The 137,924-nt window shown below is 57.2% G+C and overlaps 2 protein-coding genes across 7 annotated transcripts in view; both read left to right on the top strand.

Moving 5' to 3' along the window:
* The window catches only part of RALGAPB (Ral GTPase activating protein non-catalytic subunit beta), a 66,870-nt gene extending 45,902 nt beyond the window's left edge, over positions 1–20,968 (top strand). For all 5 annotated transcript variants that reach the window (XM_068419696.1, XM_068419697.1, XM_068419695.1 and 2 more), the window contains 10 exons: positions 512–664; positions 1,317–1,526; positions 2,504–2,662; positions 5,649–5,814; positions 8,671–8,793; positions 9,536–9,672; positions 10,476–10,584; positions 13,691–13,769; positions 14,331–14,479; positions 16,978–20,968. In XM_068419696.1, the coding sequence (XP_068275797.1) occupies positions 512–664; positions 1,317–1,526; positions 2,504–2,662; positions 5,649–5,814; positions 8,671–8,793; positions 9,536–9,672; positions 10,476–10,584; positions 13,691–13,769; positions 14,331–14,479; positions 16,978–17,171 (1,479 nt within the window). In that variant the 3' untranslated portion in view covers positions 17,172–20,968. The remainder of the gene's footprint in view (positions 1–511; positions 665–1,316; positions 1,527–2,503; positions 2,663–5,648; positions 5,815–8,670; positions 8,794–9,535; positions 9,673–10,475; positions 10,585–13,690; positions 13,770–14,330; positions 14,480–16,977) is intronic.
* Positions 20,969–44,758: 23,790 nt separating this feature from the next.
* Positions 44,759–136,907, top strand: CHD6 (chromodomain helicase DNA binding protein 6). 2 transcript variants are annotated; one of them, XM_068419552.1, is made up of 36 exons: positions 44,759–44,847; positions 89,917–90,410; positions 94,294–94,432; positions 94,986–95,135; positions 98,016–98,081; positions 98,575–98,633; positions 98,959–99,076; positions 100,478–100,564; positions 100,751–100,885; positions 101,202–101,323; positions 101,924–102,167; positions 102,619–102,795; positions 104,076–104,219; positions 105,015–105,270; positions 105,763–105,973; positions 107,895–108,090; positions 108,613–108,777; positions 109,179–109,358; positions 109,865–109,975; positions 112,223–112,425; positions 112,829–113,028; positions 116,512–116,671; positions 117,164–117,253; positions 117,822–117,925; positions 118,594–118,723; positions 118,917–118,977; positions 119,670–119,727; positions 120,379–120,598; positions 122,580–122,788; positions 123,915–125,480; positions 126,044–126,192; positions 126,467–126,673; positions 127,359–127,805; positions 128,448–128,639; positions 130,406–130,525; positions 133,560–136,907. In XM_068419552.1, exons 2-36 carry the CDS (start codon positions 89,950–89,952, stop codon positions 134,448–134,450), a joined length of 8,028 nt encoding a protein of 2,675 aa, XP_068275653.1. In that variant the 5' UTR covers positions 44,759–44,847; positions 89,917–89,949; the 3' UTR covers positions 134,451–136,907. The 2 variants fall into 2 exon arrangements, with proteins under 2 accessions (XP_068275653.1, XP_068275652.1); XM_068419551.1 differs by having other exon boundaries at positions 100,751–100,900.
* Positions 136,908–137,924: the final 1,017 nt, after the last annotated feature.

Genomic DNA, 137,924 nt, shown 5'->3' with positions numbered 1-137,924 from the left:
CAGTGTCAAAATTGCATTACGGGACATTATGCAAGACCTTTTGATATTCTGGCAGTGCCTCCTCACTCCTGACCCATGGCATTGCTGCTGTCCTCTTCCAGGACTTCTCAGCTTGGCTTGTTGTGATCGTCGTAGCCAGCAGGGTTAAGGTGGAGGCTTCTCAACAGTTGGTAGCTTTTGCTCAATACAGTTAGAATGGGCTGAAAATAAGATGTTGCCGTGTAAGCTTGCCATTTTTATTGGGATTTGCAACTGCTTAGAGATTAGATGGTAAGCAGGGTTTGTAAGGTGCAGGAGTGCAGGCACCAAAATGGACAGAACCGTGTCTCTTAAACAACCACGTTTTTAATAAAAGTCTTATTAACTGAAAGTCTTTTAATGATACCTCTCACTAATGGATTAGTGTACTTCTGGAGGGGAGGGGGGAGGGAATGTTTTCCATCTATGATAATATAGTATTGTCTAGTGGTACGATGCCTTGAAAGTAAAAACTGTCCCCCTTTTTTGTCAGACTTTTGTACCAGAACCTCGACCAGCTCCTAAAAATGATGTTGGATTGAAATACAGTGTGAAGCACCGCCCTTTTCCTGAAGAAGTGGACAAGATCCCATTTGTGAAAGCTGACTTGAGCATTCCTGATTTACATGAAATTGTGAATGAGGAAGTAAGTAACTCTTAGTCTCTGACTTAATTTTGTTCTTGGTGAGGTTTTTTTGTCTGTTCATGAATCATACACTAATGTCTTACTGTAAATAGGTTTACTCTTTAGCTTGACTAATTTCATATTAATGGAATAATAACCTCTGCAAACTAATGAAATCTGTGCACTTCTCCAGGAAGATGACGGTGCCTTGGATGTGTTTTTTGGGAGGCACTGCTCAAGATGTTTTATTACAGATCCTAATACCCTGGTATTGCTAGGAAGCAATGACTTGCATTTTGCTGCTGCTTCTGGGAATATGGAAGGGGCTTTTCTGAGGCCTCCTGGGGGAGGAGGGGGCAGGGGCATGTCTCAAAAATATTTTGAAGTTTCACAGTGCCAAATGTGTTTTAGTTTCTGTTCAATTACAAGGGAGAAGCTGTAGCTGATACTGGATACATAAATTTGCAACAGCTCTTCCATGCAAACAGGATGTTTAGACATTCGCTCTGTAACATTGCAAGGTCTTGTTGATAGTGCTGTAGTAAATGTCCCAGTGGTGGAGCTGCAGCTGCTGCTGTGTCTGTGACTCACAGCTTTCCTAAATAACGGAGCTGTTTTCTTAGTGGATCTTAGGGCTCTTGGTGGAATCAGCATTTTGCGCAATGTTTTTCAGCTCGAAGAGCGACACGAGAAGCTGAGGAATGGCATGGCCCAGCAGATTGTTTTTGAGACTTCTATAGATCAGAAAAGTGAAGAGGAGTGGCGGAAGAAGAGCTTTCCCGATCCGATCACGGAGTGTAAGCCCCCACCACCGGCCCAGGAGTTCCAGACAGCACGCCTGTTCCTCTCTCACTTCGGGTTTCTGTCACTAGAGGCACTGAAGGTGACCTGATACTTCTTAGTGTTGTACAAATGCCCTCCATACCCATATGGCAAAAGAAGAAAACTAAGTTTTGTTAGTGGAAGATCTTCTGTGTAATTCCACCTATTGCTAAGCTGTAGCCTAATCAAGTAGAGTGATGGATTGGAGTGTTCCAGGATCGAGAGCAGAGCTGTGAAAGGCCGTGCCTTCAAGTTGAACGTGCTCTGAATATGAGGCTGTATCTTTATTTTTGCTGTGGGTACATAAGCTGTCACATTCACATGTTGATACTTGAAATCATTCCCTCGGCTTGAATTAAGTTTTGGGGTGGTTCTTTAAGAGTTTCTGAAATGTGACTGCCTTGGAAGTTCTGCTCCAGAAATGGTTGTGCTGAAGTGATTTAATCATATATAAACACTTGGGAGTACATAGGGATTGTAGAGTTTAACTTTTTAAAGTTAAAATAGCAACAGTTTATAGAGATGATCCATATTCTTAATACGAAATTCTGCCTCTTACCTGTGAATTCTCCCTTTTATTTGTTGCATTTCCTTCCAGAAAACCATCAACAAAAGTAGACAATGGAGCTTTTGCAAAAATGATAACTAAAAGTGCTTAGTATTTTACATATTATTGGTATATAAACTAATAAATATGAAACTACACGTGGCTATGTGTATAGTCGTGATATTTTGAAAGTATCTGCTCTTGTTGTGGTAGCTAGCACTCCTCAGCAAAATGTTATGTCTGTTTCGCTGGCAAAGTACTGTTTTTATTTAATGAGGAGAGCAGAATGCAGCAACTTGTCAAACTTATGCTTGCTGTTGCTCATTTACAGTAACAGGATTATATTGCATCAGAGATTTGTGTATCATTTTGCTCTTAGGAGAAAAGGAAAATTGTCGTCTTGTATTTTAATGGATTATTATTGAAGCCATAAAGACCTTTTCAGCTAGGAAAGATGTGTTTTAAACTGTTGAACTCTGTCTCTTGGACAGGAACCTGCTAACAGTCGTCTACCTCCTCACCTGATTGCACTTGACTCTGCTCTTCCTGGGTTTTTTGATGACCTTGGCTACTTGGATTTACTGCCATGTCGTCCTTTTGATACTGTTTTCATTTTCTACATGAAGGCAGGCCAGAAAACAAGCCAGGAGGTAAGCAAAAGTGTAGAGTGCCAGCCAGCCTCTACTGCCTTGTTTCTAGTAATCCTCAAGTGAATAAAGCATCACTGCTGATGATTAGAGTGGAGTATCAGAACCAGGGGTCTGGGCTTTGTGTTTATTTACAGCGTGAGCTGTAACAAGTCACTGCATAATCTTTTCTTCTGTAGGTTGAAGTACATTACCCACATTTAGGATTGTTGTAACATCTCTTATGTATATTTTTATATATATAAAATATATATTAAACATAAGAAAAGTGCTGATAGTATTTTTGTTATCTGTTCTCTCCTTATTGCCCTTATTTGTAGAGTTCAAAGATTCGTATCAGAAATGCATTTCACATTTGTTGGCTCAGCTTGTAGGGAAGGCTGCAGTTTGTTCCAGCAATGTACAATGTCCAGGTAGTTTGGTTTGATTCTAATGTTAAACACATGTTAAAGGAATGAAAAGTTTTGTGCAAGTAAGAAAATATTGTTGCTTTGTAAGCCTTTGCGTTATGCTATTTACATTTTAATGTGATTAGGTTAATCAGGTTAATTTCTGCAAATCTAAATCGTGACTTCTTTAGACTGTGACCTAGAAACTCACAAAGACAGCTTATGAGCTCATTAGAAAGAGATGTTTCTACAGCACCTTCTCCTCATTCCATTCGTAATTCTCATACTGGAGAGTAGAAGCACAGCTTCCATAATAAATTATTGTGCCGTCTCCTCGTGTTACTGTGAATGTACAGTTGACAGGACACTGTAGCACCTTCTGCTTTTGCATGGAATACGCTGGTTCTTGAAACCAGGGTCGTGCTGTTTGTGAGTTCTCAAGTTGAAGTTGAGTAGCCAGTAAACAGTCTTTCCGTCTCCAAAGTTGATACACAAGGTTTGCCTTCCAGCTGAGATGTGCTATTGCTGAGCTAGCAGAATGCTTTTTTCCCATCTGATGCTTATATGCTCTGATGGGTTTAGACAGATGAGATTACTTAGTCCTGCACGACTTGCCGGCCTTTGGAAACCCAATTAGCCTGGGTTTTGCCATGTAGCTTTAAGAAAATCTTGTATTTGGGAGATTCTGGACATCTTTAGACACAGTATAAAGATGCCACTCCTGCTTCAAAATCCCCAGACATCTTGCTGTGATTCCCGAGCCTTTCAGGTGGTGCAAAGTCACAGTGGCAGTCAAGTTAACGTTCTCTTTATGGACCTGAGCCGAGTGAGGTACTGATACTGCTCCCATCTTTGAAAAGACCTGTGACTTATTTCCGTCCTGTTTCATTTTCAATATTAACATTCAAGAGAGGAGCAGATCAGAGCCAAGTCGTGACAGGGTGTTTGCGTTGAGCAGGGCTGGCTGTCCGGTCCTTTCACAGAATCAACCAGGTTGGAAGAGCCCTCTGGGATCATCGAGTCCAACCGTTGCCCTGACACCACCTTGTCAACTAGACGGTGGCACTAAGTGCCATGTCCAGGCTTTTCTTAAACACATCCAGAGATGGTGACTCCACCACCTCCCTGGGCAGCCCATTCCAATGTCTTAATAACCCTTTCTGAAAAGAAATTCTTCCTAATGTCCAACTCTGCCACGTCTGTGTGTGAGTTCATGCCACTTCAGCCCAGGACCATTCTGTTCTGGGACGTGACCTGCTCTCTTTTCACGAGGAGTGGTGTCAGCTGTGTTTTATCTCATGCCACACAGCCCGGAATAGTGGCATCTAGCCTGCTGGCAGTTGCATTAGGCCCCAGTGTTTTTCTGTGGTGGTAGGCTTTACAGGTGAGAAGGGTCTCATGGTATTTATTTATACAGGGTAATGAAACTGCCCGCACGCTTTTTACATCATTATACTTCGCATCATTAACTGTCCTTTGAAAACACCTCCTTGTCCTTGCTTTACTGTAAGTTCTTGTTTTGCATGGGCTCAGATATAAAACTGTGTAATTGTGTAAAGCCTGAGCTTGCCTTTTTTCTGAAATTGTCTCCTAAACTGCACTTCCCTCGATTCGTTCTGAAGCATAGCTATGACTTCAGTGTGCTCAGTAATGACCGTAATAGCAGTATTTCAATGCAGTGTGTCTAGTCACTGCTGAATATTGTACGAGGCATTAGGAGGGGGTGCCAGGACCATGCGGATACAAGGAGCCTCCTGTCTGGAAGCTTTTCTTGCAGTGTCTGCTCCACTGGAGCTGGTGTCCCAGTGTGCTGCTCCCGCACGAACCACAATCAAAGATGCTTCCGCCACGAAGCAAATTCTCACGTGGCCCAGGAAAGGTGGATGTGTTGCACAGCATTGTCTGTTCCACAGATCCCAGTGGTTCTGGCAGACCAAAACACAAATCACCCGTGTCTCCCTGCGTGCTGTTCGGTGAAGGTCTCAGCTTTCACTTGGTCACAATGGGATAGAAATTGCCTTTGGATGTGGAATCATCCCAGATCTTTATAAGAAGTAGGATTGTGGTTTAAAGTGGACAGTACAGTGTGACACTTGATTAAAGTGCATGCTCAATCCTGCTGAAAATCTGTTTTGTGATTGAACGTGCGGTGAGGCCTGCCTTCTAAACCGCTGTATGTCACGGAGATAAAATACCTTTCTCCTACCATTTCACCTCAGTTTAGGAGAGAAGTTTGTCCAGAAAATTCTCATGTTCCGTTTGGTGCTAATGCAGATCCGGTGCTGAACGGTTCTGTGGTTTATCCCTGATGAGTGGATAAATCTCAAAATTGCCATTTCTAGCAGTTTGATTAACTATTTTACAGGCTTTGGCAATAATGGCAGAAAGACGAGTTGTTCAGCTAGGACATTGCCAAGCAGGATGGGAGGATGCTGGGCAGCAGGAGGTGTGTCCATGTAAAGTCTGGGGTTCCAGGCTGGCTGAATAGCTGTGTTTGGGCAAAACCACGTTGGTGACACAAAATTGTGATTAAAAAAAGTGGGAAGAGAGCTGCTTCCTGGAGTCTCCTGTACCTACCACGATGCTGCTGGTTGTTTCAGATCCTGAAGAACATGGAGTCTTCCAGAATTGTTCAACCACACTTCCTGGAGTTCTTGCTGTCTCTTGGCTGGTCCGTTGATGTGGGGAAACACCCTGGGTGGACTGGCCATGTCTCAACAAGCTGGTCAATCAATAGCTGCAGTGATGAAGAGGGACCTGAACAAGGTAAGACATAGTAAATGGTGTAATATTAAATTAAAATGTTTAGACTCCTTTAGGAGACAATTAATTTAAAATTTTTTGCTCCTGGATACCTGAGTGCTTGCATATTTTTTTCGGATAAGTGCTCATGTTTACTAGAAAGGAATGTATAAATATTAGATAAAGCTTCCAGTCAAAGTGAGTGAAACTAATGTCTGTGTGTGTTGCTGGGAGGAAGTAGCCTCAGCGAGAAATACCTCTGTGCTGTATTTTTAGCAGACTTGATGAGTCTTTAATACATTATCCAAAACCAGTATTCAGGTGAAACTGGGTACAGATTGTGCTGCATATTGGCAAATAGACTTGAAATACTGTGTGATTTTTTAGTGTTCTGTTAGTAGAATAAAATGAGATGTTGAATAATAAGTTAGCCTGGAAATCATGCTTGGTAGGACATAATGAAAACAAGCTGCTGTTTGTAGGTCACAGGGGTTGGAGCCCACGCACAGCTCTTCTCCTGTCCTGCTTAATTTACTCGGCTTTTTTCCACTACAGCAACTCCTTCTCTGGGTTTGTCACGTACCACCCGCTCCCCATTCTGTCAACCAAAATGATCCTCAGGGTAGTGAGTTGCTATCCCAGGGTGGTGAATTGGAGGTTGGGTTAGTTTCTGCCTTGAAGAACAACGTATTCTCATTACCTGGGATTCTGATAGCGTCTGGGTTGGTTTCAGTGTGGTTGATAGTCACTACTCCAAGAGCCAGCCCTTTTCTTGGTGATCTTCAGAGCCTCAGCCTCCTGCTGTGGGCCACACAAAGGCATCGAACAGGCTGGTCCAGCTGATCAACGTCCTTGCTCTGCTTTCCCTTCGCTGTGCCTTAGCACTACAAATGATAGAAGGCTTGAAACGTTGGGGAGAGGTTAAGAGAAGAGAAGTCTTTCTCTGAACAAGTCAGGAGAGGTTATAAAATGGCCAAGTCTTGGTTTAATTTTCCTTTGAGGACAGGGCCAGACTGTGCTTTACTCGGAGGCAGAGCCCTCTCCCTTCCCTTTGTCAGTACGGCTGTGGGGAAGGCAGTGCCCTGGATTAGTGAGGTAACGTGTTTTCATGTGGGCTTTTTTGACTTGGATTTTTTTCAGCCATTTGGATTAGATCACAGACCACCAAACAGTTGAATTAGTTCAACAAATTGGGGGAAGAAGGAACAGAAAAAGCATTCAGGGATGGAAGGGAGGGCTACTTCTGATCTCGTTCTGCTGTTGGAAAAATCCATGAGTGGAGTCATCCCTTCAGCAAGCAACAGCTAAAACACTGACATAGTAGATTTAAAGTAGACTTGGACCAACTTGAAGATTGCTTGCTCTGTTTTCTCCTCCAATCTTTGCTGTGACTAAAGCTATTTATTTTGTTAAATGTATTTTATCTTTGTGGATGCCTCTGATGATTAAAAACCCACTCAGGAGTCTAGAGTAGCTTTCAGTGACATGTGATTGAAATAAATTCCCAGGCATATGCTTTGGTTTTGTTTCCCTGCACACCTCAAAAGCAAAGAAGCTCTTAAACACTTGGGTTCAGGTTGTGGTGCTCCTCCCTGAGAGCCACGGACTGGAGATACCAGAACACTTCCCTGATGGTGACACATGGCTCGGGGGCTCCTGTGTGCCTCCAGCCACCTCTGTCAGCGGGCTGAATGTCACCGCTCCATTGGTTTTGCTGAGGCAGCTGTCCCAGGAACCCTTCTGTAAACTGGATCAGAGAAGTAATTCAGTGTAAAGCCCTTGCTAGTCTTTCTGGAGGTGATATGGGGAAGGAAAAGGGGAGGGAGGTGGGGGAGCATGGCTCCACCAAAGAATTGTTTTCTCTCTGCGCTGTGAAGGCCTGATGTACTGGCCAGCTGTGATGAGGGAGTAAATGGGGGCTGAGGGCAAGGAGCTTTCTTGCGTTGGGTTTGATTCACAGAATCCCAGAATCACAGAATCAACCAGGTTGGAAGAGACCTCAGGGATCATCGAGTCCAACCGTTGCCCTGACACCACCCTGTCAACTAGACCATGGCACTAAGTGCCATGTCCAGGCTTTTCTTAAACACATCTGGAGATAGTGACACCACCACCTCCCTGGGCAGCCCCTTCCAATGTCTAATGACCCTTGCTGAAAAGAAATTCTTCCTAATGTCCAACCTGACCCTCCCCTGGCGAAGCTTGAGGCTGTGTCCTCTTGTCTTATCGCTGGTTGCCCGGGAGAAGAGGCCGACTCCCACTGCGCTACAACCTCCCTTCAGGTAGTTGTAGACTGCACTAAGGTCACCTCTGAGCCTCCTCTTCTCCAGGCTAAACACCCCCAGCTCCCTCAGCCGTTCCTTGTAGGTCAGACCCTCCAGACCCTTCAAGGGAGCCTCTTTCTTACTCTACTTGACAGAAGAAAAGACAGAGAGGAGAGTCTGTAGAAGCTGGCTTGCATTCTAGAATAGTTATCAGACTGAAGTTATAAATGTTAGAATCCTTTGGAAATTTAATGACTAACTGAATGATGTCTGTTAGAGGGAATGGCTAGAAACAGCTAGTAGATGAATTCTTGTGAGAGATGTGATTACTTGACTGCTCAATCCAAGGGAGATAGGGTATGCAGTACAATGGAAATATGTTCAGAATAAATCCTCTCCCAACCCAAAATGCCGTTTCCTTCAAGATAACAAAAAAGTTTGTCTGAGAATGGTTGTTAGCCGTGAGATTTGACTGTGAAGTCTTCTCATTTTAAAATGAGATTTGTGTGATTTCTTCTCATTGATTGCACCTTGTATTTGAAGGTCTTCTCCTGAGGCAGTGTATAAAGAGGTAGAGCTTTGTTTTGACTGAACTTTCCTTTTATGTGCATTTCAGATGATCTAATTATTTCAGAAGACGTTGGGGCAAGTATCTTCAATGGGCAGAAGAAGGTGCTGTATTATGCGGATGCCCTGACAGAAATAGCTTTTGTTGTCCCATCACCAGTGGAGTCCCTAAGTAAGATCACTTTGTACATGCTGTTTGCAAAAAAAAACAAAACATTTTTTTGTCAGAGAGCTTTTTCAGAAGCAGAACCTAAATAAGCTGACTAGTAGTGTGTCTAGCAAGATCCTTGTTGGAAAGCTACCGATGTTTAAATGACAACATCCTAATCCTTAGGCTCCTTCCTCAAGTCGTAGCTGTTCTGTGCCCCTATTTCCCAGTCTAAGCCTCAGTGTATGTCCAGGTTTGCACAGCAGTGTGGCTGTTACCCCAGTGCATTAGGTTGGACACACGTGTCACCATCAACTGGTGATGCTTTTTTTTTCTCTCCCATCTTGATGACGTGCTCCTGCAGCACACAGAGGAGCATGTGCACAACTCTGTGTAGCTGAGCAACAGCCTTCAAGGCATCTTTTGCACATTAAAACCAGTGTGCAAAAGTTCCCTGGAATAAAAGGGCTGTGAGGAAAGGATAGCCACAGGAAAGAGGAGACTATTCCCGAGGAAATGGACGGGATGCTTCTAAATCCATAGGGAGTGCTTGAATTGCACTCTCTTTCTGGAATAACTGGCAGTTGTCCACAGCTGAATCCTCTTCCTGTTTTTGAGTGCTGTATTGACTTAACCGTAAGCCTATGTATGTTTAGTTTCAAAAACCTTATGACCTTTTTTAGTTTCAAAACCTTACATATGATGACAGCTTAAGTTTTTTGGCAGAAGAAAAGACAAACCCCACCTTTCTTCCTCTGGCTTGCAGCTGATTCACTGGAAAGCAATGCCTCTGACCAAGAAAGCGACTCCAACATGGACCTGCTGCCAGGAATATTGAAGCAGCAGCCTCTGACACTTGAACTCTTCCCCAATCATACAGACAATCTTAATCCCTCCCAGCGGGTAAGGCAAAACTTGCACTGAAAAATGGCATGTATGTATGATACACATTTTTTCCAAGCAGCACACTGGCAATGCTACAGCATTTTTTGATAGTACGTGATTTGGTTTCCTAGCCTTGGACCTACTCGTTCCTAGCCATTAATCTTTAACATCTGCTTTGGTCCTGCCAGAATTTGCACCTGCAGTAGGAGGTCGCAAGATTACATTAATTAAATATAAAACTTAAACATGTGAAGTACTAATACTCTGCATACTAAAATCTTGAAACACATGCGGGAAAGAGTATATGCAGTATTTACAAAGTAATTCAGACTCGAATCCATGCTTGGAAATTTAGGATAGATAGACACGAACTCTTTTCATACCTACCCAGTTTAAAATAGTACATGTCAGTGTGTCTGAAGTACCAAATATGAAGTTGCTTTTGTATGGTGGCAACGCAGAAAGCCATGAACTGCTGTAACACTTAGCAAAGGATTTATGACTGCTTATTTCTTGTGCAGAATTCATTTCCAAATATATATTTAGTTACTAAATTAAGATCTTTGAGAACATTATGAAAAACCTGAAGCAGTTTTTTAAGAGCGAATATATTAATTTATGTTGAATATGAGTATTGTGGAGACCCAGATTACTGTTTCTTGGTGGGTAGTTCCACCGCAGCTGCCCCATCTCAATAGTTGGCAGAGGCTGTACCTGTCTGACGTCTCAAAGACTAAGGAGCAGCTGTGGAAATGCTTGTCAGATGCATCACTGGACTCATGATGTTTGCAAATGCTGCTCTTCCCTTGTGTCCCAAACAGCTCAGTCCTACTTCCAGATCCAAGAGGGTGCCTCAGGGCCGGATCATTCCACCGGTGGGACCTGAAACCAAAGTGTACGTGGTCTGGGTGGAACGTTATGATGATATAGGTGCGTAGAAGTTTTTATTGTCCGCTGAAGTAACAACAGGGCAGGAACCAGAGGAAAAACTCTTCCATTCCTCTGTAAAATGCTAAATCCTTATTAATGTCTGTAACTGACACTTTTCAGATTCTAAAACGGTTCTTTGATATTTGAGTGGGTGTCCGTGGGGTGTACGTGAATCAGTGGCATGTAGGTCTGGAGATTATTTTAGCTCTGGCAGTACACGAGAAATGCTGTCATGCACCTTCTTAAGCTTCACACACAAGGCAAGCGTGCACCCCTGTTCTGGAGTTCCCCTCAGCTGCTGGCTCCTCAGAGTGGATCTGTTGTTCTTCCTTTTAAAAAAAATTTCTTCTGACACCTGCTGCTTCTGTGCTGAAGGTATCATCATCCTGCTTGGTTTGATGGTACCTTTGAAACTTTCTGTTGTGCTCTTTCTTGCGGGAGGACTCACTCATTCTGTGCTCGGGGTGCCTGTTCCATGCTATGCAGTCCTGCGTCCTTTCTGCACCTTTGCTCAGGCAGAGTCCTGCTCCTTAAGCAACTTAATGCTTCTTAGTTGGGTGTTTCCTCTCTGACTCTGGGTACTGGCTGACCTCAGAGCGACCCAGCTTTGCCCATCCTGTTACAGCCATGGCGTGGACAATGGTGGGCAGCTGTCTACTAGGCTTGAGGAGTCCTTTGTCCCCAAGAGCTTCTTGTGTGCTCGTTCCAAGCCATGGCCTGGCTTTAGCGCTACGTGAGAGCCTCTCTGTACTGGCCTAGCCCAGCAGAGGCTGTGACACTGGCCAGCAACCAATACTTGATCCTATCTTTGATTTCTAATGGTGGTTGCCAGTCTGGCAGTAAGGGTGGACTTAGCTCCTCCCAGAGGAAAGCAAGCAAGAGAATGGGAGTGATCAAGAGGAAGCTTTGTGTAATGTGTAGGTGTAAATTCTCACCTTGTCCACAGCACATCCCTCAGAGCTTTACTGGGATCAGGAGGTGGACATCAAGTTCTGAAGCATCATTTGCTTATCCAGACATTGGCCCTGACAGCGTTCCCTTAGCTCCAGGAGTCCCTCAGCCACTTCAGTTCCCAAACTGGTGTCCCTGAACCACTTCTTTCTTGGGTGGCAGCTAAACCCAGCTCACTGCAGAGGCAGCAACTGTGCTACTCATGCATGTTTCTGCTTGGCTGCTTCTTTCAGCAGCTGTAGGAATCTCCCAAAGCTTTGGGCCTGAAGCTGAAGAAATGAGTTTGTGAGCCTCAGTAAGCGTGGCAGTTGGATTTGGGGGGCGTGGGTTTCTTGAAAGTGACTCCTAGCCCAGAGGCTTTGCCTTATGCTCCTTATGTTCTTGGCTTTTGCCTTGTGCTTCTGGTACATCTTTGAATCTGGACAGTGGAAAAGCTGTCACTTTGTAGTGTGCCAACTGCCTGCCCTCCCTCTTGCTCCATCTCTGAGTACTTCCATGGCCCTCCGTGCTCTCCCTCTGCTAGCTCCAGCTTTTGTCTACTCTTAGCATCCCAGCTCTGATGGCAAAAGGCGTTTTCAGGCCTTATACTCTTTCCAGTGGAAGAGGCGTCGGCACTATCCTGCTGTCTGAACTGTACTTTTGTGAATGACTCTCAACATCTCTCTCAGTTCCTGCCCCTAAACAACAGGTGGAAGGGCCACATCCCCTTCCAGACATACGAGTTCGTTCTTCTTCCTCCTGCACCTTCATTATCCAGTCACTTGTTACCAAGTGCATGGCAGCAGAGTTGTAGGTTAGAATCATATAGAATCGTAGAATGGTTTTGGTTGGAAGGGACCTTAAAGGTCATCTAGTTCCAACCCCCTGCCACTGGCAGGGACACCTTCCACCAGACCAGGTTGCTCCAAGCCCCATCCAACCTGGCCTTGAACACTGCCAGGGAGGGGGCAGCCACAGCTGCTCTGGGCAACCTGGGCCAGGGTCTCACCACCCTCACAGCAAAGAATTTCTTCCTGATATCTCATCTAAATCTCTCTCAGTTTATAACTGTTCCCGCTTGTCCTGTCACTCCATGCCCTTGTAAAAAGCCCCTCTCCAGCTTTCCTGTAGCCCCTTCAGGCACTGGAAGGTGCTAGAAGGTCTCCCCAGAGCCTTCTCTTCTCCAGGCTGAACAGCCCCAGCTCTCTCAGCCTGTCTCCACAGCAGAGGGGCTCCAGCCCTCAGATCATCTCCGTGGCCTCCTCTGGACTCGCTCCAACAGCTCCGTGTCCCTCTTCTGTTGGGGGCCCCAGAGCTGGACGCAGCACTGCAGGGGGGGTCTCAGGAGAGCGGAGCAGAGGGGCAGAATCCCCTCCCTCGCCCTGCTGGCCACGCTGCTGGGGATGCAGCCCAGGACACGGGTGGCTTTCTGGGCTGCCAGCGCACGTTGCCGGCTCATGGTGAGCTTCTCGTCAACCATCACCCCCAAGTCCTTCTTCTCAGGGCTGCTCTCAATCCATTCTCCACCCAGCCTGTGTTTGTGCTTGGGATTGCCCCGACCCACACGCAGGACCTTGCACTTGGCCTTGTTGAATTTCATGTGGTTCGCGCAGGCCCAGCTCTCCAGCCTGTCCAGGTCCCTCTGGATGCCATCCCTTCCCTCCAGCGTGTCACCGCACCGCACAGCTTGGTGTCATCCCAAACTTGCTGAGGGCGCACCCAGTCCCAAGGCTCAAGGGAACTGTAGATGTAAGCAGTAGTGTCGTTCCCAGCACTGTTCTTGAGGCCAATTACCTGTGGATAGGCCAAGATGCTGTTGAATAGTCATTTGAAACCTTTTTTGTGACTGAACTACTTCACCTCCTTCCTGCTTTCACTGTTCCTCTGGAGATTTTGACCTTTGGGATTGAGAGAATTGAGGGTCTGGGACATGTGTTACCTCATGTGTTGAGCGCAGGATGGCTGAGGTGTGTCCATACGCTCCATGAACGCTTAAGCTTAAAAACACAGACTTTGCATCACTGTCAGTGCAAGAACATCCATGGTATAAATGCTTGAGGGCTGCATGGTTTTGACTGATGATGAATAATGTTTCTTTGTACAAAACCAAACCAAAAAAAAAAAACCCCAAAAACTGGAGTAGATAAACTTTATTCAGTGCATTCTCTTCTTACAGAAAACTTCCCCCTCCCTGATCTGGTGTCTGAAACTAGCACTGGTGTGGAAACTACAGCCAATAGTAGCACTTCCCTAAGGTAAGACTGCTCTGGTTTTCATTATTTTTCTTGATTCTTGCGGATAACAGTTTAGGCTGCCCTTTAGAAGAAGTCATGACTGCAATTATTGCATTCTCCAGCTTTTACAGGCAACCCTGAAAGCTCTAGGGAGTCATGGTAAAAAAAAGACAGATGAGTTTCCTCAGTGAATTTTTTGTTGAAAAAAAATGAAAAAGCTTTTTGTATCACTGCAGTTTAAATGTAAATTAAGGAACAGAAAATGTGTAGTTTTTTATCTTGAGTCTGATTAGCCTCCCTCCTGATTTACTCCCTTGTGAGGCGGCTAATGCTGCAGTACGTGTTGTGAGGCTTAAAGCCCTGTCTGCAGGACTCTCAGAGTCTGTGGTGACAGATCATAGAACCTGTACAGTTGATATAACCCTTCTAAAGTCCAGAGGATGCACACAGGAGTCCCGCTGGTTTAGCCACAAGACATTTTTTAACATTCTTTTTAACACTTAAAAGTGGTCATTTTTCGTCTTTAGATTAATTGAAACAGTGCTATAGAACTGATTTAACAGTTGTGGTTTTTCCCTTAAGATCTACCATTCCTGAGAAGGAAGTTCCTGTGATCTTCATCCATCCTTTAAACACTGGCTTGTTCAGGATAAAACTACAAGGAGCAGCTGGGAAATTCAACATGGTGATCCCACTGGTGGATGGAATGATAGTCAGTAGGAGAGCTCTTGGTAAGCTAGAGATTTTTTTAGGAAAGCGTCATTTTTTTAAAATAATATATCTGCAAAATACATGGTCTGGAATCTTTCATTGGAAGAAGTGTTGGGCATGGCAGAACAAAACAAAAATGTGCTTTTTGTTTTGGTGGAAGCGGTAACAGCAGAGGGAGCAGGCGGTCAGCACTCAGCTGACGGCGTAGCAGTGCTCCACTGCAGCTGGAGTAGGAGAGAAGTGGAGGGTTGGAACCAGTAACGGTGGAAGAAAAAGGTCAATGCCTGGTATTTAGATAAGAGAGATCAGAAATGTGACCCTGATGTTCATCACTGAGAGCCAGGGTGCTGGTGCTGCTTGGCTGCCGGAGGGTACTGCTGAATTCTTGGGCTGTGCTGGCATGATGTTTGTTCCGTCTGTCTTAGAAGCCAGATAGTGATTAAAAGCCACAGCAATTGAGGATTTCCTAGTATTTTCAATAAAAATGCTTAACCTACCAAGCAGGCACGTGTTAACAGGGGTCTGTGTGCGCTGTCTGCCTTCTCCTGTGCTCTTGGGTGGATTAATAGTGGATCTGTCTTGGTATCTGTGCTGCTGTGGCTTCGGTAACTGGAAATCTCACTCCAGCGAGAGCAATTCACAAGGCAGAGTGAAACAAATAAACGAGCATTAGGATACTTGTACATAACCATAAAACTAACGTTGTAGGGGTCTGGTGGGGGTGACTTTCAGGTTCTGCTTTTTGCATGCTTAATTCAGGGATGGGGAAATTGAAGCCTTTAAATAACACTTGTGAATTCAGCCGCTGGCAGTGGCTTCTATTGAAAAATAATCAGGTGTGCTTTCCTAGGGCTGGGCTGGTTTTTCAGCTGCATCATGAGTAAAACATAATGAAATTTGTCTCACCTCTAAGTTCACATGTGATTTGTGTGCAGTCAGGAATCAAGTCCTCTAAATAAGGAAGGCACAGTTTGTTTGTGCCTGTAAGAAAGTGCTTGTGAAACAGCAAAAGGGTTAACGGACACTTACTTCATTAGAGGCACATGAATTTCATTTCAGAATAAAATAGCATATAGTCCACTGCCAGCTTTGACCAAATGTTACTGCTTTGGTTGCCAACCTTCTCCTCCCTGGCACATACTGCAGTTCGAGTTAGAGAGGTAACAACAGTGGCAAAGCAGCGAGGGGAAGAGAAGCCTGTTTCCAGCCACAGCCCATCAAGTCTTTCCTCACCCCCTGTTCAAGGGGAAGGCTCTGCCATTCCTACTGGCAGGAGGTACTGGTGGGTACTTCTCTTGTCCTGAAGGTTCCCCTGGCATTACCCGGTGGGACCCCAGGGCCTGCCCGAGCTCTGCCTGTCCTCCTGCGGCGTGGCCAGGGGCTGTAGCACTGCAATTCCTGGATGTCACGGTTCGAGGCTGGGCCGGCTATTAAACCGCTGGCAGAGGCTCTCTATTAACCCTCCTCGCTGCCCCCAGAAGGGGAAGAGGAAGGGAAAAAGGGAGAGACTTATGGGTTGGAAAGTTAAAACAGTTTTAATGAACTATAATAATGAAAAAGAGTATAATAATAATAATGGAAATAATTAAATACATACAAATATATACAAAACCAAGATCAATGTTGGCCACGTCACCACCGGCACTGCAGGGCAGGCTCCGGGAAGGCCCAGGCTGGGCCCAGCGACGGATGGGAACTGGATTCAGGGATGCAGGGATGAGGATTGGGGGCAGCAGGAAAACAGACAGAGTCCTCTTGGGGCACTGGCCATACCAGAAGGGGCGAGACCCTCGTGATCCCCCCGCTTTATACTGGATGACATGTATGGCATGGAATACCTTCGCTGGTCAATTTTGGGTCCCCTGCCCTGTCCGCTCCTCCCTGCAGGTGCGACCCCCCTTCGGCTCTTCACTCGTAAGCAGTGAGGAATTTAGCAGTGACCTTGGTTTCTCTAAGACTAAGTACAGCAAGAGCCTTACTGCACAACATCCCTACCGGTGCCTCAGAGATAACTACAAACTTCGAGCGTTATCAGTCCTGGAAGCAGACGCTGTCTGCAAAACATGCAGTTAGTGTCAGAAAGTGCAGTTACTTAGAAGAGACTGAGCTGAAAGTAAAAATCACTGAAAGGAGAATTGGTGGTGTGGTTTAGGCCAAACCAGGACACTGCATTAGCTGCCCTGGATTCTTCCCCCCTTGTCCTGGGGGGGCTGTTGCAGGCAGTTGCTTGGCTCTGGCAAAGCAAAGCAGCCTTCCTCCTCCCCCAGCCAGTTTAGGGTACCACTGCCTTGGTTCCTTTTCTTATTTACTTTTCACAGTAAAATGTCCTTACAGGCCTGGGGACCACGGTTTTCCGTTATCAGCTACTTGTTGATGAAAAGTTCTTGACTTGGTGGTGCTGAGCATCTCCCCGGGGTTTCCAGATGGGACAGCCCCCAACGTTGTCTTTAGCTGCGAAGCCAGCGAAGAGGCGCACACTTGCATTTGTTTGAACTTGATGCAAATGTTTCTTTTTCAGGTTTCTTAGTGAGGCAGACGGTAATAAATATTTGTCGGAGAAAGAGGCTGGAAAGTGATTCGTACAACCCCCCCCATGTCCGCCGAAAACAGAAAATATCAGACATTGTCAATAAATACCGGAACAGGCAGCTGGAGCCAGAGTTTTATACCTCGCTTTTCCAGGAGGTTGGGCTCAAGAACTGCAACCCCTAGGTCGTTATCCTTCCAGGACAATTAGATCAGAGCTTGGTGGCTACAGTCATGAAAACAGTTAAATAACAACAACAAATTTCCTCAGCCCTCTGGAATTCAGGAAATCATATTCTAGCACAAGTCAGCAGATACCATGTGGGAGGAATGAGAAATGAATGCAAAACATTGCAGTTGGGATGTTGACTTAACTCACCTACCCTCAAAAGTTGACTTACTTCCAGGCTTCCTGGCTGCTAGCAACATAATCTCTTCACCCAATCATCTATTCCAGACTAATTAGGAACTGCGTCTCATTCTGTGAGAGGAAAACAATCAAAACAAAACCGTCTCTGCATATAAGGATGGAAAACAAAATACAAACAAACCTGCCTTCAGACATCTCCTACACCCGCGTGTTAAAGGAGGAGGGAGCAGGATCTCTCCTTTGAGGAGAGTCTGTTCCAGAGCATTAACTATCCCTGCAAGAACTTGAAATGTTCTGAGCCCCACTCCAGAGCTCAACGGCAGATCCTTCACTGCTTGTGACCCATTTGTGTACCAAAAGCAAGAGGAGGAAAACTGCTTGGAAACATCAGGTCATGAAATTCATAGCCCAGATGCTGTATTTTACAGTTCCCTTGTGGCTGGGAGTGAGTCCATCTCTGTGAGAGATTTCTGTCATGCTGACAACAACCACCACCTGAAATTACCTGACTTTCCAACATCAGTTGTTACTAGATAAGAGCTCTTGGTTATATAAAAAACAAGGTTATGACTTTCAGGTCTGTTGCAAAATGTCACTTTTAATTTTAGTAGCTTGATTTTTAATTTTTTTTATGCAAGTACTTAATTTATTTTGAAGTGTCTGTATCACCTACTCACCATTTCCATAAAAAGTGTAAACATCCCTTGCTTTCCTTCCATTGGATTGAAATCTGAGATTCTGGGGCTGCCTCCTGATATTTATAGCATGAGGAGTTTTCGCGGCTTCTACAACACTTTTCAGTTAAACAGACTAAAACAGCTCAAAGAAAATTCAAGAATTCTTCTTTTTTCCTATTAACTTGCCATTCCATGAAAGCCCTTTTGGAGTTATAACTTAAAATGGTTCTGAACCTACTGTGCTTTCTCACGCTCAGCAGCGGTGGTTCCCTTTCACCTAGGTCAGAAGTGTTCATTTTCAGACTCTGGATTTCACGTGTCAGGGCTCGAAGGATGTGCTGGGAAAGATGTTTACAACTCCGAGCTGAATACTGGGAGTACAAGAGCTGCAGCGTGTGTTGCAGGGATGAATCATCGCTGGCGCTCCCGGGTAGGTGCAGGCTGTGCCTGCTGGCAGCAGCGCGGCTCCTTTTCCCTCCAGCAGGCGGGTGTGGGAGAGCGTGAGCGTGAGCAGGAATTTGGGGAGCTCCTCACGTTATTCCAGAAGTGTTTTTATCAGCTTTTTAATGTGCGTTGCAGTAAGACCTGTCAGTCACTTTGATATTTCAGAGTTGGTTTTTGCAGCAGTTCTGACCTGAAGCAGTCTTAATTGTTTCATTACAACTTACCTGCCGAGGCCCTGCGGCGCTCCTGTCTTTTCATGTGGTTTTTCACAAAGAGCTAATGAAAACACAGGCCCCTAAAAATCCACGTGAAAGGACTTTCAGGATGTCGACCAGTGGGGTTTTAGGTGACGTGTGCTTGTTGCAGGGGACAAGCACACCAGCCTCTCAACTCAGGAGCTCTGGATTTTGATCCAGATGAATCCCAACTGGAAAAATGAAACCACATAAAGAAAATCAGTGTAGAAGTAAGCACGATCTGGGTTGCAAATGGCAGGAGGAGCTGCAAGGCAGAGTCTGGGTGTATGGGCAAAGCTGTGAAGAGAAGCCTGGACAGCTTCATTCCTCTGCCAAACTCTTGCCAGTATCAGTTTAATGCACGGACACTAAATTCACCCGCGTTTGTATGTACCTATTGGATCTAATTAATGGCCAAACACCCTTTAGTTCACTGATTTAAAAGGCATGACCAGTGCATGTGTAACAATAAACACACTGAGCAATCAAACGTCTGCACATCTTCAATAACGTAACAACACAACCCACGTACCATCGCTAAGTGTGTGTTCAATGCAGAGCCGTTGGTTTAGGTAGTAACGAGTAACTTCTTTCAGCGTTTGGGTGCAGTCAGTAACATAAAGATGGTGCATTTGGGGAAACCCTGGATGTTTTCCTCCAAGTCCAAGGCAGCTGAACGGGCTGCCTGAAAGTTTCCTTTTTGGAAAGGCCTGTGCTTGGGTCCGTTCCCACGCTCACCTCACACAGGGGTATGGCACCCGCTCGGGCAGTGACAGCTGTGGAAGCACTGCCAGTGTTCGGAAGTCTCGAAAGCAGGTAGCTCTTGGGCACGTTGTTGCTGCTGACCCCACCGCGGGGGAGCGGGATTTGTAAAACGAGCTGGTTGACACGTTACACACTCGTGGTGTGACCTGGCCATAAGTGTTGGGTTTTGCTGTGTGGAAAGGTGAACCTTCAGGAAAGCCGTAGGTTATATAAAAATGTCGTGATTACAGACGTGTGTTGCCATCCCATCGGGTCTGGGTGCCCTTGGCAGAGCTGTGCTGGTGGAAGGTGTCTGCAAGGAGTGTCCCTCCTTCCCCTGCACGCAGAGAGGGCTCCAACTTCATAATAAAACGTCAAACACCAATTTGGGAATGAAATCCTTGTCCTGTCAAAGTCAGTGGCCAACCGCTGCTGCCTTCAGCTAGTCCGGGTACAGCCGTGAGGTTTTTTCCCCAGAAGGGTTAGAGCAAGTGAGATTTATTTCAGTTGTGATTGCGAGAACATGTTAGTCAAGAACCCAGACTTCTCTTTTTCATCACAAACTGCCGTATTGAGTTTTTAACTTGACACCGTGCGTGGCTTGGGTTTGTGTTCCTGTTCATCGGAGGTGATGAGCATTGACCCCTGGCTTTGTGCGTAGCGTGGCATTGGTCTGGGCTCCACGGGTAACGTAGTGCTGCGAGAGCTGAGCTGCAAATGTTGCGTAATAACTAAGCTGAGACTTTCTCTTGTCACATCATAAGACTTTTCTGTTTGGGTTCATAATTCTGCTTTAAATCCTTTTAACGGTGCAGAAGGAGGGGGGACCATTGTCACGTTGTTGAACACAATGTTGAAATTACAGAAAACTTAGTACCTTAATAAAGACTCTTCTAAAGAAAAGCATCTGTCTTAAAGGTACTTTAAAAAAGGCATCACAACCCTACAGCAAACAGGAGGTGGGAAGGACGGTGCCCGTGGAACATACAGTGTCTGTGTGGGCAGCAACGCGTGCACGAGGCCGTAGGGCCGAGCAGCCCCTCGCTGCTCGCTGGCTCCACGTGCCAGGTCCTCCGTAGGGGACTGCGGGGTTCTGCGTGCCCAGAAAGACGAGAGGACTAAATTTCAATCTAACAGACAAATTTGATGTGACTTAATGATTGCGTAACTGAGTGATGTCTTTGAAAGCAAACACAGACCTTTTCCACATGGATTTTAGCAGGAGAAAAGAGAATGCCAGATACCATGTGCTTCAGATCATACACAACTTGTATGAATTTCTGTATGTTGCCAAGACATGATCTTTTTGTTCTTACTGTATTTTTCTGTAAATATTCCTGGCGCTAAGTTGTAAAGTAAAGGCAAACTGTAAATATGAAGATGTGAACTATGTTCCCTTGTCTCTAGTACTTTATCTCTTATTTGTTTAGGGAAGGCACACAAAGGCTTGTTTGTATTTATGCCAATTCTTTGTCCAGGAGAAACACATCAAATATTGAATGTAACACAATTAGTCCAATAAATTTTAAAGATTCTTATCTAGTAACTTTTCAGTTGTCAATTTTTTAATATTTTCCAATCCATTTGGTTGAAATTACCAGCCAAGAGAGATGTTTCCCAGGGAAACAGCAGACGGATGTAGTAAAACCGCGCACCTTCTGCTACGCAGCAGCTCCGGTAACAGTGCGCCAGCTTATATTTAAGGAAATCACGTTGCATCTCAGCAGCGTGGAGGAGTGAAAACATGGAAACAAAAGGGAGCCCCGATGCTCCTGCAATGCCAATGTTCTCCGGTTGCTCAATGCGCAGCTGGCTCCGCTGGTGCCCTGCGAGCGGGGCTGGGGAAGGCGCCGCCGTAAAAGCTGGGCGGGGAAAGCGCAGTGCACTCCTGCAAGCGTTAGAGACGGCTCTTCTGTGCACCTTGAGGGTAAAGAATTTGACTTCTCAGTTGTTTGGATCAGGAGGAGAGCTGGGCAGCAGCGCTGGAGAGTCCTGTGCCCTGCAGAGGCAAGGAGTGAGGAGAGCTTCAGGAAACCCGGGGCAGAGGGTTTGTCGGTGCCCCTCCGGCCTCAGCCCCAGGAGCCAAACCAGCCTGGCTCTGAGCTCCCCCGGGAAGTGACAGGCTCTCGCTGTGGGTTCCCTGGGTCAGGGCTGCGGTGTCTGGTCTGGCGGGACCCGTCCTGTGTCTTGGTGCGTTACTGAGGCACCATGTGCTGGTTACCCGGGGGTTACTCAGTGGTTACCTGCGCTGTCCGTGGCGCTTCACGGCAGCTCTTAACGTGAGGTGCTGCCTTTAGGCCTTTGGCCCTGCGTGAGCTGTCAACGCATCGACTTACCTGAGGGCTGGAACAGAATCACTGAACTGACTGTTCCAGAAACCCCAACCAGGCCACGGGCAATGCTGTTTTTCCTGCCAGCTCGGGGGTTGGCTTCAGCCCCTGTCCTCGGCCACCTGCCCCAGCTCCTCACCACGTTGCTTCCAGGGCAGGTTAGGGCAGGTCCCACACTGGTCTCTGAAGAATCACAGAAATGAGTGATAAACAGTTAAACATCTTTCTCTGCCATCCCAAAGTGCAGGGCCAGCAGCAGAGGGGGCTTTCTGGGGTTGCTTTTGGAGGCCTGATGCTTCCTCCTTCCCTACAAAGGAGGCAAAGGGCACCGGGCAGAGCGGTCCACCCCTCTCCCAGGGGCTGGGAAACCTTGGCTGGCCTTGCCACGCGTCCTGCCTGCTGCTGTGGGCTTCTCACTCCCTACAGGCTCCTCCCCAGTGCTTTCCCAGGGGCTTTTCCCCAATTTTCCTTTTGCAGCACGCAGTTTCTGTCCACACTTCAGCTGTGCATGGAGCTGCTCTTCAGCCGACGCCTGCTCTGCCTCAAAAATCCTGTCCTTTGCTGGTGTTTTTATAACGTGGGTTTTTAGCCCGAATCAGACAACCTCTGTGTCCCTGAATAAGTGACCTTGCACTGGAGCGCAGGTGGGCTGGTGGCAGGTCACCCCGCGGCCCAAACCCATCCTGCCCCGCGCTGCGCCTGGGGGGCCGCAGGCTCATCCCGCACCGGCGCTGGTCACCCCGAGCTGCTGCCACCCCTCTTCCTTCCCCAGTTTTAGTGATAAATCCGCTGACAGCCTCGGGCTGGGCATTGGGTGCGTGTCTCCACACCCTGAGCTGTGCCAGGGAGCATGGGGACACCCACGGCTCCGGAGCCCGAGTCACAGCAGCCTCTGGACGCTCCCGCCGGGCGCTGGCCCCGGCGCTGCTGGCAGGGGTGGGATCACACCCGGGTTCCTCAGCCCTGTCCTGCACGGCAGCCCCAAGGGACGGCTCGGGGTGCCCGGGGGAGCCCCCGGCAGGAACAGGCGCTGGTCGGGGGGCTGAGGGCACCCTTCGAGCCCAGTGCCCTTTGGAGAGGGGTGTTGGGCAGGGACCAGCCACTACTGAGCTGTTTTGGGAGGCTGGAAACCACTGATGGGCCTCGGGCTGGAAGTGCCTTTTCATCAGCAGAGCCCGTGGAAACGGGAGGGGTTTGTGTGCGGGGGGCTGTGGGTGCAGTGGGGACCAGAGCTCCACGTCAAGCAGGCGCAGGAGCCTCAAGGGCAACTCCAGGGGCTCCTCCGCTGCCCCTTGGGGCGTGAGAGCCTGTCAGGGAGCACCACCAGGAGCCTTTGGTGGCCATTTTTGCGTTAAAGCTCCCCCCGTGCACGGAAGGTATTTGCTGCCAAGGCAGTAACAAGTTGTTGGAGCGAGTCCAGAGGAGGCCACGAAGATACTCAGAGGGCTGGAGCCCCTCTGCTCTGGAGACAGGCTGAGAGAGCTGGGGCTGTTCAGCCTGGAGAAGAGAAGGCTCTGGGGAGACCTTCTAGCACCTTCCAGTGCCTGAAGGGGCTACAGGAAAGCTGGAGAGGGGCTTTTTACAAGGGCCTGGAGTGACAGGACAAGGGGGAACGGTTTTAAACTGAAAGAGGGGGATTGAGATGAGATATGAGGAAGAAATTCTTTGCTGTGAGGGTGGTGAGACCCTGGCCCAGGTTGCCCAGAGAAGCTGTGGCTGCCCCCTCCCTGGCAGTGTTCAAGGCCAGGTTGGAAGGGGCTTGGAGCAACCTGGTCTGGTGGAAGGTGTCCCTGCCCGTGGCAGGGGGGTTGGAACTGGATGGGCTTTAAGGTCCCTTCCAACCCAAACCAGTCTGTGATTCTGTGATTCCATAACCAGTCGTGGAACTGCTATGGTGCCCCAGGGCATCGCTTTGGGGTCACCATGCAGGCGACTGCTGTGACCACAGGAGTAACGAACCCCAGGGATGGAGGCAGGAGCGGCTGCAACATGAAGCAGCCCCGGGGCCAGTCGGTCTCACCCACCGCCACGGCCAGAAATTAGAATTAATTTCTAATTCGCTGTTAATTGAGGGAGCTGCCCCGTGGGGTGTGCAGCAGCTGGCAGCACCCCGCAGCTGTCCACCCCCCCCCCGCCTGGGCGAGCAGAGGGGCCAGGAGCTTTGCCATGGGGGTGCTGAAGAGCCGCCCCGTCCCCAGCGCCCTCTGCCATCCTCTTCGTCAGCCCAGTTCCTATAACCTCACCAAGCAGGAGCAGAAGAAATGCCGCACGCTGATGCCTGATGCACCCGTTTTTCTCGCCACAGCTCGGCTAATTCTGACCACAAATGGAGCCAAACTGCATTACAAATAATTTTCCAGGGTGAAATGTAATTTCTAAGCTTTAAGCTGAGAAAATACCATTTGGCTGCTCGTCGTGAACATGCGTCTATCAGGGGCGGGGGGGAGGAGGCTGAGGGTGGAGCTGGGCTGAGCCGTGGCTGCAGGCACCCTCAAGCACACCCGCAGCGGCAGTGGGTGTTGATGGGGTGTCCCCGAGGCACTGCAGGTGCCGTGGGTGTCCCTGGACTGGGGGTACCAATGGGGTGTCCCTGGGCCGTGCTGGTGCTGCCAGAGCAACCCTGGACTCTGTCGGTGCCACCGGAGTGTCCCTGGGCCACATCAGAGCTGCTGGGATGTCCCTGGGCTCTGCCGGTGCCACTGGGGTGTCCCCGGGTCAGGCAGGGCAGCCCAGGGCTGTGGGTTGGGTCACTGCTGTGACAACGGGCCCCATCGCAGCATCATGGAGGAGGGCAGCGTGTTGCCACGTCAACCAGGAGCACCCTGGTGGGCTCAGCCCTGGCTCCCTGCCCTGCTTTCTGCTCCACGTGCTGCTTTGGGGAACCCCCATCCCCAGCGCTGCTCCAGAGCCACCCCTCCAGCCCCTCCAGCCCGACGGAGGCTGCCCCGAGCCTGCGCTGGGACGTGTCCTTTCAGGCAGGGACAAGGGCCGAGTGCCCCCGTGTCTCCCCGCCCCCCCCAGCCCGTGATGGAAGCACATTTGATGACATTATTAAATGATTCAGTGCATTTTCTGCCTCTTAAATTACCTAATATATGTGCCCATGTGTTTCATTATTATTATCTAATAAAAGATTATCTGAGTCACTTTCATGTTTCTTCCAATTACAAATTGAAATGGTTCCCACTATGACCTTGCAGCTGCTAGATTTTCTAAAATTAGCCATAATGATGCATTTTACTAAGATAATTAATTAGCTAAACTGAGAAAATTGAGTAGAACTGCTTCACATGCTGCTAATTATCTTTTATTATGTCATCTTTACATGCAAATAAAGAAATATTGTGATTATTTTAAATACTGTTTTCATTAGCTAATATACTTGTTAGCATAGCGATGGCTCGATTCTGCCGCGGCAGCAGGAGCCCCTGGGGATGCTGCTGCGTGGTGACCGCAGGCCTCGTCCTTCCAGGTTAAGAAAACACAGTTACAGCCCAAATGAGGTTTATTTTGTCGATTTATTTGAATGGTGGCAACAGGCAGCGGGAGGGAGGGCGTTGGAGATGGCAGGAGAGCCGGGAGCACCGAGGGCTCCCGCTGAAGGTCGGGGGCTCCTGGGTGGGGGGGACGGAGTGGGCAAGAGTGCTGTGTGTCCCCCCCCCAGACTGCTCTTCCCCAGGGCCCCGTTGCTCAGGATGTGCCCCGTGATCCAAAGCTCCGGCCCGGCCACCCCAGAGCAGCTCCTGGCAGGTTGCGGGGCTCTGGGAGCAGCTGGGTGGGCACCATGCTTGGTGCTGTGTGGAAACCCTTCCTACGGGACCCCGTCCGTGGGGCTGGGGGGTGGCAGGATCGGTGTGGAGGGGACCCCAGCATCCCCCTGATCCCACCCGAGGTGTCCTGCTCCAGGAACCGGTGGGTTGGCAGGAGCCGCTGTGTGATGCTGAGCCCACCCCGTTGCCCCCCCGCCCCGCACTCCTGTGCGGCACCTGCCAGGATTTCTGTTCCCGGTTCCGTTTTGCCCCATCCCCTCTGTCACCGGCATCGGGCTGGGGTCCCTCCCCACAGCCCCACGGCTGACAGCAGGGAGATGCCTCGGCCTTTGGGAGGGGGCTTGGGGCAGAGCCACCGCCCGCCCGGGGGCTGTCAGGGCCCTCCCGTGCTGCTGTGGGGCAGCTCTGGTGGGCTTTGGTGCTCCAGGTCTCAGCTCTGGTGCGGGCACGGGCAGGACGGGCTTTAACAAAAATCCACGGGGGAAAGCTCAGCACCTCCCTGTGAGGGGGAAATCAGAGACACGGGGCAGAGTTTTCTCACCACAGTTTGAAAGTGGCTATTGGGAGTGCAGGGCTGCAGGTGCTGGGTGGGACGGGCTGGGTTTGTGCCTTGGCTTCGCTCTCCAGGAGGGACGGGGGGGACGCAGCCCTCCCCGCACAGCCCCTGCTCCAGCCCGACCTACTGACAGAGCCACAGAACCACAGAAGGGTTTGGGCTGGAGGGGACCTTTAAAGGCCCTGCCATGAGCAGGGACATCTTCAACCAGCCCAGCTTGCTCAGAGCCCCGTCCAACCCGACCTGGAACGTTTCCAGGGATGGGGCATCTCCCACCTCCCTGGGCAACCTGGGCCAGTGTTTCACCACTCTCATCGTGAAATTTTTTTCCTTATATCTAGTCTGAATCTCCCCGCTTTTAGTTTAAAAACATCACCCCTGTCTTACTGCAACAGGCCCTGCTAAAAAGTCTGTCCCCATCTTTCTTATAAGCTCCCTTTATGTGCTGGAAGGTGCTAGAAGGTCTCCCTGGAGCCTTCTCTTCTCCAGGCTGAACAGCCCCAGCTCTCTCAGCCTGTCTCCAGAGCAGAGGGGCTCCAGCCCTCTGAGCATCTCCATGGCCTCCTCTGGACTCGCTCCAACAGCTCCGTGTCCTTCTTCTGTTGGGGCGTTTGGGCCCCAGAGCTGGACGCAGCACTGCAGGGGGGGTCTCCCGAGAGCGGAGCAGAGGGGCAGAATCCCCTCCCTCGCCCTGCTGGCCACGCTGCTGGGGATGCAGCCCAGGACACGGGTGGCTTTCTGGGCCGCAGGTGCCCATTGCCCACGAGCAGCCTTTTCCCCTTGGCAGTGCTAGAGCTTTTCTGCCTTAACTCTCACACCCGCTGCGGTGGCAGCTGGTGCTGCTGTTTCTGAAACGCTGACGATAATCACAGGCTGGTTTGCCCTGGGGATGGGATCAGTTATTTGGTCCAGAGCCCCCATGCACACCCGTCCCCTGCATGTTCCTGGCGAGGCTGGGGACGCTGGAGACATGGGGACACCGGAGACATGGGGACCTCGGCGTGGCCGTTTGCAGCCCACAGCCCTGTCTTTATTCTGCAGAAACCTGTTGCAGCAAAACTGTGTCCCGGTGCCGGCACAAACTGGGGCAGCGGCTCCCTTTGCCAGGGAGAGTATGTCATGTCGTTGGGAATTCACGTCAGGCGAGAAGTGCTGTCACTCTGCAAACAAATTTCTTGGTAATTTTGTGTAATTAAGTAGTAATTCACTTCCTAAGCAGCTGCTTGGCCGTTCAGACACTAAGCAATATTTATGGTCATTGATTGCCGTGAGAAGGGAGGCCGGAGTTGAGCGTTGCCGGGCTGCCATGCCTGGTGGGGACAGTGGTGGGGACCAGCCGGGACGCGGGGGGGTGCCAGGCTGCCCCAGGACCCCTGCCTGCCCCCGCCGTGGGAGCAGGGACACCCCGGCACAGTCCCGTCGCAGGATGAGCCCCATGCCAGGGGACACACAACTGCTTTCGGGCACCCCAGACACAGCTTCGCCTTCGCTGAAGCATTTTTAGGATGTTCAGCTTCAAGATTTCTATCCATGAACCCCAAACTGGGGTTTGATGACTGTGGGGAGGCAGCATTGACCTGGGTGGAGTTTGGTGGCAGCAGGAATGGGGGTACTGGGCCGGTGTCGGAGCAGAGGACATCTCTGAGGGGCTGGTCCAGGCTGAACCTCGGGCAGGTCACCCCAGGCTGGTTTGGGTTGAAGGGACCTTAAAGATCATCCAGTTCCAACCCCCTGCCACAGGCAGGGACACCTTCCACCAGCCCAGGTTGCTCCAAGCCCCATCCAACCTGGCCTTAAACACTGCCAGGGAGGGGGCAGCCACAGCTGCTCTGGGCAACCTGGGCCAGGGTCTCACCACCCTCACAGGAAAGGATGTCTGCCTAATATCGAATCTAGATCTACCCTCTTACTTTTACTTTAGTTTAAAGCAGCAAAAAGAAAGCAAGGCAATGCACCTAATCATTACTTCATAGAATTAAGTATAGCAATTAAGAAAGATACATCACCAATTGCCCTAATACTTCACCATCATCCAGACCCGTGCGTCAGCGGGGGAGCCCCGGTCACAGCGAAGGGTCGAGACCCACTCCCGGCCATTGGGAGGGCCTACGCAGCGCGTCCACGTGGAGGTGAGGTGTCGTCATCGCTGTGAGAGGGTCCTGCTTTTATACAGCTTAACGAACAAATCTATATATCAAAATGCACAGAACCATCTGGTAGGTTGGCTTCGTCCCTCGAATGCGCCCCGGCTCCAGCCAGGATCCCAGGGCGCCCGAGGAGTTTTGTTGTGACTGTCCTATTTCTGGCTTTGGCAGTTTCCAGGGCTGACTCCCATGGCCGTATTTCATGCCGATATGATGCTGATCGAGCAGTTCAGTCAGAAGTCAACTTTGGTTCAAGACCTATCGTTTAGGCCTTTTCATACGAGAGGTGGGCCAGCAGCTGATGAGCTGATGTTGGCTCACTGGGTGCCCCACGCCAGCCCGCTCCTGCACAGCCGTGGGAGCCAGGGTCACCCAGGACCGTGGGGACAGGGAACATGGGGTCACCTTTGGCGAGAGGTGGGACAAGGTGATGGCTGGGGGTGTTGTGGAGACGCCAGGGAGCACGGCCACCTCCCTGCACGATGTCACATGGTGTCCTCCTGCGTGTGCCGCTGCCTTGGGCTGAGGTTTTGCTCCTCCTTCGGGGTCCCTCAGCCCGACAGGGTGCCAGGGGCTCCCCAAAGCACACTTGCACGCCCAGACCCCCCCCTCCCGCTCCCCTGGAGTTTGCCCTTGCTGGAAACTTGCTGGAGGTGGCTGCCCTGATCCCTTCCCACCTGCCTGACTGGTCCTGCTGGAAACCTGCACTTTTGCCCCCAAAAAAATATGTCTGAAGTTTTTCTTGTTTGCTTTTGCCTTGCCCCGTCCTCCCCCTCCCGCAACTTACCTGCTTTGGGCCCGAATGAATCCTGTCCTCCTGCCCTCCCTCCCCCGGCACGGTGCTGCCAATGACGGCACCACATCACTGTCCCCCCATGAGAAGTCCCCCCAACAGGGACAAAATGGGGTGAGGCCCTTCCTTCGTGCCAGCATCAGGCTCAGTAACGAACTCGCGCTGATTGACACCCTCCTGGCTCTGGGGCCTGTTCTCCTCAGCAGCTGGTGATTAATGAGCCCTCGGCATGGCCGTGCCCTGAGTGTGGCCATGTCCTGAGTGTGGCCGTGCCCCCGGCATGGCCGTGCCCTCAGCGTGCCCATGCCCGTGTGCTCCCAGCCCAGAGCAACAGGATGGGGCCGGAGGTCAGGGGCTTGTTTTTCCAAGCATGGCAGACCCTGCCTGGCAGGGGGAGGGAGATGCTGCTGGCAGCCTCAGCCCCTCCATGGGCACATTGGGCGGGGGCGATGGCCTGGCTGCCTCCTGCCTCAGTTTCCCCACCAGTGGCACACATCTGATGCCCCAGGGCCATGCCCCACACCCGCCGGGGCTGCAGGGTGCCGGGGAGCCGGGGGGTGCCGGGGGGTCTTGGCAGGCCGTCCCAGTCACGGTCCCGCACCGGGACAGGCATCGGTGACCACAGCTGCCAACCCGGCCCCCCCCGGGACAGGCAGCTGCTCGAAAGGCAGCATTGAGGAGGTGAGGGGTGCACAGGGGGAGACTTACAGCTCAACGCTCCGCCCACGTGGAGAACTGGAAATATTCAGTGCCATTAATTGCTGCTAAATAACTGTGCTGGTTCACCAGGGTTTGTAACAAAACGATAAGGAATCAAATGGCTTTAATTCCCTAAGAACTGCTATGACACCTCCTAAAGGAGTAAATTATTTCATTGCATCAAGGAAAATTAAAATTCATTTTGCTTTCAGAGAGGAAACTTCCCCATCACACGGCATTCAGCTCCAGCGCAGCATTGCTGCCCTAAAACAGGAGACCTTAAAAAATTCCCTTATTATTTTCTTCCCTGTTGTCTTCAGCAAAGACCCTGGCTCAGAGGGTCCCGAGGCGACTCATGGCACCTCTGGAGATCTCCAGCCCCAGCCTGAGCCTCTCTTGTCCCAGCATCTGCCCGCTGTCCCCTGTCCCCCCAGCGCACAGCGAAGGGCCCAGCTCTGGCTCCGTTCCTGCAGCCCTGGGTGCTGTTTGTCCCCTGCGGCCAGGCCCCCCACCAGCTCACACCCCGCTCCTGTCCCCTGGGACCACGGGGAAAGAAAACTCCCTGGGCAGTTGTGGGAAGAGCCTGGCACGGGGTGGTGCTCAGGGGAGTGGGCGCCTGTCCCAGAGGGCCAGCATGTCCCAACAGCTTTTTGATTCTCTGCCAGGTGCTGTGACAAAGGGAGGTGTTGGCGGGGGGGTCCCTGCGGTGGGACGGTGCTGCAGGGCCATGGCACATCCCGCTCCCGGCTCGGCATGGCAGCGGCTCCCCCACCACCAGCCCAGGGACGCCCCGTGCCCACGAGGGTGCTGGGCACACCGGGGAGCCCAGCAAACGTGTCCTCTGCTGCTGCCAGCCCGGTCCCTGGGTTGTCTCTGGCCGCATCCAGCGAACAATTACACAGCTGCAATGGGAGGACGTGGCTCCTCCTCACATTTGCATTGATGGCTGTTTAATGAGTTAATTTTCCTTCACACTATTGATTTCCCTGGGCTCTGCTGCAAGAATGCTTGGCTGTGCGTAACGAAGACTCGGCCGCTCTGAGAAGGGCCCTGCCTCAAATCTGCAGGATGCACTGGCACGGTGTGGGCGGGGAGCATCCCATCACGGGCAGGGAGCATCCCATGGCAGGCAGGGAGCATCCCATCATGGGCAGGGAGCATCCCATGGAGGGCAGGGAGCATCCCATGGAGGGCAGGGAGCATCCATCACGGGCAGGGAGCATCCCATGGAGGGCAGGGAGCATCCCATCGTGGGCAGCTCTTTCCAAGCAGTTTTTCCAAGCCGGTGCCAACGACGAAGGACGAAGCTCCGGGAGAGGGCTCATGCCCCAGGGAAACACGTCCAGAGCTTGGACTTTAAATGCCCAAGTGTTACCTTGCAGCTGGAATAACCCAAACCTGCTTTTCCCGGCTCTGATGCTGTGCTGAGAGTCTGCTGCAGACCCAGATGGACGCTCCCGTCACACACACACACATACGCACATGCACACGCTGACACACACACGTATGCACGTACACACACGTATGCACGTGCACACACAGGCAGAGCCCTTTCTTGCACCATCACTCACTCTGCAGCCAGCACGAAGGGGCCCAGGGGGTCCCGTCCCTCCCGCTGGCCCCCTGCCGTGACACCTGTCCCCAGGCAGCATCACCCCTTCCCGACAGCTTTGGGGGCTGCTTCACAGAGCCAAGAGGTGTCCAGAGCCCAGCCTGGGTGCTCGCTGCTTGCCCTCCTCCCTCTTCCCTCCCCAGCCACCCTCCCTCCACCTCCTGGCACCAGCGATGGAAGCAGAAGGGGCTCCAGCCCCACCAGCCCCAGCGCTGCTCGTTTGCCCCGGGGCCAGCCCAGCACCGGCTCCGGCACACCGATGGGTTTGCAGCCCCACTCTGGAAGGAGCCGCAGGTGACCCGGGAGGTGGCATTTCCAGCACAGCCCCTGGGCACAGAGGAGGACGGGGGTCAGCCCATGGCACGCCGGCCCCATCGGGGTGCTAGGGAGGGATAAACAAAAGGAGCTGGAAGTCTCAATGCGTCATCAAGATGATGATTTAATTGGCATAACAAAGGCTTGGTGGGCTCAGCCACACGACCAGAATATTAATACGGAAGGGTGCAGCTTGTTGTGGAAAGACAGGCACGGGATTAAGGAGGAACGTGTTGCTTTGTGCATTAAGGCTGGAAACATTTGGTTTGGAGTCCAGGGAAAGGCCTGCTGCCGCCCCGCTGCCGCGGCTGCGCTGCACACCGAGGGGATGTTGGGTGAGCAATTGTCGGCTCACCCAAAGCCCAGGACATGGCGGTGATGGAGAATGTCCCTACCCGCGTGGCTGGGGTGGCATCAGGACAGCAGGGACAGGCTGTCCAGCAAACACTCCCAAGGCAGTCAGAGTGACTGGTTTGGGGAAGAGGAGAGGAGAAAGGCTCTGGGTTTGCCTCTAACCTCGAGGGTGTGGATGCAGAGGGCGGGGGGAAATAAGTGGGATGAATGCAGCTGAGATGTGAAGGAGCTCCTTGTCTTGCAGAAGGAAAGAGCCAAAACTTGGGACCAAGAAAAGGGACCTCCGGGGACGCCTGGCCAACACGCTGCTCCAAGCAGGACCAGTTGGCCCAGGGTGCTCGGGGCTTTGTTCAGGTACGGTTCAAATATCTTCACAGAGAGCCCAAACCTCTGTGAGCCCTGGGCCAGGGGCTGACCACCCTCATGGGGACAGTCTTATCCTTATATAAAGTTCCTTGAGCCGCCAGGTCTTGTCCTGCCCCTCTGCACCCCAAGCGTCCCATGCTCCAGCCCTCTCCTACCCCCTGTTACTGGCCATTTCTACTGTCCGCACCTCACCAGCCTGGCTGCGGGGAGGCTGGGGGAGACCATGGGCAGATGGAGAGCACCCCGTGCTCTCTCCAGGCTACGAGCCTTGGAGCAGGTGCTGCGGAGTGGCCGGGAAGGCGGCGGGTTTGAATGTAAATGTATCAGCTTGGAACACAAAACTGAGAAAGCCAAAGGGAAAAGGAAAAGGATTGAGCAAGTGAGGCAATGCGAGTGCGTGGGGAGGAAGGGGACGGGCAAAGCTGGGGCTGATGGAAGGGAAAGTCCTTGCCGGGGTACTGCGGTGCTGGGGACATTCCCTGCCTCAGTGCATCAGCCTGGATCAGCCGGGGCGGGCAACTGGCACTGGTGAGAGGGCAACAGGGACCAGGGCTGGGAGCTTGGAGAGCCCGAGCGGTGCAGGCAGGCCCGGCCTTGAAGCCTCTCGGCAGACGCAGGCAGAGCCAGCAGCAGGAGAGCCCGACGCAGGAGGGCTGCGGCCAGAATCGGGGGGGGCTGGAACAGCAGAAGGGCAACGCTGAGCAGCTCCTTCAAAAGGAGAGAAAACTGCAGCATGCTCCTGGGACGCACCGGGAGAGGCAGCGAAGCAGCCCCCGGACCCGCAGGACAGCACGTGGAGGAGTGGCCACTGACACCGACTTCTCATGGGCAAACCATGGCAAACCCAGTCTGATTTTCTCCTCTGACAGAAGAATGAGACATGCAGTGTGTACGTCTTGATGTTTGTAAGGCTTCTGACACAGGCTCATAAAAGCAGCGTGGAAGCAAGCTGCAGCTCATGTTCAGCCTAACTCTGCCGTAAAAAGTGCTTGTCCCAGCTCGGCTAACCGCCTCCGGCTGCAGCTGCCGGCGGGGAGGTAACGGGATACAGGACTTGCAGACAAAGGAGGAAGATAGGAAGGGTGGGAATTATGTTGGAAGGCAGTTTCCTAACCCCAAACTCTCCCTCCACGCCATCCTCACTGACAAATTAGCTGATGAGGCTTGGGGAGCAGGACACCACACAGCCCAGCCCAGCGCCGGCAGCATCCCAGCACAACCAGCCCACCGTACAAACAAGAAACGGGGAGCAAGAAGCAAGCGAGTAATTCTGGGGGGAAGGATCTGACATTGTAATAAATCAGAGCAGAGCAGGGGGCTAACAGCAAATGAGGCAAACACCGCGGCGGAGGGTTTCAGAGATGCCGGGGCTGGCTCTGCCTTTCTCCACAGCTGGAGGAGGCAGCTATGTCTGGTCATCGCCCTTTGGGCTGGTTGGAGAGGAGCCAGGGAAGGATGTCAGAGACCTGGAGAACACAACCAGCAAGAAAAACCAGCAAGACGTGGGACTGCTGAATTGGTAGGAGAGAGCAGAGGGGGCTGCGGCAGCAGCCTGCAGGAATGTAAATGATCCCTGCAACGAGGAAAGGATTAATCTGCCCTGTGCCGGATAACGCAGGGAGAAGCAGGCTTAAATTATCCCAGGGAAATTCAAGGTAGGTGCTGGGAAAAATCCTCCCAGTCCTGAAGGGAGAGGGGCTGGAGCCTCCATTGCCAAGGTTTCTAGGAGAGTCGGGGCCCAGGCAGCGTGGCATCAGCCGGCTGTGGCATTAGCTGGTCCCAAAGGTTCCCTCGTTTCCAGGATTTTACCATTTCTGGGTACAAGCACACAGAAAACCTCCACAGCACGGGCCTGGCTGGCTTCACGGCCCGTGAAGAAAGAAAGGTAGAACAACAGGCCAGGCCCTGAAAATAACCCAGAGAGCCCCAAAGGGCTGAAAGGGTCTGTAGGGACCACGGGGGCAACACCAGCATCATCCCACAGAGCCACACAGGGAGGTGCTGGGGTTTGCTATCAAACCAGCTCCCCCCGGGAACTGACAATGAAGCCAGGGCTGGAGAAGTCACAGGAATGAACTTTTGGGGTAAAGCAAAGCAGGTGAAGCTCCTGTGGGCAGCAGACCCCGCGCCATGCTGGGTGCTCAACAAGAGCCTGGGGAAAGAGGAGCCTCGCGAGGAAACCTGCCTGGATGCAAAATCCATGGGAGCCAGCAAGAGGAAAATGTGCTGGGAGAGAAACAGTGTTTAAAGAGCTGCAGGCTGTGTAATTTGAATTGGTGACATTATCTCTGTTGTCTCTGTCCAGGGGCAGTCATGGCCCGTGGCTCTGCTTTAGCTGCACGCACAGGACGAGCAGAGCTCACCCGGGGGGCGGGTGATGGATGTTCAGGGACCTGGCTAATGATGAGCAGCATGTTAAGCACCTTTCACTCTCGTTAATTGGAGGAGTGATTAGCAGCCCTGAGAGCTGGCAGCTCTGAAGCAACAGGAGCCACAAAACTTGAGCAGAAGACAAGTCCTCGGGATTTCACCGAGAGCGCTGGGAAACTGCTGTTGGCAAATCTTTCTCCTCGCAGCTGAAGCTGCTGCCCGCAGGGTGGCCCTGGGGTTGGGTTTGACCTGATGAAGATGACAGCTCCTGCCACCATCGCTTGCCGCAGCAGCTGCGTGGAGTCCACACAGCGAGGGATGCAGGCGTGGGGCAGAAGGATGCAGCACATCACGGCTGCCTGCTCAGTCCTTTTCTGCGCAGCCTGGGACCGCAGCCACAGAAAAGCAGCAGCAAAAGATTAAGGCTAAGTTCTTCATAGACATGAAGTTTCTTGTGTAATTTGTGCCCCACGCATGTCTGCGGGATAAGGTGGGCTGTGATTCCGCGTCCCAGGGACAGCCTCGTGGGGCAGCCTCCCTCGGGGCACGCGGGGCCCTGCGGGGAAGGAGGCTCCTGGGCCCGCACCGCGTGATCCGTCACAAACTTACACCTGCACGACGAGCAAGGTGCAGCGTTGGATGGTCCCCAGGTTTCCAGCAACGAGAAAGCAGAGGGCTCACCGCAGGGCCAGGGCGAGTGATGGCCCCGTGCACAGCAGATCAGTGCCAGGGAACCAAGAAACTGCGGGGGCTGGCCAGGAAATTCCCAGTCCCTGGGAGCACCCCATCTCCTCTGCCATCAACCACCTGCGGCAGCAAAGCCCAGGAAACCGCTTAATAATCCCCAATAATTACACAGGAAAATTTACAACAGCAATCATGTAATTTATCTGATAGAAGCTCCTGAGGGCAGGGGAATTTCCTCAAATAACCACATTCAAGGAAACCTCCGTCCCTGAACAGGGAGTTTCCAGCTGAAGTCTGACTTACAGAATGCCTAGACCAAGGCTGAGGAAACACCGGTCCACGGGATCCCTGGGGTCCCCTGCGGAGGCTGGAGGTCACCTGCTCCTGCCGCAGCCCAGCAGTGGGAGCACAGGCAGGATAACCCCACAGGCAACAAGGGAAGCCGGGACCAAGAGGCATTTGGGCTGGGGCGTCCAGTTCTGGGCCCTGCACTTCAAGAAAGATGTTGAGGTGTTGGAGTGGGTCCAGAGGAGGGCGACCAAGCTGGTGAAGGGTCTGGAGGGTCTGACCTACGAGGAATGGCTGAGAGAGCTGGGGGTGTTTAGCCTGGAGAAGAGGAGGTTCAGAGGTGACCTTAGTGCAGTCTACAACTACCTGAAGGGAGGTTGTAGCGCAGTGGGAGTCGGCCTCTTCTCCCAGGCAACTAGCGATAGGACAAGAGGACACAGCCTCAAGCTTGGCCAGGGGAGGTTCAGGTTGGACATTAGGAAGCATTTCTTCTCAGCAAGGGTCATTAGCCATTGGAAGGGGCTGCCCAGGGAGGTGGTGGAGTCACCATCCCTGGAGGGGTTTAAGAAAAGCCTGGCCATGGCACTTAGTGCCCTGGTCTAGTTGCCATGGTGGTGTCAGGGCAATGGTTGGACTCGATGATCCCAGAGGGCTCGTCCAACCTGATTGATTGATTCTGTGTCTGCGGTCCCACGCACAGTTCGGCCACTGCTTCAGCTGCCCACAGAGGAGCCCCCCACCTCCTTGCTGTGGGCTCTAGTGAGGGGCACCTGATGTACAGGAGTTTCAACCCGGGTCAGCCCAGGGTGAATCCTGGAGTCGGGGGGTCCTGCGGTGCCCACAGCCCTGGGCAGAGGCGTCCAATTGCCTCACCTGGGTTCAGAGCCACTCTCCAGACCTTGCGCTGGGAAGTCAGGCTGCCTTAGCCTGACCTGCCACACTGGTCTTTAAGACACTGAATTCTGCCTTGCTGCTGACGCTGGTTGATTGCTCACGCACGCTTACAGGCTGCGCAGGGTCTTTACAAGTCTGTTCCTTCCCCTCCAGCTGCCTGCAGGCTCTGTGTTTCGCAGGGGCGTCCGTGTCCTCAGCAGCTGGGGTGGGAAGGACGCACGCTGCTGTACCAGAGTGACTCCGTCTCCTTCCTGCTGTGCCAGACCCTGCTGGGACCTGGCCACGGCCGCAGCTGGCGAAAGGGGGTTCCCTGCCCGCCTGCCCTGCGCACCGCCGGCTGCTTCCCGGGGCAGCTCCGGCCCCGTTCTGGTTTGCTGCCTCACTCGGCTGTTGGGCTCTGCTCCTCGCCCGCTTTGCAGCAGGGCAGGGGCTGGGCTGACACCGTCGTCCCCAGCGGGACCTGGCACCTGGACCTGCACGTCCCCCTTGCCCAGGTCGCTGCCCACCATCAAGTGCTCCCAAGCAAAATCCTCCCAAAAGCCCTTTGTAAACACAACTGATGCTTTTACTGCAGACGTGACTACAGCCTCCATCTCCGCTTCCCAGCTCCTGTCTCCTGACATGGCCCCAGCTCCCCAGCTGCTGAAGAGGGCCTGTGGCTGCAGGTGACTGACCTGTGCCCAGGGAGGGCCACCAGCACAAGCAGCAGGTACACATCTGCTCCGGGAATGTGACAGCACCGGCAGCGAGGGCTGGCAAATCCTCCTGCAGCCTGTTTGCAGAGCCCTGGTCAAGCCTCGCTGGGTGGTGGGTCCCAGGCAGTTCCCCCCATGCCTTGCACTGGGCCAGGATCCCATGGATGTCACCCCATCCCTGGTGCCAAAGCACAACTTTGGAGCACCCTTCCCACAGCTCCAGCCTTTGGATGCTCAGCGGTAGAGAATATCCCCTTCTAGGGCTGATGCAGGCAGAGACGGGCTTAGCCAAAGCATTGATCTTTGCTTCAGGCAGCACAAGCCTTCACAAGATTGCTTTTGTGACATTCCTGAATCGACTTAAGGGGGTTTGTTCTAGGGGAGAGACAGACACACTAAGTTTTGCTCTAAAAGATGTGGTTTTACATGACTTCTGGCAATTGCTCCTCAAACCCCATGCTGAACCCCAGGCCAGAGAGCACGTGGGTCTCCAGCCCCCTGAGATGGTTCTGCACGGTACCTTGCTCATGGATGCAGGGCTCATGTACCAGAGCGTGTACAAACCCCACGGCTCGCAGTAAGCCTTCTGTCAACGTCTGAACCATTGGAGGTAGAAGAGCAGAGGCTGAGCAGCCCAACAGCCCCGTCACGCACAAACTCTGGTCTGAAGCGACAGACTGACACTCTCCGGTCATGCTTGTGGCATGTATGGGGAGAGGATGCTCGAGGATGATCGAGCTGTCCTGACTGCCTGGCGCAGCATGCCTGGGCTGGCCGTGATCCCTCGCTGTGGCCAGAACATGGTCCATTCACACCTAGGACCCCAGTGCAATAACCCTGGCGGTTTTGTCCAGGTTTGCATCAGCATGAGCAATCTGTCTTGACATTTGCTTCTAGAGAGAAAGGATGCAGTAAAACCAGAACCACCTGCTGATGTGCATCTGACAGGGGTCTACGTACCTCAGAGGCTGAGATCCAGACTTGGAAACAATCTTGTGCATCCACTATCAAATCTGCAGGACAGCCTCTGGACAGCTTCTAGACCGATGTACCCCTCTGCCTTGCTTTACAAATGGATCATCAAAGAGGGACGGGAGAACTGAGGCTCCTGGTCCTCAGTTCCTGCCCACCTCCATTCAGAGAGCATGGATGGAGGTTGGACCAAGCAACTAGGTGGTAATGAGAGCCAAGCTTCGTCTCCAGCCTGGACCTGGCACTGTGTGGCCAAGCCCCTGGCATGGGAGGATGCACAGTAGAAAGGAGCTGAGGGATCCTTCACTCGTCTTGTGCTGGGACAAATATCCGCGACAGCCTGGGAAGACTATTCTGTGAGTAAAAGCTCTGGGGCTCCAGCAAAGACACCAGCTTGTAAGGAGGCCACAGATAACCATCAGAGGCACACCAGCCTCCCCAGAACCAGGCAAGTGAAAGACCCCCCTGAGATGTGGAAATGTACAGATGACAACAAGCAAAGAGCTGCTTCGTCAGCAGCTGAGACTAATTGACTGAGGTGGACGGAGCCCTGCGTCCCTGTACCCCAAAACCCCCATGGCTATCAGCAGCTAATTGCGCCTTTAATGACCCTTCAGACTGCTTCCGAAACGTGTGGCGTGGCTGCCCTGTTCCTGGGTGCGGGCTGCCACCATGAAGAAAAGCCTTCACCTCCCTGGGCCTGTGTCACGGGGTGGCACATCAGCTAGAGGGAAACCACGCTCGCTCTGCCTGCCCCTGCCCGCGAGACGGGCAGAAACTCCAGCACCCCAGGCTCCGCGGCACCCAGGCAGGCGCACGGCTTGCGGGCAGCGCTGGAGCACCCCTCTCTGCAAGAGGACTGGTTTAGCCTGGAAACACTCGGCATTTCTTCAGCCTCAAGGGACTCCATCCTTCCCGCTGCCAAAGCTGTCCCCTGGCAGCCTGTGCCTGTCCCCATGGCAGCTGCCCCATGGCACATGTGGCTGCCCGAGGGCTGCACGGACCTGCGGTACGCTGGCCCAGGCGCACACACACCGTGGCACCGAGGTGTGCCTGGGCAATCCCAACTGCCACGAAGTATGAAGCAGGTATTGGAAATCTCCAGGGCTCCTGTCCAGAAGAAGCAGCATGGCCTGCAGGCACGGCTCAGCACCGCATTGCCGCTCAGCCCGCGCACTCCCGGGTGGGGAGGCTGCACCTCCTGCTGCAAAGTCTGCGTCCTGGATAAATCAGTGACATTTGCAAGGGTGGCATGCGACGTTGGAGGTCTGTGTCCCTGGTGGCAAGCTCAGAGCTGGCTGCTCTTCACAGACCCCGGCGCAGAGCTGCACGCAGCGATCTGCAGGTGGTCGTGCGGCGCGGGGTGCTGGTGTGCAGCAGCTGCTAGAGCAAAGTCACAGAATCACAGAATCACAGAATGTCAGGGATTGGAAGGGAACTCTGGAGATCATCTAGTCCAATGCCCTGCCGGAGCAGGATTACCTAGACCGTATCACACAGGAACGCGTCCAGGCGGGTTTTGAATGTCTCCAGAGAAGGAGACTCCACAACCTCTCTGGGCAGCCTGTGCCAGTGTTCGGTCACCCTCACTGTAAAGAAGTTTTTCCTCATATTTATGTGGAACCTCCTGTGTTCCAGCTTGCACCCATTGCCCCTTGTCCTGTCAATGGATGTCACTGAGAAGAGCCTGGCTCCACCCTCATGACACTTGCCCTTTACATATTTATAAACATTAATGAGGTCACCCCTCAGTCTCCTCTCCTCCAAGCTAAAGAGACCCAGCTCCCTCAGCCTCTCCTCAGAAGGGAGATGTTCCACCCCCTTAATCATCTTCGTGGCTCTGCGCTGGACTCTCTCTAGCAGTTCCCTGTCCTTCTTGAACTGAGGGGCCCAGAACTGGACACAATATTCCAGATGCGGCCTCACCAGGGCAGAGTAGACGGGGAGGAGAACCTCTCTCGTCCTGCTAACCACACCCCTTCTAATACAGCCCAGGATGCCATTGGCCTTCTTGGCCACAAGGGCACACTGCTGGCTCATGGTCATCCTGCTGTCCACTAGGACCCCCAGGTCCCTTTCCCCTACGCTGCTCTCCAACAGGTCTGTCCCCAACTTGTACTGGTACATGGGGTTGTTCTTGCCCAGATGCAGGACTCTACACTTGCCCTTGTTATATCTCATTAAGTTTCTCCCCGCCCAACTCTCCAGCCTGTCCAGGTCTCTCTGAATGGCTGCGCAGCCTTCTGGGGTGTCAGCCACTCCTCCCAGTTTTGTGTCATCAGCGAACTTGCTGACAGTGCACTCTATTCCCTCATCCAAGTCATTAATGAATATATTGAATAGCACTGGTCCCAGTACCGACCCTTGAGGGACTCCGCTAGATACAGGCCTCCAACTGGACTCTGTCCCTTTGACCACCACTCTCTGGCTTCTTTCCTTCAGCCAGTTCACAATCCACCTCACTACCCGATCATCCAGACCACACTTCCTCAGTTTATCTGCGAGGATGCTGTGGGAGACCGTGTCAAACGCTTTACTGAAATCAAGATAGACACATCCACAGCTTTATCATCATCTATCCACCGGGTTATGTCCTCATAAAAGGCTATCAAGTTGGTTAAGCATGACTTCCCCTTGGTGAAGCCATGTTGAGTGCCCCTAATGATCCTCTTATCCTTGATATCCCTAGAGACAGCACCAAGGACAAGTTGTTCCATTACCTTTCCAGGGATGTCACTGCCCCAGTCGCATGTGGGACAGGATTCAGGTCACAACCAACCTTGGGACACAGCCCAGGAGCCCGTGCCCAACTCCCTGCAGACCTCGGGAGTCCTCAGGACCCCTGTGAGTAGCAGCACATCCCAGGTACCACCAGGCCCCAAATGGTGCTGCTTCTCCCGCTCCAGGGACACTGGTCAGGAGAAAGGCACAGGCACCCAAAGCTGATGTCCCGGCAGGACAGTCGGCTGCAGATCAGCCTCTGCCTTCCCACTGACGTTCTGTGAAAGCCAACAAAGCGTATTATTCCTTTAATTTTCTCATTGCTTTCTTTTGCATCCCTCGCTGTTGCCTAGCTGAGCTGCTCTGAGTAACCACCTTCATTTGCATTTTGCTTTTCCTGATGCCAGTTAACACTGGTTTCAAGGTAAGTACGTAACAGTAACACATTTCTCCTTCGGGGTGGGGCACATCTGTAAATCAGGGCTACAGTGGATGTTCATGCATGTGGTGGACAGCACAGCAGCCTCCACCCGGCACGTCGCAGGCGATGCTGCAGGTAACGACGGCCCCTCCACGCATCCCGGTGCAGAGCTGGCTGTGCTCCCCGGGAGGAGGCAGGTCCCCCGGGGGCAGTGAGGTATGCAGGTGTCCTGAGCCCAAAGGAGTTTGCCCAGGGAGACTGTCACAATCTGTCTTTATAGAGGCCAAAACTTCATCATCATCATCATCATCATCATCATTATTATTATTATTATTATTATTATTATTTCAAACCAGATCAGAAGGCAGTCATCCCAAAGACTGTGCACAACAACGGCTGCTGGCAGCAAGGCTGTGCTCCAGGTGATGCTTGACCCCAGCTCTGTGCAGCTGAGCACCCTACACTCCCAGGGTTTGCATCCTGCCCCCAGGAGGATTTGGAAATAGCCAAGCTCAGGATTTAATCCTGCTTTCCAGAGGGGCTCAGGGGGGGTTCTAGTACTGGCATCAAAGGGTGCTGGGGCCACCCAACCACAGAGCTCACACTGGCCTTGTGAGGGGACCAGGTGGGAACGGTCCCAGTTTGGGTGAACCGCTCAGTCCTGTTTGGGTGTCACCAGCACAGTGAAATGCTGACACCGGGGCAGTTCTCTAAATCACGGTGTCCAACACAGCGATCCCACTCCATAAACAATACAACAGATGTGGCCTGGAATAAGACTGGATTGGTGGATGAGTTTCCATTATAAAGTCATACATTCTGTCTTTACTGTGTCCAGTTTTGGGGCCCACAAAATTGAGAAGCCAGAGAGGCATCAGTGACGGGTGACCAAGACGGGTGACCACAGGGCCCTTGGATACAGGTGGGGGAGCTGGGCTGGTTTCTTCTGGTGAAGAGGTACGTAGGAGCTCATCTAACAGCAGGCTACAAGTGCTGGCAGGGCAGTTACAGGGATGACAGAGTCAAATCCTCCTTGGCAGTGCCTGGTGGTACATCAAGGAGCAATAACCACAAAGTGAGCCCGGAAAGGTTCAGGTGGGATGTTAGGAAAACCCTTTCCTTGGGAGGATGGTGCAGCTTTGGCACAGGTCACCAGAAAGGTGGGGGGATCTCTGGCCGTTGAGGGTGTTAAGGCTGAGTTAGGCAGAGCCATGGCTGGCCTCATCTTGTGTCGGTCACCAATGTGGTGCTGGGAAGGGACTTCTGGAAATCTCTAGCACACCCTCCCGTGGTCCCTTCCCACCAACACTTCTGCAATTCCATAACAAAGGTGTTAAAATGCCTTCCCAAATGATGTTTGTCAAATGAATTCTCATCTGGGAGGGGATTTGTTTGTGTCTTGCTTTACCGTTTCCTAATGACTGGCCTGACTATTTTGCATGTACAGCGATGAGTTGCTGTTAGGTCTTCTTTTGAGACCAACTGACCAAAAAGTGGTTAATCTGAAAATAAGCTGCTTTGGTTTTCTGGTCATAAAGTATCACTTAGTCCCACCTTTACAGGCATTCTTCATACAGAAGCCAAGGTGCTGCTTTGGAGACAGAGGGAGGATAAAGCAAAGGATGGTGTTGGTTGGCCAAAGGTTGACCACTGCAGGATGAAAATGAAACGATCAGGTCCAGGCATGCCTGGTGGCTACAGGAGGAGTAGGCAGGACTAGGGGAAGGGGAAGGCACTGCAGAGGAATATTTCACACGTGTTGGCCTTTTATAAGCAGAAAAAGAATCTGAACCTAGGGGACAGGAGACAAAACATACATGTGAGATCTCAGCAGAGTCCACCAGTGCCATGCATGGGCAAGAAGCCAGGCTAAGGGAGGAAAAGGGGTGGAGGGTGAAGATGTGGGCTGGAGTAAGTGAGAAAGGATAAAGGCGAATGCTGCAGAGAAGGAAGTACTGCCTCGCTGGGAAGCACACAGTGCTCTGTTCAGGGGGCCTGGAGTAGGTGTGGTGGGTGTAGCTCCCTGATAGACCCATGTCCCTTGGCTGTGTCCTCTGTGCGCTGTGACAGGTCCCTCTGGAGCACACCAGCGCTGCCCGCTCTCTGCCCAGAGCCCCCCGTGACCGGGGAAGGGCTGTACAGCCAAGAGGACAGCATCTGGGGAAAGGGGGAGCCAGGAGGCGTCAAGGGAACGTGCCAGACAGCCAGCACAGGACATCAGCGCCAGCTGGTGCTGAACAAGCCAGGACCCCAGAGGGTGCAGTGCAGGGCTGTGCCAGCATCCCCTGGGGCCCGGCGAGCGGGACGGCTGCCCGAGGGCTGCGCTGCGCTCCGTTAGCCAGCCCCGAGCCCCAGCAGAGCTAACGGGCTCCAGCAGAGTCTCCTTTCAGTGCCGGAGCGAACTGCCTCAGCACATCCCTGCATCAGCTGGGAGGATGGAGCGGCTCCACGCTGCCAGCCCCGGGCCCCCTCCCAAGCCGGTGGGCACCTCACGCCTTCCCAGCCAGCAGAGGCACCGATGTGCCGGCCCCAAGGCGCGGGTCTGGCTGCGGGGGGCTGAGCCGGAGGAGGGACCGCGGCTGCTGCGCGAAGCCCCCAGCACCGTGTCACCAGAACAGGCGCCCCGAGGCCGGGCTGTGCGGAACCCCGACCCAGCCCCACCGCGGCAGGCCCGTCCCCTCGGCAGCCGGGGCCGGGCCCGGACCCTGCCGGGTCCCTCCCGCCGGGGCTCCCTCGGGACAGGCGGCTCCCACGGCCCGTGCCCGAGGCCTCCCCCGCACTCCCCCGGGAGCGGCATTCCCCCTGCTCGGGCCGGCGGCCTCCCGGAGCTGCCCCGGCCCCTCCGCAGCGGGGCGGCCCCGGGCGCCTTCGCACCTCTGGAGGCCTGAGGCGACCCTGGGCGGCAGCGCCCGAGGGCAGCGAGCCGGGCTGGGCTGGGCCGGGCCCAGCCGCTCCAGCCGGCCCCAGCCGCTCCAGCCGGCCCCGCGCAGCCCCGGCGGGGGTCGGTGCTCGCCGCAAGCCCCCTCGGGGCCGCGGCCGGGGCCCGGCGGGGCCGGTCACATCCGGGGACCGAGCGGCGGGCGCGGACGTGGAGGGCGCGGGCGGGGCGGCGCGCGGGGGGCGGCGCGCGGGGGCGGCGGCGCAGCCAATCGCCGCCGCGCTCCGCTCGGTGCAAACAGGAGCACAATGGAGCGAGCGGCGGGCGCGCTGCAGCCAAGCTTGGCGCGGGCGCCGCGCGGCTGACGGGCCGGCCCGCCAATGGGCGCCGGCGCGCGGCGGCGGGCAGCCAATGGGCGCGGGGCGGGGGCGTGCCCGGGCGAGGTTAGGGTGTCCTTGCAGGGTGCTGGGCTAAACTTCACCAAATAATAGCTGTTTGTATTGGGGCGGCCGAGGAGCCATTTTAGGTAAGTTCTGCCCCGAACTTTTGGGTTCGCCCGCCCGGCGTGGCCGGGGCCGGCGGCGGGGCGGGGGGCGGCGGCGGGGCCGCGCCGGGGCGGCGCTATGAATGAACTCGGCGGCGGCGCGGGCCGCGGGGCGGGCGGTGGGGCCGGGGCGGCCGCCGGCCCTGTCATGGCTCCGGCCGCGGGGCCGGGCCGGGCAGGCGGCGGGGAGGGGCGGCGGTGCCCCCGCGGGTGCCTCCTGGCGGCCCTCCCCCGCCCCGGGGCCGTGGGGCCGGCGGTAGCGCGGGGGGCCGCGGCCCCCTCCCGCCGGCTCGGCGCGGCCCGCCTCCGCCCCCGGCCCACCGGGCGCGGGGAAGGCCGGGCCTGGCCGGCGCCGGGCCGGCAGCTCGGGGCCTGACGCCCCCCCCCCGCTGCCGCGGCGGCCCCGGGGCGTGCGGTGGGCCGGGGGCGGAGGCGGGGCGGGCTCCCCCCGGCGCTGCGCGGAGGCTCCTCCCGGTCGGGAAGGGGGGAGCGAGGCCCCCGGCCCCGCACCGGGCTGCGCGGCCGCAGCGGCGGGCGGGATGCGGGGTGCCGGGAGCCTGCCCGCGGGGCGCAGCTGTCCGCCGTCGTTCCGGCCGCAGTGCTCGAGAAAATCGATAATTAAGTCTTTAAACTTCGCGGGCGGGGGCGAAGCGGGTCCCTTTGCCGGCTGGAGGCCCCGGGCGCGGGTTTCGTGCCGGGCACCCGGGGCGATGCGGCGGGGGGATGCGGTGAACGGGCCGTTCCCTCGGCCGCGGGCCCGGCCCTGCCGTCGCGGATCGCCCCGCTCCGCCCGCTGTGCGCGGAGCAGACGCGGATCTGTTGTGGCACTGCAGCCATGTCACAACACAGCGGCATCGCAGTCACGTTGGAGCCGCGGCTCGTCGCGCCGCAGTCAGCTCGCCCCGCAGCCCTGCGCCCGCTGTGCTTTGGTGCCCGCGTGGTGGGACTCTCCCTGCTCTTACCAGGGGCTTTCATTGGCGATTGAGGTGGATTTTAGCCTCGATCAATGAGGTTTGGAGGGTAAACGCTGTGAGAGGAGCGCACGCAGACTGAATACGGGAAGATGAAGAGGAATCGGCTGCTGGTGTTGGTGCCTGGCGCGCACACCCGTCTCGGGGCAGCGGACGCCTTCCCTGTGTATCGATTTGCCCTGCTGACAGCTACGCTAAACTCGCAGTAAAGTCGGGGACCGTGGAGGCCAGGCAGGCTGCCTCGGCGCACGGAGGGCTGGGTCTGCTGCCAGCCTTCGATGTGGTAGAGCTTTTCGGTAATTTTGCTGTGAAAATTGCTTGGTTTATTTCTTCAGCGAGTTGGGATGCTTTTAGCCGAAAGCTCAGGCTTTTTTGTTGTTTACTTCCTGCTTGGGAAATGCAGCAAATGCTTTTGGGGTTGGAGAACGAGGGGAGAGGGGTGGAGGTGGTTCACTGTGGTTGTGCAGTGTCCTGCGGGTCTGTGCAGGAGTCTCCAGCACCCCTCGGCAGTCGCTGGCCGCCCGGGCAGAGGGCTCCTCGCGGCAGACAGATGTGGCTGTAGTTGTTAGGTGTTTGTCCCTGACCCCCTCACCTGCAGGGCTACAGGTACTTGGCAGCTACTGCTGCCTATATCTTTTTAACTGGTGTGGGGTCAGTTGGATTACGGTGTTGCCAGAGGAGAGGGAACGCTGAGCTCTGCGAGTATTTTCCCCGCCATGAAGAGCTGCTGTTGCTTTTGGGCCCTGTTTAGGTGATGGCACAGGAATAGGTGCCGCCTTACCTCTCCTCGCCCTTTGTTTACCTCATTCATGCGGGAGCTCTGCTGTCCTGCTTTGCAGGGAAATTGTTGTTTTGGTCCAGCTGTTGAAGTATGAAGCAGTAACAGCATATTTTTGCTCTGGGAGTAAATTCTTCCTGGAGTAAATAGGTTGTTTCTCTCGAGGCTTCTGGCCTCCAACTGGTTTGCTTTTGTTCAGGGCTGCCACTGGGTTCCCTTCCAACTTGTTTAGTGGAAAATTGATTCCTCTTCCACTACAAAGCTGATGTTGTTGTCTGTTTGCTTTCGGAAAGCTAATTCTGCCCGTCGTCTCTGAATTGGTGCAGCTGCCTAAACTTGCAGGGCCTTCAGGAGCGTTGGACGTACCGCCGTGTTTCCTTCGCTGTGAAGGTGGGGAGCGCGCAGCAGCGGTGGGATGAAGCTGATTGAACGTTGCCCCTCGAGTGCTTCGAGCTGTAAAGCGTGATGACTAGTAGAGTTGCCTCCTATCAAAATGTCTGCGTGTACCTTGTGCCATGGAACTGAAAGTGTGTGTCGTTATTCTTCAAAGAAAAGCCAAAGTCGATGAGAGGACCTGGAGAAAGGCTGATCTTGGTTCGTTTTCACTTTTGTGAAGTTTGAAGCCCATCCTGCAGCCGTGCTGTTTATTTCTGCCTGTTGTGTCATTCCTCTGAGCAGAGACGTCGATTGCCCCGTTGCTGAGAAGGCACTCGCAGCCCCTTGCTGCGGGCTGGTACGGATGGGTTACCGCTGGCCTCTGAATCAGTGGAGCTAAGGCAGCTCTTGGGCTGTTTCTCAGTGCGTGCAGCGTGTGAATAACGTGCATCTCTTGTGGAAGGTGCTGTCAGGGTCCCTTGTTACCTTGAGCGCTGCTGACTGGTTTGGTAGCGTACGCCTTTTTAGTGGCTTGAGTTTACCTCTCCCTCCGTTGTCCTGCGTGGTGGCATTAGGGGAGAGTGGCTCTGTCTAAGCTGCTGGTCTTCGGGCATCTGGCCCTCGATATGCCAGCATTAGCCCAGATGGCCAGTGCTGTGGGTATTGCTGGGGTCTGTTGATTTCTGGTGGCTTGGTGGAGGAGGCTCTCAGAGGAATGTCTCATTTTCCTGACTGCTTTTTACCGTATTTCTTTAACAGGAGGCAAATCTCTGCCCTCCCCCTGAAGTGTAATCTCAATAATTTTTAACGTTTAGTCTTCCTTGAGAGATCTTTTAATATTTTCTCAAGAGCTTCTCCAAAGACATAAACTTTTACAGGTGGATAATATAAAGTGTTTCACTTTAATGGTTTGTCTCATTTCAAGAAGGGTTTGCACAAGCAAGTGAACTTGTTTTTGCGAGACGGCAAGGCTGAGAGCTCGGCTGCCAGAGCAGGCTGCTGTTCTGTGCGTGAAGCTGCGGTGTCCTGGCCTGTCTCGGGTTTGCAGAGGCGAGAGCTAGTGCTGTGCCCATCAGCGTGCAGGAGAAGCTTGCCCTTGTGAAGGAGGGGAGAGGATTCATCAGCCTTGCACTGCGAGTGAGCCCTTGGTGCAGGAATGTGGTCTCGGTGTGTTGGGTCTGGAAAGCAGGCACGCGTAGGGAGGCTTCGCTGAAGTTGTCTTAAAGAGACGCTCCAAGCACGGTGGTTGGATGTCTTACTGGGCTTCGGGGGAGCCGAGAGGGCTTGTGTTCATTGCTCCGGGGAGTAGCAGTGGAAGCGTTTCTCCTCTCTCATCCCCAGTTTCCTGCTTGGGACAGTGGAGTCAACCTCTGGGACTGGTGACTTCGCCCTCGTCTGTGAAGGCGGAGGCAGAGCTGTTGTTGGGGGCCACCAAGCTGTGCAAAGGGGAGAGGAGATGGTCAGGGTGGATGGCCTATATGTAGTCGAGTATCAGTGTTTGCTGCAGGCAGTGGTGGTGACAGCACACAGGGTTTGTGTGGTGGGTTCTCAGCGCCCTAAAACCCCGTGAAAACAGCGTTACGCTTTGCCCTGGGAACGGTGGCAATGTCAGTGCCTGCGTTGCCGGCGTGGTGGTGGTGGGACCAAAATCCTCTCAAGAAAGTGTGGGTGAAAGCGCAGGGCCTCAGTGTAGCAGCGTGCAGCAGACGCTGTGCTGGGCAGTGCCCGTCCCAGCCAGCCTCCAGCGATCCCCGGCACGAGCCCCTGGTGGGAATCACGGAGCTGGGGAGAGCTGACCGAACCGTCAGCGAAGGGGAGAAAAACGTGGTGTGGTGGGTGTCAGCTTGCGGCATGAGGAGACTCTGGTTTTGCTTTCTAATATCTCAGGCTGGTGCAATATGTTTTCTGTGTGATAGGACAATGCCTTCAACTTTCCCTTATATGGGAAAATCTGGTATGCAGCCTCGCAATCTGCCAATATGTGGCTATTAATTTTTAGCATTGTTATGTTGGATGCGTCCAGTCAGCCTAAGGAGTAGGAAATACCTGGGACGTTGTGGCTGGGCTTTAGGGTTTGAGGCAGGTCCCTGACAGATATCTGGGGAAAGGTGGTGGCTGTGCCGTGGGGAATGCCTGAGCACGCTCGGCTCCTTGGGAAGTCGGCTAAAAGCTGGGAGAGTTTGGTGCCTGGGCGTAGGGCTCCTGCCCCACGCTGCTCTTGAGCCCGGTGCTCAGAGGGGAGCTGGGGGCCTTGGTCGTGTTGGCACCGAGGAGGTCGGGGGAACACTTGACCCATCCTTTGTGCAAGGATCTTCCCCCTGCGGAGGAAGTGCTGCCTCGGGGTTAAGGGCTGCACGCTGTTTCCATGCTTCAGCCTGTTGCCTCGAGGGGATTCCCAGCCTGCAGCGAGTATCAATCCTGCTCCAACAGGAGCAAAACGCTCTCTTCAGTCCAGAACGGAAAGTGAGGAGTGTGGGAACCGAGTCCCAGTCCCTCTTCATTTTTCATGCGGGTGCTGGAAATGTGCTTGCAGAGGTGCGTTGGGTATGGATCAGGGAGTGCAGGTGTTATCGTGGCGGGAGATGTTGGCTTGGCCACGGGGCACACACCGTGTTTTCCTGCCCTGGTGTCCCTCTGGGGGATCCTGCTCAGCAGCAGTCTGACCCTGATACTATGAGCATCTATCCTAGGAGGTACAGCGTGTCCTCTGCAGTCCTGCCTTTGCCTGAACTTTAAGCAGCCCTGATGTTGCCCTGGTATAGGTAGTGTTAGATGGTTCATTGCTTTGGGATGTTTTGGGGTGTTTTTTGTTGCTTTGTGGTTTTTTTTTTAAATTGTGTTTTAACTGGTGAGATGAAGTTTAGATCTCTTCTGGTGAAGCTTTCTGACGCTCGCCTGGCTCGTTCTGCTGTTTGGCTCAGTTATGGGAAGTCTGGGTTGAAAAGCAGGTAACTGATTGCTTCTTCTAGGGTGACTGTGCCAAAAGCAGGGGTAAGTTATGCTTGTCAGTGTCAATTTGCAGAGTATTTGTGTTTCCTAAATGTTTACATAAAAGTGTGGGATCTGTGGAGCACTACTTTGCGTTGGAGTAAAAGGAGGCAATATCTGGGGTCAGGCTGGTGTTAACCCAGCCCCGTGAACTGGCTGCGTATCCCTACTAACCTGCATGTTACCGCAAGGGAGCGACAGGTAGGAGATGGAGGGGCAAGGTTGTTTTGTTGAGTATCTTATGTGGTCCCTGTGTTTAAATTGCAGTGTGGGAGCCCTTGCACAGGAGCGTAGGTGGGAAGGGCAGGAGCGTGCTGTGCCACAGCGTGCCTGGGGGACAGGAGCTGCAGCACTTACTGCTGCTAAAGCTCCCTGGGAGGTAGGACCCCCACCTCTTCCCCCAGGAGGTGTCTGTTTGCATTTCTTCGGAGGCAGAAGCAGGACTTTCCCGAAGTGAAGGACTTCAGCTACCAGGCCCTCCACATTAGCAGCCACTGCTGAGAATTTTGGTCCCTCTCTATTGCACAAGAAATAGACATTTGTTACGTGGACGTAGTTGAGTTTCCTTCAAAAAACTTCCGGTTGTTAAGCCTCTCTTCACAAGTCATGAAGGTAATTAGATAAGCTGTTTTCTGTGCTTTCTGGTTTTCATTTTGTGCTTTAACTGGTGCTCAATGGCTGCCTCTGAGGGTGGATTCCAGCGTTAGCAATGTGCTGGTGTGCTGCACGCAGGGATAAGGGTGATGCAAAGTTATGGGGGACTTTCACTTTTTTGATGTGTATGTAGGTGAAGTATTGGTTCTTTACGGAACATTAATGCCTTGTTATATATGTGCATCGAGGCAGAATTAAAGTTAGTCCTAGATACAAGAATAAACATTAGTGCTTTGCTACAGACGTGCTGTGAAAGCTGCTATTTTTGTGTGAGCCGCTGCCTTGAGTTCTCTAGGCCTGTGCACAGAGCACCTTTAACCCTAAATGTTTCATCAACTTTGGTTGAGCTGAAAACATACTTAAGATAAAATGAAGCTTAAGTGTTAGGTGTCTGTTAATTGAGGATGAGAGAAGAGAGAGCCATTCTCTCTTGATGACTTCTGTATATGTGCTGGTGCATCCTTGCTGTACCCTGTGCTTAGCCTGGGAAGGAGAGCGGGGGCTGTGGGAGTGCACAGCGCGCTGCTCTTATTTGAATGCTTCTCTGCTGGTCGCTTTAGGGCAAGCAGAGCCCTGTTTCTCAGTGATCTTTCTCAGTCCCCGTAGGGTGCCCCTCACCAGGGTATCTGAGCGTTTCCCGGCATGCACTTCTGTGCATACATAAAGGCAGGCTTCTCTCCTCCGCCGCAGACAGCAGAGTGTGCGCTCTGTTTGTTGCCGTGCGGTGATGCTGTGGGGAGGCTGACTGAAGCAGGGCTTGTGCTCACCGTGAGGGTGCTGAGGCTTGTGGTTACCCTGATTTCTTCAGAGAAGTGGTTACAGATTTGTGGGCCGGTCACAGTGACTGCTCCACCTCCTTGCTCCAGAGGGTGAGAATTTCTGTCCGCGAATAACATTGCTGTTTTGGAGTCGGGCCAGTCCCATGTTGTGCTTTGAGAGTGAGGACCAGGGTCCTGAACCCGGGAGGCAAAGGAAGGAGGGGGTCACCATGGGCACAGGCTCTTTGAAGCTCTGACAGTTGTAATTCCAACAGGAGTGGCCTCTCCAGGAGCCCCGCAGCGAGGTGTGACTGCAGGCTTGCAGGCCACGTGTGACTGAACAGGTACAGCTGTGCCCAGGTCTAGCAGGGCCCAGTGCACCGTGTGCGGAGATGCAGTTATCTGCAGATGCTGCTCGCTGGTTTCTAGATAGGCTCTCTGCTGGCTGCTCTGCTGAGCAGAGTGTGACACCAGGGCTGAGGAGTTCTGGACAGTGCTCCTAAACCCTTTCCTGGATCCACCTCTACCTCCTGCTCTTTCTGCCACCCTGAGCTGGGAGAGGGAGGTGTCTGACACAGAGCAGAAGGGGATTTCTGGACCTTGTTGCATGCTAGTTCCTCCAGAGACGTCTGCTGAAGAAAGAGGTCATAAAATGAGTGGCTCATCCAGGTACGGAAGGAGAGGAGATGTGGAAACCATGTTGGCAGGGACTCCTGACAGGTACGTGCGGTAAGAGTGGGCTGGGGCATGGGTCCGTAGGACCCGTGCTCTGCTGTTGTGTCCAGAGTTTGCTTGCCTGGCCTTAGCGTTGCTACATGTCAAAGGCAACCAATGTCTGTAGGCCTGCCAGGCATGCAGGGACCAGAGTCTCGTGGTAGTTTGGTGCAGCTGATGCCAGGTAGTTGGCCAGGAGGGTCCCGGACATGCTGGGTGTCTTCTGTGTCTGTGCCCTGAATGAACGCAGCTTGACTCCAGGAGAGACCTGTGGCAGCTCTGCCTGTGTGCTGCTTGAAGGGCCTTGGTGTGCTCTGAGGTCCTGGCTCTGCTTAGAAAAGGGACCCTGCAAAGCTGGTGCTATGCAGTCAGCGTTAGGGATTGCAGGGGGGGTGCTCCCTCCTGTGCCCGTGGTGTCCTCCAGCCTGGCGAGGCTGGTGCCCTCTCCGCTGCTCCCTGAGCTGGCCTCTGGCTGAAGGGCTTTATGAGCTGGGACAAGAAGGGGCTACCTCTCCATATGTGCTTTAGGTAGAATTTTACTTGTAGCAATGTCTGGGCAGGACTTGGGGTGCTCGTTGTTTAAAAGGGCTGCCCAAGTGTATTAAAGAATTGCCTGCAGCTGAGGAGGGAACCAAACCTGGCGGGGCTGAACTCCGAGCATTTGCACGTGAGGAATCGATGAATTTCTTTTTGGCACTTCTCTTTCCCTCCCGTACTGGAGTGTTTCTTGGGATGGTGTAAAAGACACAAGTGCAAGGAAGCATTGAGGTGATTGAGAGGAATGTCACCTTACAGATGGCATCTGAACTCTGGAGACTTCTCAAAGTAGCTTCAGCTGAGATTGGGGAGAACTTTTATCCTGGAGAGTTAAATTAAAAGTAGACTGGAAGCCCTTGGAGGTGAACATCAGGGAGTCACAGTCCTTGCAGGGCAGAGCAGTTGAAGTGGAGGTGGGTGTAAGGATGCGGACCTGAGGACTGTGGGGTAGCGGCGCTGGTTGTCAAGGCTGCTCTTGCTCTGTGTTGCATCAGGAGAGTTTGCTACGTTTTGCTTTCTCTGCCTGTGCTTTAGACACTTGGGAAACAGGTCTGGTGCTTCAGCATGCAAGCGCTCAGGCCTGGGGAACAGCACATTTCTGTCTTTTGCTATTTTGGGCCGAGGTTTGCTAGTTTCTCTTAGGATCTTCAGGCAGAACAGATGCTGTGAGACCTCACCACAGCATACAGTAAACTCTCAGGCTGTGGTTGGTTGGGATGTTGCCTTCCTGGGTGCTGAGGAGCGGCTGGGCACTGCCACAGGCCGGGGTCTTGCCAGCCAGCCTTTCTGCGCCCTCCTGGGGTGGCCTGGGTTTGCAGCGCTAATGGGGCAGGCGCAGCCGTCGCGTGGGCAGGAGCTCCTCTCCAACAGGGCAGCGTGAAGCAAGTGACCTCTGTAAGGTGATGGTGGAGATGTCCCGTACTTGGGGAGTGAGCAGTGTAGCAAAACATCCTTTTGCTCCTGGAGGTCCCTTCTACTCCTCCTCCATCCTTCACTGCTTGTGAGAGAGAGCGGACCGAGCTGAGCTTCCTTTGTCACCTGGGTTTTGAGACCCCTCGGGCCGGGATGGCAGCACTGCCTCGCCCGAAGGAGAGCTGCTCACTCGTCACACACTAAGATGTAGCTTGGGATCAGCCTTCTGCACCTGCACTCAAGAACTGTGGTGTGAGATGTGGCCACGGTGGGCAAAGCAAGCTCGCTTCACGCCCCGTACGCCCCTGCCCGCTCTGCCGCCCGCACACGGATGAGGCATTGGGCAAAGCGGTGGTGTCCATCCTACCCGCGAGGCCCTGGAAATGCTTGAAACGCTGACTGTGCTCTTGTGGCCCAGCTGCTCGTGGCTTGGCCACGTTTCATTCAGCTCCTGGCTTGGGTGTGTGTCTTAGGGCACGTTCCCATGGGCTGTTCGCTAGATGAAGCAGGGGCAGGTTGGCGGGAGGGGACGAAGCCTGGCTCGCCCTTTTACTTCACTGTGGTCATAGCAAGGGGGCAATAGGGAATAACTTAACGCCGGCACGTAACAGCAGCGCAGGGGGGTGTGGGGACACCAGCTGGATGGCTGGCGGGGGTAGAGGCGATTCACCGTGGAGGTCTGCAGCAGGGACTTTAAAGCGGAGAAGACCGACAGAGACGCCTGAAGGAACGGTTTTCAGCAGGACTGGACTCTGCAGTGGGCTCTCGCTCAGCATTCGGAGCTGTGGCTGGTGTTGCTGTGCTGTCCCAGCAGGAAATCTGTTCTGGGTGTCAGATGTGTTCTTCATATGTGTCTGCAGCCAAGTCTGGAGGTGCATTGCAAGTGCTTGTTCATCCCCTCAGCAGCCCTGCTGGGAAGGATTTTTATCCCCATTCTACAGTTGGAAAATAGAGGCACGGAGGGCTCTGATTGCCTTTGAGGCGCTGCCTTGCAGTGTGGCGAGGCTGTTTTCTGACAGCTTGAGTTGGCTGTGCAGGATATTAACAACAGCAAAAGGGGAAGATCGGTGCTTTCAGGAATGCCATTGTATTTTTTTGGCCACCTCTCTTGGGACAGCTTGAGTTCGGTGTGTAGGTCGCAAGCAGTAACCTTATAAAATGTTCTTTGAATTGCCCAATGGTCAAGGTCTGCTGGCTGAGCTGGCTTTTGTACACCTTTCTCACTAATAAAGGTGCTCTGGGCTAAATTATGTGCCTGGTGGCATCTTTACAGGGCCGGTGACCTTGAGGATGGACTTGGGCAGCTAAGGGAAGTTTTGAGTGCTTGTGCATGAGAAATAAAAGGCAGCAGGAGAACGTGCAGAGTGCGCAGGGTGCTGGTTTCTGCTGAAACCTCTATATCCCTCCTGATGGCTGGAGAGCAGCTGGGGGGTTTGCCCTGTTGCAAGAAGCCTCTGGAGCAGCTGGCAGTAACCCCCATGCTCCCATGGGCCCAGTGATTTGAAAGAGGCTTTTCTTACGCTGCTGGGAAGTCTGGTTCCTCATGACCACTGGTCCAGGATGCCAGTAGGAGCTGAGCCCACGATCCCATCTCTGCCCAGGGGTAACAGCCAGGCACTTCAGAGGACACAGCCTGCTTCTAGCACCGAGAGTGTGTCCTCAGAGCCACTTCTCCTGCTTCCATCTAGAACGTAGCTAGGGTTGTGTTGTCACTCTGGCCCGAGGCTGTGCGGTCTCCCTGGCAGCCTTGGCACGTGCTCCCCCTGGTACGCGAGGCTCCCTGCCCCGTGGAGGAGCAGTCGGGCATACGGTGCCAGGCTGAGGAAGAGGAGTTGTGCACAGGCATCTTCTCGGTGGCGGGCAGGCGGGTCCCGCAGCTGCGCTGGGCTGCCGTTTCGAGCGTGGGCCTGGCTGCGGCAGGCAAGGCGAGGGGCTGCGAGCTGCCTGCCTCCTGCCCACAGCGGGGCACGGGGGTGGAGGGTGGGTGGGAGGCTGTGGGAGCTGCAGTCTGCCGTAGGCTTTATCAGCCTGCGCAACTCGAGACTCCCCTGCGGCGCGTGGGTACAGGTACTGTGTTTTTCCTTATTTTAAAGTAGGAAATTAAGTGCTGGGAGCGTGATGGGCGAAGTGGGAAGGGTTTATGGCCATTGGCGTAGTCTGTTCCCCGGACACCCCATTCATGTCCTTCCTTGTTGGCTCGCTGGTCAACATGCCAGGGCTGGTGGATAAGTGGAAGGAAAACTTGGCACTGCTGATGGCGAAATGGCTCGTTAAGGTTTGGCGGACAGGGCAGTTAATTTGGCCTGTGTGGTGGCCTGGGTCGCAGGCCACACCGGAGCCTGTTTGTGTTTAATGGGGAGCAGAGGTCTGGAAAATGCCCCAGCAGTGCGATGGGCTTTGCTGGCGTGGCAGGAGCTGGAGCTGGTGATGGTGTTGACAGGGCACACGAGCCGTGCAGGTGGGGTGCTGCCCTGCAGGGAGCTGCTGCGGGCCCCTGCGGGCACAGGGGTGCTGCACGTGCTCGTGCAGCCTCACCCATCAAATCCTGGCCCTCGGCACCGCTGAGGGTGGCTACGGGCCTGCTGGGTGCCAGCTGTGAGGCTGGACAGGCTTGGCCTCTCTTCCTTCTCTCTTCCTTGACCGTGTGGGTACTGAGCTATAGAGATTTGTTTTATTTTTCCTCTGGTTTTTGCCTTGCTAATGTTGAAGATTAAAATCCACTGCCTGGGGCTTGTGAGCAACTGTTTGGAGTGAGACTCTTGGCCAGCTGATCTGAAGACAACAGACATAGGCTTGAGAAACCTGTCTCGCTCCTGGCAGCTCCCGCCCAACAGGGCAGCAGGGCAATGGTGCGGGGAAGGGGGTGCAGCTGCTGCTGGGTGCCTCCCCATGGTGGGGAAGGGGGTGCAGCTGCTGCTGGGTGCATCCCCACTCCACAGACGGCCACCTCTCAACCCCCAGTGCCGCCTGGGACTGGTCTGTCCCCTCATTTTGAGCTATCCATGAAGATGATGAGAGAAACACGTTTCAGGGCTCGCTCAGACCTGGTTTCCCTCTCTTTAGCCGCAGGCTGGAGTGCCCTGCCTTCGCTGGCGGGCCCGGCATGGCTTTGCGTTTTGTGGGGTGCCTGCGCTGGACACAACCGCTGCTCCCAGCCGCTCTGCGGCCGTGTCCCCCGTGTGCCGTTGCCCCCTGCTCGCTGCTGTGCTCGCTGGGGGCTGAGCGAGCCCTGCGTCCTCGGCCCTGAGGCACTGTGCAGCTTTGGAGTAACTGCTGAAGGTCATTGTGGTTATGGGTTGGGTTAGGAGCTGCGTTTGAAAACTCTCCAAAAAGGAGCTATTGCTGTTCTTGCCACGTGAGCTTGTCATGAGAGTCATGAAGCGCAGCTGACTGAGGCTGCGTTCCCGCGGGCTGCATCCAGCCTGCGGGGGCTCTCGTGTGGGTTGGGTGCCAGCGGAGCATCCTCTGCGCGCAGGCAGCGGCACCGTCCCAAGTGTCTCCCCGGGGCCTCTGGCGTGGCTGAGACCTTGCCTGGGAGGGCTTGGGAGCAGACGTGTTGGTGCTGAGCAGGCTTTTTGGAGGGGGAACGCTGTGCAGCAGTGCTGGGTTCCTTGTCCCATGGAGCGAGTGGCAAGGAGGTTGTGGCTATTTCTTGCCTGCCCGTCAAAGTCTTGCTGCCTGTTCCCCTGTGGCGTGGAGGAGCTGGGTGTCCTGGGAAGGTGCCGTGGCTTGGCTGGCAGGACTGCCGCATGCTCTGGGTGCCCTTAGCAGGTCTCTCTGCTCCCCTGGCCCCACACAGAACACAGTTAATTCCCCCCTTCTCTTTTTGAAGATTAAAATATTTTAAGAACAGAAAATTGCTTGGAGCACAGCTGTGACTCCCCTGGGGCTGGCCGGTGGTGCGATGCTCTGCCCGGCCCTGGACACGGGCACCCGCCTGAGGGGTGTTTGTCCCCTGACTTTGGGTTATTCAGATCTCTTTGTACTCTCTCCCCTTGCTCCCTTGGTCCTGCCGTGCGTCCCGCTCGGGGGAGCGGGGCCTGTGCCCCTGCCTGTGGGGGCCAGGGAGCAGCGAGGGAGCGTTAGGGCAGCTCTGAAACAGGGCGTTTGGCCGTGCAGAGAGGCCTCTGCCTTTGGGACACTGGGGGGGTCTCGCTTTCCTTAGGTGTGTGCACAGAGCTGGGCGGCTGCCTCTGCTTGGGAAGGGAAAATGTACGCCGCAGCCGCCTCGCCGCGAGCTCGCAGGCTCCCCAGCCCCCTGCCTCGCTGCTGCTGCTGCTTCTCTCTCACTGAACTACTGGGTTATTTTTAACTTGGAAAAATGACAGCCCGGGATTTGCATTCTCTACCCCCAGCGGGGCTGGCGGCGGGACGCGGGGCGGCCCTGTGGAGGGCCGGGAGCGCGGCTCGCCGCCCCGCAGGCCGGTTGCCAGGGCCCGTGCCCCCGCAGCGCTGCCTGCCCGCTCCGCCTGCTCGCCGAGCCGCGAGGCTGCGCGGGGGGCACGCGGCGAGGCTGGGGGCTCAGCCCGCATCCCCGTGGCGAGCGCAGGGAGCAGCTGCAGACACACAGCCAGGCCCCGCTGCGGCGCGCTGCGGGGAGAGCCGGGCTCCTGCGTGCCAGCCTGCGGGCGGGTGGCTGCTGGCGGGGCTGGACACCACCTTCAGAGCATCCCGCAGAGAAGCTCTGGGGTGATGGAGCGTGATGTGGAGGAGCAGCCGGCCGGGTTGCCCAGCGGAGGAGGCTTTGCGGGGCCACGCAGCCCTCCCTAATTCAGCTTGCTGGGAGGAGCCAGGGAGAAGCGTGTCACTCCTGCGCTGTGTTTCTCTTTCCCCCTCCCCTAGCTCTCTGCCCCTCGGTGTTTTGCAGGCAGTTGTCTTGTCAGTGCTCGCCTCCCCTGCCTGGATCTCCCGAGTGAGCAGGAGCACCTCTCTGAATCCGGTGGCGGGGCGATGTCTGTGCAGAGTCACTTCTCCGTGCAGCACACAGGAATGTAGATGCCTGAGTCCCTCTGGATTGCACCACAGATACTCAGGCTTCAAGCTCCGGTAGCTCTGCCAGCTGAGACGTGTCTGTGCAGCCCTGCCTGGAAACGGGAATTGATAAGGTAGCAAGAACCAAAGAGCACCAGGGGACTGCAGATGTCTCTTTCTGCTGTTTGGTGCCTTGGAGAAGGGTGTGGGTCGAGCCCAGCGGATGAAGGACAGTGCAGGCTCTGTGTTCTGCTCTCGGTCTGTCTCAGCTGGACCCGTGGGTCCTCTCCTGCCGCTTACGTGCGGTGTGGATGCATCAGGTCGGGAGGGTGGCTGTCTGGTGCCTGGGCCATGCTTGGTTGTCCTCAGGCTTGCTGTCTGCCTTGCCAGCAGCAAAGCTACTGGGGGTGGAGAGTGCTCTGGAGGCCCCTCTGATGGGCAGGTCCTGCCAGGCCCTGGGGACCTCTGCTCCAGCTCGCCTGGCAGAGCCTGCCAGAGCCCACCAGTCCTGGCCTGGTGTCTGCTGCTCCGTAGTGCTCCTAGTGATTAGGGCAGGAGTAACCGCACAGTGCAGCAAACCTCCTGGCAAGCAATGGCCAAGGCTTATTTCCCCCAGCTGTCTTCAGGCAGACGCAGGCACCCTTGCTCCTTTGGGAATGATTGGTGTTTGCTTGCCAAGGCTGGTCCCTTATCCCCAACACACTGGTCCAGCTTGGCCCGACATGCTTCTGGTCACTGTGCTGATGCAAGGGGCTCTCCAGGCTGTGGGATGGGGCACACCATGAGATGCTGATGCTGTTCCTGTGCCTCTGACCAGTTCCGAGTACCAGGACCCTGCGAGTTCCTTCTGGAGCAGCAGTATTAATGCCTCAGCTCTGCAAAGGTCTGGAAGGTTTCGTGTGATGCCTGACCCTGATACAAAAACAACATGACTCGGTGACGTCTCTGCATGGTAGGGAATGGCTACTGACTCCTCTCCCCTTTCCTGGAGGCTGTAAGGTTTGTTGTCAGACATGAGACACTGCTCCTCCATGTTTGAGCCAAGGGCTGCTGCCCTGATGACAGCAGGTGGTGGGGAGCAGAGCAGCTCTCAGGCTGCCAGGGCTGGAGCAGCCCCTCTTGCCCCCAAAGAGGTGCTTCTGCAGCTTGTGCGAGGCAGTGGGGATGTCCCCACCACCCCAAAACTGTGTGTACACGCAGGGACAGCTGCTGACACTGGCACAGGGGTTGGTGGTGTGGAGCGAAAGAAAGACCAGGACCCTTTACTTGTGAGACAGTCTTGGGAAAGCTCTTGGTTGCCCCATTGCCTGGTGCCCTTTGTTGCTGCCTTGTGTTTGGAAGGGCTGAGCAGGGCCCGTGTGCTGTGGCTGTGGGAGCTGCCTGTGCTCTGTGCTGCTGGGAGCGCTGCCTCCCGCCCTAGAGAGATCTGAATCTTCTCACCAGTCTGTCCTTTGACCTCTGCCAGCCTTTCTTGGGGCAGGTTAGCACATCTTCTCACACCAGAGCAGCAAGGGTGTGCTGAGCCTCCCTGGCTCCAGCTGGACTAGCTGCAGTCCATGAGCCTGGCTTGGTGCTGGCCTGCAGGTTTGGACCCGGCACCCCTGACTAATCTCCTCTTTTCCTTCAAGCTGTGCCCAAACACAGAGGAGATCTGGCACCTCCTGAGGCGCTTCAGCAGAGCAGGCCTGCTTGTCTGAAAGTCAGTGATTTCATGGCATGGCTGGGCAATTCTCCTCTCTTCTTTATCTCCCTGCCTTCATGCTTGTCCTTCGGGGCTGCACGCAAAGTGCTGTGCCTGTTTGGGATCTGTATTTTCAAGGGATCCTTTCTGTAATCAGAACTAGAGGAGAGAGAAAGGCCTCATGATGTTGAGGAGGTGAGCGAGGCTTGCACCCCTCGTCTGGAAGGAAGTGTCACCAGAAGTCTGCTGACAGATGGAGGTCGGACACTTCTTGATGCTTCTGTCTCAGAGGAGCTGCTTGCAGAGAGACCTGGTCCTCGACACCTCCCCTGAGCCTGCTGTGCTGTGCCTGGTGCTGCTCCTGCGCCCGGGAAGGGACCCTCGGGCTGCGGGAGCGCGGCTGGCAGGTGGGGTCAGCCGGGAGAGGGTGCATCTCCAGTGGGGCCAGTGCCAGCTGGTTTGGAGGACGAGTGAGGATGTGTGGAGCTGGCTGTACTGTTCTGGAGTACTTCTCTGGTTTGTGATAAGCAGAAGGGCCTCCAGCCTGGTGTGGGGCTCCTGTTCCCCTTGAATGTCTTTGATGAACCACAGAACAAGTTCATCTTCCAGTCTGCCATGTAGGAAAGGAGGCTGGGAAGCCTGCTAATTTCTAAATGCTGGCTTTCAGCTCCTGGTGAGGGTGAGCAGCTGAGGCATGGACCCCAACTCGTATTTTCCGAGTGGTGTAAGACAGTGGCGTGAGCCTGCAGCGTCCCTGGGTGCTCCCGGTCGGCAGTGTGCCATTGCTGGGGGGCTCCTGCTCTCAGCCGCGGTGCGAGGCAGACAGTGCTCCCGCTGGACCCAAGAGCTTTGCTTCAAGAGCAGGTGTCGGGGGCTCTCACTCCTGGCCTGGGACCTGAGTAGCCCAGAGACCTGCTGAGAAGCAAATGCAATCTCTTCGCTGGATTTTTATCGCTCCATTGAGATGTGGCGTGCGTGTGCGGGGTGCCGAGTGGCTTGGTTGTGTCAGTGAATGTTTGCCACAGCTGCGGTCCCAAAATCAGAGTCGAAATGTATCGTGTGGTGGCACATGTCAACTTCCAGGTGACTGTTCGTGGTGCCTGTGGCTGCAGCCCAAGGCTGCTGCCTGTTTCTGCGCTTTCCTGCGGCAGCTTTGGAGGGGCTTCGGTGCAGAATTCCTGCTTAGAAGGGGAAAAGAAAGAGTGCAGGTTTTCTGAGCGTGTTTCTGGCACCTCTGTGGACATGCCCACATGCACCTGTGGGTGCCCCTTGTCCTTCGAGAGGTGGCTTGTGAGCACTGCTTGCTCTTTGAATCCCAGCTCCTGTTGTGCTTCGTTCTTCCCTTGGAGAAAGCCACATGCGCCTTTTGTTCATCCTGCTGAAGAGGAGCGACAGGCTTGAAGGACCTGATGGTTGGGTGCTGATTTTTGTTTTAACTGCACACATTGTTTCCTTGCTGCAGCTCATTTCTACAGATAAAATCTGTTCTTTTTCCCCTTTGAAGGTGGAAGCCACCTGCCTCTCGCAGGCGGCTGAACATGGCACGGTACTGCAGGGATGTGCTCTAATAAAGTAAAAAAATTCTTGTCTGTGCTGCTGTGCTGACTAAGGAGCTTTCTTGGGCAAATGCCATCCGCTTCTACAGATGCGGAGGCCTCTGCTTTGTCTGAGTTTGTAGCCTTTTGCCTGTTGGTGACAAGCCTGCGGACACAACCCGGGGGGCACAGGCAGGGCTGTGCTCACGCCTGCCCCGGGGCAGCTCCGGTGCCTCGCTGCTGCCCGTGGGCCTGGGCTGGGCTGGGCTCGGAGGACCTTCGGGGCGGCAGCAGGTACAGCTGTGGGATGGGGCGGGGGGCCTGGGGACACCGCGGGGCTCAGAGAAGGGAGGGAAGGGCAGGGCTTGAAGGGAGTAGCCAGGGGGACAGAGCCGGGAAGTGAAGGCAGAGCACAAGCAGGACTGCGGTCAGAGCTGCTGGCTCCCACCTTCCTTGCCACGCTGCAGATGGGATTTCCCTGCAGGAAATGAAAGTTGCTCTTTGGATAAAGGCTATGAATAAAACTTTCTTTCTGAAGTGCCTTGGTGTGTCCATGACTGAGGGGCTGCTGGAGCATCTGTTCCTCGTGGGACACAGAATGCTTGAAGGGGTATCGGTGGAAGTCTGCGACGGGGGAATACCAGCCTGCACTGAGGGATTGTACTTTGTATGTCTCAAGTCATCTGTGGGGCCTGTCCTTGGTGGTTGTGTGGGTACCTGGGGAGCGTGCGCAGGAGATCCGGAGAAGGAAGGGCTGAGGCAAGGCTGGAGGTGTCCCCAAGAGAAAGACAGAGGCAGGCTCTGACCATGCTGTGTGCCTTACTGGTTTTGGGAACTGTTCCCAGTTCTGTGAACCATAGAATCATATTTAAATCCCTCTGGGGATGGTGACTCCACCACTGCCCTGGGCAGCCTGTTCCACTGCTTGACAGCACTTTCAGTAAAGAAATTTTTCCTGCTATCCAATCTAAACCTCCCCTGGTGCAACTTGAGGCCGTTTCCTCTCATCCTATCGCTTGTTACCTGGGAGAAGAGACTAACACCCTCCTTGCTACACCCTCCTTTCAGGTACTTGTAGACAGCAATAAGGTCTCCCCTCAGCCTCCTTTTCTCCAGACTAAGCAACCCCAGTTCCCTCAGCCGCTCCTCATAGGACATACCCTCCAGACCCTTCACCAGCTTCGTTGCTCTTCTTTGTATCTACTCCAGCATCTCGATATCTTTCTTGTAGCGAGGGGCCCAAAACTGAACCAAAGCTTCATCCCCTTGCACCATTCCACCAAAGTGCTTATCCTGTTGGGACACTGAGACCTGGCCCTGTTGGGCTCATCTTCACCTGCGTGTGTCTTCTGTTACATGGAGGACACCTTTTTGCTGGATATCTTGGTGATCAGTGAACTCGTATGAGCCCAGCCTTTTTTGGGGGATGCACTGCAACATCAACTGGAGTTTCAGCTGTGAGAGCCCCCCAGCAGAGTCTCCTAAAAGACAAGTGGGACATCAACTGAGAGCGACTTGGATGGTGCAGACTCGTCCTGTTGCCTGCTCTTGGAATCCGTAACCTGTGGGTACAGTCCTCTTCTGCTTGTTAACACATGCTATGTTTTCAGCTCGTTAGCTGTGGAGACCATCAGAATTGTGGGCCGGTCTAATTACAGCTCGTTCCCGCAAGATACGTTTTAGTGTAATTCAATCTTAGGTGGTGTTGGTGCTCTCTGTGATGAAGCTCCTCTGCGCAGTCAGAGCAATCCTTGTCTAGCTCTCGCTGTTTTGCAGTGCAAATCTTTGCAGTGCCTCGGGCTGGCTTTTTTTTGTAAGGTTTCAACAAGAGGTTTTGAGGAAGAGGTTACAGAAAAAGGCAAAATTTGATCTTTTACCTGTAAAAATTCAGCCAGCCTCAGCAAAGCACCAGCCTCTGAAAACAAACATTTGAAAACAAACATTTGATTTTAAAAAATGCTGTTTGTCACTGTGCTCTATTCCCTTTGCACCTGAATGAAGGAGGGCAGAAGCCTCTTGCTGCGGCTGTCTTTGTGTTACCTTAAATGGAGAAGTCATCTTTCTCTCAAACCTAGTCCTCATTCTCCTGCTGAGCCTTAGATGAGGACCCTCAAGTATTGCACGGGTAAAAATTTCTCCCACCCCCAGTGTCTTGGCAGATGCCTTCCAGCCCCGCTCCAGCAGCAGCTCTCGTCCTCCAGTCCTGTCCCTAAGCCTTCATTTTCTTGGGACCGGGCAGACGTGGCCCTGACGTGTTGCAGACCAGAGGCTTCTCCTAGCGCAGGTCTCCTGACCGCTTCCTTGTGGCAGCCCCTCTCCAGCCCCGCTCTCTGCAGCTCCAGGCTTTCTCCCAGCCCTAGCTCTCCCTTCTCGGGGGAAGCTGTAGGGAATGCTGCTGAGCCATTTTCCATAAGCCCCAGCCTCTTTGCAGGCCCCCACTTTGCTTTGGCAGCCCAATTGCATCTCTAGGCTTTCTCTTTCCATCAGTGTTACCCTAACCCTAATTTTATAGCTGAACCTTTTGACAAGACCTGCTGTACAAAAGGTGATTCCCAGCCAAGGTCTGTTGGCAACCTAAAATAATCTTGGGCAGCCCATTTCTAGCCCTGTTCCAAGTGAAACCCTAGGCTTAACCCTAGTTCTCACTTTCCATCTGAGCCTTAGATGTGGAAACCCAGATGAGAGTTCTCCCAGGCCGGGTCTCTTGGCAGCCCCCACTTGACTTTGACTGCCCCTTCCCAGCCTCAGTCCACCTGCAGCTCTGGGCTGTCTCTCCCTCAGCCCTAACCCTGGCTCTAGCTCTCATTTTCCTGCAGAGCAGTAGAAAAGGCCATTGCCCAGGTGAAAACTTTAAGCCAGCCCAGTTCTCTTGGTAGCCCCTGCTTGGCTGGTGGAGCCCCGGCCCAGGCTCAGCTGTAAGCTCGCTCTTTCACCCAACCCAAACTCTTATTTTTGTGCAGAGCTGTCGGGCAGCCCCCTAACCCACGGCTCACACCAAAGCCGCCTCTCAGCCCAGGGCTCTTGTCAGCCCTCGCTTGCTTTTGACAGCCCCTTCCCAGCTTTGCTCCAGCAGTAGCCCCAGGCTTTTTGCTCCTCAGCCCCAGCCCTCACTTGCCTACTGGGCCATAAGGAAGGGCTCCCCAGCCATGTCCCGGCGAAGGGCCTCTCCCACCCAGGGCTCCTGGCAGCCCCTTCCCAGCCCCTCCCCAGCGCTGGCTGTAGCCTTTCCTCCAGCCCAGACCCCGACCCAGGAGCTGGTTTCCAGCTGAGCTGTAGGGACGGCCTCTGAGCCGTTTCTCAGCCCAGACCTCTTGGCGGCCCCTCTTCCTTTGGCAGTCCCTTCCCAGCCCCACGTGAGCTCTAGGCTTGCTCTGAGCCCTAACCCTGGTTTTCCAGCCGAGCCTTAGCCAAGCCCCCCAGCTGTTTCCCCAGCGAAGGCTTTCTTGCAGGTGAGGTCTCTTGCAGCCCCCGCTTTGCCCGGGCAAGCCCTCCCTCGCCCCGCTGCCGCCGCCCCTCTGTGTTTTCTTTTTCTTAGCCATAACCCCTCTTTTCCTGGGAAGCCGTAGAGAAATCTCCTACCGATCACCTGGCCCCGTGCTTTCTCCCAGCCCAGGTCTCTTGGCAGCTGCCACGTACGTTTGCAGCCCCCGTCCAGCCCAGCTCCAGCTGCAGCTCTGGACTTCATTGGTCTCGGCATTCTCCCAACCCGAATCTTACGGCTGAACATTGGGCAAGGTCATCCTTGGGGGAGGTTTCTGCAAGACCACGTCTTTTAGCAGCCCTGGCTTTCTTCCAGCGAGCCCTTTCCAGCCCCTCTCGAACTGCGGCTTCTGTCGTTCTCTCAACAGTACCCGTAGTTTTACGTGCGACCCCCAGGCGAGGGCTGCCAGAGGAGCCTTCTCGCAGGCCAGGTCTTTTGGCAGCTCCCACTTCGCTCTGGCAGTGCTTTTACAGCCCCGCTCCCCTGGCTGGCCGGCGCGGAGCTCCCGTTCCCCAGGCCTGTCGGTAATGCAGAGCAAAGCTGGGGTTACCTGGGGTTCCTTTCCATTCCCTGCAAATTTTATGGGCAAATTTCTGGAAATTTTTTATTTTTTTAAAGTCGGAAAGCTGCTATTTCAAAGTTGAGCGGGCGGACAGGGATTGTGCAACGTTAACTCGCTTCCCTCTTTGCCCCTTCCTGCTCATTCGCTCGCAGGGGACGGCACGGCAGCCTGCGGGGCTGCGGGGGGATGCGGACGGCAGCGAGGACGGGCTGCTCCTTCCCAGTCTGGGATCCGAGCTTTGGGTCTGGATTCTGGTGTTGCTGCTCGCTTGCAGCGTTGGTGGGCACGGCTTTTCCCGTGGAACAGCCGCCTGCAGCAGTTCAATTAACGGTGCTTGTGCGACCTTCGTTGGAGCATCGCCAGGCTTTTGAGTGCTTCCATCGGTGTCCTTTAATATCCTCTTGAGGTGTGAGGTGGGGTGGGTGAAATGCAGCCAAGGCCCGTGAGCACCCCGGGCTCCTGGAGAGGGGCCGAGGTGCTGGTCTGTGGGGTGGGCAGTGGCTGCCCGGGCAGGGAGGCAGGAGTGCTCCGGAGCCGGCATCGCACGCTGCCGTCACGAACGTCTTCATGGACATGACTAATTTTGCAGCCTGTAAAGTAGTTTTAGGGCTCTCGTGTGGCTTTTAAAGGTGACCTGCGAAGATGTCGTGGAAAAGGAGCCAAGAGCAGGTTGCTGAGTGCCTGTGACGAGGGCTCTGAGCGCTGAGGCCGGCTCCGACCCAGGCTGCCCCTCGGCGCGTGGTTGGTTGGCAGTGGCGCGTGGCCCTCGCACCGGGGCTGGCCGGTTGTGCCACGTGGCCTCGCACCAGGGCTGGTTGGCAGTGCTGCGTGGCCTCTCACCGGGGCTGGCCGTGCCCACCGGGGCTGGCGGGCAGTGCCGCGTGGCCTCGCACCGGGGCTGGCCGGCAGTGGCCCTGGGAGCAGCCGCTCTTCGCTGCCCTGGGAGTGCGGGTGGGAGGTGTCAGCATTGTGCCTCGGGTGGAAAATCTGCGTATTTTGTATTTTCCTGGTGTGAAACTGCAGCCTCCGTGTCTGGAAAATTGTTTCAAAAAAAGCAAGTCTGAGGTTTAAACCCTCTTTGAAACCCTTTCCTTTTCCTGGGAAAAACAAGACCATGAAGGAGCGTAACAAGCTGCAGGCTCTTCCTCGGGCCGGGCTGGCAGCTCGCACTCGGCCTCCCCGCGCCTGCTCTCCCCTAGCCCAGCAATGCTCCCAGAAAGCTGAAAATAGTTGGTGCTTCCCATCCCCGGGGCAATTATTTGATCCTCTGCAGCTGATCTGAGCTATTCTCGGAGCTAACAGCTGGCCCGGGCAGGGTCCTGGGTCGGGGGCTGCGCACCCCCGGAGCCCCGGCTGGGTTGGGGAAGGAGCGCAGGGCAGCCCGCGCTGGGAGCCGTCGCCCGGTGAGCCGCCTGCCCCAGCCGTGCCCTGTGGGCACCCCTCGGGGCCAGGCACCCCTCGGGGCCGGGCTCCCTGCAGCAGGGCCCGCTCCTGCGGTGCGCGTTCCCACATGCGCGGGCTCATCCGGGCTGCCTGAAGACCTCAGTTCCCAAACTGAACGGGATGTACGAGTGAACTTCACGCAGAGCTCGTCGTCGCTGGCACGCAAGGTGATGAGTATTAGAACTTATTTATTCTTCTGGGGTAATATTAAACACCATCAGTTTTGGAAGGAAGGTTACGGAGATGTTTAGTACGTGTCTGGGAGCTCCATGCACCGCTGGCCGCTGCATCAGGATGTCCCTCCCGGTTGCTCAGCCCCAAGGCGAGGAGGTGTGTGTTGCAGCAAGCGTCCTCCCGGAGAGACCGAAGCAGCAGCACAACGCTGCTCGCTGTGGTTACGGACCAGTAGCTGTGCATTATGGAAATGAAATTAATATTAGAGAACATCGTTTGAGATTTTGTTGTCTTTTAAAGTTTCAAAACCTGGCAAAAAGTATGCTTATCCCATTAAACTGGGTGACTTGAGACCCGGGGGTGCTGATCGACATCCAGCTAAACATGAGCCAGCAGTGTGCCCAGGTGGCCAAGAAGGCCAATGGCATCCTGGCCTCTTATCAGGAATAGTGTAGCCAGCCGGTCTGGGGAAGTGATCGTCCCTCTGTACTCGGCACTGGTGAGGCCGCACCTTGAATCCTGTGTCCAGTTCTGGGCCCCGCACTTCAAGAAAGATGTTGAGGTGTTGGAGCGAGTCCAGAGGAGGGCGACCAAGCTGATGAAGGGTCTGGAGGGTCTGACCTATGAGGAACGGCTGAGGGAGCTGGGGGTGTTTAGCCTGGAGAAGAGGAGGCTCCGAGGTGACCTTATTGCAGTCTACAACTACCTGAAGGGAGGTTGTAGTGGAGTGGGAGTCGGCCTCTTCTCCCGGGCAACTAGCGATACGACAAGAGGACACAGCCTCAAGGTTCGCCAGGGGAGGTTGAGGTTGGCCATTAGGAAGCATTTCTTCTCAGCAAGGGTCATTAGCCATTGGAAGGGGCTGCCCAGGGAGGTGGTGGAGTCACCATCTCTGGATGTGTTTAAGAAAAGGCTGGACATGGCACTTAGTGCCCTGGTCTAGTTGACAGGGTGGTGTCAGGGTAACGGTTGGACTCGATGATCCCAGAGGGCTCTTCCAACCTGATTGATTCTGTGATTCTGTGACTTCTTTGAGTCGTGACTTTGAGAGTGCGATGGGATACGTCTGAGGTTATCTGAGATCGGTTCGGTGGGTAAAGAGGGACCTGGACGAGCTGCTTGTTTTAACGCTGTTTACCAGTCGCAGGCAAGCTAGCATTGTAACTATTTTTGCAAACCACATACTAGGAATTCTTTGGTGTCCTGTGGCAGTTTGTCTTCTAGATTTTCTGCTTCCAGCAACATTTCTTACAGCCTTGCAGTCACAGCAGTGTTGCAGGGCTTCTCTACGGGCCTCATATGACATCAAAACTGCTGGGCGGGAGACACCACCAGTGGGTGCCTGCGGGGACACTGAGGCACACTTGTCACCCAGCCCTGCTGTTGGCCCAAGGACTTCTCAGACTGGATGGTAACAGTGATACTTTGGACATGTTCAGCGCTTTGAGTGGATATGGGCCTGAGAACAAAGTCCACCAGGTCAGCCTGACCCCGCAGTAACTCCTCCAGGTGGGTCAAACTCGCAGAGGGGCTGTGAAATGTTCTCCTGGGCTGGCCCCTGCTCTGGGCAAGCGGCGTGGCCGGGGATGTGCTTCCAGAGGCTTAGTGAAAGAGCCGGGGTTGCTTTCTCGCTGGGGGATGGCTCATCACCATCGGAAGCTGTTCTCGGTGGGGCTGGCTGCTGGGGGCTGGCTGGGGACCTCTGGGTGATGTGTGCTGAAGCGAGGTGCAGTGGCAAGCTGGGCAGCGTCCCAGAGTCCCCTGTGCTGGACAAGCGGGTCTGGAGAGGAGCTCTTCAGTGCCGACTGTCTGGCACAGACTTCTCCAGGCCTTCCCCAGCCTCCTGGATTTGCCCCGCTTGCTCTCAGCCATGCCAGCTCTTGCAGGCATTGGATGTGCTGTGAAATTGCTCATCACCCCAAGCAGAGTTTTGTCTCGGATTTTCCTGGGGGTTGAGTGCAGAAAGGGCGAGTGCTGTGTTATTTTCAGCATCAGTCCTCTCCGGCTTGAGGTGCAGAAAGCCAAGCTTCCCCTTCCAGCGCCGGCCCTCCCGGGAGCTCGGGGGAGACCTGCGAGAGGGGGCTCAAAGCACAGAGGAGCAGGGCCGTGCTGCGTGACATAGGGACAGCCCCGACAGGAGCTGTGATGTCGAACGGTGCCGTAGCTTGGCTGTTGGAAGATGGCTGGGGAGAGGGAACGTGCACCCAGGCTGGAGCGGCAGCCGGGCAGCGAATTTCAAGGGAACCTGGTGGTTTAAAATACTGGAGGAAGGTGGAGGGAGAACTGCAGCCTGTGCGGATTGCCTCTCCGAGGTGGTTTGATCCTGTCAAGGTATTGTCTGAGCACCTACCGCTTCGTTTCCATGCTTTCAGAGCTTTTTACGAGCCAGGAAGGATGCGTTGCCTGTGTAGCTGTAAAATCCTTGCCTGCCATGTGGGAGACTGCGCAGAGGGTGCCCTGAACACCCTCAGCTTGCCGTTGTGTTTGCAGAAGTGCCCCCTTACCATGGGGTGCTGGGAGGGACCTGTGGGGAGCCCAGAACAGTCACAGGAAGGTCCTGCAGGCAGCTGGGCAGAGTGGGACCCTGAGGAGCTGGTGTGGCTGCTCTCTAGAGCAAGCTGGTCCTACCAGCCGTCAGTCCTGCTTGCCAGGATCCTGCGCTTGGGGTTTGTGTTAGTACCTTTTCTGCTGTGCTCAGGGGTGAATCTAGCTACTCCTTGGGTGCTGGACACTCGGTACCTGCTCCACCGTGTACAGAGGGGTGTACCTGCTGCTCCAGAACATCTGGCTCTGCTTCATCCAGGCGCTTCTCGTTTCCCTCGGCGGCTCTCTGGAGGCCGGGTGCAGGGGTGCGTGTTTCCTGGTCTAATGGTGGTGTAGCAGCTGCGTGTACAAACGGGGTCCTCGGTGCCCTGCTTGTGTTGCCCAGCTCCTGCGTCAGTCACGGACTGCACTTGGGGGTGAGCGCTCAAGTGCGCGTTTCGTTTGCTCGGAGCTAGGTTTTCAGCAGATGGTGTTGAGCGAGGAAGAAGCTGGATGCTCTGATGTGGAGACATGTTGTATGGTGGCAGGTTTGGAAAGGTGCTTTGTCTTTTGTGCCAGGACCCTCCTCTCCTTCTGCAACAGGACCTGGCAACGGCAGTCTGTCTATCCATCAGGTAAGATCTTGAAAAGCATCCTCAGCGGCGACCGTCTGTGATGGCTTTGTCCTGGGCAGTCCCTGGGGCTGCTCAGGCTGCCCGTGGTAGCACTGAAAGGTGGTCCCAGCACACAGCCTCTCCCCAGCGCCGTGGGCTCAAAATGTTGGTTTCCTTTGCCTCTGCCGTTGTGAATGAGTTAACGTGCTGCGTGGGGACTGGGCGGCACACCACGGCCAAGGCTCTGCGCTTCCTAGGCTCCAGCTCGGATGCCCTGCAAGTGCTGTGGCTAATCCAGGCTGAGGCGGACTAGCTCACACATGCCTTTGGGGTTATCCCTATTACCGCTGTAGAGCTTTATGCCTTTTCCTTCATACATTGACCTCCTCCTCCAAACTTGGCTACATGATTCTGAAATGCGTGTTAAAAGTTCTTCTCTAGCCCTGGAGATCTGTCTTTTTACAGGTTGACTAGTCTGGGCCACCGCGGCTTCTCCTTACCTTTGCTCTCAGCTCATTTTCAATGCCCCATTTTCTCCTCCACCTGAAGATCATCTTGAGAAGATCTTCTCCCATTTCTGAGGGAAACCAGAGGCGGACCACTCTGCAGGGACACGCACTGATGGAGCTGCGTGTACCGACGAGAGAGATGATCGCTCCCCGCGATGGGGTTGCTTTCAGAGAGCGCTTGGATGTGTTTGTGCTTGCAGGGCTGGTGGTGGGGCTGTGTGGTGGGAGTGCTGTGTGTGTCCACAGAGTTCTGGGAGCACGTGAGCCACACGTTAGTGAGCCTCAGCCTCAGAACTGGGAAAATCAATCCTCGGGCTGCAGAGCAGAGCTTGGCCACTCCTGTGGGATGGCTGGTAGAAGGGGAAGAGTACATGGGCACTGCTTGGTCTGGGGTTGGTGCTGGCTCAGATGTGGAATTTCTGATAAGGTTTTTGGCTTGTGCGCAGCTGCTGCAAGTCCTGGAGGAGCCCGGGCAGGAGCGACAGGGAATACTGGCATGATGTGGACTCGGTCTGGTGGAGGGATGTCTTGTGCTTTCAGAACAATAAAAATAAATCCAAGGGAGGAGGATAGTAACCTGATGTGCCTCAAATTGTGTAACTGAAAACGTCACTGCTGGCAGCAGATGCTTCGTAGAGGCCGTGCCACGGCGAGTTGGTCTGCTGGTGTAGGGGGACAAAGCGCAGCTCTCTGCACTGCTCTGCCTGTCTCTGGAAATGCACCAAGACAGGTCCCGAGTGCGTGTCAGCCTGCCAGCGCCGTGTGCCGTGTCGGGCTGCTCGCCGCTTGCGTGCAGTGCCCGGCGCCGGGGGTTTCAGAGGAGGGAACACCACAACTTCATGAGGGGACTTGACCTTTGGCTGTGGCAGCCGAAAGCGCTGGTGAGCGGCTGGGGCTGGGGGTGTTGTGGAGCGCAGTGTGGGACGTGCATCAATTCTCTTGGGTTAAAAAGACATAAAAACTTGAGCATGGAGAATAAAAACTCCCCACTTGTGACAGTGGCAATAAGCTGAGTCTGGCAGCCTGGAGTGCTTGCATGGTGTGCTAGTGAGAACATGTTGATCTCCATATGAAAACCATAAGCTCATTTAGAAAATTGGGCTGTCTCATTTGAGATTACAGTTTCTCTTTAATCTGCAAATACTTAATTAGCATGGAAATGGCTGGTTAAATGGGGTTCTCCATGTATATATCTGCGTGCCAGTGCGGTGGTGCTCCCTGGCAGGCAGCAAGTTTCCCTTGAGGACGCTGGACAAGTTCCTGGCTCTGAGGTGCAGGAGGCAAAAGCAGATCACAGCACCGTGCAGACGTGAACGTGTCCCTTTTCTCCTCTCCAGCTTGTCCCCTAAGAGGTGATGGCAGGACATGCTTGCTCCGCAGGATTATGAGCAATACGGTGTGTTAAATGCCCCGGGTTCCTGGTGTCTAGATTCACAAGTGGCCGCAGTGACACTGGTCCCTGGCCAGCACAGAGTTACGCAGCCTTCCACAAAGCGGGGTGGCACGTCACCCTGGGAGCTGCAGCAGGGCCCTGCCGGGTCCTGGGGTGCTGCCGTCCTTGCTGCAGGGAGCTCTGTGTGCGGGCAGGAGACCAAGGGCTCTGTCCTGGCACCTGCAGTGACTTTGCTGGGCCTCTCCGTGCACTCGGATGACCTGGCGCATGGTCAGAGTAGGTACCTCTGTTAAACTGTCTCCTCTGGGTCTAACTGGTATCCCAGCCTCGTTTTATCAAGACAGGTGCACACACTGGCGTCAGTGCTATGGAAGTACAGGGGCATACGGTGGAGATGATACTGTTGTGTGCCTGTTGCCAGCTGGAACAAGAGGACAGTGCATAGAGAAGACAAGTCTGCTGGTGTTTTGGGACCGCTGCTGAGCATGGGACTGCCCTGCCTCGGGGCTGGCCCGGCCCTGGCACTCCTTCTGTGCCAAGCAGCTGGGCTCTGCCAGCGGGGGGTGTGAACAGAGCGGGTGAAGCCCGTGTAGAGCTTGGCACGTTCAAACTGCTGTGTGTGGGGACAGACAGAAGGAAGACCTGTAGATGTATCCTCCTGGCTCTCTGGGAGGGAGCTGGGTGAGGGGAGGGTGTGCCCGCTCCGTTCCTGCCTGTCCCTTGCTGGCTGTGGCCTGTGTGAGCACTTTCAGGGCACAGTCTGTCCTGGGCTGTGGCCTGCAGTGAGGACTCCTGGGCACTTGCCCTGCCAAGGGCCAGAGCGGCTCTGTTTGTGGCTGTGGGCAACCCTCGCTGCCTGGAGCAGGGGGGATGTGGCCCGAGAGCTGCCTCGTGCCGGTGACAGCGCGGGTGCTGTGGGGGACACCTCCTGGGCTCGGCTGGGCTCTCCCACAGTTCACCCATGGGTGTGAATCTGAGTGGAAACAAAGGTGTGTGCCAAGAAGTGACCGCTCTGCTTCGGTCACAGAGAAACCTCCTCCCGTGCTCTGCTCTCCTGTGTCCTTCCTTGAACCCGTGCCCTGTCCCCTCTCGTCCCGGTGCTCATTCAGAGCGTGCCAGAGGGCTGGCCAAGAGCTCTTCTCCGCTGCTGCAGGCCAGCGCTGCCAGCCACGGCTTGGCCAGCCCAGCGCCTGGGCTTCTGCCCTGCCTTTTGCCAGCCCCTAGAGCCAGGGCGGTCTGCAGCCAAAGTCCTTCCCTGGTACTGACTTTAACCTGGTACAAGTTGTTTGTGAGCTGTGTGTGTGCGGGTGAGTCCTTGTGTGCTGACTGGGAAAAACGGCTATGAGGACAGGCAGCCTACCCCTGCCCAGCCCGGTCCAGGGGTGCCCCGGGAAGGAGCAGGGCAGGCTGCAGGGGCTGCTTTGGCCACAGAATCCCGGCTCTCCTTTCTGCTGGGGAGCCCAGGAGCGTCCCTGCTCTGTACAGCCTCTCCCGGGAGCACTGGACCTGTGGCACACACCAGCTGCCTGCTCACGGTCCCGGTGAAGAGCCTGTGTCTGGGTTCCTGCTGTGAGAGACGAGGCTTGTGAAGCAGGGCACGGCTGCTCTGGAGCTCGTTCCCGTGTGCGGCTCGCTCGGAGCCCTGCCTGCAGGCATCGTCCCGCCGGCCCCGTGGCACATGCCCCAAATCCTGCCCTAGCCCCAGTGTTCGGTGCCCATGAAGTAACAGGCTGTGGAAGCTGAACCGAACCCAGATCTCCCACACTTCTGGCCTGCAGCAAACCCTCGGGACCGGGCTGCTGTCTGCCGGAGCCCGGCAGGATTGTTCTGAGCCGCAGCGGCCGCTCGGTCTGAAGTTTCCACCTGGTCCTTCCCGCAGAGCACCGCTGCTGCAGCCGCACGCGTCTTCCAGCCTGGCTTTGCCCCTGGTCCTTTGCATCCTCCTGGGGCACATTTGGAGGAGCACAGGAGGGGCTGGCAGGCTGTCGTGAGAAAAGTTCTGTGTCATCCTGTCCCTCAGCGGGTGGCACTGGGTGCCTCACCTTGCTGCCACCAAGCTTGACTTATACATGGGACGTGCTGGCCTGGCCCGTGCCGTGTAACCGGGATCAGAGTTAGAAGCCGTTGCCTCTTCTCCTTGGGGTGGTGGGTGTGAGCCCCAAGCAGTATCAGCATGCACAGCTGGTCCCCTCTTGAGCGCTGCCCACCTGTAGGACCTGTTGGGCTCTCCCCTTTGGGAAGGGAGGGGAGAAGTGGCTCTGGGTTTCGGTAAGGTCTGGGCCTAGCAGGGTCCTGCCGGGGAGGGGAGACATGATGGGGGGTGCCGGGGGGTCGCTGGCCCTCGCTGGCAGACTGTTGGCGGTGTGAGCTGCGTCCTTGTGCCAAGTGAGTCTGACTGCTGCCGCGGCAAGGGGGGGTCTCGCATCGCCGTGGTTCGTGGAGTGGGGTTTGCATGGTATGGGAGGGAAACAGAGGCAGGTGCTTGTGGGATTTGCGTCTGAAACATTTGTCAAGTACTTCTGGGCTCTTTGGCGCGCGTTGCTGGCACTGTGGGAGCAGACAACTGCCGAGGGTCGGCTCCCCAAAAAGCATCGACTGCCTGGAGCGGGGGGCTCTGGGCAAGCCCCGACAGCTCTGTCGGGTGTACCATGGCTGGGGCTGCTGCGAGGGCACGGGGCTGTAGCCTCTCCGTGTCCCCTGGACTGTCACAGCTGGTGAGCGTGTTCGTCCTGGGGAGCTGCAGCAATGCCCCGTCACCCGGGATCGGTGCTGTTCCCGATGCTCACCCCGCATGTGGGTCAGCAGGCTGTGCCTGCTCGCCAGCCAGCCCTGTCCCGAGGGCGCGTGGCAGCCCAGGGAGGCTGTGCTGGCTGTCGTGTCTCTGGGTTCGGGCACAGCTGCCCAGGCAGTGCCCGCAGGGAGCGTGGCCGTTGGGAGGGACCAGCTGAAAGGTGCCGCTGGGTGAGCCGGACCATGGCCACTGTGTGCAGGGTGCTGAGCCACGGTGCACGGAGCCTGGGGGAACAGTCTTTGCCCCAGAGCGCTGTCGGGGTGCTGCATCGCCACAGATCCCTCGTCGGTCCCCTCCTCCGGTGGGGGACAGAAGGACAGGGAACTGCTAGAGAGAGTCCAGCGCAGAGCCACGAAGATGATTAAGGGAGTGGAACATCTCCCTGATGAGGAGAGGCTGAGGGAGCTGGGTCTCTTTAGCTTAGAGAAGAGGAGACTGAGGGGTGACCTCATTAATGTTTATAAATATGTAAAGGGCAAGTGTCATGAGGATGGAGCCAGGCTCTTCTCAGTGACATCCCTTGACAGGACAAGGGGCAATGGGTGCAAGCTGGAACACAGGAGGTTCCGCATAAATATGAGGAAAAACTTCTTTACGGTGAGGGTGACCGAACACTGGCACAGGCTGCCCAGAGAGGGTGTGGAGTCTCCTTCTCTGGAGACATTCAAAACCCGCCTGGACGCGTTCCTGTGTGATATGGTCTAGGCAATCCTGCTCTGGCAGGGGGATTGGACTAGATGATCTTTTGAGGTCCCTTCCAATCCCTGACATTCTGTGATTCTGTGATTCTGTGACCTGGTCGTGCAGGCAGTTCTGCCCTTGGCACTAAGGTGCTGCTAAGAGCAACTGCAGCCCCTCTGGCCAGGCCTGGTGTGGGGGGTGCTTGGGACACCCCTCTGCCTGCAGCCCCCTGTCCTGTGGGCTGCGAGGTGGGTGCTGCTCACACAGCATCCTCCTGCGCGGCGGGGCTGCTGTGCCTCGCTGGGGACATGGTGTCTGCCAGCATGGCTCTTCCCCCTCCTTGCTTGCCCCGTCCTCGTCCTCGTCCCCCTGGCAGCTCTTCTTTGGCAGTGGGGCGCGCAGCCCGCCTCAAGCTCCTGCGTCCTCTCCGCGTCTCGTGCTGCTGTCATCGCGGCTTGGCAGAGGCTGGCTTGTTTGCTGCTCGCCTCTGCTGCTGCAGGGTTGGCAGCACCCGATGTGTCTCTCAGGGGTGCCTGGGGTGGGTCTGGGGCTCTGGGGAGGTGGAGCGCGTCTCCGCTAGCCCCGGGTGCACCACTTCATGCTGGGACTGTGACTGCGAGCTTGGTCTTGCCCAGAGGGGTTCAGGCAGCACTGAGCTGTGGGGAGATGTGTGGTGGGGCTCCTTGGTGTGGCTCAGCAGAGCAGATGTCCCCAGGCTTGTCCCTGAGAGCGTTTCACTCCTGCAGCTTTGTTGCTCTGAGCAGCACCGGGGTTGGCTCGGCCTCTCGGAGGGGTGACGTGGAAGGATGGAGTGCTGCAGGTTCACCAGTCTCTTTATTGTGAATTTTTTTTTGTGTTGTGTCTTGCAGAAATAACATTCATCCCAGATTTGATGATAATGAAAATACAGAAAAAAGCCAAGCAGGTTTGTGACCCTCTCTCCTTCTCTGAACTCAGCTGGCCAGGCCTGGGGACCATGTGCTGTGTGTGAGCTGCTGCAGTTGCTGTGTGGTGGGAAGGGGGCCGGGGGGCCGTGCGTTTCCAGACAGGGCTGCAGCTCAGCACGTCGAAATCAGATCTAAGCTGCAGCCTGGCGCGGGTGAGTCTGATGTGGGCAGGTGAACAAGGTGGGGTTTATCTTCAGTGATGGAAATGCTCTTGATTTCGTTCTGTTCCCTGTGGAGGAGCAACCCGTCTTTTCCCTCAAAGTCCCTAGTGCTGGTTCTTGTTTGAGTCCCGTCACATGTGTACTACAAGAGCGCGTGTTTGCTGTGATTCTTGCTAATAACGTGGAGCTCCAGGACTCACACCAGCGGGGAGGCTGGGGGAGATCGGTCTGCGGGGCTGTGAGAGCTGGGCCAGGTAATCTGTCTTTGCTCAGAAATAATCCCATCCCACCAAGCTGCCATTTCCGAACTGCCGCATCGGATCGTAGCTACCTGCTGCTCCCGGAGCAGACTGATGAGCCAGTGGTGTTTGTAGTAAGCGTGCGCAGAGGAAGAGCCTGACCATCGGTGCTCTGACAAGGGGAAGGGACCTGTTACACGCGTGGAGACGCGCTCTGCCTGCCGGGGTGAAATATGGCTGGAGGTATAAACCAAACCGGTCCGCCCTGAGCTGATTTGTGCCTGTGCCGTGTTTAATGGGAAGCCATTAAATTGAACACTGAGCTAAGGGATAAATCTGTTGGAGAGCACGAGCTGGTGCCATTTCTAGCCAGCTCTGAAGCAGCATCTTTGTGCTGCTCAGGGCAGCTGCAGATCGCGCTGCCATGGCAGGTTAATGGGGAGGAGGAAGGGAGGGGAGGGTTTGGAGACGGCGAGTGTGCTGCTGTGAGCTTGCAGCGAGCCAAACGCTGCGGATGCAGGAGGGTGTGTGTGCAGAGCACCGACACGGTAGGAAGTAGGGAGTTTATCGGTGTGTCCTAAAGATGCTGTGAAGAAGCAGAGCCAGCCTCAAGGTGAGGAGGAGGGGAGTGCGGCAGGTCTTGTGTCCCAGCACTGCTGGGTCGCTCCTGCCGGGGCAGGGGGAAGGCCTGGAGGAGAGCAGGGCGAGTTGGGGCATGGGTGAGGGGTCTCTCTCCTCTGGTAGCAAAGCCCAGGTAAGAAATTCCCACCACTCCATTGGCCTAATACAGCAGGTTTGGCTGCTCTGGAAATGGGATCGCTGAAATGATGTGGGTTTTAAGCACGGCAAAACCGTCCTCCCCCAGCGTGTGGAGATTTTAGAGGGCTCAGCTGCCAAAGTGTTTTGTGAAACTGCCCCTGCAGATGAAGTCTGGGAGGGAGATAAAGACACGCCAGTGTGAGCAAGGAGGGGTAGAGGTCGAGCTGCTCATCTCCTGAGCTCTCTGAACCAGCAGCAGCGTAGGACGATCCTTGCAGCATGTCATGAAGTGGGCTGCAGCGTTCCTGGGGTCCCCAGCTCTACTGGGGTGTCCCCAGAAGGGTCTGGCCAGCAGTCAGAAATGCTGCTGGGAGGTCAGTGTTTGGAAGAAAGCCTGGCCCAGCAGGGCTCCTGGGGGTACTCTGGGTTCCTGATGGATGGTGGTGGCTGCTCCCCGATGTGGGTGGCTCTTGCCATGCTCTGCAGTGCTGCTGAGTAGCGTTGGGGGCAAAACTAGCAAGAGTTGCCATTCCACATCCCCCTGGACACCTGAGCCCAGGAGCTCCCACACCTTGTAAACAGACTCCTCATGGCACCAAGGAGGGCTGTTGCCTTCCAAAGTCCATAGAGCAGTCTCTCTGGAGAAGATGAGATGCTGTTGTGGTTCCCAGGACTCTCAAGGGCCATGCGTTCTGTACGTGTCTCTCTGCCAGCCTCTCACCTGCAGAAGCCCCGTCTTGGTTGTCATGTAGGTGTAGGTTCAGGCCCATGGGTACAAAGGCTGGCAAAATGCTGGCACCCTTCATATTCGTGGGGGCTGGCAGGAGAGCTGTCAGCTTCCTTTGGGAATGGGTTATGGATGTGCTCTCTGCTTTCCCAAGTCCGTGGCTGCCCTGAGCAAGTGCTTTGTCCTCCGCCTGTCCACCGCCAGTGGATTATGAAGCCTGGGCTGGAGAGCTGGGGTCTCGTAGCACGCCGTCCTGGGAGGAGCCCCTCTCTGTGCCCCCTTGATGCCCCCGCTGCTGTACCACCCTCCCTGCACGGACTAGGATGGCTTGGCGTGCGGGGCACTGCCAGCTGGTGCACCAGATGAGGGGCTGTTGCTAGCGCAGGCAGGGTCTGTGTTTGCACGACTCTTCTTTCTTAGTAATGCATGAAAATCTGGTGGGTTTGTCACCAAGCTGTGACTAAGTCGTGAAACCTGTCACTTCCCTCGTGACTTACGAGGCTTCATGCCAGGGTGCCTTGGCTGCTGACGGAGGTGGGACATGGTGGTGACGGGGGTGCCTTGCTACCCCAGGGAGCAATGACAAGCGATGGATTTTCTTTGAGGGCTTCAGCAGCACCGTCGTTCCCTGGGCTGCCTCTTCCGCCTGTCCTGCTCCTCCCTGGGCACTGAAGGGTCTTCTGCTCCTGCCTCTTTCTGCCAAGCTTTGACTTGTTGAATAACCTGAGGAACATTGAACTAACATAAATGCGGTTATCCCACAGTGCCTGTAAGTCTCCATGTTTACAGCCATGGAGACGCTCCTGTCCCACCCAGACTGTGAGAGCAGAGCAGCGTTGCTTGACTCTGGGAGAGGGAGGGCAGGGGAAGCCCTGTGACCCCTTTGCTCCTGCCTGCTCCTGGAGGGCTCTTGGGACTTCTCAGCCTGGGCTTGGAGGCGTTGGGGATGGCCGATCCCCAGCGGTGTGCGGCCGGCGGCATGGGGGGACAGCGGGGATCAGACTGGGCTGCAGGGACGCGTCAGGGCGTGCAGGCCCCCAGGGGTGTCTACTTGCCTTTGCTTCAAGCACTCACTGCATAAAATGATTTTTTTCTTGAATTTTGTGGATCTGTTTAAGTGAAACGTGAGCTTTGGTGTCTCCCCTGCTGCGAGCGCTGCCGAGGGCTGTTCCTAGAGCTCCCGGGGCTGGAGCAGAGCCCTGACACAGCGGGAGCCAGGGCAGGGGAATGGCAGCCCCACAGCCCGAGGGCACTTGTGGCTCTGTCCCACGCTCTGTCCCTGGGCTCCTGGCCCCATCTTGGGCTTCTTTTGTTGTGATGAGACTGTCAGGTGCGATGACACTCGGTGCATGGAGGAGCTTTGCTCTGCCAGGCAGCGTGGGAGCACCCGCTCTGGGGAGGCTGGAGGGCAGGGGAGCGGTGAGCTGCGGGGTGCCCTGCTCCTCTGCCCACAGCCAGCAGCGCTGGGCCTGCTCCTCCTGCGTGGTCACAGGGCTCCTCGCCCTGCTGCCACGCACGGCAGCGTGCCGCTGCACCGGCCCTCCTCCTTCCCACCCTGCAGAGAGGACTGAGCGGGGCGGGCAGCCCAGGGCAGCAGCGTTGCCCTCTGCCTCCACCGTCCCTGCGCCGGGGCAGGGGGCACACGCGTGCCCGCTGCCAGGGCTGCCTCGGCCACGGGACGGAGCCTCCCGGCTGTCGTTGTTGAGGGCTGCGTCTGGTGGAGTGTGCTGGGACCGGAGCCAGGGCCCCACCTCCATCACGCACATCCCGTGGTGACTGCAGAGCCTGCTCGCAGACATGACGGAGGGTGGCACCGGGGTATTTTTAGCTTCTGCTGCATTGCATTAAGAGCTGGAGACGAGGGGTGTGAGCACCCAGTGACTGGAACACACCAGCCCAGGCTGTGCGCACCACCGGTGGGGATGGCAGCTGCCGGAGAGGGTGCTCAGCACCCTGCTAAAACCCCGCGTAGGGAAGGAGCTGCCTTTTCTGCTCCCACCACGGGGCTCTGCAGCCAGCCGTGCAGATAGACTGGGCCGGTGGCTGCCGGCGTGACCGTCTCGAGGTGTGGTGGTGCCCGTTGGGCTGCTGGCGTGGCGGCAGCATGGCTGGTGGCTTCGCTCAGGGCCGTGGGGGAAGGTGCTGGGCAGCCCCCAGACATCAGCCTCTGTCTAAAGAGCATGGAGACCTTTGGTGACCTCCGCAGGCAGGGTCCCTGTGGGCACTGCACATGTAGGACAGATCTCTGTGGGGTTTGAGCCATGCCCTAGACCCAAATGCAGGGCTTCTCTGGAGGCGTCCTGCTTCTCCTGGGGTGCAGGAGGGCCTGGCCCAGCCTGCAGTGAGCAGAAGTTGGGCGGTGCTGGCACTTGCGTGCAAGGTGGCATGTGGCACGGCCACTGCTGCTGGCTCTGGTCACGCTGCCTGGCATGAGCAGGGTGAACTCTTTGATGGGTTAAAAACTGGCTGGATGGCCGAGCCACCATCTCTGGATGTGTTTAAGAAAAGACTGGACATGGCACTTAGTGCCATGGTCTACTTGACATGGTGGTGTTTTCAATGGGTGGACTCGATGATCCCAAAGGGCTCTTCCAACCTCATTGATTCGGTGATTCTGTGATTCTGAGTGCGTTGTGTGGACGTTGTCTGAGCCTGGTAGCCAAGGGAGCTGGCTTTGTGGTTGGCGTTGGCCATGAGAAGGGCCCAGCCGTGGCCTCCTCATGGGATGGAGCTGCCGTTCAGACCCTGAGGCTGTGGCAGAGCTTTGTCCTGCTGGGAAAGCTGTCCTCTTGGGGGGCATGTCTGCAGGGTGCAGGGCAGGGCAGCGGGGTGGGCATCAGGCTGCTGCTCCTTTCCCCTTCCCACCCCCAAATTCGTGTGGTCCTGCAGGGTTTGGGCACGGATCAGGAGAGATGTTGGCTGGCGAGGAGGCTCCGGCACCCAGCAGTGCCGATGCAAAGTCTGCTTCATCCCCATCACGCCTCCCAGCAGTGCTGGCCTGGGACTCCTGCCACCTGCCACGGGGTCCAGGGGAGCCTCTCTGCCTCTCTGTGGGTATCGCATGGCAGGTGCGTCAGCTGTGTAACTGGTGCCACCTTGATGGGGCAGAAGGTGGTGCTGGGCTGCGCAGCCATGGGGTGGGAGCGCAGGAGCCCGGAGGCAGAGAGGGTGATGTGGGCTCACAGGCTGTGGAGGGAGCGGGCTCTGGGGGCAGGATGGTTCCCTCCTGGCTGGGCACAAGGGGCAGGATCTTCTGCCCCAGCCAGCCAAGCCTGACCCCTTCTGCTGTACCTCTCCGAGGTGCTTGGGCCCGGTTTTCTCTTGTCTTCACCCAGAGCTGCCCGCTGTCTCCATTCTCACTCGCTCCGTACGACTCTTACCCCATAATGCCCTAGTGTCATCCTGGCCCCTGTCCTACCTGCCCTTTCCCTGTCCCCGGTTCCCTCCTCTTCCCCTCCCCACCTTCCCTTTGCTGTTGCAGTTCCCCCTCGTTCCTCTTCCCCGCTGTACCCGTGCAGGGGCCTGGCACGGGCAGGGTGAGGGTTTCAGACCCGGCTCAGACGCAGGCAGTTGCACTGGCCCTGGGCTCGTGCGGGCCTGGGCAGTCGTGGGGAAGGTGCTGCTGAACCTCACTGCTCTGCTCTCCCCGCACATGTGCCAAGGGCAGTTTTTAAACGGTTCCGTGGGTCCCTGGGACCCCAGCTCCGCTCTTTGCTGGAGGGCTTGGAGGGGGTCGAGGTGCTGTGGGACCCCCGTGGGCCGAGGCAGCCGGTGCCTCGCACAGGTTCAGCAGTCTGGGAGCCCTTCGAGGACCAGGGCAGGAGCCGCTTTGCTTCCCATCTCCTGATGGTGTTTTCCCCTAAGTTCTGAATAAAAGCTGGGAAGTCGAGTCAAATTGGGACTATAAACGAAATTAAACAATTTTAAGTTAAAGGAAACACACCATGAAGGCCCACCCTAACCTTGGCTTTGCCCTCTAATGGGGTCCTGCGGTTGTAAGTGCTCGCTGTCAGCCTTCACGGCTCTCTGGGGAGGTTTTAAACGTTTCTGTTCCCCTGACCTTCTCTTTGCAGTAGTTAGACACGTGGGACAAGACTTTGTGCTCCAGCTGCTGCTGAGGGACTTGCTTTCCTGTATAAAATGTAATTTATAGAAGATTCCTCTGGGAATAACAAAAAAGTACAAATGTTACATAAAAGTGTATTCCGAAAATGTAAAATCCTTACAGTCGTCACCAAAAAAATGCCAGCTGAGAGACAGTGCAAAGGCACAGCTCTAAGGGTGAGAAGCGTACGCGGCGTAGGGAGGCTGCTGGGGTGGTACTGGCAGCGCAGAGATGGGCATCACCTGCCACAACCTGGATGTCGTCGTCTTTACTTCCCCCCTCCTCCAAAATACCCCAGAAACATCAAACCCGTACGGTTAGATGGGCAGGTAAGACGACATGTAGAAGAGGCTGTTCAATGTAAAATGATGTTTTTCTTTAGTTAAAAGAAGTTGTAGTAAGACAAAGGACACATATTCCGGTAATTTAAAAGTAAACCTGGAACAAGGCAGGACTAAAAAGAGTTTTAGGAACCACTTACTAAAGACACGGAGTCTAATAATATTTTTTTTCCAAGTATCTCAGGACTAAAAAGCCTTTCAGAGGAGTCACAGGGTAAATAAGCGATTGAGGTGTCAAGTGAGTGGTCGTGGAAACGGGGCGTTGGCAGAACATGGGTCAGGAGGGCTCCCAACCCCGAGCCATCCCCGATGCCAGATGCATTGGAGAGTTGCCAGTAAATTAAAGGGTTTGATAAAGCCATTTTAGAGCAAAGCGACACAAGCCACCAGGCTTTATGGTATTTACTCCAGAATTGTGAAGGAGCCTGATGAGATGTTGGGAATCGCTGATAAATCGTGTTGGGGCCATCACCCATCAGGGCCACATCCATGGGAGGGGAGGTGTAGCAAATGTGGAATTAAAGGCCAATAGATTTACTTGGGTATTGAGTAAATCGTTAGGAACTATAATAAACACTTTATGAAAATACTACGCTGGTGAATAGTCAGCGTGGCTTTTGTAGGTTGTAGTGAAGTGGGAGTCGGCCTCTTCTCCCAGGCAACCAGCAGTAGGACAAGAGGACACAGCCTCAAGCTTCACCAGGGGAGGGTCAGGTTGGACATTAGGAAGAATTTCTTCTCAGCAAGGGTCATTAGCCATTGGAAGGGGCTGCCCAGGGAGGTGGTGGAGTCACCATCTCTGGAGGGGTTTAAGAAAAGCCTGGACATGGCACTTAGTGCCCTGGTCTAGTTGCCATGGTGGTGTCAGGGCAATGGTTGGACTTGATGATCCCTGAGGTCTCTTCCAACCTGGTTGATTCTGTGATTCTGTGTAGAGCAGAGTTAGTCCTTGCAATCTGGTGGGGATTTTAAAGACAGCCAGATTGCGGGGTGGGATTGGTCTGGCTGGTGCAGTGCTCGTGGGCTCCCAGACAACTGCTGAGGGAGTTTCCCACTGAATGCATTCAGGGAGGTTAAGCCTCGCCCTGATAAGAGGGCTTTCGGTGAATTAGGGACTGGTTAAAGAATAGGAAGCAAAGTACAGGGAAAATGTCTCTGCTTCCATGGTGCAGAGCAGGGGAGAAGGCACCAGCTGACTCCTGCAGTAGTCTGAGGTGCTGGAATGGAAACAGTGTCTGAGGAGTTGGAGAAGAGTCTGAAGATGTGCTAAGTAATGGATGTGGGGTCACCAGCCACGCGCGTGTGTCACTGGGGCTGTCCCTGCTCCTGGAGGAGACTGGGAAGTGCTGGCATAGAGTTTGGCCTCTGCCTGCGGGTTGTCCCAGAGGCGCGTTCAGTGGGTTGGAAAAGGGCAAAGGAACGGAGCAGAAACCCTCCTGATGCTGGGTGGTGCCTCCCTGATGCTGGGTGCTTTCCTGCTGCCGCCCCGTAGCTGGTGGGGTTGGAAGAGCTGCAGAGAAGGGTAAGGGAGGTGGTCTGAGAGCTGGCGTAGCCCGCCTGCGAGGAGGGGGTGAGTTGTCAGCTGTACCTTAGCTAGGCCAAGAGGGCTCTGCAGGGGAAGGATGTGCTGGAGAACAGTGAATGGGACCGAGTGGGTGACAAGGAAATCCTGCTTCATACCCTCACACCTTGAGAACTAGAGGCCACTGAGGAGGCAGCACAATTTAAACAAAATCGGTGGGTTTTTCCTGTACCTGATCAGTCGGTGGTGCTGGGTGCCACCGGGTGCTTTGGCGCCCATGGTTCGTGTCGCTGTTAGCCCCCCGGTCTGGGTGCAGTCCTGCCCTGGAGCTCCAGCAAGCATCCTAGGGCTACGATTTGCCAGGTTTCGGCTCCGGAGGCTGGATGTGTTTCTCCCCGGTGAAGAGAGCCCGAGTGTGGCAGTGTGTCGCTGCTGGCTGTTGCTGCAGACACGGTGGCCAGTAGCTGGGCAAAGCCGTGGGGCAGCCTGATGGCTCGTGGAGACGTGTCTCGGGCCACTCAGCCTGGAGGTGGCTGCTGCAGCAGAGCTGCCTGCGGGGCTGTGTCCCCAGCGGTGGGACACGGGCCCTTCAGCCCCCACCGCTGGGAGGCCGAGGTGGTGGGTCCCTGCAGCACAGGGGCAGCAGCTGCTGCTCCGGCACCGGCTGCTCGGGGACAGTGGGCTCCTGCCTCCTGCGCAGGACTAGCCAGGCTGCTGCGGGCGAGCTGTGAGTGTGCTTTGAAGCCACGCAGGAGCACAGATAACGCTGGCACTGCTTTCTCAGGCTTTTCCTGTTGACGAGAAGCCAGGATAAACTGAACCTCATGGACGGGAAGTGGGAAGAGCCCGTTCCCTGGCTCGCAGCAATGTGCCGAGCTCTGGCTGCACAGTCCTGTGTGGGTGGCAGGAGCTTGCCGTGGACTTGTAGGAGCATGACATGGAGCCTTTTCCCTTCAAGACAAACCAAGCGGCCTTGGGTGCAGAAGGGTTTTTGGGGCTGGCAGTACCTTGCCCGTAGTCGGTGTGGAGGAGCCTGGTTTCCCTGCCCCTCCGTGCTGCTGCCTGTGCAAGCCCTGGCCGTGAGCTGCTGGGTCCCACCGGCTGGTGTTTGGTGGCCCTTTCCTGGCAGGACCTGCGCCAGCAGCTCTGGCCGCTCCAGCTGGAGGCGAGCAGGGCTGACTGGTACCAGCCAGTGCAGGGCTTCCCGGGCCCAGCAGACTGGGACGGCTGGTGCCCACAGGGCATCCCACGGCAAAGCGCTGGCACTGCTGGGTCTGGGGACCCACAGCGCTGCCTGGGACATGTGCTGGGGGGGACAGGTCTATGCTCCCACCGCGATGGGCTTGCCTAGAGGCTGGAGGGGCTGTTGGCAGCCCAGAGGTGCTGCAGGAGGAGCAGAAGGATTGCTTGCGTTTTCACAAACCTCTGTACTCTGCACTGGTGAGGCCGCACCTTGAATCCTGTGTCCAGTTCTGGGCCCCGCACTTCAAGAAAGATGTTGAGGTGTTGGAGCGAGTCCAGAGGAGGGCGACCAAGCTGGTGAAGGGTCTGGAGGGTCTGACCTCCAAGGAAGGGCTGAGGGAGCTGGGGGTGTTTAGCCTGGAGAAGAGGAGGCCCAGAGGTGACCTTATTGCAGTCTACAACTACCTGAAGGGAGGTTGTAGTGAAGTGGGAGTCGGCCTCTTCTCCCAGGCAACCAGCGATAGGACAAGAGGACACAGCCTCAAGCTTGGCCAGGGGAGGTTGAGGTTGGCCATTAGGAAGCATTTCTTCTCAGCAAGGGTCATTAGCCATTGGAAGGGGCTGCCCAGGGAGGTGGTGGAGTCACCATCTCTGGATGTGTTTAAGAAAAGCCTGGCCATGGCACTTAGTGCCCTGGTCTAGTTGACATGTTGGTGTCAGGGCAACGGTTGGACTCGATGATCCCTGAGGTCTCTTCCAACCTGAGTGATTCTGTGATTCTGTGACAGCTCGTTTTTGTTTCCATAAAGCATTCGGCTTTGTGTTGCAGCAGGGCTTGGGGCAGGCTGGGGCACCTTCACCAGCAATCACCGCAATGCCCTTTCCGAGTTCCTCGAGCAGCACAACACAAGCACAAGGCAGACCCCACAAAGCAGGGCACGGTTTGAGGCCTGCTCTCCTGACAGCTTTATCCGCCCGTCTCATGCCTCCGATGACAAGCGGGGCCTGCTGGGGCTCTGCAGCCTGAGCTGGAGCTGTAGGTGCAGGCAGCAGGTGGGGTAGGGGGGCTTTGGACCCGGCTGGTGTGTGGCGGTGGAAATCATGAGCTAGTTTTGGCACTCCCTGCTCCACGCTGGTTTACTGGGAATTGCTGGTGCACCTAACGAGAGGGACCCGCGTCCCCATGCCTGGCCACTGTGGCTCAGCTCCCCCAGGCACAGGCTGTCGGGGACGGAGCTGCTCCAGGCACTCAGCACCGCTCTCCTGGTCCTGTCCTGTGGGTGAGCCAGGGAGCCCCTCTCGGGCAGGGCAAGGGACATCGCCCGCTCTTGGTCGGCACCAGGGCTGCAGTCCCCAGACCTGTTGCTGGTTGGGTGGGCTGCCTGGAAGCGGGCAGCGAGACTCAGGTCTTCAAGCCGTGGCTGGGAAGGAGCAGTTCACCCTCCTGCTGTGCAAGGGTGCTGAGGGTTTGCTTTCCGTCTGGTCTCTGCTCTTGGCTGCTGTTCAGCGCGGAAGCAAGAGGAGATCCAGGCTCTTGGGGGTCTGGGAGCTTTGTAGCTAATCCACTGAATTGGTGCAGCTGATCCCCAGCTTGCGAGATCTGAGGGATGCAAAGGCTGGGACTGATCCTGCTGCGCAGCCCACGGGCTCAGAGGCAGGATCTATAGTGCTGATTTGCACCCGGCCGAGAATAAGTTCCCCTTAATTACCTGGGTACGGTTTGGTGGCTTGTCCGTGTGACGGGCTGGCTGCTCTCTCCCGTCCCAGGCCATGGAGCAGACCGGCTGCAGGGGCCTGGGCAGAGCGCGAGAGGTGGCCACGGGCGTGCAGAGGGGCCTGGGCAGAATGTGGGAGGTGGCCACGGGCGTGCAGAGGGGCCAGGGCAGAGCGCGGGAGGTGGCCATGGGCGTGCAGAGGGGCCTGGGCAGAACGTGGGAGGTGGCCACGTACGTGCAGAGGGGCCAGGGCAGAGCGCGGGAGGTGGCCACGGGCGTGCAGAGGGGCCAGTGCAGCCTGCCCGGCTGATGCAGACGTGCCGGCACCCCCCCCACGGGTGGCTGCAGGGGTGTCGGGGGTCTTTTCCCTTTGCAGCCTGTTTCCTTTAGTGCTTCCATCTAATCCAAGTCACAAATCTGAGCGTACAGAGTGCCCTGAACGGGCTCCAGTCCTTAGCCCATACGATGTAAATATTTCCACTCCCTCCCGCAGCTCTGGGCTATCTGAGGAGCCAGATGGCGCTGGGGGTCCATGGGACAGGGCATTGCTGCTGGAGGTACTGGCACCTCAGCCCCAGGGAACTGACTGGTGAGGGAACCAGCACCCCTGGCGCGGGGCAGCTGTGGGTGCCGGGGCGAGCACTGCTGCCATCCCCGCAGGCGACTCACCAGCCGTCCCACAGCTTCCCTCCGAGGAGGTGCCACCTCCAGGCTGGTGGCACGGGCCTGGCAGGGTTCAGCCCTGTGCCTTGCCTCATGGCACAGCCACCAAACACCTCTCTTTGGGACCGGCTTTCCAGCCCCGGTCACGCTGCTGGGCTTGGTGCCGGTCTGCCGGCCCCAGGCCGGGGTGGCTGCAGCTTCCCTCTGGGCATGGCCGAGGCGTGCGCTACCCGTGGTTGGGGGTGGGAGGTTTGCCATCTCCTGCGAAGGCTGTGGGGTTTGCTCTCCCGCTGCGGGGCTGGAGGAGCAGCTCCGCCTGCCCGGGCTGCCAGGGCAGTGGGCAGCGACCAACCTGGGCGCCCCGCGGGCTCCCAGCAGTACCACGAGGGACTGGTGCTGGCCGTGGCTGCAGCCGCTCTCTGGTGGACCCTGAGTGTGCCGGCAGGGCCAGGCGCTGCCTGTGCCGGGGCGCTGGGGACGGGAACTGCCCGGCAGAGCAGCTGAAGCGCAGCCCGACGTGTGCCTTTCCCTGTCCTTGCTGCTCACAGCTACGCTCTGCCCGGCCGTTCGTGCACCCCGTGCTCTCTTCCCCTCTGGCAGCTGCTGCAAGGGGTGTTCCTGGTCTCCATTACGAGTCGTCACCCGCAGCTCCCATCCTCGGGCTGTCCCCTGCCAGCCCCGCCGGCCTGGGCTGCTCTCGAGGAGCCGGGGTCGCCGCTCACGAGCCTGGGCTCCTTATCGCAGACCCTCCTGCTGCTGCTCGAGCAGAGCCGGGCCTTTCGTGCCGTCTTCTGGTCGGGCCTGCCGCGGCGGAGCGTGCGGGGAGGCACCTGAATTCCCTTCGTGTTCAGTGCTGGGAGGTTCGCAGGAAGAGCAGGAGGAGCTGGGGCAGGACGAGCAGCTCTGCTCTCCTGGGCTGGAGGGAGCCCCGATGCCCTGCAGCTCCTGGGAAAGGTGCCAGTCTAACCCCTCTTCTGCCCCGAGCGGACCTGGGGACCTGCTGCTTTCCAGTTCTGGGCCCTGCACTTCAAGAAAGGTGTTGAGGTGTTGGAGCGAGTGCAGAGGAGGGCGACCAAGCTGGTGAAGGGTCTGGAGAGTCTGACCTCCGAGGAACGGCTGAGGGAGCTGGGGGTGTTTAGCCTGGAGAAGAAGAGGCTCAGAGGTGACCTTATTGCAGTCTACAACTACCTGAAGGGAGGTTGTAGTGGAGTGGGAGTCGGCCTCTTCTCCCAGGCAACTAGTGATAGGACAAGAGGACACAGCCTCAAGCTTGGCCAGGGGAGGTCCAGGTTGGACATTAGGAAGCATTTCTTCTCAGCAAGGGTCATTAGCCATTGGAAGGGGCTGCCCAGGGAGGTGGTGGAGTCACCATCTCTGGAGGTGTTTAAGAAAAGCCTGGACATGGCACTTAGTGCCCTGGTCTAGTTGCCATGGTGGTGTCAGGGCAATGGTTGGACTTGATGATCCATGAGGTCTCTTCCAACCTGACTGATTCTGTGATTCTATGATTCTGTATGCTGAGGGACATGGCTCACGCTGCTCCCCGGTGACGGGAGCCTCGCTGGGGCTGCAGGTCCCCCTCGAGCACCTGCTGTTGCTGTGTGTGGCACTTGCTTCACACGCCGCCTTTCTGTTCTCTCCGCAGCCGCCAAGCTTAAAAGCGCGGAGACGCTCCCCGATGTCGGATGCCTGGGAGTACAAGGCACAGGACCCCTTCGGCAGCAGCAAGGAGCAGGACGAGGTGTCCCACCAGGTGATGGTGACGACCACGGCCAGCCAGTGCCAGTGCCCGGAGGAGGAGCCCAATGGGGCTCCCCAGAAGCGGCAGAGCACCCAGAACGGGATGCAGGACAGTGGGGGTGGGGGCACGGGCGTGAAGAAGAAACGGAAGAAAAAGGATCTGGGAGAGCAGGAAGGGGGAGAAAAAGCAGCTGTGGAGGTGAAACCAAAGAGGAGGAGAGAGCCGAAAGAACCAAAAGAGCCTAAAAAGGCTAAGGAGCCCAAGAAGCCGAAGGAGCCCAAGCAGAGGGAGGTGGCCAAGAAGCCCCGGAAACCTCGGGAACCCAAAGCCCCCAAGGAGCCTAAAGACAAGAAGAGCGGCTCTGAGCCTGCCCCCAGAGCGAGACCCAGGAAGAGCAGGTGGGTGGTGGTGTGACCTTGTCTCTGTGCCTGGTGCGGCCGGGGCTGTGGGCTCGCAGGAGCTGTGGCCGAGAGAGCCGCGCGGGGCCACCACGTTGCAGGGTGCGTGGGCTCCTCGTGCTGGAGGCTGGACGTGCCGGGATGAGCTTCCCGGCCACGCAGAGACAGGACACACGGGTGCCCTTTTGGGGATGAGGCCCTGTGAGACCCCAGATCCAGAAGAGGACCAAAGAGTCTTGTCCCCTCCTTGGCCCGGCCTTGGTGCCGAGTGTCCTGGGGGCAGAGGGACCTCAGGGAGGCGTCTCAGCAGGACAGCGAGGTGCTGTGGGGCAGAGGGCCGCTCATACCTGCTTTGGGGCCTGGGCAGACGGTGTGTGAGTGAGATGAACCTGACCCTGGGCTGTCTGTGCAGGCGAGGGTCCCCGCAGCCCCTTCCCTTGGCTCGGGTTGGGGAGGATGGTGCAGCACGTACCATCCTCTTCCTCTCCCGGGCGGCAGGGCCTGTCCCTGCCGTGCAGCAGGGGAGGCCTGAGGACTCCCTTGTACTGCACAGCCCAACACCATCGCCTCCGGCGGTTCCTCATCCTTTTAATTAACAGGCTGATTGGCCAGAAGCTCGGATTTCCTAGCTCTGATTTCTTTTTAATTGGGGATGTGTGCAGATAGCAGAGCAAGTCTCAACAGCACCAGGGTCATTTGGTTTACTGTCATGGACTGGTGAGAATAAGTGTTTTTGGAGAGTCCTGTACAAAGCAGACCTGTTGATTGGAGCTGGGCCCTCCATGTACTGTGAATAATCCGTAGGATGAATATATTTCTGCTGTAAACGGGATTGGTACAGGAGCCAGCTGGGAATTTTTCAGCAAAACCTTTCTTTGTTAGAAAGCACCAGTTTGATAGAGCTCCTCAAGGGTCACCAGAAATGGGCGTCCCAGGGTCTGTGGGATCTGCCCACCTCCCTCCTGCCGTGGCCACCCGCAGGACATGTGTGCAGGGCCAGGACTGAGCCCAGGGACTTCCACAGCCCTGCTCCTTCGGTGCTGCTGCCAGCCGGATCCTGGAGAGGCCAGGGCTGTGGAGCCGGCGCCGGGGCGGCCGTTGGTGCCATTGACGTGGGCTGGTGGTGAACAGAAGGTGTGGGGCAGCCAAGCGCCTCCACCAGGCTCGGGGGGAGCTCAGCAGGGCCAGAGCTGGGCACCATGTCCCTGGCGGGTCCCTGAGCTGTGCAGTGCTGTCACTTCTGGTCTTCCTCGAGCCTGGGGCTCTGCACACGAGGAAGCCAAGCCCCTGCGTCGTCATGGGCCGGAGCAGGTGGGGATGGACAGATCAAGCAGACAGTGCTGGGGGGTGAGGGAAGGGCTCCTCAAGGCCCTGAGGAGGGCTGCAGCGGCAGGGCTGGAGGTGGAGAGGGGCTGCAGGCAAGGAAGGGAAGGGTGAAGCCCGTGTAAAGGCAGCACTGGGCACCGAGGACGATCCTGGGATGAGGGGTGCAGCTGGCAGCTTTTCCTAGTGACACCTCTGCTCCACCAGTAAGAAACTGCCATACGGGCAGTTCACAGACGTCCACCCCCGCGGTGGGACCTTTGGGACCCAGAACCTGAGGGAAGAGCAGATCGTGGGGGCTTGGGCTCCTGGAGGCACTCATGGCTCTTGTCCAGGAGCCTTTTACCACCCTGGCAGGTCCTTGGCTGCCAGCAGTGCCTTCACAGGGCACTGAAAGCAGCCTGTGCCAGTGCGACCTGCTGTGGGTAGCTGGTGGGCAGGGCACTGTGCTGGACATGGGGTTGTGGGGGGTACCCCCAGCTGCAGAGCTGGGGTCCCTGTTCCCTCCTGCAAAGGCACGGCAGGATCTGAGGGTGCCAGGAGGGGGCTGAAGGGGGATCCACTTGCTGTGCTGGGGGCCAGCACACGGAGCCCTGGTTAAGGGGCCACTTCATGCAACAAAGACCAATTAATATAACTCCATAACACAAGCAGCCAGAAAAAAAACGTGTGTGGGAGTCTGGGAGTGCCACAAGGCTCTGTGCTTCCCCAGTGCCCTGTCCCAGCGGGGCCTGAGCCCGCGGCGCTTCCTCCCACTCGCCTGCACCCTCCAGCAGCACCCGGGCCCAGCCCCTGGGTCCTCCCTGCAGCCTCCCCAGCCCCTCGTCAAGCCTCTTCTCGGGCTGTTGCTGGGCCTCTGTGTCAGCCACCAGCAAAGCCACCCACGGGAGGCACGGCCGCTGGGTGAGGCACCCACGGGTGCCAGGGTGGGAGCTCTGCAGGGAACGGGGCTGTGTGTCCCCCCGTGCCCGCTGCAGGGGTGGGCTGGGCGCAGCGGGGTGAGCTCTGTGCGCGTGGAGTGATCACTGGGAGGCCTCTAAGTGGCAGATAATTTCTTCTAAATTATTTCTAATCACAGCCAACTACAGGTTCATGAAGAAGCAGTTGTTAGTTGTGACTCACAAATCAATACCTCGGTGGAGGCCGCGCTCACGGGGCATTCCCAGGGCCTCTGATGGCGGCGCGGGTGCGCGGCCAGGGCACTTCTGGCCTCAACGGCAGATGTTTGGCTGCTGGGCTTTTGCCAGTCCCAGGCAAGCAGGGATTTTTCTGATGAAACGGGGATAAAACCTCGACAGAGCTTTGAAACAAACTGTTCTCTGCCGCTGGGCGGGTCTGGGATGTGGAGGGGATGGGTGGCGGGGAAGGGGATGGTGCTCAGCCTGGGGCCAGGCACCAGCTCTCTGAAACCTTTCCCTTAACCGTGTCCCTTGCAGAGGGTAAGGACGGATGGGCACGTTAGGAGCAGTTATTTCGTGCCCTGGTGCTTCCTGGGCACGTTCCCTTGCTGGGCTGCGGCTCCACAGGGTTTATGTTTGCAGGAAGGTGGTGGGTTCACCGGGAGTAGGGCCTGAATCCCCTCCGTGACTTGAGCCCAGGGAACAGTTCCCTGGTGGCACGGAGCCTCCTGGCCAGCCCGTGGAGGTGGCGGTGGCCGCCGTGGTGGGACATTGCACTGGTGGGAGTCTGGGACCTGCTCCCAGCTTCTGGCCCAGGAGGAGGCTCGGTGCTGTGGCTCAGGGAAGACAAACCACGAGCTGGAGCAGCTTCTGCTCCGGTGCTGGTGTGAAGGTTTACCGGGGTCTGGCAGGGCTCTGTGGCACACGCGGGAGGTGGCCGGCAGGATGGCCGGTGCTCCTCAGACTGGGCTAGAGGTGTGTCTCCGGGGTGCCAGGACACGGGATGCCTCTGGAGCTGCTGAACTGCTCCCTGACTTTCGTTGGTGGGGGACGTGTTTGTGAGTGCTCTGCTCGCAGCAGGCACCTCGCTGCTCTGGCCTGCTGGGGCTGGCGCTGGGGACATCCTCCTTGCGCCCGCGCTGGGCAGAGGTCCCTGTCTCAGTCAGAGGCTGCCATGCTCTGGTGCAGGACCTGCCTTCACTGTGGAGGCTTCATGGTCCGAGGAAGGGGCCCCCCTGCCCAGAGGGGAGCGGCTGGCCTGGATCCTCCTGGCTCATCGCCACTATCCAGAGCGTCCTGACCTCACGTGTCGGGGCTCCTGAAGCTGAAGGAGCAGTGAGGGCTGGCCATGAGCTGAACCCCGTCTCCTGTAGCCCCTGTGGGGCTGTTCCCCTGGGTGGTGGGAGCTGCCAACCCCTTTCTGCCCCACACCAGGCCGGGGCAGGTGGACCTTTTCATCCCAGTGTACTGGAATCAGATGGAGAAACACTTGATGGTGATTAATGAGCATCACCAGCTGGGGTTCCCCAATGCTGCGGGAGGCCCCAGGAGCCTTGAGCTGCCTCTGGGTGATCCAGTGGGAGCAGAGCCCTGCGTGGGTGCCTGCTGGCTCTCCCCTGGGGTCCCTAGGACAAGATCTAACTGTCAGTCTGTCTTGGCAGCAAGGACACCCCTGTGGAGAAGAAGAAGAAAGGGAAGAGGAAAAATGAGATACAAGTGGACAGTTCAGATTTGGATCAGGATCTCCTGAGCCCATCTGTGCAGAGCCCAGAGGAGTCTGCGGAGTCGGCCGACAGCCAGGTATGTCCCCTCGGCTGGCTGCCAGCGGGGGAAATCCTGCCTGCCTCTGAGCGGGGGAAGAGTGGGCCCTGGGGTGCAGCGATCACAGAGCGCTTTCAGCAGTGGGGCTGGTAGACCCCGGCCCTGGAGGGGAGCCGGTGGCCACACTGCTTAAAGTCAGCTGGTGGCCCTGAGCGGGGTGCACACTGCTGCCCTGGGTGCTGCATGTGCCTCTGCTCCATGGCTCCTGGCAGCTCCCTTTCCCAGCACGGTGCGGGGAGGCAGGTCGGCCCCGCAGGGCTGCGGAGCTGTGCGTGTCTCTGCAGGGCTCCTCTGCTTTGGGTCTTGGGGGCTGGTGGGGCAGTGGGGGTCAGGCACCGATGGAGACCTCAGCACTGCAGTGATGGGATTACCTCAAAGGGCTGCCTGTTCTTCCCACCACCACCATCCCACCAGGGCAGGGGGTGGGCTGGAGATCAGGCAGCCCTGGGGCTTTCTCTCCTCTGCTCAAGCAAGGAGGAGGTCCTTGGTCTACCCACCTCCCCCATGACTGCCTTTTTCATCCCATACACAGAAACGCCGCTCAGGACGGCAAGTGAAGAGGAGGAAGTACAACGAGGACCTGGATTTCAAGGTGGTGGATGATGATGGAGAGACAATAGCCGTGCTGGGAGCTGGGCGAACCTCCGCGCTCTCCGCCTCTACTCTGGCGTGGCAGGCAGAGGTAGGGCTGGATGTGGGACTGGGGTGACGGGGCCTCCTGTGGGGTGTCTCAAGGGTGGCAGTGCCGAGGTTCAAGAAAGTGGGGGATCCCAGCACAAGGATGGGGTGCGAGTGTGCTGTCTGGGAGGGTGCGTGCTGGCTTTGCAGGGCCTGTGAGTGCACAAAGCGATGGGCAAGGGGCATGCAGGTCCAACCACCCCCTCCTGCTTGGAGACTAAGGCCTCTGGAACATGTCGTGTGGCTGGACATGTCCCTGAAGGCATGACACACCCATTGCCCAGGCCCGCCTTTGGCTCGTGTCTCTGCAGCTCCTGTCCATGAGGTTAGTCTGTTATTTTGGCTCTGCCAGCTGGGCGCTTTGTAGGTGCCAGGTCATCATTTTCTGCCCACATTGCTGCTCTCCATCAGTGCCTCAGAGCGTAGAGGTGCCCGGCCTGATGCCAGCCAAGCTGATCTGCCGGGAGCCATGGCAGGGGTCTGGGCAGCGTGGCAGGGGTCTGGGCAGCGTGGCAGGGGTCTGGGCAGCGTGGCAGGGATCTGGGCAGCGTGGCAGGGGTCTGGGCAGCGTGGCAGGGGTCTGGGCAGCGTGGCAGGGGTCTGGGCAGCTGTCACTGGTTTGGGCCTCGCTGCCCTGAATCCTCTGCCCACTGGTTCAGCGCTGGGCCCTGGTGGGTGCTGGCAGCTCCTTCCTGCTGGTCTGCGTGTTGGATCCTGCAGCTCATTCCCTCTCTCTGGTCGCTAACAAAGCTGCCAGATATTAATAATGGTCACTAATTGTTTTCATAGTGTTCCTGGGTCCCTCTCTAGTCCCCCCTTCACAAGGCTTTGGTGTGGGTATTAGTCAGCTCTGCTGCTGAGACCCAGCCCGGTACTCCCTTGCCACCCACGGGAGGTGCTGCCTTGGCTGCTGCGCGGAGCTGTCCCCGCTGGGCTCTGGGCACTGATCTCTCCAAGTGAGATTTTCAAAGCAGCAGGTGGGAATGGGTTGCCTTTGGCATGTGTCCATGCTGCCACCCTGCTCTCCTCTTAGTCCTGGACTTCCACCTCCATTCCTCCTGCTCCAGATGAATTATTTAGGCTGGTGTCTGATGGCAGCCGGGCGCTCTGCTGGGCGGCTGCTCTGGGCTCCTGCCCACAGGCTTGGCCCGGCCTGGCCGTGGCTGCTCCCAGGGCTGGGACTGACCCAGCAGGGCAAGGTGGGAGTGCTGCAGCCTCAGGGCTGCTCTCCCCATGGCCTGGCCTCGCAGCTTTCCCCCTGGATCCTGGCCACGTTCCTCAGCAGCTCCCCGGGGTGGTGCAGGGCTCCTCCGGCAGCCCGCAGGACCTGTGTAAGCCGGCTGGGCTGCGGGTCAGCGTGGGGGCTCCCGGCCACGGGGCGCTGGAGGTGGCTGCGATGGCAGCGCTGTGCCCCTGGCCACGTTCACACGAACCCTTTGTGGCCAGGGTCATGCTGGAGCCCAGCAGCACTGGGGTGGCTGCCTGGGCGGGGGGAAGCGGGCACGCACAGTGGCTGCAGCGAGAGCATCTCCGCATGCTGCTCTCGGCCATGCTGCCCTGGCAGGGGCAGAGCTCCCCACGTAGGGCAGGAATCCCGCCCGGTCCACAGGGCTGCAGCTGAGGGGCCCAGACAGAGCTGCTGTTACCCTGCTCGCTGCGTTGGGGTGCTGGGCCCAGCACCCTGCCCACGCCGCAGAGGGGTGCTGAGGCAGCACATTGGCCAAGGGCTGGGGCACGGGGGGGTTGCTGCAGCCCTGGGCACCGCCTTGGCTTTCCCAGCCCCTTTTGGGTGAGTGGTGTGGGATGCCGCGGCTGTCTGTCCCTCCCCAGCTTGCCCCGTGCCTTTCTTGGAGGGTCTTTCTAGTCTGCAGAGGGACGTCTCAGGGCTGGTTTGCCTTGGACCAGACTCTGCCTCCATCTGAAGGAGATGAGCAGAGTCCTCCTCCTTTCTGCCCTGCCCTTTGCTCTTCCTCCTGCTGCCGTACCATCTCCCAGCCAGGGCAGAACTGGTATTTCTAATGTTTTCGCTGCCTGTCCTCTCCCTTTTACCTTCCCGTGCCTCTCCTGCTGCAGCACAGACAGGCACTAGCACTCTCTTGTCCCTCGACGTTCGGTGGGGCAGGTTCTGCCCCGCACGCGGCAGGAGAGCCTCGGCCTCTCCCCTTGCCCTGTGCCTGCTGTCTCGGGGCTGGAAGCAGGACAGCGTTAGGGCCACCTCCAGCGAAGTTTGTGTGCATGAGGGAGCAGGGCAGGAGCCTGCGGGTGGCCAGCGGAAGGTCTCTGGGCCTCGTGGGGGGATCTCCTCATGGCAGAGTCGGGGCCTGCGGAGGGAGGGAGGCTGCGTGGACAGCGGTGGGGCTGAGGTGCTGTTGCCCGTGTCCTGTGGCCGTGGGCAGGTGGCAGCGATGGAGGATGCCTGTGGCAGGGCCTGACAGCCCTGCGCCGTGCTCTGCTGGGGCCCTTGGGGCCATCCAGCACTACGGGGCTGTATAAATGCCAAGGCAAGTCAGGGATCTGGCGTGGAGAGTGGCTGGAGCAGGAGATGTGCACGTTTTGGCCTATTTGAGGCCCCTTGACCCCCCGCCTTGAGTCTCGGGGCAGAAGCACTCAAGCTCCCTCCTCATTTCTGGGAGACTTGCCACCCTCTCTGGCTGCCCTGGTCTGGCTGGAAGGACCCGCACAGCTCAGCACGACAGTGCGATGGCCTTGCTGGCCCAGGGAGCACAAGCAGAGGGCGAGTGTAGCTGGGCTGGCAGCACCTGCACCCTCGCACCCAGCAAGGGTGGGCTGGGAGGGAGCAAGGAGCCGTTCTGTGCTGGGAGGGTGCCCGGGGCCAAGCCGTGCCATGAGCTGGGAAAACAGCGCTCTGCTCTCCTGTCCCCAGGAGCCTCCCGAGGATGATGCCAATATCATTGAGAAGATCCTTGCCTCCAGGATGGTGCAGAAGGAGGTGAGTGGCAAAGATGTCACTGGGGCTGGAGGTCCCTGGGCAGAGGAGAGATGGGGCCTGGCTGCCTTGTGCAGCAGGGACATGAGAAGTAGCAGCAGTCGGTGCTGCCGTGCCGTTCCTTGCCCTCACTCTTTGCAGGGTGCTGCTGGGGTACGCCCGGACTGGCACCCTTCTGAGTTGAGGATCAATGCGGTGCCTCTCTAGCCCTGGGCACCAGAAAGCCTCTGGAGAGGAGTCAGGCCTGGGCTGATGCCCAGGATGCATTGGAGTTCCCCGTGCTCAAGGGTGGTCTCGCACCACGTTCCCCAGGGCCACTGAGCCTCGGGGCAGGCAGCACGCCGAGGGCCTGGCTGTCCGTGCCGTCCGTGGGGCTCAGCCTGCCTGGAGCCTGTGGCCGGGCAGGGGATGCCTCTCTGCGCCCAGGCCGTAGAGGGTGCCCCCCAGCTTCTGCACAGGCGCTGGCTGCCGCTAACTCTCCTTCTCCTGGTTTCAGGCTCATCCCGGAGGCCTGGCGTTTGAGATGGAGGAGTTCTACGTCAAGTACAGGAACTTGTACGTGCAGCGTTGTGCTCTGTACGGCGGCAGCGGGCCCTGTGCATGCAGGAGTGAGGGCTGTGCGCTCCAACCCTGTCCCAGCCCCAGCCCCAGCACCCCTGTCTCACTGCCCTGTCCTCCTGAGCAGGAAAGCTGCTGCAGCCGCAGTGCTCAGGCTTGGCCTGGACCTGGGCCGCGGCTTCCTCCAGTTTGGGCCTTCACATGGCGAGGCACAGGCTGGGTGTCCTCTGGGTCGTGGAGATCCCCGCTGGCCTGCGTGCTGGGTGGGATGGGGCCTAAAGGCCTCTTTGGTCACGTTTTGTTGATTTTTTTCCCTCTGCAGCTCCTACCTCCACTGTAAGTGGGCGACTCTGGAGGAGCTGGAGAAGGACCCCAGGATCTCCCAGAAGATAAAGCGCTTCCGGAACAAGCAGGCTCAGATGAAACATATTTTCACAGAGGTGAGAGCTGAGCACAGCAAGCATCTGTGCCCGACCCCGGCACACCTGGGCCCGGTGCGGCAGCTGGGCAGGCCAGGAGCTGAGCGCTGCCTCTGGCACCCCCCTGTCCAGGCGAGACCAGCTCCAGGGCCAAAACCCAGGCTGGGAGCGGGCAGGCAGGGCTCTGCCGTAGCTCCATGATCCCAGTGCTGCCCAGCGCCCTCCCTGTGCCCCCTCGCTCACACGGGGGCAATGCCCAGGCAGCAGTGTGGCACCTCCGGCTTCCAGGCTGGTTTGAACCAGGGCACAGCACAAGAGGGTGAGCGGGTGGGGATGGTGGTGCCAAGGGGCCATGACAGTGCCCTGAACACCCGCGGAGTCACTGGCAGAGGTGTGGGCAGAGTGACAAATGCCGCTTGCCAGGCACTGCCAACCCTGGAAGCATTGCTCAGGCAGCGTGCGGTGCAGGAGATGCTTTCATGGTGGAGCAGAGATGCCACGGGAGAGAGGGAGCTATAAATACTTGGGCTTAGGGAAGCTCCTGCCTGCTCCGCTCTGTAAGCAGATTAATCTTGCTTAATTTGAAAGGTGTTCTGGAATTTACCTCGCTGCTCCGGAGATAGTTGTTGGATCTCCTCAAACTGCCCCTTACAAGTGTCAATCAGGCCAGGAGGCTGTGAAAACTTCTCCATGGACAGGGTTGGGAAGCTGGGGACGTGTGTCACATTTCTCACTCCCAAGTCTGTTTGGGGTCTTTTCCAGGATGCAAAGAAAAAGCAGGTGTTGGAACGCACTGGATTTAGTGAGGAGCAAATGCTCTTTCCTGTGACTAACTGGGGCTTGGGGGGAACACAGAACCCTGTTTTCAGTCCTTCCCAAGCCCTCGGCAACGTGTCTCGCTGAGGCCCACTCTAAAGGCCGCTCCTCCCCAGGGGTTCCTGGCAGGAGGGTGAGCCTTTGTCTCTTGAGCGGTTGCTGCTGGTGACTGCTGAGCTGAAGGTGGGGAGAGAGGCAGAGGCAGAGAACACGGCGTCATCCCTTGCAGAGGAGTCGAGCTCATCGGGTGCTCCGTGTGGCTCCGTGCTGTGGCAGGCACAGCTCTGGATGCTGCACGTAAGCTGGAGCAGACAGCTCAGGGCTCTGTACCCTGGGGCCAGATGGGCTGGAGAGGCCGTTCCTGCCTCCCAGCAAGGGCAGTGCGGAGCCTGCGGCCACTCTGAAGCGAGAGCTCTGCCTTCCGCAGGGCTCCTGCGTCCTCCCTGCCCAGAGACAGATGTCACGTACCTGCGTCCAGGGCGCTTGGTGTGCTGTGCACAGCTAGCAGCGTCCTGGGGACAGATGTCCCGCAGCTGTGTACTCGTGCCAGCCATCTGTTTAACCCTGGAACCACCTTGAACTTACCTCTCTTTTTACTCTTTGCAGCCTGATGAGGATTTGTTCAATCCCGACTACGTGGAGGTAGATCGAATTCTGGAGGTGGCTCACACGAAGGACCCTGACACCGGGGAGGTGAGTGGCTGCATCGCTTGCTTGCCCCACGGAGGGAGGGAGAAAGGCTTGGCAGGAGGCCAGGCCCACGACGTGCATCACATGTCATCTCTGAGCACCCTGAGGGCCTTCCCAGCCCTGTCCCAGGGGACCCCTGAGGGACACCAAGCCCTGCGCTCTCCCTGAGCCTGTCTCTCGGTGCTGCAGGAGGTGACTCACTACCTGGTGAAGTGGTGCTCGCTGCCCTACGAGGAGAGCACCTGGGAGCTGGAGGAGGATGTCGACCCAGGGAAGATTAAAGAGTTTGAAGCCCTCCAAATCCCTCCAGAAATCAAGCACATGGTAACGTACCCAGAGGTAACGTACCCGGCTGCCAGCTCGCTGCCCTGGGCAGGCAGGGACTGTGTCTTGCCAAGGTCCAGCAGTGCTGACCTTTGTGGCTCTGCTGCTGCAGTGCAAGCCCCATATCCTCCCCCCTGGATGGGTTAGTTAGCGGGGTCCGAGGGGGGGATGCAGAGGCCAAGACCTTGCTGCGGGTCAGCTGTCAGTGACTGCTCTGGAGCGCTGTCCTGATGCGCAGCCCCAGAAGCAGGGTCTGGCCTCGCTGAGCGTTAGCCTCTTCCTCTCCACGGACCTTGCTCCCGCTCTCTCCTCCCAGGAGCGCCCAGCATCTGAGTCCTGGCAGAAACTGGAGAAGTCCCGGGAGTATAAGAACAGCAACCAGCTGCGGGAGTATCAGCTGGAGGGGATGAACTGGCTGCTCTTTAACTGGTACAACAGGTGAGACGGGGCTGGAGCCCTGTGCTCCCCCGAGGAGTCCTGCTGGCAGCAGGGCCCTGGTGTGTGCAGTCAGGGAGCAGCAGAGCTGACAAACAGGGGCCTGACAGAGCAGCGCTGAGACCTTCCAGTGCTGGAGCTTGAGGCCGCTGCCAGAAAAATTGTTTATTTCAGCTTTGCAACTGAGTCTTTAGGAATGTTTCTCCCTGGTAAATGCTGATGAGTCTTGGAGACAGTGGGGCTTAGCTTTGGGTCTAACATACAACTGAATTTTGGTACTGGCTGGGCTACTGGTGCCCCATTGCTGTGGCAGGAGTGCAGGAATAGGCATGTTCTCAGCTGCAGCAGGCCATCAGGTGCATCTTTCACTAGCTTGTGTGCACCCAAAGGACAGCAGCTTTCACACTAACTTTGAGTCCATCATCTTGCAAGAAGTCGGGTGGTCTGGCTTACCCAGACTGTACCAGTGTCCCGCCACCCTCCACGCTGCAGGGTCAGAGAGGTGTGGGTGGAGGTGATGTGCCTGACACTCCATCGAGGAGTTGGCGACCGGGTGGTTCCTGCTCAAAAGCCACGTTCACCTGCCCCTGTTCATCCCTGCAGGAAGAACTGCATCCTGGCTGATGAGATGGGGCTGGGGAAGACAATCCAGTCAATCACCTTCCTCTCAGAAATATTCCTGATGGGCATCCATGGCCCCTTCCTCATCATCGCACCTCTCTCCACCATCACCAACTGGGAGAGGGAGTTCCGCACCTGGACGGAGATGAACGCCATCGTGTACCACGGCAGCCAGATCAGCCGGCAGATGATCCAGCAGTACGAGATGGTGTACAGGGACGCACAGGTGAGTGACACACACAGCACTCCCAGGATGCGTCCCCCGGCCCTGGCTTCCTTTACTTGGGAGGCACTGAGCTGCGTGTGGAGCTTGTGGTTCATCTGGAGAGGGGAGGGTGATCTTTTAAGACCCCTTTGTTGGCGTGGGCTCAGGGTATGCTGTGTATGAGTGAAGAACAGGCCCAAGTCATGCAGAAAGGGGAAGATGCAGCAGAGCCCTAGCCACAGTTCTTGTCCAGACCTGTTTGTCTGCCCTGAAGCAGTGTGTCTGGTTTGGAGAGACGCAGCCTGCGGCCAGTGAGGGGGCTTGCAGGAACCTGCCCGCTGCTTGAGAGAGATGAGTCTGGGGAAATCCCAGCTAGGAGCCAGATGGTGACATTGGTATGTGGACAGGATGTCTGACAGTGTCCTGCCGCTCTGCAGGAGTCAAGCGCTGCCTTTGGTTTATGTCTCCCTAGGGTAACCCTCTCCCTGGGCTCTTCAAGTTCCAGGTGGTTATCACCACCTTTGAGATGATCCTTGCCGACTGCCCGGAGCTGAAGAAGATCCAGTGGCGCTGCGTGGTCATTGACGAGGCACATCGCCTGAAGAACAGGAACTGCAAACTCCTGGAGGGGCTGAAACTCATGGCCCTGGTGAGCATGTCCTGCCCAGGTTCACATGAGAATGGCCATGAGGGCTGTGCCTAGCAGTCAGATGGCACTGCCAGCTGCTCAGGCCCAGTGCCAGGGCTGAGAGCTCCCTGTCAGAGGGAAAACCATCCAGGAGCCATCAGGTCGCTGAAGCAGTGCCAGTGCCAGGGGGCCCTTTGATGGATGAGGCACTGGTGCCCTGCAGCCATCACAAACTCCTTTCTGCTGAAGTGGAACGTTAACCCACAGCAGGCCAAGTCCCCCTGTGCCTTCCCCTCCGTGTGCCCTCCCTGGCAGGGCCCTGCCTGGCCTCGCAGCCCGGCTGAGGCTGCTGCAGCACGCGGAGGCAGCTGCTGACCAGCCGTGCGCAGCACCCTCCGGCCATGGTGTGCCGGGTACCCTGCGGTGAGCAGGGCTGCAGTGTTCAAGCTGGTTCCGTACTGCTCTGCAAACACGGGACCAGTTCGTGCCAGGGATGGGGGTGCAGAACTGTGTGTGGTGAAAAAGGGATCAATGAGCTGCCCTGAGAAATGCATTTAGCTGTAGAGTCCCAGCCCCAGGAAAGGCAGCGCTGCTGTTGGATGGACCGAGGGCCATCAGGCCTACTGGATTTCTCAGCCCTACCCAGCTTCCATCACACTCACCTGTAGCTGGGCCAGACATCCAAAAATTGGTAGTCTTATGTGTGCAGTTCCCAAAGAGCCTGCTCTTCCCCGTGACCTTGTGTCTTGGGCAGGTCCCTGCTGGGTTGTGAGCAGCCTGGGGCAAAGCAGGGCTGCTGCTGGCCCCCTTGGTAACCATCACCTTCCTTTGTACAAGTCCTGTGGGAGCCTCCCACCTTACAGCTGCCCTTCTTTCAGAGCTGGTGACTCTTGGGGATGTTCCCTGCATTAGGTTGGACGGGAGGATTAGCCTGAGCAGTGACGTGCCTGGAGGCTTGAGCTCTGTCAGCGTCCCCGTTGGGTCTCTGCCTGAGGGCTTTGTGGTGGGGCAGGGCTGAAGCCCCGGGGCAGTGTGTGGTTCTCCGCTTTGGCCGTTGTAGCTGCACAGAGCTGGAGTGAGACACGGCCAAGGGAGCATCCTGGGAGCCACAGGGCAGTATTGTGTGGCAGTGGCTGGGTCAGGGCTGGCACCATGGCCACAGGAGCCTTTCAGGAGTTTGTGTGTGCCCAGGGCACCCAGAGTGCTCCTAAGGCTGGCAGACGAGGAGCACTGCACTCTTGGGACCCCTTGGACCCAGCCAGTGGGTCTCAACCCTCAAACTGTTTTCTGTGTGTCCCCAGGAGCACAAGGTGCTGCTGACAGGGACCCCCCTGCAGAACTCGGTGGAGGAGCTCTTCAGCCTCCTGAATTTCCTGGAGCCACAGCAGTTCCCCTCAGAGACAGCCTTCCTGGAGGAGTTTGGAGACCTGAAGACAGAGGAGCAGGTACCTAGAAGAGTGACACTGGTGGCTGTTAGCACAGGCCGCTGGGACACACGGTCACCAGGCCAGGCACGCACTCAGACATGTGCTTCGTGGAAGTGAATAGGATTCCTCATGGTGGGAGAAGCAAAGCTGTGACAGAGCCCCCAGCGCTGCTTTGGAGAGAGGAGACCAGCCTGTGCCAAGGCAGGGGTCTGCTCCCCGCCCAGCCCCTCCTGCCCATGCATGCCTGGGCAGCGCAGCTCACCCGGCTTTCCCCCCTGGTCTGTCCCCGAGACCAACAGGAGCGTAGGGGCAGTGGGGAGATCAGTCAGTCCATGTGTCAGTCGCCCTTGTCAGGTTCCCCTGGGGAACCATCCTCCGAAGTTCCCCTCGAGCGTGGGTCGTGGAGAGCAGCTCAGGCCCCTGGGCTGTCTCGCTGCCATTTGAGTGTCTGGCTTAAGTGGAGATTGCACAAAGACCATCGTTCTGCGGGAGCAGGCACGAGCACGTGGAGCAGCCGTCACCTCAGCTGCTGTCAAAGCTCTCGCCACTCCTCCTCCGGCAGCAGACACATTTACCCCAGGCTGCCGGCAGCAGAAGCCTGTGGAGTTCATGGCCCAGAGCTGGTCACTCACATGCCTACCCCAAGGAAGCCAGACCCTGAGGTTGTCCTGGCTGTCAGCAAGCCGCTGCGTCGGGGTCATTGGTAGTGGGTTTCCAGCCCGGGGAGTCTCTAATGTTGCAGGCCCCTCCGCTGCTGTCACTGGGCGCTTGCCATGCAGGGAGGGCACTGAGTCTCTGCACTTGCTCTGGCAGGTGAAGAAGCTGCAGTCCATCCTGAAGCCCATGATGCTGCGACGGCTGAAGGATGATGTAGAGAAGAATCTGGCACCCAAGCAGGAAACCATCATTGAGGTGGAGCTGACCAATATCCAGAAGAAATACTATCGGGCCATCCTGGAGAAGAACTTCTCCTTCCTCTCCAAGGGTGCCAACCAGCACAACATGCCCAACCTCATCAACACCATGATGGAGCTGCGGAAGTGCTGCAATCACCCGTATCTCATCAACGGTGAGGGCTGTGCACAGGAGGTGTGGGGGGGACGGATATCACTGCAGTGTCTACTGGTCACTGCCTGCAGAGCTCACCCAGCCGGGGGGCCAGCTCAGGCCCTCATGCCATCTGCTGCTGGTGTGGTTGTGCATCCAGGCCCAGCAGGGATCTGCCTTGTTGCCCTCATGGGCAGCCCAGCTCCCCACGAGCGCTGCTTGCTGGTGCACACCTCAGGGTCTTGCAAGGCTCGCTATGGGGATGTTCTGGCGTGGGACCCTCTCCAACATCCCCAGCCTGGCTTGTTCTGCCAAGAGCTGGGGCAAGCCCTGAAGAAGGAGTAGAGTCACAGGAGCGGAGGGGTTCTGGAGGTCTCTAGCCAACCTCCCTAGGCCTGACCGACTGCATGGGTTCTGGTCCTTGTGTGGTGGCTTGCTGTTGCCCTGGACAGGAGGCTGGGGGCAGCTGCACTGCCAGCCTCGCCAAGAGCTCACATCCCTTATCACCTGGCAGGGGCGGAGGAGAAGATCCTGGAAGACTTCCGTAAAACCCACAGCCCGGAGGCGCCCGACTTCCAGCTGCAGGCGATGATCCAGGCGGCCGGGAAGCTGGTGCTCATTGATAAGCTGCTTCCCAAGCTGATTGCTGGTGGGCACAAGGTGCTCATCTTCTCCCAGATGGTGCGCTGCCTCGACATCCTGGAGGACTATCTCATTCAGAGGCGGTTAGTACAGGCTTCAGCATCCACCACAGCCCCTCCGCGCCCCCGCCGTTCTGCACTGTAGATACAGAGTGCAAACAGCCCGGGGTGGGGATTTGGCTGTTCTGTGCCCGCGTACCAAAGGATCCAAGTTCATGGGATCATAGAACTGTTTGGGTTGGAAGGGGCCTTAAAGATTGTCTGGTTACAACCCCCCTGCCACGGGCAGGGACACCTTCCACCAGACCAGGTTGCTCCAAGCCCCATCCAACCTGGCCTTGAACACTGCCAGGGAGGGGGCAGCCACAACAGTTACAGGCTACTGCTGGTGGGTGCAGAGACCCCAAAGCTGGGCAGCTCTGACCTGTCCGTTCTGCGTTGCCCAGGGCTAGTCCTAGGAGCGACCAAATGGAAACAGGCCCTTCCCTTGGTCCTGTTTCCCATGAGCCCCATATCCACACCGTACGTGGGGTCGTGACGATTTTGTCGTCGTAAGAGAAACAGCTTTTGGGAACAACCACAGTGCACACAGGCTGATGGGGCCTGAGCCTCCACCTGTGCATGGGTCCTGCCAGAAAGTCCTGTCTGCCTGCGTGCCCACCCATGGCTGGGGGAAGGAGCAAGAAGGGGGTTGGTCAAGCAAGGTCCTGCTTGACCAACCTGGTCTCCTTCTATGACCAAGTGACCCGCTTAGAAGATGAGGGCAGGGCTGTGGATGTATCTATCTAGACTTCAGTAAGGCATTCGACACTGTCTCCCACAGCATCCTCCTAGACAAACTGGCTGCCCGGGGCTTGGATGGGTGGACTCTTCGATGGGTTAAAAACTGGCTGGATGGCCGAGCCCAGAGAGCGGTGGTGAATGGGGCAAGGTCCAACTGGCGGCCGGTCACTAGCGGTGTTCCCCAGGGCTCAGTTCTGGGGCCGGTGCTGTTCAATATCTTTATAGATGATCTAGACGTAGGGATTGAGTGCACCCTCAGCAAATTTGCAGATGACACCAAGCTGGGTGGGAGTGTCGATCTGCTGGAGGGCAGGAAGGCCCTACAGAGGGATCTGGACAGGTTGGATAGATGGGCCGAGACCAACGGCATGAGGTTCAACAAGAACAAGTGCCGGGTCTTACACTTGGGCCACAACAACCCCCCGCAGCGCTACAGGCTGGGGGAAGAGTGGTTAGAAAGCGGCCGGCGGAAAGAGCCCTGGGGGTGCTGATCGACAGCCGGCTAAACATGAGCCAGCAGTGTGCCCAGGTGGCCAAGAAGGCCAATGGCATCCTGGCCTCTATCAGGAATAGTGTAGCCAGCCGGTCTGGGGAAGTGATTGTCCCTCTGTACTCGGCACTGGTGAGGCCGCACCTTGAATCCTGTGTCCAGTTCTGGGCCCCGCACTTCAAGAGAGATGTTGAGGTGTTGGAGCGAGTCCAGAGGAGGGCGACCAAGCTGGTGAAGGGTCTGGAGGGTCTGACCTCCGAGGAGCGGCTGAGGGAGCTGGGGGTGTTTAGCCTGGAGAAGAGGAGGCTCCGAGGTGACCTTCTTGCCGTCTACAACTACCTGAAGGGAGGTTGTAGCGCAGTGGGAGTCGGCCTCTTCTCCCAGGCAACCAGCGATAGGACAAGAGGACACAGCCTCAAGCCTGGCCAGGGGAGGTTGAGGTTGGACATTAGGAAGCATTTCTTCTCAGCAAGGGTCATTAGCCATTGGAAGGGGCTGCCCAGGGAGGTGGTGGAGTCCCCATCTCTGGATGTGTTTAAGAAAAGCCTGGACATGGCACTTAGTGCCCTGGTCTAGTTGCCATGGTGGTGTCAGGGCAACGGTTGGACTCGATGATCCCAGAGGTCTCTTCCAACCTGGTTGATTCTGTGGTTCTGTGAATCTGTGTTTGTAAGCTGCAGTCAGGTGAGGCCCTGCGGTGACCCTGCTCTCGCCTCCTCCTCCCTCGGACAGGTACACCTACGAGCGCATCGACGGGCGGGTGCGCGGGAACCTGCGCCAGGCTGCCATTGACCGCTTCTGCAAGCCCGACTCGGATCGCTTCGTCTTCCTCCTGTGCACGCGGGCGGGCGGGCTGGGCATCAACCTGACTGCTGCCGACACCTGCATCATCTTTGATTCGGACTGGAACCCCCAGAACGACCTCCAGGTAGCGGGCTGGGCCGGGGCAGGCTGCGGGGGGTCCTGCAGCACGGCTCACGTCCCTCCTGCCTGCCAGGGAGGGCAGGGCAGCGGCACCCAGCTGTGCTGGGCAGGGGCTGCCGTGCTGGAGAGCTGGCAGGGGTGCAGGCAGAGGGGGCTGTCACGGGGAGGTGGCGGTGTGGCTCTAAAAGCATGGGTGGGCTGCAGACCAGGCAACACTTGGTCCATTCCTGATGGAGGGGGTGAAGTGTCGGGTGCCCCCATCTGCAGAGAGCGAAGGCTCAGCCTGAGCCCTGTGTCCTTGCCCAGGGGTCTCCGATTCCTGCTCCACAACCACACAGGCCTGGCACTAACCAGTGCCCGCTGGCAGAGCTCTGCCAGGTCATCCACAGGCACTGGGTGAGGGTGCTCTGGGGGGTGGGAGCTGACGGGCACAGGTGGGTGCATGGTGGGTGCTGGTACGGGGTGCCACAAGCCACACGGTCCCGTCCTGCTGGTCTCACTGGCGCTGTGCCCTCTGCGCTCCCAGGCTCAGGCTCGCTGCCACCGGATCGGGCAGAGCAAGGCGGTGAAGGTCTATCGCCTCATCACCAGGAACTCCTACGAGCGAGAGATGTTCGACAAGGCCAGCCTGAAGCTGGGTCTGGATAAGGCTGTGCTGCAGGACATCAACCGCAAGGGCAGCACCAACGGGGTAGGTTGGCTGTCAGGGGGCTGGGTGGGAGGCACTGCGGGAGAGCTCTCCTCCTTCCCCGGCGAGTCGCTGCCAGGTCGGAGCAGAGACCTGGGCAGGCTTCTGGGGAGGGAGAGCCTGGTCCCACACACTGGCACTGCTGCCGTTTGGCCTGGCAGGCTGTCCCTGCACTGCTGTGGCGTTGGGGGACACGTGGTGCTGTGTCTGGGTGACATGGACTGAAGCTCCTGACAGTCCCTCAGGCAGCCTGTTGAAGTGGCCTCTTCGCTGTTGCGGCGGGAGGTCTGGGTTGGCTTGGGGCATCTCTGCCCTTCCTCCTGGGGCAGAGGGAAGAGCCTTCTCCTGCTGTGCAGTGCCCAGGGCAGCTGCCCAGGTTGGTGATGCCTCCGTGTTCTGGGCAGGTTCAGCAGCTCTCAAAGATGGAGGTGGAGGACCTGCTGCGGAAGGGTGCCTACGGCGCTCTCATGGACGAGGAGGATGAAGGATCGAAGTTCTGCGAGGAAGACATTGATCAGATCCTCCAGCGCAGGACACAGACCATCACCATCCAGACTGAGGGGAAGGGCTCCACCTTTGCCAAGGTGCTGTGCTCCGTCGGGAGGGAAGGGAGACTCCCCCCAGGGGTGTGGGGGACACTGGGAGCACGCAGGGCAGTAGTGGTGGGCTGACCTCTTACCCGTGGGTTGGGACACGTCCGCATGAAGGCCAAGCTCTCCTGCCTGTCCCGCTGCGCCCAGGAGCGAGGCCTTGCTGGGGCACGGCAGTAGCGTGCTGTCCTGTCTCCCTGGTGGTCAGCAGAGCATTGAGGAGGGGTGGTGTCTGCTGGGGACCAAGGGCCATCTGTCCCTCCTCCTCTCCTGGGTGGCACAGCCCAGGCTCTGTTTCCAGCAGGTCAGGCAGGACTGCAGAAGGGAGGGGTTCAGCTCTCTTAAGCAGACAAAGAGCCCTCTGGCATGTGTCACCGTGGGGTGTAACACCCCATGGCAGTGAGACTGCGCTGCAGACAGATGTGTTGGGGATCTCTATATGGGGGAAGGCACATCTGGATGGTGGGTTGCACCCTGTTCACTCTTCTTTCACTCCCCAGGCCAGCTTCGTAGCATCAGGAAACAGAACTGACATTTCCTTAGATGACCCCAACTTCTGGCAGAAGTGGGCCAAGATAGCAGAGCTCGATACGGACGCCAAGAATGAAAAGGTAGGATCTGGCTCGTGTCCCGTGCGCCCCACAACTCATCTCACACCGCGTGGCGTGGCCTCCAGGCAGGAGCTGTGCTCTTCCCCTGGGCTCGTGAAGGGATATGTGGTGGGCAGCAGGAACTACTGCCAGGGAACACTGACCCACGAGTGCTGGCTAAAGCCCCGGTTACTTTAGCCCCGTGTTGGGCTGTGTCTGCCTGGCATTTCAGGGTGCTTGGTCTGTGCTCCCAGCTACTCCCAAGCCTGGTTAAGGGGTGGCAGTTGGGGGTGGCAGCGTGTGAGGGGAGGAGAGGGTGAAGCAGCCAGCGCAATGGCATGCCTGTGAACCCAGCAGACTGGTGTGAGTGCCTGTGTGTGAGCTGGAGCTGTGCCGGAGCTCCCCACAGTGCAGGCAGGCACGAGTGCTCCCGCTGCCAGCCAGGCTGGGTGCTGGCAGCCTGGGCAGCCGGGGCTGGGGCTCCAGCGTGGAGCTTCCCCACCTCGTCCACGCTCACAAACGGAGGCAGGTTGCAGGGAGGTTGGATATCGTGGCTGTGGCACTGGGTTTGTCAGGGCATGGCTGTGTGCGGATGCTCTGTCTGGTTTGGGTCTCAGAGCTCTGTCCTAGGTCAGAGCAGGCTGGGGAAGGGGCTGTCAGGGGCTCAGTGCCTCGGGGGGTGGACACAGCCCTGCACAGTGTCTGCATATGCTCCATCTTGCTCAGCTCCTCGTCTTCTCTGAGCATGAGGGTGCGAGTGAGGTCACCCGGCTCAGATGGGTTTGGCCCTGATGGCGCAAGGGGTGTCACGAGAGGAGCTCCGGCGTGGGCAGCTCCTCCGGCACTTCCCCCTGCTCTTACAGCGTCGATTGCTCCCTCGTGCTGCCTGTGGGATATTTTCCGTATCCAGCTGAGTACCAGCCACGTTCAGCCCGGCTGGGGGGTTGTTCACAGACCGTGTGGGTCAGGCTCAATATCCAGGTGCTGCTTTAGAAACAAAACTCTCTGAAAGCTGAACGTGAATAGGGCTGAAGGAGCTGCCTGGAGCTTCTCCTGGCTGATGGAGCAAGGGGGGACAGGTCTGGATTGCGCCGCTCCTTCCTCCGTCAGCCGTTGCAGCCCTGCTGTCCTGCCTTCAGGGATGGCCACAAGGAGCAGAGCCAAGTGGGTCTGGCAGGCCCGTCACCTTGTCCGGCCGAGGGGGTCGTGGACTCGGTGGGTGCTCCCAGAGTCTCGCCTCTTGCCCTCACTGGCAAATTGGCTCCTTCCCAGCAGCGGCCGTGGGCAAATGCAGCAGCTGGAGCTCTGGCCAGCCGGTGCTTGGCTTCTCCTGGCCTGGTGGCAGAGCTGCCGGACGCTCCCCACACACCTCTGGGAGCACCTCGGGGGGCAGCGCCCTTGCTCTGGGCCCCTGCCCGCTTTGCCCACCACAGGAGCTCTCTGGCCGAGCGCCGAGGTGGAGCAGGGGGGTTGGTGACTGCCTGTCGGGAGGCAGCGGGGGACAGAGGGGTCCCCTCTCTGCCTGCCCTGCTGAGCCCGCAGGCTCGGCTGCCACCCAGGCCTCTCCTCCCAGCTCCTCCAGCGGCTGCGGTGAGGCCCCGGGGGCTGCTGAGATCCCAGCAGTGCCACAGAGATGGTGTGAGGCAGGAGCAGGAGGGGCGCCCCGCAGCTCTGCAGAGCTCACCGCCCTGGCAGGGGGAGTGGGAGAGGCGGGGGCTGTGTGTGTGTGTGTGTGTCCCACGTGCCTGAAATCCAGGCAGATGTAGATGACGTGGATTCATTCGACAGGGTGAGGGGAAGGAGAGGAGGCAGGTAGGTGCTATTTAATTTCATGTTACTCCCTCCTGCACCTTCTGGGAAGCCGCCTTTCTTCTGCCAGCCCACCTTTCCCCCCGACACAGAAATCACACCGCCTCCAGCCCGGTGCCCGGCGCGGGCAGCGCGGGGAGGGCCGGGAGCCTGAGTCAGAGCTGACTCAGCTGCCGGGTGTCAGCAGGCTGAGCCCAGAGGCCTGACGTGCAGCCTGCCATCGCTCAGGCTGCGTTTTGTGTGGCCAGGAATTGTCTCGTGTGTGCGGGCAGAGCAGCACGCAGGTAGTTTGGGGTGGGTATCGCAGTGGGGAGGTGATGGCTGGCCACGGGGCTGGCGAGCCGGGCACTGGAGGTGTGAGCAGAGCGGGGTGGCAGCGTGGAGGAGAGGACGGTGCCCTGATGGAAGGTGGGTGTTTGTGCCTGTACCTGAGCGCATTCCTCTCCCTGTCCCTCGTAGGAGAGCCTGGTCATCGACAGGCCCCGTGTGCGGAAGCAAACCAAACACTACAACTCCTTCGAAGAGGACGAGCTGATGGAGTTCTCCGAGCTGGACAGTGACTCGGATGAGCGGCCCACGCGCTCGCGGCGCTTCAACGAGAAGACGCGGCGGTACCTGCGGGCTGAGTGCTTCCGTGTGGAGAAGAACCTGCTCATATTCGGGTGAGCCTCACCCCCTCCCAGAGGGCACGGCCACAGCCTCCAGCTGCCCCAGCACGCACAGGGGCCGCTGCCTGCCCCAGCGCTCTCTGTCCCGCTTGCAGTGTCCCCTCCTTCCAGCAGTGACTCTCTGGTGGGACTTGGGCTCTCAGTAAACATTTGGGATGGAAGGAGAGTTAAGGGGGCAAAGCCTGAGCTGGCAGTTGGCACTTCCAGAGTCTGCTCCTGCCTCTGCCCTGTTCAGTCCTGGGCAAACCTCTCCCCCTCTCTGCCTCTGTAATGTGGGGGCAGAACACCCCTGTCCAGGGCGACTGGCAGAGCTGTGCCCCTGAGCAAGCTACTGGAGAGAGGTGAGGTCTCCAGTTGCACAGGGGTGTTTACTCTGCCTGTGTTCCTGCTGTTCCAGCTGGGGACGATGGAAAGATATCCTGACCCACGGGCGGTTCAAGTGGCACCTGAATGAGAAGGACATGGAGATGATCTGTCGGGCCTTGCTGGTCTATTGCGTCAAACACTACAAGGGGGATGAGAAGATCAAGAGTTTTATCTGGGATCTCATCACACCGACGAAGGACGGCCAGAACCAGGCTCTGCAGAATCACTCAGGTATTGCGTGTTCTCTCTGCCATTGCACCTGTACCAGCACCGCTGTGCCAGCCTGCGGCACCACGGCTGCAGAAGTCAAAGCAGAGCTGGGTGACACAGCCAGCAAGCAGTTGTGCTTGAGCACCGTGGCTCGCTCTGCACGGGGAAAGTGGCTGCCATGGGACTGACCTCCACGCTGACCCTGAGCCAGCTGGGGCGGGGAGGCTGTTTCCTGGCTCCCAGTGCTGTGGCTGGTGCAGGGAGAGCCTTGAGGTGGGAGCAGAGATGCCGTCCTACTCTCAAGTGGGTGCTGCTAAGTGTTCTCTGGCCTGTGAATACTGTCAGGGTTCCCCTGCACGGGGAGACACAGGCAGTGAGCTCCTGGGGCCCTGGTGACTGTGTGAACACATTGGGTGCGATAGGTGTGAGGGTGCTGATTCCCCTCAGAGCGCAGACGTGCCTGGCTGTTCCTCGGGGCAACGCAGGACACGGCGTGGAGCATCATGCAGGGACCCTGCCTGTGCCTGTTGGCAGCCCCGGCCCTGACGCCAACGGCTGAGCCCACCAGGCTGGGGAGGCTGGTGGTGCGGCCTGTGCAGCCATCCCACCCCAGGGCGCAGGCTTGTGTCTCCCCTCCTCATGGCTCTTGTCCCAGCCACGCTGGTCTGCAGTGCCTGCCCTTGTGGGTGGAGGTGTGGCAGTGGTTTGTCCCAAGACCTCTGCAGTGCAGAATCCTGCCCAGGTGCAGCTGCCTTCTCTCACTCCATCTAGCAGGACCCTCTGGCTCAGGTTTGGCTGGGACCTCCCTGTTCCGAGGACACATACGCTTATTTTCCAGTGTGGGTGAGGTCCATGTATCACACCACGTGTCCAGTTTGTGATCGCATCTGCATTCTGTTGGGTGGAGGTTTCCAGTGTATCCTCAGCTTCAGACAGGGGCCACCAGAGCCTTCCCCAGCCCTGCTCCCCCCCGTCTTTGCCTCTGCCTGGGCACTGCGGGTTCACCCCAGGCCTTGGGGCTGGAGCAGCACAGCAAACAGAGCCCCATGGGAGCAGCATCGTGCAGCCCCGGGGACTTTTGCCTTTAATGACATGAAGACACAGCCGGTGCTGGTCCTTGGGGCAGCTGGAGGGTTGTGGTCAGTGCCTGCTCTGGGTCAAGGACTCTGCGCTGACCTAGCAGCACAGTGCCTGCGCCCTGCGCCTTTCAGGACAGGTGAGCTGGGCTGGGGGGCTGGTGGGGGTCCACAGTGCTTCCTTGGGGGTCAGAGCCCCACGGCTGTGTGCTGCCGCTTGTGCACTTGGGATCTGGGGCGCAAGGTGGGCAGCGAGGAGGCTGGGACTCTCCAGCCTGCTTTTGGCATCAGGGAGCCAGGCTGGAAGCTGGGCCTCCTGCTCCGAGGTGGTGGAGCCCAGGGAAGGCTGTTACTGAGCCCGGGAGCGTGCTGTGTGTTACTTGGTGCTTACAGCCCCACACCACCGTTTCCTCTGTCTGGAAATGTCTGACTGGCTTTACAGGGTGAGGGCCGAGCACGTGGCCTTCGGTGCCTTCCTTGCGTTACTCTCGTCACCTCCTGCACCGTGAGCCACTCTGGCAGTGCTGCCTCCTGCCCTTACCACGCAGCCCTGCCCAGAGCGGCGCTGGGACTGGACTCAAGAGCCCTGTGGGGAGCAGAGCAAGAGGAAGAAACAAATGGGCTGATATGATCAGTCTTGATGTAGATAACGCCGAGTAACAAACAAGCTGTGGCTTCAGTGGAGGGTCAGGAATGCTTTAGTGCAAGAGCAGCACTAAAACTGGATATTTAGCAGAAGGAAGCAACCAGGAGCTTCTCCATCAGCTCTTCAGAATGGCTTTTCCTGCCTGTGAAACCTCCATGTGGTCTTGGCCAGGGGAACAATGAAACCGTCTGGCCTGAGCTCGGGAGCTGGAGGAGCTCTGCTCTGATCCAGCCTCGTCCTGGCCGCACCTCGAGTAGTGTGTCCAGTTCTGGGCCCCGCACTTCAAGAAAGGTGTTGAGGTGTTGGAGCGAGTCCAGAGGAGGGCGACCAAGCTGGTGAAGGGTCTGGAGGGTCTGACCTACGAGGAACAGCTGAGGGAGCTGGGGGTGTTTAGCCTGGAGAAGAGGAGGCTCAGAGGTGACCTCAGTGCAGTCTACAACTACCTGAAGGGAGGTTGTAGCGCAGTGGGAGTCGACCTCTTCTCCCGGGCAACCAGCAATAGGACAAGAGGACACAGCCTCAGGCTTGGCCAGGGGAGGTTCAGGTTGGACATTAGGAAGCATTTCTTCTCAGCAAGGGTCATTAGCCATTGGAAGGGGCTGCCCAGGGAGGTGGTGGAGTCACCATCTCTGGAGGTGTTTAAGAAAAGACTGGACATGGCACTTAGTGCCCTGGTCTAGTTGCCATGGTGGTGTCAGGGCAATGGTTGGACTCGATGATCCCAGAGGGCTCTTCCAACCTGGTTGATTCTGTGATTCTGTGGATCAGAGGCCAAGCCACTGAGGAAGCAGCATTTGCCCAGGGTTCGTCAGGCCAGTTTGGTGCTGGGGCCAGGAGCCCTGGTGCCCATTGCAGGCCTCCAGCAGCTACCTGGGCTGGAGCCCTTGTCCTGTCGTGGAGCTGCAAACTTTATGCAGGTGTTGAGGACACGGTGACGCTCTCTCTTCTTCCCTGGCATCACAAGGCCACACGGATGGGACGGGGCTGCTGAGGCCCTTCTTCCCCTTTGCACACACAGGCAGGGGCTCCTGCAGGACCCCGCCTCGGGAGCCGCTGCCCAGGGACGCAGCTTGGCCCTCTCAGAAGGCTCCGAACAAGTGTCCCCACCAGGAGCTGTTGCCATGTTCTGCTGGGAACTCGCACCTTATTTCAAGGTTGAAAATGTGTTTAATTTTCAGCTCCAGCCACTGGATCTCATTTTATCTTTGCCAGCCAGATGGGACTGCGTTCCTTTTCCCTTCGGTACCTTCGCCGAGTGTAAACGCCCCCGCGGTGATCCGCTTCCCACGCAGCCCTCCTCCTGATGCGCAGAATAGGAAACCACCCTTACAGATCACATCGTCGGGATTGTCTTCTGGTCTTTGATCCTTTGGGAACCTCTTCTTTGAACTTTTATCCCAAATCACTGTGTTGGCCCCGTAGGGTGAACTTCAGAGCTGTCTGGAGTGTCTAGGTGAGGCTCTAAGAGCCGTGGCCAGGACCGAGGTCCCTTCCGTGCTTCTATGTGATATTTTTATACATCAAGGGGCCGTGTTATCCTTTGGGCTCAGCATTGCACTGCGAACCCACAGTGGTTCAGTTTCTGGGGTGATACCCAAGTGTTTCGTGGAGCTGGAGTGTCCCACACTCTGCATTTACCCCATGCACCCTGGCCCACCGACCTGCAACCAGGAGCTTTGCACAGCCCCCACCTCCCCGGCTCTGCTGCCAGAGGTGCCCAGGCAGTGCCCGGCGTGGCCCGCGGTGCCCACGGTGCTCACTGGCTGCCGCTGGCTCTTACAGGCTTGTCAGCGCCGGTGCCCAGAGGCAGGAAGGGGAAGAAGACGAAGAACCAGATGCTGCTGCCCGAGATAAAGAACGCGGACTGGCTCGCCACCTGCAACCCCGAGGTGGTCCTGCACGACGACAGCTACAAGAAGCACCTCAAACAGCACTGCAACAAGTGAGCGCAGGAGCCTGCGCCAGCTCGCGGGGACCGCGGGCAGAGGGCCTTTAGCGTGGGGAGGCTGGGAGGCAGCTGGGGAGGGCTCACAGCCCACGCAGGGTCACCGTGCTCCACGTGGGGAGGGTGGGAGGCAGCCGGGGAGGGCTCACAGCCCACGCAGGGTCACTGTGCTCTGGCTGCTGGACCGCTCTTGGCTGCTCCTCCAGCTGACGGGAGCCATGTCCTGCGCAGCAGAGCTCTGGGTGCAGGGCCCCAGCGATGGCAGCGCCAGGCACTGCGGTGTGACACCACATGGCCGGTGCCTGTCCTGCTTTGAGGAAGGGGGTCCTCCCACGTGGGGCAGCACGGTGTTGAGCTGGTTTCCCTGGCCTCGCTGGCCCCTGGAGTGTCCCCCTGCGAACGCTCTGGCGAGGGCCGTTGGGCCAGGCCCTGGGCTCGCCCCTGAGCCCCTGCATGCTAGCGTGTGTTCCTCTCTGCTGCCCGGGACAGGGTTCTGCTGCGGGTGCGAATGCTCTACTACCTGAAGGCTGAAGTGCTGGGGGAGGCCGCGGACAAAGCCTTCGAGGGGACACCCGCCAGGTAGGGACCTCGCGGTGACCCCCTGCGGTGCTTTGGGGACGTGGTGGCACCGCTCGAGCACTGCCACGGCCATCCAGCCCAGCCACGTCCGGGCTCGCCGCGGCTCCGGGCCAGTCAGACTCTGTGGTCAAATCCCCAGGTCTTGCTCAGGCAAAACATCACCCTTAGATATCTGTCAGTGCTGCCCAGGCAGGGACCGTGGCCATGGCCACCCCGTTGAGGCAGCTCTGAGGCTGCGGCACCAGCTTGGGGTTGTGTGGACACTTGGGGACGCTTGGGGACACCCCACAGGAAAACGCCTCTGCGTGCTGCAGGACAAATTGGCCTTTAATGCAGAGCGGGAGCCCCCAGGGATGGGGAAGGCAGTGGGTTGCACTGGAGCCAAGGCCTGAGCTCTCTGACCCCAGGGTGACGCGCGTGCCAGGCGCTGGCGGGCCCCGGGCCAGCCGTGTGTTCATTGCCTGTCCCCACGCCAGGGAGCGATGGCTCCTGTCTCCCCCCGCCCCTGCCCAGCAGTGCCCAGCCTGGGGAGGCTGGGAGAGGGGCACTCATGCCTTGTGTGCCGCAGGGAGCTGGACGTGCTGCTGCCAGACATCGACTACGTGGAGATCCCGGTGGACTGGTGGAACGCCGAGGCCGATAAATCCCTGCTCATCGGCGTCTTCAAGCACGGTGGGTACCCCGCTTGTCTGGTGGGTGCCAGTGCGTGAGAGGGACCCCAGTGAGGCGCCTGGCCGGAGCTCCGGTCACTGGAGGGGATGTCGCGTCGGTGTGAGGGCGCAGAGCTGTGGCTGTGCACCACGGCCATGCAGGGCCAGGGCAGCTCTCGCCAGGCGCTGCCAGCTCGTGCGGGTGGTGGGGCGGTCGCGCTGCGGTGCCCGGGGTGGCTGTGCCCAGGCTCGTGGCAGACTCCTCCGGTTTGCCAGGAACAGGGTGCAGTTGCCACGTGAGGGCAAGGAGGAAGGCACAGAGCCCCTCCTGGCATCCCCAGCCTGGCCATGAAGTCGCCCTGCGGCTTCCAGGAACCACGGGGCTGTTTGCTCCCGTCCGCAACCTGCCGCGGGTGCTGTGCCCAGCTCCCCGGGCACTGCGCTGCGCTGCCCGCGGGCAGGGCTCCTGCTGGGCTGGAGGGGCTCACCGTCCTCTTTGCTGCTGCCCAGGGGAGCCGAGCAGCTTTTGGGAAAGTGTTCTGAGTTTCTGGGGGTGAGAATCGCTCTCACAGCAGCACAGACACACTCTCACAGAATGAGAGCTGGGTGGGGAGCAGGAGGTTCGCCTGGACCAGGCTCAGGCCTGGCTTTGGCCAATTTCTCCTTTCTGGTGGCCCGTGCGGCTGGCAGGTTACGAGCGGTACAACGCCATGCGGGCGGACCCGGCGCTGTGCTTCCTGGAGAAGGTGGGCATGCCCGACGAGAAGCTGCTCTCCGCGGAGCAGGGCATCAGCGACGGGGCCCAGGACGCTGCCGAAAGGTGGGCAGGGGACGGGGCCGAGCTCTCGGGGGTGCCTGGCTCCTTCCTGGGGCCACGTTAGCAGAGGGCTGGCTCCCCAGTATGGGCAGAGCGATGGCACGAGCACCAGTCCTCTGCTCCCTCCTGCCGACGAGCGGCACAGCCGAGGGGGCCGTGCCGCCGCTACCAGGGACTGATTCACTCTCTTACCCAGGGGCAGCATGGAAAAGGAGGAGAGCGGTGGAGAAAAGCTGGAGGCGCTGCCAAAGCAGGAGGTGAGTGGAGCTCACGGTGATGGGTGCCCGTGCGCTGCTGCCAGGCCTGCCCTCCCGCCCCGCGCTGCAGGCTTGGCCCCGTCGGCTCTGCCGCGGGCACCGGGGAGCCAGGGCTGCCCATGACCCCGCACCTCGCCGTGCCGTGCACGGGCTCTGCCCCGCGCTCTCGGCGTCGTCTCTGCTCACTGGAGCACAGCTTCTGCTGCTGCCTCGGTGTTTCCTGCGGGCCTGGGCAGCATCCGCCTCGTGCGGGGCTGAGGGGGACGGGGGGCTGGGGACGGGTGGGGTGCTGGCTCTCGCACTCGGCTTCAGGAGCCACGTGGGCCCTGGCAAAGTGGCAAAGGAGTCGGGGCGGTCCCAGAAGAAATGGCGCTGGGGGAGAGGGAGAGCAGTGAAGGAGGCAGCGCAGGAGGGTGCAAGGGTTGGTTTGAGCAGCAGAGGCTGTCGCGCTGCTGCTGTCCTGGGCATGGCACTACAGCCTGTGTCACCGTGGTGGGCCTCACCCCAGGCACTGCCCCTCTGAGCTGTCCCCTCCCGTCCGTGCTGCTCCGATCCCATGTGCCGAGGGCAGCCAGCGACTGCAGCCCTGGGCACGGGACACCGGCCCTGCCCGTCCTGCCAGGGCCGGGTGGGCTGCGGGTGTGGGGGTTCTCTGTGGGGCTGGAGACCCTCTCTGATGGTTCCTTCTGCAGGACACGGTGGCTGCTGGGGTGGGCGAAGCCAGCGAGAAGCGAGACGAGCCAGCGGCAGGTGAGGCCCGATCTCCCGCAGTGCGGCACGTGGCTTCCCGGGGGCTGGCACGGCACAGCCAGAGCCGGAGCGGGGGGAGCGACACGCTGCTGGGCGGGGGGATGGGCTGCTCTGTGCGAGGGGCTGGGGCAGCTTAACCTGGGCACGCTCCTGTCAGAGTCCCGTGTGACCCAGGGGTGTCCCCCATGGCAGGGCAGCCAGGGTCTGGGAAAAGAGTGTTTCCAGCCAAAGCCAGCCAGGAGTGATGAGAAGCCATCAGCCTGCCCTTGTCCATGCAGTTGCCTTCATGAGATGAGCGTGCAGGGTCTCTGCAGCGGGTAGTGCCGGCGGATGCCACGGGCTGGCTGGCTCCGCAGGGAGCTGCAGCCCTCTCCCACGCATGGCCTGGCCCGGAGCCGTCGTTCCTACCCCATCTCTGCCTCTGGGCTCTCTCTGAAGGAAGCTCAGGCATGCTGAGGCTGTGAGCCAGCATCTGTTGGGGAGCGGAGGCCCAGGGACGGTCACCACAGCCCCCCAGTCACAACTGTGATCCCTGGTGTCCCCCATGGGAGGGGGAAGGCAGGAGGGAGCTCTCGAAGCTGGCTGGAGGGACGCAGGAACCTGTGGCGTAGAGTGTGCGTTAAATACTAATGTCCTTGCTGATGTTTGAAGCCCAGGATGGCTCCGACTCAGACAGATCCTGCTGGCCTGTCTCATCTGCCCTCACAGCCAGACTGCGGAGGCTCGTCACCGTCTACCAGCGCTGCAACCGCAAAGAGCTGCCTGCGCGCGCCGAGATGCTGGTGCCCGGTAACCATGGCTACTGGCTGCAGGACGAGATGTTCAGGAGAGCCTCCGAGATAGACTCGGCGAACAAAGAGATGCAGAAAAGGTAACGCAGCAGCAGATCCTTTCCAAAGCTGAGTTAGGCCAGGTGAAATCCTTGCCCCCTGGATTTACCCGGGTAGGTGTCACCACGGCTGTCCAAGCAGCCAGCTGCCCGTGTGCTGGAGGCACGTGGGTCCTTGCTGGGCTGGGGAGCAGCTGGTGACACGGTGAAAGGAAGCGAGGGGACAGCTCTTCAGGGGGCCAGGGATTGCCCCCAGCCCCAGCAGAGCGGGTGCTGCTGGGCAGTGCTGTGCACTCGGACACGCCGTGGGCGAGGGCTGAGGGGTGAGCGCTGTCACAGCCCCCGTGCGTGGCCTTGCTGACCCTCACGGCTCTCGCGCTGCTGCGTCAGCCTCCTGCTCGGGGCCTCGGGAGCCCGAGGGTGGCATGTCCTGGTAGCGGTGTGCTCCCGTTTTGTTTGTGTCCCAGCAGGTGGGAGGATGGTAGGCCCACCCTGGCACCCTGAGCGGCTCCCTGCAGTAACCAGGGAGGGTGTGCGGGAGGGTGACGCTGCCTCCACCGCTGCCAGCCCCCACTGCCGGGGACTCCCCGAGCTGACGGGGCTCTCTATGCTCCACAGTCCTTGTGGCTTTGTGTCCTGTGAGTGTGTCCCCGCTGCAGGAGCCCACGGAACCACTCGGTGTCTGTGCTGCCCTGCACTTGCTGTTCACAGCCTCCTCCTGTGGCAGCTGCTCCAGCCCACTGATCTTCCTCTCCCCTTCCTCTGGACCTCTTCCAGTTGTACCGTCCCCTCTTCAAGGGGGGCATCAGTGGCTGTGCAGTGCACCCACAGCACCCTGGTATTGCCAGCTCGTTAGTTCTGGGGGCTTTTTTTTTGGGGGGTGTCTCCTTGTAGGGGTGTCCTGGGCAGTTTCCCACCAGCCTTTAGTTTGAGGCCTGTCAACAAACTCCCTGTGGGGCTCCTTGACTTGGACTGTTGTGTTTTTTATTAACTTTCTTCTTGTTATTCTCCTTTTTGGAATGAAATATCACTGCAGAGGGCTCACGGCCCCTGGGACAGGGTGTATTTTGGTCAGCTGGGGAGTGCCATGGGCGCTGTCACCCTGTCTGCTCTTCCTTGACGTGTCCCAGCTGCTTGCTGGTGCTGGCTCAGAGCTGCAGTTCAGAGGGGCTGAGATGTGACTTTAAGCTTTGTTCAGCCCACAGCCCTCACCTTTCTCTGCCGTGACCGGCTCCTGCGCTTGCCCCGCAGTTTGCGCCCTGCTCTGTTCTCTCTGGCCTGTTTGTCCACACTCTGCCCAGGGCTGTGTTTGCCCAGGACACTCTTCACCGTCTCAGTCGTGGATCATTCCTTTGATCCCCACGAGGTGAAAGCTCGGAGGGTCCAAGCCAGAGTGGAAGTTGTGCTCTACCAGAGCTGTGACTGAAACCCCCCATCACCACGGCTGCTTTCCCTCAGCGGGGAGGGGGTGGCACCCACCCTCGGCACCCAGGAGTCCACAGGAGTCAGCAGGGTGGATGGTGTTTGTTACTGGGACCATTATGGCAATGAACGCCAGTCCCAGTTTCCTTCTGGAAGAGGCTGGATGAGAGCTGTGTCTGCAGGACCTTCCTTTCTAGTTCCTGAGAGCTGGCCTTTCCATGGAGGTGATGAGACAACTCGGTGTGGCAGTTGTGGCAGGAAGCGAGTAGGTGAGATGGGTTTGTGCCTCCGCAGCAGCTGCTGGAGCCCACGCCCCACCGGCAGCACGGCCACAAGCTGCACTAAGTGGTTTTTCAAACAGCTGAGAGTGTTTTTCACCAGTGAGCCGAGGGCCCATGGCCTTCACTCCTCCTCACTGTGCGCCATAAGGCAGAGGATCTCAGGTTGTCACGATCTCCCCAGTGTGCTCCTCCTGGCAGCTCCTCCAGAACTGGTGGGCAGTAACTAGATAGTCCTCTCTCAGCCTCTCTGCCTGGTGCCTTGCCCATGCTGGGACCAGAGCGTGTCTCAGTGGTGTTCATGTCTCCTTCCTGCCCCACAGGTGGACCAGGAGGGAGCAGGCAGATTTCTACCGCACTGTGTCCTCCTTTGGGGTTATTTATGACCAGGAGAAAAAGGTCTTTGACTGGGCCCAGTTCCGAGCCATCTCTCGACTGGAGAAGAAGACAGATGAGAGCCTGGAGAAGTACTTCTACAGCTTCATGGCCATGTGCAAGAACGTCTGTGGTCTCCCACTGTGGAAAGAGGATGGTGAGTGGAGGCTGCATGGCCTGGGGTGGGTAACACTAGGTCCATGTAGCCGTAGGTCAGAAGTGGTCCCAGTGCTCTTGTGGAGCAGGAGAGCAAGGGAGGAGTTTCAGGGCCAGCTGGAGGCAGTGGGACGCCAGGCAGGCCATGGGCTTGCAGAAGCCACGTGCATTTCTGGCTGCCGTGTCACCACCATGTACCGTCTCCCCGGCGCAGCGGGCAGGTAGGGCAGCCCCGCGGGCTCCAGTCCCTGCTCTCACAGGTCTCGCGGAGCCCTCCCATGAAATCACAACCAGTTTTATCCAAGGCAAGAGCCTCTAGATGTGAGAGAGGAGAAGGAGAGAAGCAGCAGATCCCACCTCCTCCACGCTGGCTCTGGGGGTTGCTTGGGCGGTCTGTATTGCTGCTTTCCTCCCCAGCATCTCTGCTGGTGCTGGACGGAGTCCGCAGAGTGCCCGTGCTGTGGTGTCGCTGACTAGAGAGCTCTGCTGCAGGGTACAGGGGGTCGGAACCCACCGCAGGAGGCTTGGGAGGCCTGGCCGACACACACAGGGCATCTGTTTTCTCAGGGTGCCTCGGCACCGTGCAGGACATGGCACATGAAAAGCTGCTTGGGGGCTATTTAAGCACAAAGCGATTTGCTTCTGACAGCAGCAGAAAGGATTTTCTCTCAGAGCTGTCAGGAGGTCTGGTCTCAGGTGCAGTTCCTTGGACATGTGTGTTAGTGCCTTAGGTAGGTGTTCTTCACCAAAAGAGCTGCGTGAGTTGAGGGACCCTTCCCTGAGAACCTGCTGAAGGGCTACCAGAGGCTCAGACCCTGGAGGGCCGCTCTGCCGGCAGGTCCAGGCAGCTCCAGCACTGCTGGTGCCCGTGGAGCAGAGCTCAGCCAAGACCTGAAATCCTCTGCAGCCAAGTGCAGCTGCTGAAGTCGAGGGAGTTTACTCCCATGTGTCCGTTTGGTGGCAAATGAATGGAAGGTGGTGACTCGGAAAACAAGCCTCGACGGTGGCTACAAGCGCTCCCCTCCACCTCACGTGCAGTCTGAGCAGGAGTTCAAACTCACCTTGCTTATCACTGCCCCTGAGTAACCCTCATCAACGTTACCTTGGCTTTTCTGTCCCTGCTGTAGGTCCCCCAGACCCTGACATCTACGTGGAGCCCATCACGGAGGAACGTGCTGCCAGAACCCTCTACCGTATCGAGCTGCTGCGGAAGGTGCGCGAGCAGGTGCTCAAGTGTCCGCAGCTCCACGAGCGGCTCAAGCTGTGCCGGCCGAGCCTCTACCTGCCCGTGTGGTGGGAGTGTGGCAAACACGACCGGGACCTGCTCCTCGGCACCGCCAAGCACGGCCTCAACCGCACCGACTACTACATCATGAACGACCCCCAGCTGTCTTTTTTAGATGCGTACAGGAACTATGCCCAGCACAAGAGAACGGGGCTCCCGGGCCCAGAAACCCTGTGCTGCCTTTACCAGACTAACTCCAAGCTCTACAGTTCCCCCCTGTACAGCCGGGCGGAGCGGCCTTGCGAACCCCTGGAGAACGAAGCCGAGAGCCAGGTGAAGCTGGAAGCCGTGGACAGCACCATGTCGCAGGCCGGCAGCAGTCCGCCGGGTGCGAACTGTGAGACGTTCATGGCTAAAGTCCGGGACATCATTTCCAGTAACTACGACGAGAGCTCTCTGCCGGACTCGCTGGTGTGCATGATGTACGACGAGAAGACATGTAACAGCGAGCAGAGCTCCCTTGCCCGGGACAGCCCGAGCTGCCCAGACGTTGGAAGCGGCGTTGCTAAACTCTCTGAGGGCAAGCTGGAGGGGGACGAGGACCCGTCCAGCTGCGATGCGGACGCCATGAGGGACGCTCCCTTCCTAGAGGGTTTGCAGGTGGGCTGCGACCGAACGGACGGTCAGAACGAGGAAGCTGAGCCTTCGCCTCCCCCCCCCAAAAGCGAGCCTTCGCGGAGCGTCGCGGCAGAGCTCTGCGGGGCCTCGCAGCAGAAGCGGGGCCTCCCCAGCCCTGCGCCCGTGCTGCTGGGGCGCAGCGCCATGGAAGAGGTCATGAGCGTGGGGCTCTACAGTCCCAGTCTTCATAACTGTGAAATAAAGGGTCCTTCTGAGCAGAGGTTCATCGATCTGCTGCAGGAGAAAGGAATGGAGGCAAAGTCAGGGCCGAGTCAGAGCCACAGCGAGGAAGATGAGGAGGAAGAAGAGGATGATGATACCTCTGAGGCAGCAGCAGATGCTGTGGACGGCTTGAGTGGTCCCAGGACCAGGGCCGGTTGTGACCCCGAGGCTAATGACCTGGGGGGCGAGGAGCAGAGCTCTGGCCTCCCCACGCCCGAGGGCACTTGCCCAGAAGATGTGAATGGCGAGAGAGAGTCCCTGGGCCTGAGGACACCCGAAGGGCTGGGGGAGCCCGGGCCGGAGGGCAGGGAGGACCGTGGCCTGGACGAGGAGAGCACCCTGCAGCACCCACCGGGCCAGGCCCAGAGCCAGGCTCTCAGCCTGCCTGCACCTCTGCGGGGGGCCGCAGGGGCAGACCCCCCCTGTGCTGGGGGGCAGGCCTGGGGCCGGGGGGCCGAGGGGCAGGCAGGCTGCAGAGAGGCCCTGCACCCCGAGCCCCGGAGCGTGAAGCCAGAAGAGTGTGAGAACAGAGATGAGGGGGAGAAAGCCAGTAGCAGCCAGCGTCAAGGTAGGTCCTGCGAGCTCCCTCCGGCTGGGGCGGGAGGGACCTCCTGTCCTCCCTGCAGAGCCGAAGCCCTGAGGCTGCCGAGCCCTGGAGCAGCCTCCCCTCTGCAGGGGTTGGGGTCCCTGTAGCTGATGTGACTGGGGAACAAAGGGCTGATGGTGCGTTTGCCAGCAGGGCTGGCCAGAACCCCCCGCCCTGAGCCCACGCAGCCTTTCTGCCGTGAGCAGGATGCCATCCCCTTCCCGGCACAGGGCACTGCCTGGCAAGCAGCCCCTCTGGAGAGGCGTGTGCCCTCCTCACCCACCTGGGCTATGGGGACGGTCAGGGATGGGGGCCACTGCAGTACAAGCCCCCAGACTGAGCCCAGGGGAGCGCTGGCCCTTCCTGAGCAGCGTGGGCCGCCTGCCGTGACCCGGGGCAGCTGCATTTCTTGGTGGCTGGTTGGGGACTGGGACCCTCGTGGAGCCCGTTGGGCGCTGGGGTGGGAAGGTGTGAGGAGTTGCTCCCGCCTCGAGATGTGAGAGGAGCAGGGCAGTGATGGGCTCTGTTCTCTGTCGCTTTCTCAGGGGGTCCAGAGAAGTACTTGGAGGAAGAGAGCAAGAGTTCTGCTTCTGTCCTGCCCGGGGAGATGGATGACCTCCAGGACGCCCGGGCACCAACCATAGCCCAGCTGCTGCAGGAGAAGACGCTGTACTCCTTCTCTGAGTGGCCTAAGGTGAGTTTAAAATCGGCACCGTTTGTATTGTGAGCGGCACCGGGTGGTCCTGACCAGCAGTCACAGGCTCACACAGCCCCGGCTCTGCCTCCTGCTCCTCATGGGTGCTCTAACCAGGGTGCTCTCCCCAAGCACCCGTGCGTGGGCGCCCCTGCCCCAGCGCAGCTCCCCGCCGAGCTGAGCTCACCAGGGCTGCGTGTGTCTTTAACCCTGAGACGATGCACACGAGTCAGTCCTCGAGTCCCAGCCTGCCACCGTGCCATTCTCTTCGCAGGACCGTGTGATCATCAACCGCATCGACAACATCTGCCACGCCATCCTGAAGGGCAAGTGGCCCTCCTCCAGCCAGCAGCTGGAGACCCAAAGCCTGCTGATGGCTCCGGCGGTGGCCAGCAGTGCCGGCAGCAGGAGCAGCTTCGCCGAGTCAGAGGCCCCCGAGCCCAGCTTCAATAACGGGGTGTTAATCTCACAGGTGCAAAAGGTGAGGGGGGCCCTCGGGCAGGGACGGGACTGGCACTCCGGGGTGTAGCGTTGCCCAGAAGTGCTCAGGGGTTTCCCAAGCAGGGCCTGGGTTTTCACTGCCTCTTGGTGCCACTTGTGGTGTGTAACACATGGCTTAAGCCACTTGGTCGCCTCGGCTGAGGGCTCCTGGTGAGCTCCCCGTGCTCTCAGCCCCCCGCCAGCCCTGCTCCCCCCCGGGAAGGCGGCTGGTCTGCGGCTGCTCCGCAGCTCCGGTGGCTGGAGAGGTGCTTCCCGAGTCAGCGCTGGAGCACCTGGCGTGCTCGGGAGGAGAAGGGGACACTGCCCTGGGGTCCCAAAGGGAAGGGTGCAGGGGAGGGCACGGCCCCATCGGTCACCAGCTCGCTCTCATCTCCTCTCGCTGTTGGACACAGCGCAGAGACAGAAGCTGCTGGCCTGGACCCCAGCCGCTGGCGGAGCACCCGGGGTTACAGACCCTTGGGAGATTGCAGTGGGTGTGAGGGTGCTCCTGCCCCAGCCCCACAGCAGGAGGGAGGGGTGCGATGTGCCCAGGGAAGGGGCGTCCTTCGGGGCTCCTGTGGAGAGGCAGAGCGCCTGGCCATTAGCTCGGTGTGGGTTTGGAGGGCTGCGGTCCCGGGGCGGTGCACGAGCAGCCGTGACCCTCGGTGGGGCTTTGATGCGCACAGGAGGGGTTCCTGAGCCCGGCCTTCGCGAAGGACGAGCGGAAGCACCGGAGGCCCTACGAGCTGGAGCTGGAGCGAGATGCCAAGCAGAGGAGCCTGGAGCAGCTAGCAGCAGCCCACGTTCACCCGCCCATTGTGCTGAACGGCTGGCGCGACGCCGCAGTGGACTTGTCCAGAGCCTCCGATGGGTCCCCGGGGAGCTCTTCTCCTTTCTCCCTGAACACGAACCTGCCCAAACTGGGCACCGTGAACACCCTTCAGAGCTCCCTGGGCATGGACTTGTCTGGCATCCTCCAGGCAGGGCTAATCCATCCTGTCACGGGACAGATAGTAAATGGCAGCCTCCGAAGAGACGATGCTGCCATGAGGAGAAGACGGGGCAGGAGAAAAAATGTAGAAGGGATGGACCTCATCTTCTTGAAGGAGAGGCCTCTTCCAACCAGGCTGCAGGTGGGTTGACGCTCCCCCCTTTCACGTGGCCCCAATGGAGTCAGCACGATTTGTGTCACGGTCCAGCTGTCCCCTACAAGCTCTGCTGCCCGTGACAGTGCGGGACCTCCTCCAGGACAGCGTGGCTTGTGCTGGAGCAGGCAGGGGCAGATGCTACTCCAGGGAGGAAGGGAAGTTTTCCCTCTGGCTTGCAGCACCTTGCCTGGAGTGTTTGTGTCCTGCTGAGCATTAGCAAAAGCAGCTGTCCCACCTCGGGGGGGTGTGGGGTTAGAGGACATGAGGAAAGGTCCTTGACTGCATTGGAGCTGTGGCCAAGAGCCTGCTGCACCCTTCCTCCTGGGGCAAGACCAGTCGCTCTAGACCACTTTTAGGAGTGATGTGGGGGGAAGTTGGTGCTGCTGGTGATTAGGGGGTTTCCAGGTGAGCTCAGAAGCATCTCCCAGCTTTCTTTGCCCTCCATGCCACCAGTGCTGGGGACGGAGGGGAAGTCTAATGCAGTGGTGGGCGGTGATTTAAGGAGCAGGCACTGGGAATATGTGGGTGATGGGAGCAATGACCTGCTTTGGGAGCTCTGCTGATCTGGGTGCACGTGCATCACCACGTGCTGCTGATGGGCTCTCCCTGCTCCTCCCTCCACGTCAGGATGTGCAGGAAGACCAGCCGCAGCCCCCCCAGACCAGTCCCCTCCCCGACGGGCCGGCTGCTGCTACCTCAACTCCCCAGGCAGTCCCAGCGGCGGGCAGCCACGCAGAGAAGGCTGTCCCGAACAAGAGTCTCCTCGACTGGCTCCGCCAGCAGACCGACTACACACTCGACGTTCCCGGCTTCGGCACAGTAAGGGTGGCCTTCGGTGGCCTTCGGTGGCACGTGTGTGTGTGTGTGTGTCTGCCTTGTGTGTTGCCCTTTGTGTTAGGTTTGCTGCGGTTGCTCTTGAGTTCAGGGCTTCCACGAAGCGTCTCAAAGCGCAGCCTTTTTCCCCGCTTGTGGGGTTCCTCGGGGCTGTTTGGGAGGTTCATCCCGTGTTCGGGCGGTGGGCACGGTTCCCTGGACAGCTGTGAAAGGCACTGGCTGAGCTGCATCCTCCTGCCCCCTGGTCTGTTCTCCAGCTCCAGCGCATCCAGCTGCCCAGGGCACAATTAGTCCAACGTCTTCCAGAAGCACCAGGGACAGGGAGAGAAAGGGGAACAGGGATCTGGGGTGCTCGAGGGCTGTCTGTGTTGCTCCCTTTCACCTGGGGTCACTTTGGGCAGTGCTGTTGTATTAACTAAGGTCCCCAGGCAGGAGGAAACCTCCTCGCTTTAAAAACTGGGCCGAAGTGGCCCAAAGGCTGCAGTTGCGCGGCCGCAGGCGCTGCCAGAAAGCAGAGTGGGGTGCAGAGTCTGTCTGGTTCTTGTCATCTCATAAGTGTACGGCTCGTGGGTTCACAGGCTGGTTTGCTCCAGGTTTCAGCTTATTTAGCGCGTTAGACCATGTGGTCGGCAGAGCACAGGGTGTGAAACGGAGTAGGGAGAAATGTGGTGGTGATACCTGAAAGAGTGTCTTGGTCCTGGAGGACTGTGTGCTCGAGGCAGGGATCCCCTGGAGCCTGGCGTGCAGGCACGTGTTACTGTTCTGGAGCTCGTTAGAGGTGATTGATGAGGAGCCCAGCGTTCGCTCAGGCAGGGTGGCCCTTGTTTTCCAGAGATCCGGGCACCCCTGTGCCCAAGGGCAGGTGCCCAGGAGCACCGCAAGGAGCAGCCCGATGGTGGAGCAGGCACGGGGGAGCCTGCCCGCTCCTTGCCATCGCCCTTGCCCTCCTTGGGGGCTTGCTGGAGCTCGCCCAGCCTGGCCATGCCACTGGTGAACCTCTCGCTCCCAGCAAGCCCCCAGTGCCCCGGGCCAGCCCTGCAGGATACGCCCTGTCACAGCGGGTGTCCTCTCCCCAGGCAGGATGGAGGGAAAGCTGCTCTGGGGCACTGCAGCAGCTCAGCTTGTTGAAGGACAGACCAAGCTCAGGGCCTTTTCTTTGACCTTCAGGAATCAGAGCCCACAGTAGTTCGTTATAATGCCACATCCCTGCAGGCACATTGACGCCGGGACTTGGTGCACGCAGTGAGTGTGCAACAACTCAGCTGTAACGCTGTAGGTTGCGACCCAGGAGGGCTCCGATCCCAAAGGAACACGGTGCAGCAGCTCTGCGGTGGGAGCAGCTGAAATAGGGGCGAAACAAAGCCCAGATGAGCTGGTGAGAAGCGGGCAGCTGTGTCAGACCGACATGAGGTGGCACACACAGACCTGGTCTCTCTTTCCTAGTTGCAGTTCGTGCCCCATTCACAGACGCACGTGTACGAATTGGCAGCAGGTTACAGTTCTGGGACTGGAGGGGGATTAGGAAGGGCTGGAGCAGTCTAAGTGGGGTGCACTGAAAACCCCTTTATATCTACAGAAATCAGTTGTGCTCATTTGAGAGTGTCCCTGTGCCGCTCGTGCTGCTCACCCCACGTCTGCAGGGACCCCCTGTCCCTTGGGAGCTCATCTGTGCCACTCTCCTGCAGGGCTTGTAGCCATCCAGGCTCGTTAAGCCGTCTGGTCTCATTAACGTTGTCTTGTTTGCACTCCAGAATTTTTCAGACAAGCCCAAGCAGAGGAGGCAACGCTGCAAGGACCCCAGCAAATTGGACATTAACTCACTGACGGGAGAGGAGCGGGTGCCTGTGGTACATAAGGGTACCGGACGGCGGGTAAGCGAAGGCCTGTTCCGTGCTCTGCCCTCGGTGTCTTGAGATGCTGAGCAGACCCTGAGCTCACCTGGGGGGAGATTTAGTCCAGAGAAGCCTGTAGCTGGGACACAAGGCTGGAACAGTCGCTGATCTACACTTCCCTGTGACACGTGTGGGCCCGAGGGGACACAGACCTGCAGCATAAGTGACTTCTCTGTGAAGTGGGGAAGGTCTGAGTGTTCACCAGGGTGCACAGACCCCGCAAGGGCACAGGGATTCAGCCTTTGGCTTTAAAGCCGTCATCAGCGCAGCCCCAGCTGGTGCTTCCCATTCTGAATTTGATTGTTCCCCTTGAATTCACTGCAATATGGCCACGCAAATATCTCTGTTCTGTTGCTCCTTACGAGGTGCAGGCAGAGCGTACAAATACCCATCCAGGTGCTGGGCATGCGGGAAGTGGGGGGTTTGAAGGGTTTTTTCTTGCTTACTGAGCAAGGGGCATGGATTTGTGTGTCTGCAGTTTAATCTCCAGTGCAGTGACGTTCCCCTTTCTGAACAAGAAGGGATGTTCAGGGATACTTTCCACCCAAATTCTGTTCTTAAACACACCCAGGATTGCAGTAGGTCAGAAGGTGATGTGACATTAATCATATCCAAAACCAAAACTAAGGAGCAAGGCAGGGGGAGGCTGTTTCAGCCCCATTGGTGTTTCCCTCTGTTACACCCCCGATGGCTGTTGGAGACCTGAGTGAATTGGGGGGGGGTTGTCTGGTTCTGAGCACGGCTTTTATAGAATCTCTGTCCCCATCGCTTGGTCGTGGGGAGGGCGCTGGGACGGGCCACAGAGGCTGAACTTGCCTTTTCTCCCTGAACTGTGTGTCTGGAGGCAGCAGGCGCGTACCGAGTCCTGCAAAGATGGGTAGCAAGGGCAGAGCCTCTGCCCCAGCCAAACTGCAGCCCAAAGCAGGGAGCTAGGGGAGGTGTAATCGTATTTCTTGTACTCTTTTCCATAACTCTCTCTGCAACAGAGGTCATCCTTCTGCTGTGTTTTATAGTTAGGGGGAGCCACGGCACCAGCATTGAAGGAATTGCCAAGGTGGCTCGATGCAAACTTGGAGTATGCTGTTGCAGCTGACTGGGCTGACATTGTTAAGCTTTCAGTAAGTTAGAGCTTTTGCAGAAATCCGTATCATGTCATCTCTTCTTCCCCCCCCATCCCCACAACCTTTCTCTGGTGAGGACCCGGGAGCGGCGAGGCAGGACCTCGGCTGCGCACGCGGGAGGGGACGGCTGCGGGGCTGCAGCACCGGGGGAGGCTGGGCGCCTGCCGCAGCCCCATGGCACGGGGGTCAGCGCCGTGGGCACCGGGCACAGCAGCTCCCGGTGACTGTCCAGAAAGCCTCGGGGTGCTCAGAAAGAGCAGGGGCAAGAGGAACGCCGTAGGAGCAGTAATCCAGGAGCAGTAATCCACCTCGGGCGCTGGACGGCAGGGAGGGGACAAAACACATTCTCTCAGGTCAAATTTTCAAAAATACCCTCGGCCGAGGCTTGTCACAGCTCCTGTGAGCTCTGCCTGTGCAGCCCTGGGCCCGCTGGAGGCCCCGCAGGGCACCAAGCCTGCAGGCTCAGGCACGGGCAGGGAGAGGGGCGCAGGGAGCCGAGCCTCTCCACGTTCATTCACCGTCTGTCACGCCAGCCCCTGCCCCGGCGTGTGGCAGAGCCCACTCCCCTCCGGCACACCGGCACTGCCGGACCACCCTGCCCACCCCGCGGGCTGGCCTTACCCAGGCTTCTCCCCACCGTCCCCCTCGCCCGCTCCCTGGGTTTGTGGCTGCGGTGGTTTGTGTGACGCCCTTGATGGAGGGGGAATGGATTGGCTTAGAGGTTTGTACTGCTCTCAAAGGTGCTTTTAATTGGCGCTGGGCATTTGGCGTGGTCTGTCCCCCTCCCCAGGAGACAGCTCCACATCTGGGCTGGCACTGTTGCCCCATCTGGGTGGCCAGCACCACGCGAGCTGGCTGCCCCTCCTTGCCTTCGTTTGCAGAGACGGTCTCTGTGCCTGACCACTCCCTGGGCCCCCGCTCACGCGCACTGGTTCGGCGGCCGCGTGCCCGTTAGCGTTTGCACCCCTGACCCCCGTCAGCGCGTTTGGGGAGCGCGCACCCGTCCCGGCCCGTGCACGGGGAGGGCCAGCCGGCGGTGCCGGGTGCCGGGGCAGGCGCAGCCGTGGTCCCATGCGGGTTCTCCCACGTGCCGGTGGGAGGAGAGCAGAGATTGTCCCTCCTCGGGCAGTGGCTGTGCCGGGCAGACTGCCGGAGCACTTTGATTTAAGTTTCTGCGCTGCAGGTGTCAGTGGGAAATCCTTCTCCTACCTAAATCTGTTATTGGAAATGGTTCAGAGAGCAGCGATACTGAAGCTCAAGGGAGGCACAAAGGGAAATGTTTCAATGTCTGTCATGAGGATGCTGAAAATGGAGCGTTAAGCTGCGCTCTGTGTCCCCCTGCACAGCCCTGGGTACCCGGACAGGCTCGCCCCGTTGTGGCCTGTGTCTGAACGCTCAGGAGAACCTTCCTGGTGTCTCAGCGAAGATCTAACCGGGAGCTCCTCAGACGGCACGTCTGCTCTCTGTGTGCCACCCCATGCAGAGCATTGAAAATGCGGCCCTTCACCTCTGACAGATGATGCTGAAGCCACGATTAGAGCCGGGAAGGGAGCTGAGCTGGCGTCCGACACAGGGCTGCCCCAGTGCTGCTCCTGTGGGGAGCAGCCGATGCTGAGGGCTCGGGTGAAAACACGGGGTAAAAATGTGCTTCCTCCTTTCCTCCCTGGGCACTTTGATGCTGCAGTATCGTGCCAGGGCAGAGCGAGGGTGTTTTGCGTTTGGCAGCATCCCCTGGGGCAAAGTTGTGCGTACCTCTCCGACTCCATGTCATGTAGGCAAATATCTGTGTGCCGACGCCGTCTGGGATGCAGATGGGAGCGCAGGAACGCCGGGTTTCCTTTGATGCACTAATAACTGTCGGGCGTTCTCTGTTGTCTGTGTTTCATTTTCAGGGCTACTTACCCGAAAGCAAATTCAATCGCATCCTAAGCGAGCCCCTGCTCCGAGACGTGGGGCCGCGCCGGCGGGGGCGAAGGCCCCGCAGCGACCTCATTAAAGGCCCTGGCCTTGTAGCAGATTCTTCTTCTGGAATGGGACCACTGTTCATGAACGGACTGATTGCTGGGATGGACCTAGTAGGACTTCAGAACATGAGGAACATGCAAGGGATCCCTCTGACCGGGCTGGTGGGGTTTCCTGCTGGGTTCGCAGCAGTGCCCGCCGGGGAGGAGGTGAAAAGCACCCTGAGCATGTTGCCCATGATGCTGCCGGGCATGGCTACTGTACCGCAGATGTTTGGCGTTGGAGGACTCCTCAACCCCCCCATGACAACTACTTGTACCGCGACTGCTCCGACTTCGCTCACAAGCACAACGAAAAGCGGTACGGCCAGCGCGGAGAAAGCTGCCGCGGACACGCAGAGCAGCCAGGATGGGAAAAAAGAAACTCTCTCTGACGAGAAGCCTGGCCCTAGCTCCTTTTCTAATCAGACAGAATCCGCAATAACTACCAGTAGTCCTGTAGCTTTTAACCCGTTTCTTATCCCAGGGATGTCTCCTGGACTGATCTATCCCTCGATGTTCCTCTCCCCTGGCATCGGCATGACGCTGCCCGGCATGCAGCAGAGCCGGCACTCGGAGGCGGCCGGCCTGGAAAGCCAGAAGCGGAAGAGAAAGAAAGCGAAAGGGGAATCGGCAAACCCGGAGCCAGACACTGCCTCGCCGCCGGAAAAAAAAGCTGCCAACGGTCAAAACTGTGTGGAGCAAACACCGCCCGTGTCGGCAGAGAGAGAGCAGGACGGAGCAGCAGAGGAGGAGCGCGACGCGGCTCGCGATACCGATTAGAACTGTTGTTTCAGTGAAAAAAAAAAAAAACACAAAAAGATTGTGGCTTGTGAGTTTCTTATCCCATAAACTCTTTGTTACTTACCCTCCCGCCCCGCTCCGCCTTCATGAACCTGTGTTTCCATGAGAAATATTATCTACCTAATTCCCTGTCAGAAAAAAAAACTCTGGTGACATACTCCATGTTAATAGTTGCAGGGTCTTGCCACTTTATTAGATAAACAGTGTTGTCTAGCTAGTATGGGAGGCACCGAATTCTTGTTCTGTTTTTCCAGTCGTTCATCCCAGCCGACGATAGCAACTCCAGTACTCGGTCACCCCCCAAATTGCTCACTCTTTTGAGGAGAAAAAAAGCAGCAAAAACACAAGAGCAAAAGAAAAGTCTTTACCTCTTGGTCTACACACGCAGACAAGGGTATTTCTACAGCGACACTGAACGAAAAAGCCTGTATTTGGGGGTAAAAAGCACAGCTATAGTAAGTGCTAATGTGTATTTTTGATTTAAAGTATTTCCCTATTTTATCATGGTTACTAGAATAGTAGTATAGACAGAAGTATATAACTAATGATTGAAAAATGCATATATTCATTTCTTTGACAGGAAAAAGCATAACTGGTAGTGATATAATTTCTCTATCGCCCCCACCTCAAAGGTTTGGAGACAAACTGCAGCGAGTGAAAATCCGACGTAGACATTCTTTTGTATTTTTTAAAACCAAAGTTTGGTTTTATGTTACGTGGAGTTTAGTTGCCCTTTCCTCGGTAGTTACCAGAACTTTTCAGCTTGATCTGGAAAGGTTTTGCACATCTTGCATGACGTTTTTGGGATTACTATACTGTAGCTGCCAGTTTCTCCACCATTCTGCTAGTCCTCGGTTCTCCTCTCTGGCGTTAGTCCTCACCTGTGGCGTCAGAAGTGCTGTGAAGGTTCTTCTCCAGCCGTGAACAGGCCACGCTGATTTTAATGCTCTTACACGAACACTGAGGCTTTTTGAGTTTTTATATTTCCCACTCCTTACCCCCAAAGCAACGTCCTTCCGCCAGCGAGGGAAGGGCTGTAGGCCAGCTTTCCTCTTTGGGGGTCCTCCAGGAAGGGCCGTTGAGACCTTCAGAGCTCGAGTTCCTTCTTTGCTAGCGCTAGGCTGTGACGAGACGACCTTGGCTGCTCCTTCCCATTCCGTTTGCTGTTGAACAGTGTTTCCCAGTCCCCTCCCACTGGCAAATGGTTTCCACGTCTGCGTTTTGCACGGACGGGTTGTAACGCCGCCGGCCCTCACAGCTCCGCGTGCTGCGACTCCTCCACAGGCAACTCTCCCTCCTTCTCCTTCCCCTCACTCCTCGGTCAATTTTCCTTTCACTTGGGCTTGTTCTTATTTGCAGCTCATGGTTTGAGACTTGAAATAAACCCATGGTGGTGCAGCGGTGGGATAAGAGGCAGGCTGGGGAGGGAGTTGGGTGCGTGCTGGTCATCGGTTTCACATTTGGTTGTCACAATTTACTGTATTTTTTACTTATTTTCTGTTACAGTTTTGCTAATTTATCAGATGGTCCAAATGTTTTGACATAACTATTTCAGTTTGCATTATTTATTTATGATGCTTTTTGTCATTGTCTTTTATACATTTGGGATTATAAATTATGTACATGTTAAAATTAGCATCTCAAAGAAGTCTGTTACCCATGGTCTGAAAAAGCATTTGGTTTATATTTTCACGGAATTTATTCCCAGTTTACTGGATTGGATGATTTTTTTTTTTTTTTTAAGTATGTAACCAATCATAATGCAACCCCCCCGATAATTAAATGTGTTCTATTTAATAACATCCTTGTAGCACAGATACTGTATCACTATCGACAGATTTCTTAGAAATGCTGCTATCTCTATTTAACTAACATTTTGTTCAGTTTTGCCTCCAGTGGAAGCAGAAAGGGTTTTTCAGCTGTTAAATCCAAAATCAATATAATTTATTTATGTAAAAAAAAAAAAAAATCACGATTGATATATTTTTGAACCTTTTAAGTACTAACTTTCTTTTTATTCAGTAGAAGAACATGTACTTGCCCTAAATCCTTAAAATACAAATGCTATAAAACTTCATCTATCTTCCAAGCCTTACTGTGAATGGATACAGAGATCTCTTCCGAGTCCATTTCTTGTCACGGGATGGTTTTTCCAGGGTTACACGTGTAAGGAACAGGGTTTAAATGACATTTATTTAATTAGCCAGCATGCTCGATACCTTGTTCTTCCTTATCCGACATGTACGCTACGTCTCTGGGTGTTTGGGCTTCTCTTTGGCTGCTACTTTGTGACCCTTTTGCAACCCGATATACGCTGTGGATTATTTAGACTGTAAGGCGTAAGTGGCTTCTCCTTATTTTCCATCCTATCCAAAACACATGCCAAATTTTCACCAGTTTCCATGGCTGCTCACACAAACATACATTCTTCACCAAACGTGCTAACAAAATAAACTGTCTGTGCTCTTGAACATGGATGAAAAGAAAAAGATTTAAAAGTCAGATTTTTATTTTTTTAATTTAGTGACTAGATGATGCTTATCTTTCAGACTTGGCAGAGCCTTGCTACAGATGTATATAATTTTTTTTCAGCAAATATATGTGAATGTTTAATTCACCTGACTCAGTGATAAACGTTACTTGCCTTGTTCTCAGCACGAATCCGTTGAGCAGCTGTGGAGCCCAGCGGACTCCTCCCTTCTGCAGGGTGGCTCTTTGTGCACTGCGAGATGTGCGCTCCTCCGGGGAGCAGCCGGCTCACCAGCTTCTCCTGCCACCCCGGAGGGGTCGGGGCTCGGCCCCTGCTGCGCCCAGCAGCTCTCCCCCCCAGCACCGCGGGGGCTGACCTGCCGTCCGTGGGTCGCACCATCACCTGAGCAGCCCACGCTCCCCGGCCCGTTGAAGCACGCGAGGGTGCGCAGGGGCTCTCTGCCGACCCGCCTCCTCCGGAGGGTGGGTGGAAGCCCCGAGACCAGGCACGAGATCCCCCCGTAGCAGCTGGAGGCCTTTGGGCTTCCGTGGCACCTCCCAGCACAAGAGGCTTTCGGTTCCTCTCACCGAGACACCTCCAGCTGAGGCCTGTAAAACACTAGTAGGTGCCAGATAAATCCTTGTCATAAATCTCCGTGTGAGGATCCACGCTTTAGAGACGTGGGTGTTAATTCAGTTTTTCAGATGAATAAGCAGACGCACAGGAAAAACTAATTTCTTTCAGGTCCAGGAAAAAAGGCACGGAGTAAAGCAGGAGTTTTTGCTTGCTCCCCTGCCCTCGCATAAACACCTTGTCCTGGCGTTTTGTTGGTGCGTTTATTTGAGGGTAGAAACAGGAAAGCACCAGGCAGAAGAGGCATCAGGTATCGCTTGGACAGGGGCAGAAGAGGCAAAGTGATGGTGTGAACTCTGAATTTCCAGTTCCAACTCTCCCGTTAAATTCTGGCTCTGCTCACGGCAGCC

This window comes from Nyctibius grandis, chromosome 28, assembly GCF_013368605.1.
Source record: "Nyctibius grandis isolate bNycGra1 chromosome 28, bNycGra1.pri, whole genome shotgun sequence".
NCBI lineage: Eukaryota > Metazoa > Chordata > Aves > Nyctibiiformes > Nyctibiidae > Nyctibius > Nyctibius grandis.
Note: the sequence above shows the minus strand (reverse complement) of the source record. Positions and strands in the feature narration are given on the sequence as shown.

Coding starts and splice junctions, on each gene's coding strand:
- CHD6 (XM_068419551.1), top strand. CDS start 89,950: ATGTCGGATGCCTGGGAGTACAAGGCACAGGACCCCTTCGGCAGCAGC. Junction 100,901..101,201: donor ACATGGTAACGTACCCAGAG/GTAACGTACCCG, acceptor CTCTCCTCCCAG/GAGCGCCCAGCATCTGAGTC. Junction 125,481..126,043: donor CAGTAGCAGCCAGCGTCAAG/GTAGGTCCTGCG, acceptor TCGCTTTCTCAG/GGGGTCCAGAGAAGTACTTG.